Source organism: Acipenser ruthenus, chromosome 15 (genome assembly GCF_902713425.1).
Source record: "Acipenser ruthenus chromosome 15, fAciRut3.2 maternal haplotype, whole genome shotgun sequence".
NCBI lineage: Eukaryota > Metazoa > Chordata > Actinopteri > Acipenseriformes > Acipenseridae > Acipenser > Acipenser ruthenus.
In genome coordinates, this window is record NC_081203.1 from 34,088,900 (window position 1) to 34,232,334 (window position 143,435).

The following is a 143,435-nucleotide window of genomic DNA, read 5'->3' on the forward strand; positions in this document are numbered from 1 at the left end:
CTTTCAGCACATTCGTGTGGCATTTTGCTGTAAACACGTGTTTACATAGTCGTGCCGTGGTTAACACCGGGAAAGTGGAGCAGCTGGTACATTGACTCGATTACTGTATTTTATCTGAGTCCTGGTAAAACCCAAAAAAGTACTAAATACGCCTACAGTCAAATACTGCATCGGTATACACGTCTACTGGGGTTTTTCAAACATAAAACTTGACATGAGTGTAAAAAGATAAAAACACGGAGCATATTCAGTGTAGAGATCATAAGGTTTACACGAAACCGGGGCAAACGGTAATTAGCAGCCAGGAGGCAGCATTTGCCACCCCAGTATTTCTTTTTAAAAGGGAGGAGTCGAGAGTAAAGAGTTCCTTCCTCCTCCTCTGAGCTGCTGAGCTCCTGAAGCAGGCAGGCAGCCTCGCGTAGAATGACAGGCTCGCCGCGGACGATACCAAACTGCTCCACAGAGGGAGATCAGCGAAATGCGGCCTTCTTTACCTTGTGTTTTGTTTTCTAAACACGGAACAAAACTGTTTCAAACAATTAATTATAGGAATAGTCCATCTACAAAATACGACATTCCGTAAAACGAAGAACGACACCCCAAATAACAAACGGCTTCTTAAGGATGTAAACAGTCACCCCACCCCCTTTTTTAATGCGACTGTGGTTTGCCCGTCCCCCATTCCACATGTGTAGCCGCTAGTGCGCTGTTGCAGTGAGCGATGTGGCACAGAGACTAACGAGTCGGGACGCTGTGCGAGTGTGTAACTGTTCGCTAAACCAAAGGGAAACTATACCATTTACTACCCAGGCGTACGGGGATTGTACTATTATGCCAAACAGGATTGTTTTGGACCCACGAGAAGGTAAGCGCATTTGTTTTCTGTGTGCATGTGATTGTATTTGTATACACAGTGTATGTATTTATTGGAGGGGTGCTGTCAGTCCGGAGCGCTTTTCCTAAATTGATAGAATGCATGAGTCGGTGGATGCCTCTGCACTTCACAGCACCGCTGCGTACACGGGGAAAGTTGGGACAGTGCTGGTTTGCTTGTTAAGATTGAAGTTCAGGCATGGGTGCTGTAGTTAGACGAGCTTTTTAGAAGCAGCCTGAAGTTAAAAAGCTTTTAGATTGAGCCTGCCCGACACAGCTGGCGAAGCGTTTACTTAATGAAGTTAAGTACGAGGTGAAAACTGTAAAATTACCCTACTGCGGAAAACTATCTGTATTAGTTTATATATTGAGACTTAACAGACATTGATGACGCCTGTGTCGTTCAATAATTAAGCCATTCTGCTGTATTATTATTATTATTATTATTATTATTATTATTATTTATTAGAGTAATTTGTATTATTATTATTTTATATTAGTTTTTTTGCAGTCAGTTTTGTCATATATCGGTCGGGTTTTTATTGTACACAAAACACCAAATTCCCTAATGAAAAGAAAGGCAGACATCGATAGTTTTCTTCTCTTTGCGGTGCTTTAATCCTGGCAGCGTCGATCACTCGCATCAGGCACGGGGAAACGAAGAGGGTTTCGTCTTGTTAAAGCGTGGATGAAGTTTCATTAAAAACCACGTCGTCGCTGTTCTAATACAATCCCGAATGTTGCTTTGTGTCGGATATTCTAAGAACCACAAAGAGAACTCTCAACATTCTGCATTCTGAATTCTGAATTCTACACCTAACGCGCTGCTGTCCAAGACAAACAACGCAGGGTGCCTGAAAATCCTTGAGAACTCTCATAAAAATACTGGGAAAAATGACTCGTTTCCAGAAGGAAGTGGTCTATCAAGTATTTTTGCAGTCTGGCCCTGGGTGTGTGTTTTTTTTGTTTTGTTTTTTTTGGCAGAATAATAACTGCTTGAAAGCAGAGTCTCCTATTACAAAAGTGCTATGGAGTTCGTAACTGCATTTCTAAATATCTTCCACGCTGTATCACAGATCCGTTTTAAACTGGATCAGAGGGCTTGCATACAGCACAGAGCAACGCTGGAATGACATCCTCTACATCTTGGCGCAATTACAAGTCATATTCTAAATGGATTGCAAAAGCCTCCCCAAAAAACACCCCCTGTCTCTAACGGGCGTACGCGCTCCCTGTTTGAGAATGCAGCGCAGTGGAATAGCTAGAGTTTTGAAATAAAGTAAGCTGGTCTCTCTGGTGACTCTAACGAGTAGTTGCTGGTTTTTGATTGCACAGAGCTGTACTGTCATGATTGTGTCGGAATTGTTGACATCATAACGAAAGTGTGCTTTGTGACGTCGCTGGGTGACTCTTCTCTTCAAAGGTGTGTTTTTAGGGCTCTCTCAGAACCCCTACAATAATGGCTCAGTCATGCTTTCCTGTTTTGTTTTGTTTTTTACCTTGTGGAGGTGTGGGCACACTGTTCCCAGGTGGATTATTCTCTGGTAAGCTGTTCAGTAGCTGAGCCCAGAGATCCCTGTGGATTCTCAGTTAGCACACAGCACTCTTACACAAAGCGTAGTTGAGTTCTGTGGTTGAGGTGAGGCAATGCACAATAATGAAGGAGGTGCTGCAGTGAGCTCCACAGAGTCCAGGGGAGGGGAGGGGAGGGGAGGGGGGACAACTTTTAGAATGGCAGGCTGTTTTCCTGTGTTGACCCAGCACTGCCTCAACTTGGCGGCTGCTTTGAACAGATGCTGTGCTGTGTATTTAATTGACAGGACAAACTTTTGCAATGGCCTATTATTATTATTATTATTATTATTATTATTATTATTATTATTATTATTATTATTCATGTGTAATGGATCGTTTGTCAGATTTCATTTGTAGTGTTTTAAAATGCACTTTGAGGTGTAGGTGTTTTATAGTAAGCTTCACTCATGTGTGTTGGCCCTCCCCTCTTCATGTTGACCCTGGATCTGTTCACAATGAGCACGTCCAGCAGCGGGACATTGAGCAGCCAGACCGTGACCTGCTCCCCTCCTGTACACAGCTAGCCTGTATCAGGCGCAGGAACACTGTACCAGGCTGCCATGTCTCTACTGCCAGCTCTGGGTTTGGGGGGGTGATTCAATGTCACGCTCCAGATTTGGGGGTTAAGAAGCGGTCATGGTGAAGAAACTCCATTCATTATCAACAGGTGTTTGTTCTGATGTGTGACCACGAATATTTTCTGAACAAATATTTAACCCAGCAGTTATATTTTAAACCCAGTTTGATTAGCAGAGTTTGAATAGAAAGTGGATAATCTGAGGAAAGTGGATAATTTGCCTCCTCCTTTTAACCGTATTTTTGGGGGGCAAATCTGGATGCTTTCTACAAATAACTGGAGGAAAAGGAAATATGTTTTATTTTGTACAGGGATGGAAAGAAGACTCCCATTGCATAGGAATTTGATCCATTCCTGGTTTTACTAGGAGTTTAACAAGACACATGAGCTTGTGACCGCTACACTGTGGCTAATCAAGCTTGTAATAAAACCAGGGATGGATGAAACTGCTGTGCAATAGTGTTGGTTCCATCCCTGTCTTTATAAATACACACTGATGGGACAGAAGCTTGTCAAACTGCAATTACCCAGCACCACCCTGACTAGAGAGTTTTAAATATTAAGGTTTTGTTCCTCATGCAGCAATGTTGTGTAGGTTTTTAAAACGTCAGGTCTGAACCCTCTGTCCGTTCTGTGGAAACATTCTGAATCTGTTTCTTATGAAAACACGCCCCCCCCCCCCCCCCCGCCCCTGTTTTGGCTGTTGTTGTGACCCCTGCGGCCTGGGTTCGAGTTCTCCCCTCGCTCGCGGTGGTACTGCACAGTTCCAATGAGACCGGCCCTCGAATACAGCGTTCAGTTCGGCACTATAGAAGTGACATTGCTGCTTTGGGTAGAGTCCATCGAAGCAACCAGACTGTTCCCAGGGCTAAAAGATAAGAGTAATGAAAATGGGGAACTGGATCTCTGCAGCCTAGCTAGAACAAAGAAGGGATGGGGGGAGATTACGTTTTTAAAATCCTAAAGAGTTGACTCCAAGCCAGTAAAGCATAGCACAGAGACCAGAGAGCAGTGGAAGGGGTTGCCAAGCCACATTTTTGCTGCCGAAATCATTAAGGTCTTTCAAGAAGCGGCCTAGATGAAATTCTGGGATCAGTCAGCTGCTGGGAAGGACTGTACTAAACAAAGTCGTGTATCAAACGTTTTGTCATATGCATCCCTCAGTCTTTTTATAGTGCATTTGTAACTCAGTATTTAAAGGTGGGAATGAGGTACGTCATCCTCCCTGAAGAATTTCCCCTTTCTTGAAGTTTATGGCATGCTGTGGAATCTGTGCAGTACTGGCTATGCGTACAGCAGTATTTATTCCAGGCCTGTGAGATTCCAGTGGGCTGCTCCTGCTCTGAGACCACATGCAGCTCCAGCTGCTAGTGCTGTCTCTTGACATTGACGTCATCACTAGCCAATGAGGGCCCTGCAATTCTTTCACAGATTATAGGGTTCCAAAACTTTATGGGGCTGAGGGAATTTAGAACTCTCTAGCATTCCGTAACAGCAGCATCCTGGAAATGTGGAGATGGCTAGATCCATGTATTTCTGCATGGATGTGAAATGCAGCAGAATTGCATTGGGATTCAATGTGCATAGACTAGACTACGTGAGGATTGGACCCTCCCGGAAGGTTCTGCTAGGACACTAACACAGTACATTGCTCCTGTACTCGATCTGTTGCATTTGCTGAAGGATCCCGGCTGTTTGAGCGCCAGGGACAGTGACTGGGATTCAATCAACCACTCCAGGGATGGAAGTAAGGCTCCCTTTGCATCCCTGGACTCTGGAGCACATTCCCAGCAAAGTCCTGCTTTTCACCTGTTGGTATGCTTTATTAGTTTTGGGGACAGTATAAGCTACGCTTGTCATTGAGTTTGCATTACTGCCACCTCTGGTGGAGTCCGCTTTGGTTTGTTTCTGTTGGAAGAACTCTGTTCTTGTGGAAGTCTTGTTGTATTCTCGGAGTTACAGCACAGGAGTGTACAGCGCCTGTTTTGCAATGGTACTGTGCAGTGAAGGGGGTGGAGACATGTGACTAACCACTGTGTGTTGTGCTGAGACATGCCTGGACATTGTCTCTGTTTTAGGTGTGTTGTATTTCTTGTTTTCTTTTTCCCTTGCATCACCTGTAAAACAGATGTCTTGGTTTTTTTTTTAATATATAGCCTTTCCCTGCCAGTGAAGTTTATAAATAACATATTTTATAGGGGCTGAAATCGTTGCTGTGGCACGTTGTAGCTTTCTTTTGAAAAAGCAGCCGACACCCCATGGGAATCAAGAACTGTCTGAAACGCGTGTGTTCATCCACTGTGCTAGAGCGATTGCAAGTACAGGGATGGCAAGAAGACTCCCATTGCAGAGCAGTTTGATCCACTCCAGGTTTTACTATCAATGCGATGAGACGCACCTGAGCTTGTTATCTACACTATGGCTAATCAATCTCGCAGTAAAACCTGGAAAGGGTAAAACTTATTCCCATCCCTGTGGTACAGCAATAGGGAGTTTGCATAGGAGTTTGAGCCAGGCCAGTGCCATGAGCCTGGCTGCAGTGTTTTGGTATTGTGATAAGCTCAGTGTGGGGTTAAACTCTGTGACCTGGAGTGTCTCAAAGTGCTGTCCAGTCGGATGCAGCTGAGATTTCTGTCACTGCTTCATAGACAGCCTGCTTGAAGTATGTCTTGTTCCTAGAGGGTTGCGACATTCTCACTCGGCACCCTACAGCTGTTTTGCTCTCTCTCCGATCCCCTTTCGTGATTTATAATCTTGTGGTTATTCAAAGTAAATCTGGTACTGTTGTGTTTAAATGTATTAATGTGGGTTAGAGTGGAACTGAAGCTTGATGAGATTCAGTGTTAAGAATGCAGTCTGTGCTCTTTGCCTGTATCTCTATGGAAGTGTTCGTAGAGTCTCTGCGTGTCCACACTTGCCCCGGCCCTCGTGGAGGTGAGACAGGAATGTCGCAGAAAACAACACAAGATCCCGGCCTCGTCACGGCGAGTGAAGGTGTGTGTGCGTGAGCGAGCGTGTGTGTGCATGAGTGTGTGTGTGAGCATGTGCTGCAGGGCCTCTGTGTTGAAATTCTGCAGGTTCCAATTTTGTAAAATCATATTGTACTGTATGTTTCCTTGTTGTTGAAAGAATAGATCTAGCCTAGAAGTTACCCATACGTAATGATTCATTATGTATCAGTGTCTGGTTATGCTTCCTGGGTCATTTTCATGTTGTTCAGTGTTAAAGAATGTCTGTTGGATTAATGGAAAATCAAAAAAAAAAAATAGGATATTCCTGGTCTTTCCTGGAAGAGCAATGCTCAATCACACTGTCCTTTCCACTGGTTCAGCTCCCACGCAAACGTCACCAGCATGCAGTACGTTTCGGCATGCAATAGGATTCAGCAGCTGAGTGGGGTGATGTACAGCGTGTGTGGGGAGCCCCGCAGTCCAGGTGACCCTGTTGCCTGCTGAGGGCTGTGGATCTGGGGGAGGCTGGATGAGTAGGTCTGAGGTTTCTTCAGTATTCTGTCAGGTCTCGGAAAGCCTGTGATTAATCCAGAGGTGGTGTGACTGTTTACCTCGACCCTCTGCCTCCAAAGCAAACAGCAAAACAGTGGGAGGTTTCACTTTGAGGATTTCTACTGGGGAGAATGAGCATGCCTTTGAGGAGGTGTCCTGAACTGTGAGGTCTAAGAAATCCAGACCTTGAGCAGCAGCAGCAGCAGCAGCTTTTTGAAAAGGTCTGCTGAAGTCCCCATATCCTGGGTTCTCTGTGGGATGTGTAATTAGACACATGGTCGTTCATGATAGACTTGTTGTTAGCTCTTTATGGTGGAGCAGGTAGTGCACCGTGCAGTCGTAGGTTTGGCGTGCACGTTATTGTTTAGTCCGGAGCCAAATGGTTCTGGAATATCAACGCTTCCAGGATCTTCTATACATAATCCTAACCATAAATCACAATTCTACTCCAACACCCCCCCTTGAAATCAGTATCAGACTGTGAAATAGCTATTCATTCCCCAGCGGGATGAGTGAAACGTTATTCTCTGCACTCTTTAAAAGTTTGAATGTTCCCAGAGAATTTAGTTCCAGGTTAATCATTTGGTATCATATTACCTGGCTCTGTAAAATGATTTTTCATTTGAGGGGGGTGGAGGGTGGAGTGAGGGGGTGTGTGAACTTGGGAAGCAAAGCCCTTCCCAATCTGGACTAGTGCCCAGTTCATTTTCTTTTTGGCTCTGAAGTAAGTTTAAGGTTTTGATTCAAACCAGTCCAGTCGGTTCAAGCAGCTCAGAGGTCCTGTTCCTGTTGCACTTTTTCTTGCGTAAGTGACTGTGCTGTGAAACAAGATTTCACATCTCTCTGCATTCGTCTGCATGAAGATACATTTCAGTATTGTACATCATCAAATTATTCAGCTGTCTTTGATTTATTCTAATAGGAGGAAGGCATCACAGGCCACTTTTGTTTTTCTTGTTCATCAGTTTTACCAGGACCTACAATATTCGTTTTAGATCTGCCTTGCTTCACGGTGCTTCTAAACCAGTACTGTGGTTTAAAACCTCACTGTTTTGATGTGACCCAATCCCTGCACTGTTCTGTGACAGCCATGGGGCACCAGCAGCGATCGCTGGAGTGAATCAGCAATGCAGGGATGTTGCGACCCCTGGATCGGTAGCCGGGGATGAATGTGAGCCGGCGTCGCTTTCATCTGCTGTTCCTCGCAGGCTCCTGGGGAATTCGGTGCGAGACTCGGACCTGAGGGAACTCGCCAGCAACTCTGAGAGCTGTGCTGCTGCGGCTGCTGCGTTTCACAGTGCAGGATGATGCAAGTAATCCTGGCAAGCGGGGACTGCAGGCGTAATATAGACGAGAGAAGTATTAGTCTGCCTGCCGCTGCCTGAGCAGTGCTAGTGGCAAGTGAAGGTCAAATCAATATATAATAAAACTGACAAGGAAAGGTCTGTCTAAATACTGGGGGTGTAATGATTCATCGTGGATCGACGAATCGTGATCCTTCTTTTACATGATGTATCACAAGGATTCAGGCTTTCAAATGATGCAGATCTCCGATTTACTTAGTGAAATGTGTGTTTGTTAACCGTGTGAACTACAGATCTGGCTTGCTGTACATCAAACAAAACTGTAGGTGCATAGGTTAATGTTTTACAGAAATGAATGAAGAGGAAACCGTGTACACCAGAGTAAAAGCTCATGGCTACATTTCAAACCCTGGTGAAGAGGCTGTGTCGGTACATGAGCCAGTCCTCCCCGCATCGCCTCTGCTCTGCCGTGCCTCCTGGCTGAATGCGCTAAGCTAGCTGCTCCGAGCCGGAGCTGAGCCGGCTGCTCCGAGCCTGCATTCTGCAGCAGCTCGTGGAAGAGGAGTCCTGCCCAAACGTACCTTCTGGTTATCTTTAGCGTTGAGGTTTTTCTTGTGCAAGACGATTGATTCATGGTGTAGGAGAAAGAGCCTCTTCCATTATGCTCTGTCAAGTCAGACACACACTCCAGTAATCCGTTAACACACTGTGATTCAATTTGAGACCTTGGGGGCCCTGTGTATCAAAGCCATTGTGTCCAGTGATGCATTTGGTATTTAAGAAAAAAAAAAATATATATATATATATATATATATATAATTTTTTTTTAAGAGATTTAAGAATGTAGAAAATCTATTGCATTTTCGTACCACAGCTTACTATTCTTAAACTGTCCTCCTGTGGTGATGCTTTTACTGGGGCATACTGTAACATCTATGAAACCTGTTTTCAGAATTTTCACAGAAAACAAAGTGTAATGTCATGTGCCTATTCAAGTGTCCTGTAGTATGTGACGGCACTTAAAACCCTGCTAAAAACTACACAAGCACACGCATTCAAATCAGTGCTGTTTTTTTTTAGTAGTTTCAGTGTGAGTGGCCTCTGGAGTCTCAGCTATTTATAGTTCCCGGCTGTCACACTGAACTTTCACTCCACTGCTTCCAGTTTACATGGGCCTCTGAGTCTTGAGTATTTCATTGCAGTTTCATTGTGTGAGTGCCGAGGACCTCTCGGATCCCTCTGCCCCGTGCAGGGACAGCCTGCTGGGGTCCTGTCCTGCACGAGTCACTGTGGAGCTGTAGAATCCCACTTGGACAGTCCATCCTGAGATCAGCAGGACTGCATGCAATCGAGATCCCCTGTCAGTCAGTTGGAGGCCATGTGGTGTAATGTTGGGATCAAGAGCCACTGGGTCCTGGGTTCGAACTTCAGCGACTGGGATGCATGTAATCCACTTTGGACTATTTTGTACTGTTAGAAATGAAAAGAGTGTCCACTGGGGGCTTGGTTGAGATACAATAACCAAATTCATTACAACAGGTTGACCTAAACTGGATTTGAACCTACGACTCCCAGGAGGTAAAGGCTTGAAAGCCTAATGAGTTTTGTGAGGGAGGGGGGGGGGGGGGGGGTTCTTTTTTTTTTTATTAATAACATAATTGAAATCTATAATAATCAGAAGCTGGGAGTTGTGGAGCAGAGCGCATGCCATGAGATGGGGGGAGGTTCTGGCAGCGAGCGCAGAGCTGGGAGGAATCAAAAGGCTTAATTGTCGGAATGAGAAACACATGTTGGAGTGGAATTCTCCTGACTGCAGCACTTTTTTTCTGGCTGTGCACTTGCTCTCTCTTGCTTTCTCGCTCGCTCGCTCTTCCTCACTCAAATCAGATTTCATGGAATTTTGGCTCTACCCACTGCTGCTGAATAGGGTATGGCAGCAGAATAGACGGCCGCTGTGTAGGAGAGAGAGAGAGAGAGCAGGGGTTTCCAGCAGGACTATAACTTTCTCGCTTGAGGGAGCTTGTTGAAGTCTTCATCCCAGCACAGCCCAGCTCCCTCCCCTGCGGCTTGGGGTTAGATTATCACAGGTGCCACCGGAAACAAAGTGTGTGATATTTTTTTTTTTTTTTTTTTATTTTCCCAAGGGGCTCCTGGTGGTGCTGTGAAGCCCTCTTGAGTTCACGCTGTCACAGCGTGGCTCTGAGCCCTGCAGTGATGCCGGACTGATCGCTGTGGAGATCGCTTTAAAGCACAAAGCTCTCTACTGTAGCCTGTCCACGTCGCATTCATTACATTCCAGTTACATTTGCCAGTTGCTCAGCGGTCGTTTCATTTCGTTCTTGATATACCGGTATGTCTGTTCTGTGTTTCGGAGCAGCTCTTGAGAGCTTCTCTTTAACATTAGACCTGTAATATGGGCTAGACAATAGGGGTGCTCTGATACTCACATTTATCTTCAGGTATTAAAGAAATCAAAACACACTTCTTCATTTCAAAACAAGAAAAGCTGTCCTTCTCTCGCCTTTACCGTTGAGTACCAATCAATGGCAATTAACTTCCTCATTCGAGTGTTTTTTAAAAGCCGATTGGAAACCACATGTCCCCCTCATTCGGGGCGCTGACGTGTGTCCTCCCGTAGCGAGGCTGTATTTACGAGGTACGAGTATCCTCGCACTCCTGCTAGGTACGCAGAGAGTCTGCTTGATCAAAGCAGTGCAGGAATGAAAATCTGAAATACGGTTTCCACGACTGTTTGATGGGGTACAGGGTTTACTTGTACTCCCCTGGTTCTCTGTTGTGATGCAGTCTATGCAGATTTTTAAGCCGACTTTCAAAAGTGAAAGAATATTTGAACAATCCTACACTCTTGGAAGAATCTGATTTCAAGTCCAGCACGTATTAAACAGTAATCTGCTCTGTGGAAGCAGGATCTGGGAGTGTGAAGCACAGTGAGTTCCTGGTGCAGGGTCATTGACTTGCTTTTTCTAAGGTTAGCAGCAGCAGCCCTAATAACACTTCTGGTTTTACCTGGAGGGCTTCAGTTATTCAGCATGCCAGCGCGAACTTCGACAGATGTGTTCTGTGGCTTCGCATTTCCACGCTGCCGTATTTAGTCTGCGTTTTTTCTCTTCGGTCTAGACCGGGTGGGGATTTCTGTTTATGTAAGTATCAAAGGTCTTGTTGAACTGCATTTGTCGGATGAAGTCTGTTGCTGTGGAATGTCAAGCAGAGTGGTGTCATTGTGCCTGAATTGGGTCTAGTTGTCTAATTGGTTAAGGCTCCTGTGGAAGAGCTTGTTAGGTCAGCTTTTACATTTTAATGGTTGTGCTTTGTTTGTTATGCGTTTCAAGCTCACCAAATGTAATACAGCGGATGCAATTTAGGAATGTTGAATAGTTTCAGTGCAGGGATGGAAACCAGACTCCAATTGCATTGCAGTTTCAGCCATTCCAGGTTTTACTACACGCTTGATTAGAGGTAACAAGCTCAGGTGTGTCTTCTTATTAAACTCATTGTAAAACCAGGCGAGGATCAAACTGCTATGCAATGGGAGTCTAATTTCCATCCCTGTGATGCTATACAGAAACTAGGAAATAATATTTGATTGGTTAAGTAATTGCATTAAAATTCCAGCTACTGCTTACTGTGAAGTGTTGCATACTAAGTGGGCTTTATTCTGTTTCATACGAGTGACCCCCTGCTCTCTCTCCCTCCCTCTCCCCAGCTGTGCAGCCTGGCAGTGTCCATGCCCGAGCCGGCAGGCCCCCCCTCCAGGTGTGACGTGTTGGCAGGGCTGTCATCGGGTACAGCTGAGCGAGCGCTGGCACTGGGCTTGGTGCCTGCCACCGAGATCGTCCCAGCAGGACGAAAATGAACAAGCTGAACTTCCATAACAACAAAGCCATGCAGGACCGCCGCTGTGTCTGCGTCTTCCTCCCCAACGATGAGACCCTCAACATCATTGTCAACGTGAGCACCATGGGCTGGTCCCGTTAGTGATTGGGAAGGGAAGAGGGCAGAAACTCTGTGTAGGATAGTGTGTGGGTGCGGTGCTCTGCTTAGGGTTTATACTACTGTATACTAGCTCTGAATAAGAAGGCAAGAGGCAGCAGTCTTCTACCTTCATTGCAAACAGCACTTGTACCCTGTCCACACCAGGGTTAGGCTCCACTCCTTTTTTAAAATCTGTTTCCAATTCCCATTCTCTTTTAATCAATTCCATTTTCTACACAGGCTTTATTGAGCAAACTCATGTACAACTTGTCAGCAGCACATGCAATTACACAATTGCAATACAAATGGATCAAATCAATTCAACTTGCTGTTGCAGTAAATCACCATGAGCTGCTCAGATTTCAGTGTTAGGTTACACCTTTCTGGCTGGAAGATGTTCCCTGCGATGTGATCAATTTGCAGATCCGGAATTAAAAGCACAGGGAAACAGACTGGCGCAGTGCACACGTTACTTGGTTAGTTACTTTGTGCCCTGAACTTGCTCATGGATTATTTTCTGTACAGTATATGAATTCTGTAACATACCTCTAAGCCAGTCAAAGCACTTCACATCTAGTCTTGCATGCAACGCAGATGACTTCCAGCAGCGCTATGTCAGGTGGTGTCTGTCCAGCTGTAACAGTGCAGCTTTGCCTCGTGCCCTCACTCTCCTCTCCCTGTCTGAACCCTGTCTGTGTGCAGGTGAAGACGCTGTGTCAGGATCTTCTCATCCAGGTGTGTGATCTCATCCGACTCAAAGACTGTCACCTCTTCGGCCTCAGTGTCATCCAGAGTGAGTGCCGGCCTCCTCCTGTTGTGATGTGTAGCCGCTCTTGATTAAGATTATTAATGATGTTATACGTCCAGTTGACCCTCTCGAGTGAGAAGAGTCTTAAGAGACAGATTTATTTAGTGCAGGAGTAATTAGGGGAGACTGGGCTGTTCCTGTTTCATTGTAGTAACTTCCACTGACCAGAGGTCAGACACACAATACAATAGCCATGTCGTGACCCTGTGTGTGTGTGTGTGTGTGTGTGTGTGTGTGTGTGTGTGTGTGTGTGTGTGTGTGTGTTGGGGGGGGGGGGGGGGTCTGTCTCCAGGCTGTGGCCATGTACGCTTCTCTGTGTGGTGGGACAGGGTGATGGATGGTGACAGCTGTCTGATGCAGTGCTGTTTGTCTTTTAATTGAGAGAATGTCCATGCGTCTGCTCTGTTGAGTGTGGAATCAGCGTACAAACAGGAGCTGTGTGCGGGCCAGTCCTGCAGGGGCTGCTTGGGACCGCTTTCCTGCTTCACTGCTAGACACTGGTTCTCGAATTAAAGCTGGCTGTTTAAACAGTGCAGCTACCAGACACTGTAGAACTACAGTAGAATGGGGATCCTCGGTCCTGCAGGCACTGTAGAACTACAGTAGAATGTCCATGTGGAGATTATTCTATATCTTTGATTGCAGAATGTTCAGAGCAGCTCCCGTATTAACCTGCTCTGCTTCTCCCTCCTGTAGATAATGAACAGGTATACATGGAGCTGGGTCAGAAGCTTTCCAAGTACTGCCCTAAGGAGTGGAAGAGGGAGGCGAGTAAGGTGAGAAGTGCGGTACTGCCCCCCGTAACAGGGACGGAAATAAGACCTAGCAGTCTGATGCATTCCTGGTTTTATTATGAGTTTAATGAGACACACCTGAGCTTGTTACCGATACACTGGGGCTAATCTGGCTCCTTTTAAAACCTGGAATGGGTGAAAGTGCTGTGCAATAGGGCTCTTATTTCAATCCTCGACATCACGTGCTCATCAATTCATGATACGCATGTTAACGTGGACAGACTGATTATAAGATACCAGCTTTGGTAAATTGTCACACTGTACTGTATAAACTGGTAGCCCTGCTATCTCGCAGGGCTCTTTGCACTGTATTCATTGATGCTAATCGAGGCTGGGGTGGACGGGCTGTCGAGCTGATTCAGATCAGACCCCTTTCTCTTGTGTCTGAAGAATGGTGCCTCGTAATGCCGTGTCCTCTTCTCCGTGACAGGGAATCGATCAGTTCGGGCCCCCGATGATCATTCATTTCAAGGCGCAGTACTACGTGGAGAACGGCAGGTTGATAGGGTAAGGATCAACAAATGTTTAGTTGTTTTTTTAGTTTTTTTTTAGTTTTAAATAAAACCCAGGACAGTTTCTTTAAATAGAAACCTCAACCCTGGAGACTTGTGTCTCCTCTTGCACTCTGTGTCCTCTAGCAGTTGATTCATTAGGTTCATCCTTTTTGGATCTGCTTTCACAGCTGCTGCATGGCGTTCTCCCTGCTCCTCTGACCCTCTCCCTCTCTCTGTGTCCCTCTCAGTGACCGCACTGCCCGTTTCTATTACTACTGGCACCTGAGGAAGCAGGTGCTCCAGTCCCAGTGTCCTCAGCGAGAAGAGGCCTACTTCCTCCTAGCAGCCTTCGCTCTGCAGGCCGACCTGGGAAACTACAAACGAAACAAACACTTTGGGAAGTACTTCGAGCCCGAGGACTACTTCCCTCCCTGGGTGAGTGAGGAGGGCCTCTTCCCTCTGTGCTGAAAGAAGATCTCGGCTCTAGTGTGCAGGAGCCACGTGGAGCGCGAGCAGGGAAGCGCTACGGACGAGCTACGGCAGCAGAGATTATGGTTACAGCCTCTCTCTTCTCGTGTTTAACAGTCTGTCACTTATTCAAGCCCTTGAGAAAGCACAGAATGGGAAAATAAGCTGGGAATAGCTGTGGAGTCTGGCAGGTGTTCTGAGGGGTTTCCTCTGCTGAACTGGAGCCCCCCCCCCCCACACTTCCTTTCAGGATTTTAATGATATTCATCCTGCTTACAAACCAGCTTTCTGGAGAAGTCAATGGCTTAGTTAATGTAATCTCGTGTCCTTTAACCCTTTCCTTATTCTCATGACAACTGAAACTCTGACTACTCTGGCTGGATTAAATGAGGCCAGGCACTTTGACCGCAGTTGTAACAGCTGCGTTTTAAGAGAAAAATAACTGAATATTATTTGTGTTATAGCTGTAGTCTGTGGAGGTTTACCTGCTGTACTGATCTCCTCTCTCTCTGTGTGTGTCTGCCCCTCTCCCCTCCCCAGGTGATTGTGAAGAGGGGGAAGGAGTACATTCTGAGGCACGTTCCCAACATGCACAAAGACCAGTTTGCGCTGACGGCCTCCGAGGCTCATCTGAAATACATCAAGGAGTCGGCCCCTCTGGATGACGTGGCTGTGCATTACTACCGACTCTACAAGGTGAGGAGGGGGGGCTGCTTACACTGGCCTTGACTACACACAGCCTGAGACGCACGCGGGGCTCACACTGCAGAGCACTGGCCTTGACTACACACAGCCTGAGATGCACGCAGGGCTCACACTGCAGAGCACTGGCCTTGACTACACACAGCCTGAGACGCACGCGGGGCTCGCACTGCAAAGCACTGGCCTTGACTACACACAGCCCGAGACGCACGCAGGACTCGCACTGCAGAGCACTGGCCTTGACTACACACAGCCTGAGACGCACGCGGGGCTCACACTGCAGAGCACTGGCCTTGACTACACACAGCCTGAGATGCACGCAGGGCTCGCACTGCAGAGCACTGGCCTTGACTACACACACCCTGAGACGCATGCGGGGCTCACACTGCAGAGCGCTGGCCTTGACTACACACAGCCTGAGACGCACGCAGGGCTCACACTGCAGAGCACTGGCCTTGACTACACACAGCATGAGACGCACGCAGGGCTCGCACTCTTTTACTCACTCTCTCTCTCTTTCTTTCTTTCTCTCTCTCTCTCTGTCTCATAGGACAAAAGGGAAGTGGAGGCCTCCCTGACCCTTGGACTGACTCTGCGTGGGATTCAGATCTTTCAGGTAAGAGACGAGAGAATTTACCAAAGCACAAATCGGTTCAGTGATTTAGTACTGGGGGGAGGGGGTGATGCTGAGAGGACAGGGTTGTATGCAGTTGGAATGAAGGTGTTTTCAGCTACTCTGACAGAGTCTCTGGTTGTGTTTCAGAATGTGGGCGAGTCCAAGCAGCTGCTGTATGACTTCCCCTGGACCAACGTGGGGAAGCTGGTGTTCGTGGTGAGTGGAGACTCCTGTTCAATCTGCTGCACTGGTCCTGTTAGTGTAGTGAGAACCATTCACAAGATCCACTGCGTTTAAACAAGAGGCCCAAGGATAGGAAAGAGAAACATCCAGCAGTCTTGTTTACTTTATTTCTAAATGCAAGAGGCAGCGCTGTTAAGATCTGCTGCTGTTTAGATGAGTGGAGTAGACCTTGCTGGCTCTTCCAATGTCTGTTACACCTCCATAGGCATTTTCTACCACTTCACCTGCACGGATTTACCTCCCAAGTGGGATTATGTGCTTCACCAGGAATACTATAAACTAGTTCACAGAGAGTGCTGTTAGTCACGTACACTCCACAGACTGTATAGAACATGCACATTTTACTACACTCTTATCTATATATTTGTACATATTCTCTGACACCCCCCACCCAGCTCTGTGCTGCTCCTCTCCAGCTGCACCACATGTTTTGATTACATTTTTTATAAATTATGAGCTTGTAAAGTAAATTCGCCAGAGCCACCCTGAAAACATGCAGCTGGCATCCAAAGAGCTATTCGCTTGCGTCAGACCTCACAGCTTCGTCAGCAGAGGGACAGGGAGAGTGTATCATCCTGCTGGGAACTTCCCAGCAGACCATGGGAAAGAGAACACTTCATCCTGCAGCTTCCCGTTCCACTGCGATTTTCATTCAGTTAAGCTTTACAGAACCAGGAGACGGGCAGACCAAATCAATTACGACCAGCTCGCTCTACTGCAAAAAAAAAAGAAGAAAAAAAAACTAAATGGAGTTGGAAAGTTCAAGGCAGACGAGTCTATGAACCTCGTGTATCCCCAGGGGAGGAGGGGAGGTGTGGGCATGTGCAAACTGCTGCGTTTAATTAAACCTCCACATGCCATTATGTCAATTAAGCACAACACATTAAACAATGCCTCCTGGTAACAGATAATTAGATAAAATGGCTTTTATTTATTTATTTATATATTGATTTATTGTTTACCTAAATGATCTGCATTCTAATCAGGATTTTACTCCTTTTATGAAATCTTGCAGTGAAATGCTTGTACAGCCAGGGATGGAAATAAGACCCATTCTGGCTTTTAATGCGAGCTTGATTAGCCACAGCGGCGAGGTAACAAGCTCAGGTGTCTTACTAAACTCAGTAAAATTGGGAATGGATTGACCTGCTATGCAATGGGAGTCTTATTCCCATCCCTGTACAGTATCCTTCGTTACAAGCGTCTTGTAATTAGCACAGTCGCTGGCTCTGTCCCAGTTCTGTCGGCGAGGACATGGCTGTTTGGAGATTATCATCTCATCTGTTAACTGGTTGTCATATCCAAGGTGATTGCAGCCAGCTGTTTGAGTGCTCTGCTGGTAGATCCCTGCCGCGCTGTGTTTTTTTTTTTTTGCCAGATTTTGTTCTGATTTTCAATCCTTGCTTGTTTTAACTGGATTTAGAGTTTTAACATGTACAAATACTCTGGATAATAATCTGCTGCACGTTTCAATACGTTTCACACAGATCCAGCTTTGGCGTCTTTTTTTTTCGTTTTGTGAAGCTGTGTCGTCGCTGCGAACCCAATAAGACGCCGGGGGAGTGGCTGCGTTTCACTGCACTGGCTCCATCCAGTGCGTTCCAGCAAGTATCGAAGTCTCATGCTTTGTGTCTGAAGGGATAGGGAGCCTGTTACTGATGTTTCAAATGTAACGACCCTGGAGGGGCTTCTCTTAAGAACAGGCTTTGCTGATTTACACCCCAAATAAAAGTGCCTTAAAGAGATTAGAGGTGGGAATCGCTGAGGAATGCTCGCATGCATGTTCAGGACCTCTTAAACCCCTTGCAGACTCGTCCTGGAAGTGAAGACCATGCAATGAACCAGCCGGCTCCTAAGCGTCCCGCTGCTCTGTTCGTGCGTCTCCCTCCAATCAGCGCCCGTTCTGGTGTGAGGGCAGTTCTGCCGTGGGAGCTTACTCCACGTATGCTCTTTTGAACTCTGAGCTCCTCTGTGTCTCTGGGGAGTGGGCTGACCTGTGCTGTTATCCACAGCAGATAGTATTACTTTGCAGGCTCTGGGAATGGCTGGTAACCTGCGGGAAGGCAGAGGAATGCAGTGTTCCAGTTTCACGCATATAGAGAGGGGGTTAGGGATAGAGACACACGCACACGCACAGAGAGGGGGTTAGGGATAGAGTCACACGCACACGCACAGAGAGAGGGGGTTAGGGATAGAGACACACGCACACACAGAGAGAGGGGGTTAGGGATAGAGACACACGCACACACAGAGAGAGGGGGTTAGGGATAGAGACACACGCACACGCACAGAGAGAGGGGGTTAGGGATAGAGACACACGCACGCACAGAGAGAGGGGGTTAGGGATAGAGACACACGCACACGCACAGAGAGAGGGGGTTAGGGATAGAGACACACGCACACGCACAGAGAGAGGGGGTTAGGGATAGAGACACACGCACACGCACAGAGAGAGGGGGTTAGGGATAGAGACACACGCACAGAGAGAGGGGGTTAGGGATAGAGACACACGCACAGAGAGGGGGTTAGGGATAGAGACACACGCACACACAGAGAGGGGGTTAGGGATAGAGACACACGCGCACACACACACACAGAGAGGGGGTTAGGGATAGAGACACACTCTGCTGAAAGTGATTATTTCAGCTCTTTTCTCACAGTCTTGAGATCTTCAGCTGTCAATACCTCCAGACCAAACACAGCTGCAGCAGCAGGGAAGAACAAACTCCGTTTAGCACATGCCAGGTCTTAATCTATCAGCAGTATCTGCATAACCCACAGTGCTCCGTACTTCATACACCTGTAATACAACTCGGTTTCTGTTGCTTACAAGGCTGTGAATCGGCTTCATCTCTTCACAGTACTGTAGCCCCCCCTGCTGGTTTCTGTACTGCTGCCACTGGCCACTAGATGGCAGCAGATACAAGCACTCCTTTCCCAATAGCAGGGCACTGAAGGAGGATAGGTTTCCCTGTGTACAGTACGTAAGACTCCCATTGCATAGCAGTTGGATCCATTCCTGGTTTTTACTAGGAGTTTTTAATCAGGCACACCTGTGCCCATTACCTGTACACTGTGGCTAATCAAGCTCATATTAAAACCTGGAATGGGTGACACTGCTATGCAGTAAGAGTCAGATTCCTTCTTGTATGAAGAACAGTAGAGTCCAGTGTGATGGGAGAGAATCGCCTCTCTCCGGTGGACCCTGTTTAACCGGCACTCTCTTTCCGGCAGGGTAAGAAGTTTGAGATCCTGCCGGACGGCTTGCCCTCGGCCCGGAAGCTCATCTACTACACCGGCTGCCCGATGCGCTCCCGACACCTGCTGCAGCTGCTGAGCCACAGCCACCAGCTCTACATGAACCTGCAGCCTGTGATGAAGCAGGTCCGCCGGCTGGAGGAGAACGAAGGTGTGTGTGTGTGTGTGTGTGTGTGTGTGTGTGTGTGTGTGTGTGTGTGTGTGTGGGATCAGCATAAACCTGCAGTGTTGTGTACTGCACAATCTTTTTCTTTTCCCAAAGTATTGAAATTATTTTTCTTCATGTATTTGCAGCAGTGTGCACACTGGTTTATTTCCTGGGATGCACAGTAGTGTGTGTGTGTGTGTGTGTGTGTGTGTGTGTGTGTGTGTGTGCACAGCAGTGAAAGCGGCTGTTCTGAACACTTTAAGCACTTCCTGAACACCAGTCGATTTCCCCCTGTTGTACGGTAGTGAGTGACTCCTCTCCTCTCCTCTCCCGTTCCCTCAGATAAGAAGCAGTACCGCGAGTCGTACATCAGCGACGCTCTGGAGCTCGACATGGAGCAGCTGGAGAAGCGCTCGCGGGCCAGTGGCAGCAGCGCAGGCAGCAGCTCCCGGCACAAGAGGCTCTCCCGGCACTCCACCGTCAGCCACGGCAGCTCCCACACCTCGGGCATCGAGACGGACAGCTTCCGCACCGCCAGCCAGGCCCCCCGCCACCCCCTGCGCACCTGCAGCAGCTCCACAACCAGCCACGGCAGCTCTCACACCTCGGGGGTAGAGAGCGGGGGCAAGGACGACGGTAAGGGGCTCCTCGCAGGGCTAGGGGTGTGGCGGTTCAGTGCGTATCGATGAGTCATGAAACTGTCTTATCAGTAGAGGTATGTGTCGTGATGCGTGATGTGCTTCTGTATTGATCTCCTCTCTCAGAGATCGAGATGCTGGTGGACGACCCAAAGGACTACGAGCAGCTTCGTGATCTGGGGTTCAGCCCGGACCTGTGCATCCACATCACAGAGGACATGCTGAGCACAGGCCAGATCAACGGCTACTCGGGTGAGACGCTGGCACTGCGCTGGCTTGTAAACCATGCCAGTAACACTGCCCAATCGACGCCGTCCCTATTCATATGGGAGGTGTACAGTAGATATTTCTGTAGCATGAATAGTAATATTGCTGCACAAAATGATTATTCGGATAAGCTTGCCACAGGGGAGGCTCATTCGTGTTGACTGGACTCCTTTACCATGCCAAGTGAGAGATGGCTGCTTGGGTTTGTGTGGATCGCTGTTCTTCACTGTCTAAGATTGGGGATTTTGTCATGTCTTGATTCACGCATGTTGGATCATCAGGAAGTATTGGGTTTGAAAGCAGCCTAATGCTGATGAGCTGTCCAGTGTAACAGGAGCAGCATGTTTCTGCAGTGTGCAGGCTGGGGAGCGGTGCCTGTGCCCCGGCTCTAACTCTGCGATGCTCTCTTGATGCTGTCTGTGTTGCAGGACTGATCGTGAAGGACATCAGCTCATCTACCTCCAGCTCTTCAGAGACGGTGGTGAAGCTGAGAGGGCAGAGCATCGACTCCCTGCCGCAGGTACTTGTGTGAACTGTCATCAGCTTATTCACCTTCCTTGAATCTAGTGCAGGGATGGAAATAAGACCCACTGCATAGCGGTTTGATCCTTTCCTGGTTTGACTAGGAGTTTAATAAGATGCGCCTGAGCTTGTTACCGATACACTGTGACTAATCAAGCTTGTAGTAAAACCTGTGAAACTGCTGTGCAATAAGAGTCTTATTGCCATCCCTGCAGTGAGGTTGTATACATCTAGAGAAGCATTTATTAATGAGCTTGGATGTGAACATGTATCTGGGTCTATGAAATCAGACCGGCATGTTTTATGAATGACAACACTGAGTTTTAAAACTGCCAGTCCTGAACCTGACCGTACACTTGTGCTTTTCACCCTTTTCTCCCTGGTCTGGTTAGACGGTGTGCCGCAAGCCCAGGTCATCGACGGACCGGCACAGTCAGAGTCTGGACGACATCCGGCACGACCACAAGGGCTGCCTGCAGTGGGCGGAGCTGTGCCAGGACACTGCGCAGAGCTACACCTTCGGCTGCGCGCCGGAGCTGAGCGACGCCGGCTACCACAGCCTGGCCGAGCAGTGCGCCGCCATCAGAGAGCCCTCCGCTGGAGCCGTCAAGAGGACCAGCAAGTACTTTTCCCTGGACCTGACCAGCAACGAGGTGCCCGAGTTCGTGGTCTGAACAGCTGGCACCTGGATGGGAGGGGAGGGGAGGGGAAGGGTGAGTGTCTGCGCAGTACAATCCACTCGACTGCAGCATGCTGCGAGGACTCCTCCTCCCTGCGGGACGCGAGTGTGCGGGGAGCAGAACAATCAAAGGGACATTTATATAGAAACATATAGACCTATACGAATGCCTGAAATAGTTCTTACTGAACAAGCCAAAACTCAAGAGTGTGCTAATGATATGCAGTGGTGCATAAAGTGTTTCTCTCTGAGAGCGAGGCACTCCCTGACACTGGCGTGGAGGGAGCATAAGGACAGTGTCTGGAATAGTTCACAGTGAACTAGCTGAAAGGGAACAGGAAAAGGCAGCCCTGGATGTATGCAGGTGTGCATAATATGGCTTTGAATTAGCTTTTCTTTTTCGTTTTTTTTTTTACTGCATCTGTTAAACAAGCACACAAATTCCGCTTTCTTTGCAAAACAACAATAAAAAAATTTAAAAACATGCTGGACAATCAAACAGAAGTGGACTCTGGCGCTGGAAGCCCGTTGTTTCTTGTGGATTGCTGTGGTCCGAGCTCCCACACGCTGAGATGCAGCATCTTTTTTGCAGGGCTGTCTGGTCCTCTTGTAAAGACATGATAGAGAGGGGGAGGGATTCATTTGGATTATACAGGACACATTGGATTATACTGTTTTTCAAGATATCAGGATTGTTCCCCCTCTTTGAAAGAGTGCTGGCGGATCAACAGAACAGGCCGCTTGTTCCTTCAGTGCTTCATGGGAAGATTCCTCGCAGGTTATTCCCTTCCTGATATGTAACTCCCCCGACACACAGTCGCATTATAACGACACAATGGAATGGACTCTGGTCACTGGGTCCTGTAACTGTCACTTTTATACAGCCGGCGATGAACAAGTCATTGTGTGAGCTAACAACCAAAGACACAAGCTTCAGCCATTCAGCGAGACTGTGTTAAAGTGCACATGGTGGCAGAGACGATACTGAAGCCATGCTAACTGTGCCGGGATGGTACTGGCTGCTGGAACTCTGAGCAGCGCTCTTGCTGGGTTGCAGTACATGCATTGCTCTGTGACACCGTATAGGAGCCCTCTGTCTCCCTCCCTCCCCTCCAGCCTGTCCCAGAGAATGCTCCCCATCCAGTACAGTGCCAGCATCGTCCTCCAGTCCTGGTATCCAACAGGCAGGGACTCTTCATCCAGGAGAAGCATATTGTGCCAGTAATGTTTAACAATGAGACTCTGTACTCCGCTGCCATAAATTTCCCAGTCTGTGCCTTTTTAATTCTCGGCAGGTCCCATAGAAATGTATGCATTGACAATCGAAGCATGAGAAGGCTGTGGCTCATGTTGTGTAACAGTGATCATAGTAATAATAATATGAGATGTGTTTGTTTGCCTGTTTTAAACACCTTGGGAACAATCACAGGTCCTGAGCTATGTTGTACCATTTGTGGTGTTCTTTATTTCAGACAATGGGATTTCTTCATTGCATGGTTGAGCTTCTGTGATTCACAGTGTAGAGATGTGTAACATTAGAATCCATCGGCAAACTTAAGCAACTTTAAGATTTGTTTTTTTCCTTTTAATGTTCAAGTCCTACTCTCCTGCAATAGCTGAAAAATTGAAAAGTTGCTGTAAATTCTGAAAGTAATTCAAACCATTGCTGCAGGTTTGTGGATCACTTGGATCCTGCTGTTTTATAACTCCTAGCGGCTCTGGGACAGGATTCACACACCAGTCACCTATCAGCACCCTGCAAACCACGCCCAACCTCACCCCATACTGGTGTTTTCAGTTCAGAGCAGCAGGACAAGCAAGCAATCACTCAGAGCAAAGTGAACAAATAAAGAAAATTGTAATGCAGTAAAACTTTTGTTCTCCAGACTAGCTGGGATCAGGGGGTGTTCGGGTAATGGAGATGCTCTCATAATTGAATTATGACAGTGGCGTTTTTTACATGACCGTCCCAATCAAGAAACCTGTACAGGTGTAACCTAGAGTACCTCACTGTCCTGCAAATACCAGCGATTGAGGGCTGCAGATGGCATTTAGGACAGAAGAGAGCAGCACACAAGACAGGTTAATGGGGATGTTCAGATAACCTGTATATCCTCTCTGCCCTTGAATACATCCAGCCCTTAACAAGAAACAAACCAACACAGGACAGATTTACCAGGGTCTCCATCCTCAAACTGCGCTACTCCCAGTAACCGGAAGGGCTGCACTTGAGCAAACGCTGCAGCTGTTTGGGCCATTTCAAATTAAATGCTGCGGCGTTCATCTGGAGATATACAGCAGAGGTGTTTGCATAATCTGAGTTTTACTGAAATGATTATAATGATAATAACAAGCTAGATCACTGCTGGACTCGCAGCGAAGAAGCCAGCTGACTCTCTTCTATTCCGTTCTAGAGGATACGGCAAATAGCAGCTTTCATTTCATTTTCTTTAACTGGAAAATGCTTACAAATATTGTTTTCCTTTTTAATATCAGCATTTATTAGTATTTTTGTATGAAACTTTTTTAATAGAAAGAGCAATTGTTCGATTTAGAATGAAATTGTTTAGTAAAAGTTGATCAGTATTATACTAACCATTACATTGCAGACAGTATTAATATAAGCACGTGGCATTGATTTTGAATTGTTTTGTAATTTTTTCTCTATTTATAACCATGCTCTCGCTCATGTCAGTATAGAAAGAACAGTTAAAACCATCTGCTTTATTTCAGGGAAAGAAAAAAAAACAAACCTCCCAGGAATGTATGAGAAGTGTAGACCATTATTGTAAAACAGACTAGCCCTGTGTATGCATGTGTTCTTAACGGAGTGGAATTCCCCTGTGCTGTGGCAGGGTTCTAGAACATCCGGCTTACACAAGGGTGAAGGAATGTTGGCGCAAACATTTGGCAGGTTTGTGGCACGTTCTGGTGGGAAGGGGGAGGGATTGGTTGGAACCGTAGGACTCGGAAAGAACGCAGGTTATCGGTTATTGATTGTATTTCTGTGAAATGGGCTAATATCATCTCTTGTTCCACTTTGTTCTGTTTTTTTTTTGTGGTCAATGCAATTCTAAAAATTCATGGACAGATGTTTCCACTCATCTTTTTCAACGTCGGCAACATTTTTGAAGGAGTTGAAAAAAACTTCTAGTCTAAACGCTTGTCATTGAATTTTAGTATTTTGAAATTCAGCTCTGTTGATAACTGCTGGAAGTGGAGTACTGGGTATGGATGGTATTGCGAGTCCCACAGGGACACTAATAGGACTCCCAGAGCAGAGCAGTCTCTTCCAGGATCTACAACAAACGTGCACACACCTGGGCATGGCAGGAGGGACTGCATGCATTGTGCAGTGAAACCTGGCACTTCTCAAAAAACGAACCAGCTACGAAGCAGTACAGTCCGTGTTGCTGTGGCTTGGCAGCTGATCGTCAACACAGCTGTCAGATCTGTCTGTGTGCAGGTATCCGAAGGCACTGCAGGGTCTCGCTTTCTACATAGAAACCAAAACAAACTTGCCTTTCATGCAGTCTGGTACAAGCAGGGTTAGGCCAGACCAAATATATATATAGACAAGAAATGAAATTGTAGTGATTTTAATAAACCATTGGTTTAAAACACATTGCCATACAGCACATGGATGGAACATTCTCCTCTTGAAGGCATTGTTCTGTGTGCCAGTACTGCACCTGCACGACTTGTAAATAATCCTTTCTGTGAAAGGATCTGCTCTCAGGAGCTCTTCGAAGTGGGTTCATATTGTGAAAGCCTCTAGCTGAATCCTTGCTAGGAGTGTCTTTGGGTACAGGTGTGCAAAGAGACAATAAAGGTACATTTATTTGCTTAAGCCTGCTTGCTGTTGTGTTTTTTGTGTGTGTGTTTTTTTTCTCCCAGTGTTGAGGAGTCAGATAGTGGGCATGCCCCTTGTGAGACTTCTTGGAATATTTTGCATGTATTTGAAAGTCACGTTGCAAGTCAGGGTTTAAAAAAATTCTCGTTGACAACAGCATGTACAGTTTGTGGGTCACTGTTGTCCTGCAGTAGTTCCAGCTGTTGGGCAGGATGGGAAACTGCATTCTGGATGCAGATCACACGAGAGGAATCTGAAATCCAGAATTGAGAAGATCAATGTGCGTTTCCTTCCCTTTCCACTTCAGCCTGGTAACACAGCTAGCTTTTGCTGTCAGTTCTGCCTTGTCTTATAATTTGCTGTGGGTCTGTTGGAGAGTGCATTTTCACTGTTTAAAATGAAACTTTAACATTCAAGGAGTTACTTTGTTTTTTTGTACATGCGTGCCACCTGTAAATGACTTCAGTTTTCAGGAAATCCTTGAACATGTTTAGATGTGCTAAATATTAAACGCTGATATGGTAAACACATCAAAAATCTTTGTTTTCAATGCAGCTGCCGTCCCAAGCGCTTAGCACAGGGTTTAAAGTTTGATCTAAAGAGACTGAAAGCGCAGTCCTGCAGAGTGATCTGAAGAGCAGAGCTCCCGGCTGCAGAACAAACAGGCCGACCACTGCATGCTAGAGAATGAGCTATAGATTGATTTAAAAAAAAAAAAAAAAAAAACACCTTCACAGAAAGAGAACCACTGTAATTACAACATCTGTCCACTAGATGGCACCAAACTTTATGCTACCCCCAAAAATACAAATAAAACAGGACAGGAATAATGCCTGTTTTCTCGCTCTCTCTGTTCTCTGTACGTGATATTGTGTATATCTGGTTGGTGGGGAGGTCTAAGTGGATTGTGCTGGGACTCTTTGTGCTACAGTTTGCAGTAGTGATTAGGGTTGAGCGAGGCTAGGAGACAGTTTCTTATGTTCTGACAGGACTGTCCTCTGTTTGTATCTCAGTGATTTCAGTTCCCAGGTTTCCTCGAACCATGATCCAAGCAGCGGACTCTGATTCCCAGGTCCACATCGCACAATGTAATAATGGGTTTCACTGGCTGGCTCTGATTCCAGGTCCACATCGCACAATGTAATAATGGGTTTCACTGGCTGGCTCTGTTGGTAGAGCAGCAGACTCTGATTCCCAGGGCAGTCGCTTCAAGCCCCATGTTAGGGGCGTGTGTTTTCCTTTCATTTTCAGACTTTGCCCTTTTTGATACTGTGTTTTACAACGTGGGGCAAGGTGTCAGTGCTTTTCATACAAGTAATAATAGAAAGAGGTTGATATGAGATCATGTGTGCTATGGTAGCTTCTCACATGGAGCTGAGTGGTGCTGTGTGATCATTTACCAACCTGCTGTGCCGTTCACCTGGCAGGTCTGGGTTCAAATCCTGTTCGTTGCTTCCTTTTATTTTCAAATAGGTGGTTTATCTCCTATAAAGTTAATGAAAAAGCAAGCTCTTCCATGGCAGTGAGATGGCACAGTGCGCTAATTCACTAGCATGCTGTGCTGTCCCGAGGAGAGGAGAGGAGTTGCTGCCTGAGAAAAGAGGAAGGAGGCAAACAATGCTTTGTCTCCTCCAAGTCTCTTTTAAATCTTCTTGGTGTGTGCATTCAATAATTGAATTAAGAATGAGTGTATAGGACTGAGAAGAAGTCATTTGTATTGGTTACACCACGATGGTTGAAATGTTATAGGCGACATATTCAAGCTCAGGGTGCAAAACAGGAATTCATTTTGTTGTTCACATGCTGTTTTGGTGATGCCAGTACCATTTGCCATTCTTATTCCCGTCTGTATTTGCATTTTGTTTCTCTTGTTTGAGAAGAATGCACAGGAAATGTAAAGCCTGTGTTAAGATGCTATCCGCGCTGAGTGCGCTGCAGGCAGCAGGCTGGGGAAGTTAGGTCGCACTTCCTCTTGGTGTTTGATCTTTGAAACTGCACCGGAACCTCAGCGAGGCAGATCCACTGACGCAGGTGTAGAGAACAGGCTGGCCAGCTTCCGGCGTGCAGGCGTGTGGGGGTGCGCTTCTTACTGATTAGAAACGCAGTTAAAAAGGGGTTATGATCGTGCATCGCAACACCTGGCCAGGGTGTTCCAGTGAGACATCCAAACATCAAGAAGAATACAATGACGTCCTCCAGTGTCCCAGGGGTCCTGGTAAAAGACTGCAATAACAACATCTCACCACCTGGGGGCACAGTGTGCTCTGCAACAAGAGATGAATGAAATAAAGGATAAAAAACATGGATAGCAGCTGTGATTCAGTTTTATTGCACATGCACTAAGACTGGTTGACTTGGAGTGAGTCGCACCCACACAGCTGTGTTGTGATTGGCCTATTGACAAGCCAGTCCCAGGCCAGGCTTTACACTCCTTCAATTTTTTTTTTGTGTTTCCCTCTCTCTCCCTCTCACTGATTACTCACTCACTCTCTCTCTCTCTCTCTCTCTCTCTCTCTCTCTCTCCTTTCTTCAGCTAGTGCTTCTGCATAGGAAATCGGTCATTCACCATCACCATGGCAACACAAAGGAGCAATCAATTTTTCCAGGATATACTGGTGCAGTATTGAAAAACAACAAACACAGGAAACAAATACAAATAAAAAGAGAGCAAATGCCATTACTGGGGGTGTTTGTGGTCTCCTCTCCTAAATGAATCTCTTTGCTGTAAACCTTGTCTGCTGGGTGCCTAGTAAAGACCAGTAAAGAGAGAAGCACTTGTGTGTCTGTGTATGTGGGGCTCTTTGTGTGCAAAGTACACTAGCTGCTGGTCTTTTGTTCCTATAATTTTTTTTTTGGGTGGGGGGGGTTAATCTTCTGTGGTTAGCCGACCTGAAGATTAAACCTCTTGATTCCTGCAGCTCAGGTCGGAGCAAAGGGGATCGGGGAGAGCTGGGATCTCCGCAGAAACAGAGACGGAGGGAAACCCCACTGAGAACAAGCAGGCTGCAGAGGAAGAGAGGGAGAGCAGAGCCCTGATAGAGAGAGGGAAGAAAAAAACAAGAGGGAAGTCATCAAGCCTCGCTGGAAACAACAGTGCTGTAGAAGCAGAGCAGAGAGAGAGAGAGAGGAGGACAAAGAATTGAGGTCGTTTGCCTCTCCGTAGAAGAGGCTGCAGAGGCTACTGTGTGAGGCAACAGCTGAGCAAACCAGAAAGAAAAGACTATTGTGTAGAAGCTGTAGACGAGTCAAGTGCATACTGCAGAGGTAGGGTTAGACTGGAGCCACGAGAGAGGCTGAGGCTGTAGAGTAGAGAGAGAGAGACAGGGGGAGGTGGGGAGGCAGGATACAGCACAGCTCAGCTGAGGAGGGGGTGGGGGGGGGGGTGTGGTCTTGTGCTGTTTCCGCAGCTTGACTGTTGCTGACTGAATAAAGGGCAGGCTGGGTGGAGACTGATCTGAGCTCGGAGCTGCCTGCTTGCACAACTTCTGAGAGCACCAGTGCCCACTCCAGCCCAGCCAGCGATCGAGCAGAGACACAGCCAGTGTGAGTGCGGGTGAGAGAGCAGGCAGGAGCACAGGACAGCAGCTCTGAGGACAGCAGCTAAGAAAAAGGTAAGAAATACATTTTTAAAAAAACCCAAATGAACAGAACGCAGCGCATATCTGGTCGTGCGTCTGGTTTAGCCTTGTTCTAGACGATATTTGTTTCCACTTATTGTTTTTCTCGTGGTTCTGTCTGTTTTTATTTTTTTATATCCCAGCATCCTCCCTCCGTACACAATGTAGAATATAGAATCTAGAATCAAATCCATACTGGTGGGGGCTCCTCCTACTATAATGTCTAGTCGATCACTCTCTGTCTCTCTTCCAGTGTAGCTCTTGCTGTTTCTCTGTGTTGTTCTGAACACATCATTGCTTGCTTTTCCTGTTCTGTTTCGTGGGTCTGCTGTACTGTTTTAAATGTGCAGCCATCTAGAATATAATCCGGAATGGGATTCACACTGGTGTTGACCATATGGTATATTAGCCCATTGCAAACCGGTTACAGAAATGAATGCTTTTTATATTTGTGATGGAGATCAGATTAGTCATTGTGTGTGTGTGTCTCCTTTCTCTCATTATCAGTGACACTGTGTGTGCGTGTGTCCTCTCTCTCATTATCAGTGACACACTGTGACTGTGTGTGTGTGTGTGTGATGAAGTAGTAGCAGCTGCTAGTGGTATCTTGCTTGGTGGGTAGAGAATGAAGGGAATGGTAGAGGAATGGAAAACCCAGCAATCCCTTTTCTTTTTCTTTCTTCTATGTCGTTGTGCAGTATATTTGAAAGAGGCGATGCAGTGCCTCATTTATTTGTATGTGTATTTTATTATGTGTATTCATTTGAGAATTTCTTTCGTCACGTCACATTCTGCTGTATTATCAAAATCCCGATCAAGGAGAAATAAGCCCAACATTAACCTGGGAAACCTCATGTAGATTTGATGTACAGCACAGGGGTGTCTGCAGCACATAGCCCACTGATACTAATAGAGCAGAACCCAGTCCCAGCACACAGCACACAGCACACAGCATGAACGAACGCAGGCTTGTGTTTCTGTGTTTTTATTAATTGAGTTGTGCATGCCGGGGCGTGTGCAGCGTTGTTTCTGTGTTTTTATTAATTGAGCTGTGCATGCCGGGGCGTGTGCAGCGTTGTTTCTGTGTTTTTATTAATTGAGCTGTGCATGCCGGGGCGTGTGCAGCGTTGTTTCTGTGTTTTTATTAATTGAGCTGTGCATGCCGGGGCGTGTGCAGCGTTGTTTCTGTGTTTTTATTAATTGAGCTGTGCATGCCGGGGCGTGTGCAGCGTTGTTTCAGTAAAGCACGGTTATTTCTTGCACAGATGTTTGCGGTTTATCTTGCTGTGCTACTGCTTGTGTGAAGTCCCTGCGTGCATGCTTGTGCAGCTAATGGAGATGAGAGAACACAGGGCATACACACGACTCAGTGTTATCTCAGAAGGAACACAGAAGCTGAAACACATCACCACCCTTTCCACATCACACCATGTCCATTATCAACACAGCAATGGTTCTGTACATGGGCTGCTTTATTGGAATGGGTCATTGGTATCGCACTGACATGCCAATATGACCTTGCACCATTTCAGAACAGCTGTGCAAAATGTGTAGCCCTGGCTGGTAATGCTGCGGTCTGCTAATGATTCAGGGGATGATTGCAATCAGGAAATGTCCAGTTCCCATAAGGCTGCTTGGGTGTTTCAATGTAGTTTTTGTAATGAGCGTGCAGCACTAAGAGCTGTGTGCACTTTGCTCAGAATTGCGGTACAGTTTCAGTTTATTTGAGCTGGGCTGTGCATCTCTGCTTAACACAAAAACCACACCGTGCTTTTTGAAACTAATTTTCAGTTCTTGTTTTGCAAAGTTCAGCTTTAAAAACCTGCCCTAGTTTTCTGCTCAGGTGTTGGAATGAATGTTACGGGTTGCTGGGAGCTCAGGTCCAGATTGTTGCAGGTCTGGGGAGGGGGTTGCTGGGAGCTCTGGTATAATATTTGAATCGTGTTTGGGAGGCTCTTGTATAATATTTGAATCGTGTCTGGGAGGCTCTTGTATAATATTTGAATCGTGTTTGGGAGGCTCTTGTATAATATTTGAATCGTGTTTGGGAGGCTCTTGTATAATATTTGAATCGTGTTTGGGAGGCTCTTGTATAATATTTGAATCGTGTTTGGGAGGCTCTTGTATAATATTTGAATCATGTTTGGGAGGCTCTTGTATAATATTTGAATCGTGTTTGGGAGGCTCTTGTATAATATTTGAATCGTGTTTGGGAGGCTCTTGTATAATATTTGAATCGTGTTTGGGAGGCTCTGGTATAATATTTGAATCGTGTTTGGGAGGCTCTGGTATAATATTTGAATCGTGTTTGGGAGGCTCTGGTATAATATTTGAATCGTGTTTGGGAGGCTCTGGTATAATATTTGAATCGTGTTTGGGAGGCTCTGGTATAATATTTGAATCGTGTTTGGGAGGCTCTGGTATAATATTTGAATCGTGTTTGGGAGGCTCTTGTATAATATTTGAATCGTGTTTGAGAGGCTCTGGTATAATATTTGAATCGTGTTTGAGAGGCTCTGGTATAATATTTGAATCGTGTTTGAGAGGCTCTGGTATAATATTTGAATCGTGTTTGGGAGGCTCTGGTATAATATTTGAATCGTGTTTGGGAGGCTCTTGTATAATATTTGAATCGTGTTTGGGAGGCTCTTGTATAATATTTGAATCGTGTTTGAGAGGCTCTTGTATAATATTTGAATCGTGTTTGGGAGGCTCTGGTATAATATTTGAATCGTGTTTGGGAGGCTCTTGTATAATATTTGAATCGTGTTTGGGAGGCTCTGGTATAATATTTGAATCGTGTTTGGGAGGCTCTTGTATAATATTTGAATCGGGTTTGGGAGGCTCTTGTATAATATTTGAATCGGGTTTGGGAGGCTCTTGTATAATATTTGAATCGTGTTTGGGAGGCTCTTGTATAATATTTGAATCGTGTTTGAGAGGCTCTTGTATAATATTTGAATCGTGTTTGAGAGGCTCTGGTATAATATTTGAATCGTGTCTGGGAGGCTCTTGTATAATATTTGAATCGTGTTTGAGAGGCTCTTGTATAATATTTGAATCGTGTTTGGGAGGCTCTTGTATAATATTTGAATCGTGTTTGAGAGGCTCTTGTATAATATTTGAATCGTGTTTGGGAGGCTCTTGTATAATATTTGAATCGTGTTTGAGAGGCTCTTGTATAATATTTGAATCGTGTTTGGGAGGCTCTGGTATAATATTTGAATCGTGTTTGGGAGGCTCTGGTATAATATTTGAATCGTGTTTGGGAGGCTCTGGTATAATATTTGAATCGTGTTTGGGAGGCTCTTGTATAATATTTGAATCGTGTTTGGGAGGCTCTTGTATAATATTTGAATCGTGTTTGGGAGGCTCTTGTATAATATTTGAATCGTGTTTGGGAGGCTCTTGTATACGCGGGCGTTCCTGGATGATTACTGATTGATCTGCTCACAACTGTTTGTACTCCTTCGTAAAAAGTGGTGTTGTCTGGGTGTGATTGAAGCCAATGAACTGACTTCCCCTGCTTCAGATAGCCACGGCCATGTCCTTTCAAACAATGTTTTGCTTCAATCTGTCTGTCTGTCCGGCCATCCATTTATCCTGTCCGTGTTTAATTAATAACGTCAATATTAATTAAACAGCTGCTGCCGCTCGTCCCTGGTCTGCAGGGCAACGTTTTCTTTTTCTCAAGTGGGCAGCCTGATTAAACTTTTTAAATAAATGAATGAGAACACCCCCGCTCAATCCCTCCCTCTGCGCTCCCCGCTCCCCCCACCTCTCTACTGCTGTGCTGGTAATTTAAAGAGGGAGGGCACACCCTGCCATCTGTCCCAGACTCAGGGAATTATAATTCAATGAGCTCCTCCAGCTCCAGCTCTCTTCAAAGACACTCTGAACCGCTGAGACACTCCGGGACCCAAACCTGCTTCCGATTCCTCCCCCCTGAAACAGCGCTGTGGGACCCTGAGCCCTCGGAGCTAGCAGTGGATAAGCACCCCGCCTGGTATTCTCTGCACATCACTAGTCTGTTCTATCGGAAATCATGTGCAATGAGACTTTGTAACTCTGCCAGCCCCTCCTACTCTACATGTACAGAGGCAGAGAGGAGGCGGGGCATTAGAGAGGAGACGGGGCAGCAGAGAGGAAGTCTGTTCAGTCCTGGCATTTAGGATTCTCCAGACGAGCTCAAAGCAAATCCAGGTCAGATTTAGAGAGAAATGCTTTATAACTTATTGGCTCAACAGAGCCACTCAGAATGACACTGCTTTCGTAACCTGGGTACCCAGACCACAGCCTCGTTTGAATGATTTAGACCCCAGTCTGAGGAAGCTGAGAGCCACTGGACTGACAGCGCAGTGTACTGGTTTCTTTTACCCCACAGAGAAGTGCTTCAAAGGCACTGGATGTGACGGAGGCTTTGTTACTGTACAGTAGTTGTGAGGTCCCAGGACAGTGCGGAGAGGTCTCTGTTTGTCTCAGCATTGCGGAGGGTTGTAGTGACTCTATAGCCAATAGCAGGTGTAGGGATGTGGAGAGGCCAATGAATCCCAAAGTGTCTATTGAATCTGTGGCTGTAATGGTCCATTGTGTGCAAACAGGGCAAGAAACCGCTCACTTCTCTGCTAATCCCCATTGTTCACAACCCCGGGACGTTTCCCAACAGCGCTGAAAAGAAAGAGGCTATTCTTCCTGTTCTCTGGGCTTCGTTGTGCTGGGGCTGCGTGTGCATTTCACTGTGCTATGGTTTTAGCATAATCCATATTAATATAGATGTGTTCACATGTTTCCTTGAATAAATGTATGAATTGGAAACAAGCCCCCCGATGACTTCACTCTAACCCGACCCGGACCGATATGCTGACTGTTCATAAAACAGACACATGAACAGCTACGCGTTGTGAGGATGGACAGTGGTGCTGCCTCTGCCTGGTAGCGATTAGCACTGGTACTGGCTCTGTGGTGTAGGACAGATCGTCATGCCTTAATGCCATAATAGAAGCACAATAACGCTTTTGAGAAAAATGAACTGGCATTGCTTCAGCACAATAGTATCTGGAAAAGAACAAGGCACACACACACAGGAAGGTAGCTGCAGTTGCAGCATTGTGCCACCAGCAGCGCTGTATGCTGTGCTACAATCCTGTTTGTGATACAGTGTTACAGGGGGGTGGTGATAACACTTTCCAGGTGGTACTGCCTGTGGAAAGGCTTTTAAAAACTCCTCTTGACGGCCTGCCTAACTCTCCCGAGACTGTAGCCAGTGTATCTGAGTAAACATGATGCTGTGTTTAAATTGCAAGAGAGCAGCACTCAACCGCTGAGTGCAGGTGTGTGAGTTTAACATTCGACAGTGTTAATGGCCTGTCTGCCTGTCTGCCTGTCTGCCTGCCTGCCTGCCTGTCTGTCTGTCTGTCTGTCTGTCTCTCTGCCTGCCTGCCTGTCTGCCTGCCTGCCTGGCTGCCTGTTCGCTCTCTGTTTTGATTGTCCTGACCTCATTGTGTTTCTGTTGAGTTCAGCTCTGGTGTGACGTATTGCTGTCTTCCAGGAGACCTTCAGAGATGCAGGTTCTCTTCCTGGTTAAACTATAAGAAGTGTGTTTGTCGGTGTTCATCTGTTTTAGTGGTGGAGATTCGCCTTTCCCTGTGAGAATTGGGTGTGAATGACCGGAGGGGCTACAAACAAACAAACAATAAAGCACTCCTGGATTAGGTTGTCTGTCAGAATAACAACAAATCTCAAAACGACGGCTGCAATCCAAGCAATTTCCACACCTAGATTCCTGATTCTGTTCCCGGTGGGACCGGCCGGGCGGATGGATTAATTCACACCCTCAATTCAATCTGAAGATGAGAAGTAATTCATTAGAGGATGTGAAATGAGGCAGCTTGTGCAGTGTGTGTGTGTGAGTGTCTGAGAACACTGAGAACGCTCGGCAGGACTCCTTTTTACTGAGAGAAAGGATGTTGCGATGTGCTGAATTCTGCAGAAAAGAGAAGTGAGAACAGGGGATAGTGGAACAGCGGATAGTGAAATACAGAGGGGAGCTCTAGCTTTGTATGAACCCATCTGCACAGCGCATAGTGAAATACAGAGGGGAGCTCTAGCTTTGTATGAACCCATCTGCACAGCGCATAGTGAAATACAGAGGGGAGCTCTAGCTTTGTATGAACCCATCTGCACAGCGCATAGTGAAATACAGAGGGGAGCTCTAGCTTTGTATGAACCCATCTGCACAGCGCATAGTGAAATACAGAGGGGAGCTCTAGCTTTGTATTTTGCAAGGTTATTGAAGTGAAGGGTTTACAGCTCTCGACAGGAGTCATGCTTACATCAGGTTAATAAACTGGTCCTATTAGGTAATAGTTCTTCCAGTCTTACACACGCAGAATAAACCCCGCAGCCTCAGCCCCAGAGGGGCAGTGTGAGTGCTGCAGAGTGCTGTAGGCTGGGAAGCAATGCAGATTATTACATGAATATTCCACACCTGCTTTGGACTGGTAAAGAGCCCTGGGAACAGGAGTTATCTTATCTGTGAAATCAAGTGTGTGTGTTTCGGGTCCCTTCTAAAAGCTTCCCATGGTATTTTTGCACGGTATTTTTGCAGTTTTACCTGGCTTGTCCCATGGTTATACTGTGCATTTAGCACAGGCTATCCTGGTCTGCCATGTCAATTAATACGCTAATAATCCACTCCTTTAATAATTGTTAACATGTGTGGACCATGTTGGTTTGTTCACCCCAGTGATTTCAGTTGTGGTTATATTCCAGCAGTCAGTCAAAGGGAAGTAGTAATCGTGTTTCTGGAGTGTTTACGGTCTCCTTGTGGAGATTCAGATTCTTCTGGGTGTCCTGTAACTTTCTGTATGGGACTCAAAAGACATGATGTCAGAGATGGATTTGGGCCGCACCCCTTCACAGTGATCAGGGGAGTCTGGAAGGCAGATGTGATGGATTGCAAATGCAAGCCCCGCTTAGCTGCTGCTTCCACCACAACTGAAAACAGCTCATCTTCTTAAAAGGAAATAAAAACTGATGATGTGCAAAAATACATAGGCATGCGATTTAACTTGGAATGACAGTTTCTAGTTGTTTCTAGTTCTTCTGGGTTTATTTATTTTTTGTTTTGCAGCATTGGCAGATTCTGTTTCCTGTTTAGAATAAGCGCTGGTGGTGCAAAGCACTAGAGAATGAAAAACCCAACCCTAAAAACAAACTTGGATTTGCGAGCAGCAATAGGTTTTAAAAGGGTTATAATTGCTTGAATTATTTACGTTTTCATCATAATATTGGGTGTTTCTCTTTTTGAAGATAACATTAATAATTCAGGCTTTTGTCCCGACACTCTCACTTAACACATGCCAGTATTGCAAAGATGCAAAGATGCAAAGATGCAATCATGTAATCATGTAATCATGCAATCATGCAATCATGTAATCATGTAATCATGCAATCATGTAATGATGTAATCATGCAATGATGTAATGATGTAATGATGTAATCATGCAATGATGTAAAGATGCTAGTATCAGAGTCAGTGGGTGCTGCTGCTCCCTGTCTGTACGCCTCCTCTATATATAGGTCACCCTGGACAGCCTGCAGGTGCAGTGCGATCAGTAAATACAGACCAGAGAAAGCAGAAGTGCAGGGTGTCAATCAAGCGAAGCTCAGAGCTAGAGGGTACAAAGTTCTATCAGGGCTGCATGGTGTGCTATAAACACAGTGCGCTCCAGAACTTTGTACTCGCATTGCGGTTCAATTCTCCACACCAGAGCAGGGCTGCACTTCAACAGCAGCAGCAGCTACACTTCATTCTGTCCTTTTTGTTTTTAGTGACATGCATATTAGAGACTAGAAACGTTTTATCAGTACGGCTTTATTTTATCAAGAACAGCCTTGGTAAGCTGGCACCGGGATAACATTACAATATGTGAATATCTCTTCATGGGAATAAGATTTAGGGCAAGAAATGCCCCACCTGTCCCATGTTACTGTTGATCGTATTAAGGATGCTTGATGCAGGATGCTTCTTTATCTTTGGGTAAAAGGTGCGTTTATCTCCTTCACCCTGTAAGATTCCTACAAGCCCCTGACTCCTATCATAAACGTACAGGAAATGGTTCATATTTCCACAGGATTGCTATAGGATTCGTGTTTGTGTTTTCCACGCTAGTCTCACCCCTATGCTTTGAAAGCTCCGAGCTGGGCTTGCCTGTGTCTCGTCGTTCCGCTGTGCTCATTAACCCAGAGAAGGGGCAGGGGGCAGGGCTTGGTCAGCAGGGTCATTCTGAGTGCTTCAGTGGAGGAGGCTTCATGAAACTGAGATGAAACGAGCCTCTACGAAGACGCACATCTGTACATAAACGAATGACCTCGCCTTTAGGGAAGTAAAAAGACAATCCCATGTCACGATGCTTGTATGCGGTGCTGTGGTTTGCTGACTTTGCGGTGCAGTTTGCTTCTGGGCTATGTCAGTGGTGCTGGAAGATGTTTAAAACAACAGCGACAGCTTGCCTTTGTTAGTATTAGAGGACATAAAAGAGAACAGCAGAAAAAAAAACGCGTGGGTGGATAATCAGCTGGAAAACAGGAGCATTGTTTGGTGTTAGGAAGCGAGGTGAATCTAATCAGCTCTGACAGGAGAGCCATCCTGACTCCCGCTAACAGGCATATCACTGGCTGCCCTCAGCACAACTCAGCAGGACCCCACCAGAAGCCAGCGGGGCCGAATTGAAAGTGCGAGACAGGCAGGCAGACAGGGCAGAGGCACACCCAGGGGTCTTTGTGCTCTGTGTCCCCCTCTGAGACGCTGTAATGGTGTGAGCGAGCCAAGCCGAGCCCACTCTGATCACTCTCGGCAGGCAGGCAGGCAGGGGGTTTGAGGGAACAGGCTTGCACGTTAATATTTAAACAGCCGGCAGGGTCTGATCTCTACAAAGCGCGCTGTTTGGGAGGAAGTGTCCCGTCGGGTGCAAGAACAGGAATATCTGTCGATGAATTTTCATTAGTATTCCTATCTCCCTTAAAGAAGTCTACCACAGTAAAAACACTGCGTCATTGTTTGCCGTGGTCAGCGTTTGTAAGGGGAATGTTACACCACCGAGTGTTTCAGTGGGTTGATGACAGGACCCCACCTTGCACTTGAGCTCTTTACTGGATCGATACTAGAGAAGTGTGTTGGGTAGGGCTGCCACTGCCACCTGCCCCGTTTACCTGCATCCTCCTGGTTTTGAGGAAGCTGTCCTGGGATTTCAATATGCCTTCCTGGGACAATAAAAGATACTGGTTCTGTCTCATATTTTGAGCTTTTTGAATGGTTACAAAAATCCCCAATATCTTACAGTATAACATTAACACATGATCATGTATGCATTTAAACTTAATGGACCCTTTTCATTTTAACCACTTGATGGTATCTATGGAGTGATATTTGTGTTTTTGTTTATTGTACGCTAGCAGATGAACTGATAATGTGTTGATGTTATTTTGTTAAAACAATAAAGTATTGATATTAAAAAAAGAAAATTAAACAGAATATTACATCCCTAGTCTATAACGATGCTCATCCTCTCCTCTCTCCCCTCCCCTCCCCTCCCCTCCCCCCTCCCCCCTCCCCTCCAGGTTTGGTGAGGACGCTGAACTAGCATCTCAATGGCCAGTAACAACACTGCCAGCATCGCGCAGGCCCGCAAACTGGTGGAGCAGCTCAAGATGGAGGCCAACATCGACAGGATAAAGGTGAGGGGTGAGGGGGGAGGGGAGGGGCAGCCTTCTCTTGAACTAAACCAAACCACAACAGCCTCCTCCACTCTCCCCTTCCCCTGCTCTGTCGCTCTTGCAGTTTGGATGCAGGTCTTAAGCTTAACAAAAGATTCAGGTGACCGTGACACTGACCTTTGCTCCCTGGCTCAAGGAAGTGTGCAGCTGCAGTGCTTGCAGAAATCAAACCGATTCTGTCACTCTGCTCTGTGCCAGTGCTTTCCCAGTGCTTTTGTTCTACAGGCTGATGTAGAATCTTGACTCGTAACTGCTTCGGAATTAAAGAACAGTGCCCTCTAGTGTTCCCTCACCGGCACTGTGGCACCCAGTCTGCATCCACACAGACGATTTCAACCTTCCCTTCCCTTTACTGTGGTGTTTCAGGATAGCTCTGCGCTGTCTCACAGGGAGACATATGCATTGTTCTCTATATATTTATAACTGTCTCTGTCTAGCACTGAGCATGCTTGGATAATCCATGCTGTAGGTCTGAACTTCATGACTCAAGAACAATGATGCAAGCCTTTCTACACTGTAGTCCTTATTCCAGGGGTGTCCAATCCCGGTCCTGGAGGCTCAAGATTCCACTCCAGGTTTAACAGGTACAGTGAGATAATGAACTACGTCAGGGTCTGGATGGAGGTTTCATTGGTTCAGTTAAACCATTTAGAACAGGGTTGGAACAAAGACCAGGAGTGGAAGAGCCAACTTTGGCTACCCCTTCTAAACGATACAAAGTTAAAAGGTGGCCAAGTCTTGTGATTTTACTCAAGAGGAATCTGAAATGTCTGCGCAGCTCCTAAACTGTAACCCAGTTGGCCCTTCCAGTCCTGGTCTTTGTTCCAACCCTGTTCTAAATGGTTTAACTGAACCAATGAAACCTCCATCCAGACCCTGAAGTAGCTCATTATCTCACTGTACCTGTTAAACCAGGAGTGGAATCATGAGCCTCCAGGACCGGGATGGGACACCCCTGCCCTAAAGTGCACAGCAATAGCGCATGGTTTGTGTTTCAGGTGTCTAAAGCAGCGGCTGATCTGATGTCGTACTGCGAGGCTCATGCCAAGGAGGACCCGCTGCTGTCGCCCGTCCCAGCCTCCGAAAACCCCTTCAGAGAGAAGAAGTTCTTCTGCGCCATCCTGTGAGGGAGGCTGGCAGGGGAGGAGGAGCCGGCGGGCGCTGGGCTCTCTCAACACACACACTTGTATAGCCCATGGTGTGGCAGGGGCGCCTTTCCCAGTCCACGCGCACAGAAACAAAAAATCTATTTAAAAAAGAGTGTGGAGGCTGCAGAGATGTGCATGTTTTACAGACAGGCTTCTGTTGATGAAGATCCAAACTTCAGATCGGGGAGTCTTCAGAGCGCACAGCGCAGCAGCCTGACACTGACTGATACACAGAGATGTAAAAACAAACCATTCTGTGGTTCTTTCCAAATCTGATTGATTTGCTTAATGAAGATTAGTGCCTGGAGGCTGTATGGACCGGTATCATTATTTTGTATGTTTTTTGTTTCTTTCTTTAGTTCAATGGTAAATTCACGAGACGGTCGCTTTCCAAGGCAATTATTGATTATTCGGTTCTGTGCACTTTTTTTGTGATTGTTTGTTTTTCATTAGGTTAGCTAAATGCCTTTTAGGAAAGAATGTAAAAAGTTTTGAAAGCTCGAGAAATGAAAGGTGTTTACCGCAATGTATTTAACAGAAGAAGTGCAGTGCAGTGTGAATTTGTTTTGTAACGATACTAATCGCTCTTTTTAACCTTCGTATATGATAGCTAGGGAGTAAACCCTGTGTCGTGCTCAGTGTTATGAATGTGGTGATGATGATGATGATGATGAACACAGTAATACTGCATGGAAATGGGCAAAGCTGACAAATGTACCCTTTTCAACTTGTATTATTATTTTTTTTTTTAATTCCCATAGTTCAACCCAAGCAGACAGATCAGGAAAATCATTCATTTTCTTTTCTGCTGTAAAAACTTAAATACCCAGCTGGGCAGAGACTCATTCTAGCCAGCAAGTCTCATTCTAGCCAGCCCTCCAAGTTTTTGTGTGTTTCTTTCTGCCTGTCTGCCCTGTTTTTTATTGTCAGGATTTGTTTCACGTGGTACAAAAAGAAAGCTGCAGCTCATTTCCTGCTCAACCTGAACCTTGTTTTTCTTTTTATTAAAATGTAAATTGATCCGAAACAAACAGCTACAGCCGCATTTCAGTGAATAGCTTCAACCAGTGGAGTTCGTCCCACGTCTGCTCAGAGAACAACTTCTTACTGCCATTTCGACAGTGAAGTTTCAGGGGAAAGGACAGCCAATACTCAACCCCCAACCCCAATACTCAACCCCCAACCCCAATACTCAACCCCCAACCCCAATACTCAACACCCAACCCCAATACTCAACCCCCAACCCCAACCTCAACACCCAACCCCAACCCCAATACTCAACACCCAACCCCAACCCCAATACTCAACCCCAACCCCAACCCCAATACTCAACCCCCAACCCCAATACTCAACCCCCGACCTCAACCTCCAACCCCAACCCCAATACTCAACCCCAACCTCAATACCCAACCCCAACCCCAGCAACTCTTCTCTTTCCCAGTGAACCAATCGACCAGTCGCCTAGAATCATAGACCACAACCCCAACCCCAACCCCAACCCTAACCCTGCTAGAGCACGTGTACTGCTGTGCCAGTAACAGCCCTCCTGCAGGGCATGCCACACGTTGAAATCTGTTGTTGGGGTGTTTTGGTTTGGGGGGGGGGACTTTTTAATCCAGCTTTCCATTGGAGTCTCTGAATGATGCTTAGCTGACGTTCATAACGCCATACCATGTGAACAATGTACTGGGTTTAAATCCACTTTTGCATCTGTTTAAAATGAATAAATAAATAAAAACACACACTGTTGTCCAAGATCTTTCTTTTTGTATTGTAATCAGCGCTGATCAAAAACGCTTCATGACAAAGTGAACTGAAGCCGCTGCGGAGGCTGTGTGGATGGTAGAGAGCTAATGAATGAATAATGCAGCTCTGCATGTGTTACAAAGGATGCTACACAGCAGCGTGCACCTTTCCTAGAACACCTCCACATCTGTCATTTCTATCCTTTACACGCCTACCTGCATGAAGACCTCAGGGTGGGAGGATCTCAGTGAATCAGAGATATTGTGGTTTGATTTCACATGCACAACAAATCAAAACAACAGAAGCAACAGGATGATCTAATAAACGGGCACACTACAAACAAGTGATGCATTAGTAATGTGCCATTCAAAGTGCATTCTTCCTGAGTAATAATCTGCAACAGATTGGTACAACACAGAAACGTCACGACATCTTTGAGCAAATACAATGGAATGCTTCTCTGGGTTCGTGCAATACATACCATGCAATGAATACATGGACGCTATTATTTTTTAAACACATTAATAATGATTATATAAGCAGATAAACTCACCTGTAAATGTTCCCCGCTCGTTTGGAGTTTCGAATAGCGGTATTCGGTGACGTCAGTTTTATTCTGTTCTTCACCGTCATGAAGAGGCAGGGCTTGAATACGTTAAGAGGGGCGGGGCTTATAGAACGACTGAAAAACTGATCCTGAATCAGCGGTTTTGGGGAACAATCTATCAAGGAAGGCAATGAAGTTCGAACCATTCAACGAGCGCTAGCATAGCAAAACGTCACAGAAACGCATCCCTAGATTACACATTGGTTGCGTTCTGTTACCCAGAGCTGGCTGCGCCGGCTGCCGTCTTTCTGACGTCACACGCAGTTTCTAGAGAAACGCCGTCTCGAAACCTTGCAGCGCAGCGCAGTGACGCGCTTGAAAACACAACGCAGGATTCCCTGATAACACTTTGGAATGCACTATGACTTCAAAGTTATGACTTTAAGGCTGTGACATTCTTATTTATTGATTTTATTTTACTTTATTATTTCTTGCCATGATAACACACTCATTTATGTAGTATTTACTTTAAGGTAATAAATAAACACAATTGTCTAGGGATTTTTTTTTTTTTTAATGATTATTATTATTTTACATTTCATTTTGCATCTCACTTTTTTACACAGATAATTGTGGGAGTCTAGAACCAACTCCCCAGTAACGTTGTTTAAGCTGACACCCTGGGATCCTTCAAGAAGCAGCTTAGAGATTCAGGAACAATAAACCACTCACAACCGAGCGAGCAAGATGGGCCGAATGGCCTCCTCTCGATGTAACCTTTCTTATGTTTTTATGTTCTTATGATAAGATGTCGTTCGCCTCCACTAACAAGGGGCAGCAGTAGTTTTAGTGGGTATTTGCTCGTGGTCTCTGCCTCGTCCCTGTGGCAGTAACTTTTCAAAGCTGCCCTGGGCTGTGCAGAATCTGCACAGATCTCTGTGGGTGGGGTTGAGTGACGTCACGCAGCAGCCCTGGAAGAACGAGCTGTAAGAACACGACCAATCATCTCTATGGTTACATTACATGAAAACCACGCCCACCGAACTCTTTCACTGACGCCGGTCCAAATACCGCGCTGTTCGGTTGGCTGGCTGTACCGTCAATCACACGGAGCGTGGCGTGAGCTGGTAATAACGTGGCCCGCCTCTCGGATGTGTGTGAGGCGAGGAGGACTGAAACATTAGCGATTTTAAACCAACGCGGTGCAAGATCTCCACAGCAGGTCTGAAGATGTTTCGCAGGAAGCTCGCTGCTCTGGATTATCACAACCCCGCTGGGTTTAACTGCAAAGGTAAGATCACGAGCGGAGCGGTGTGGATTCCAATGAGCCAGCCTGGAAAACATAACACGCAGGCCCACGGAGTCGAGTCACACGGTGCAGGAGTGGAGTGACACGGTACACGAGTGGAGCGGTCAGCGAAGTGGGGAAGTGTCCGTGGTCAGCTCAGGGTTTTTGTGTGCCTGTTATACCCGGCGTGTCCTGTCCACACCCACTGCAGACGTGTCTGCGTACAGTCATTAACACGAACGCAAACTGCGGCTTCAAAGGCGCAGAACCCAATACGATATATATCAGCTTATATATATAAATTACAGACACACACACAAAATGTTTAAGTGATTAAAAAGTATATTTCAGTTGCGTTGAAAGCGAAAAGGAAACAGTGCAGTAAACTAACAAAAAAAAAGTCTGCTTTGAGAGCCAGTTCATTATTTATTTATTTATTTATTTATTTATTTATTTATCTTTTTCTAAATGTTTTTTTTTATTAACGATTCCAGCTGGAAGTTTTAGTTTTATCATAAATGCTGATGATAAAGTACTGTATTTATTCCCTGTGCAGAGCAGGAGAAGCTGCAGTGCCTTTCTCTGACCCCCAGAGGGCAGCAAACCGCACTGACTTTAGCTCACCTGTGTTCCCTTTGACCTGCCTTTCAGACGAGACAGAGTTCAGGAACTTCATAGTCTGGCTCGAGGATCAGAAGATCAGACACTACAAGATAGAAGACCGGGGGAACCTGAGGAACATACACAGCCCTGAGTGGCCAAAACACTTTGAGAGGGTGAGGGAGAGCGTTGGAAAACATGAGAGTGTGCAGCTCCACTGGGCTGGGATGCATGCTGAGCCAGTCTGCCTGTGTGTGAGTGAGAGTGTGCAGCTCCACTGGGCTGGGATGCATGCTGAGCCAGTCTGCCTGTGTGTGAGTGAGTGTGTGCAGCTCCACTGGGCTGGGATGCATGCTGAGCCAGTCTGCCTGTGTGTGAGTGAGAGTGTGCAGCTCCACTGGGCTGGGATGCATGCTGAGCCAGTCTGCCTGTGTGTGAGTGAGAGTGTGCAGCTCCACTGGGCTGGGATGCATGCTGAGCCAGTCTGCCTGTGTGTGAGTGAGAGTGTGCAGCTCCACTGGGCTGGGATGCATGCTGAGCCAGTCTGCCTGTGTGTGAGTGAGAGTGTGCAGCTCCACTGGGCTGGGATGCATGCTGAGCCAGTCTGCCTGTGTGTGAGTGAGAGTGTACAGCTCCACTGGGCTGGGATGCATGCTGAGCCAGTCTGCCTGTGTGTGAGTGAGAGTGTGCAGCTCCACTGGGCTGGGATGCATGCTGAGCCAGTCTGCCTGTGTGTGAGTGAGAGTGTGCAGCTCCACTGGGCTGGGATGCATGCTGAGCCAGTCTGCCTGTGTGTGAGTGAGAGTGTACAGCTCCACTGGGCTGGGATGCATGCTGAGCCAGTCTGCCTGTGTGTGAGTGAGAGTGTGCAGCTCCACTGGGCTGGGATGCATGCTGAGCCAGTCTGCCTGTGTGTGAGTGAGAGTGTGCAGCTCCACTGGGCTGGGATGCATGCTGATCGTGTTGCGCTCCTCAGTACAGTACTGGTAGGATCCCCTAGTCGCTCCCTCCTCCCCTTTTGTTTTCCAGTACCTGCAGGATGTTGCCAGCCCCTTCACTGTGCTGGAGCGGCAGGAGGCTGTGGACTGGCTGCTGAGCCTCGCAGTGCGCTTTGAGTATGGAGACAATGGTACGGTATCGCCTCTTCTCTCCCTCTGCCCAGTGTAAGAGCTGCTTAGTGGTTTCTTGCCAGTTCTGTAACAGTTTTTCCATTTTACAAAACAAATGGTGCAAAATGATCACAGAGGTGAATGCTTTATGAATATGGCTCCTTCTGTCTTACAGCTCTACCCACTGTACCATTATAGCTGCATACTGTACAGTGCTGCAGGGCCCCTTCCATTCTTACTCAAGCACAGAGGTGGCGATTATGTGCCAGATATCGTTCACTGTTCATCCTGATTGCCTCCTCTGGTCCCACCTAGTTTTGTGCCTCTGCCTAGGTGTCAATATTGCTTTTTAAACAGTTTTTTTGTTGTTGCTACAAAGCCGGCAGTACTGTACATTAGTTATTTCCTGGAGATCTAATCTGTGCGTTTGCTTTCCAAACAGCGGACAAATACAAGAACTGCCAGCCTCACGCAGCCGTCGATAACACTCGGACCCAGTCGGACCCACTCATCCACCTGGACAGTGAGTGCACTCCTTACTGGCCTTCAAGCGTTCAGAAGCATGCGTTAAGAAAAACATCGCATCGCTCAGCCTCACTTGTGTGCTTTCTTTGTCTTCCAGTCAATAACCCTGATTTTAAGGCAGGTGTGTTGGCTCTAGCCAATCTCCTTCAGATCCAACGCCATGACGACTACCTGGTAATGCTGAAGGTGAGTGGTGTGTGTGTGTCAAACTACATCGGACCCAGTACTCGGAGTTAAGACGGGAGGTCTCAGTGGGAAAGCACACCGCATTTCATGCCTGGAGAATGAGTGACGGGTGAATGGGTGTTACTGTTGACTTTATTTTTTAAAGTATGTTCTCCATGCTGTCTGGTTGCAGGCTATTCGAATTCTGGTTCAGGAACGCTTGACTCAAGAAGCCATAGCAAAGGCAGGCAGGTCCAAAGAGGTAAGAGAGGGTTTGGAGGCGTTCTGCAATGCGTGGTCTACTGGCACAATGTACATTTTGGGCAATAAGAATTTTAGACAGTATATTTTGTCAGTATTGAAGTATCCCTAAAAACAAGTGGCTGATGCAGTCCTGGGGAGTTCCCAGTGCTGTGAAATGCTCTCAGAAATCCAGCTGTGGCTTTCCAGCAGAGTATAGGCTGATCATATCCTAGTGTCTCTGTGCTTTTGCAAACTTAAATAACATGTTAAAATGAGGCATCATCAGTCGTATAACTATTCCTCATGATGATAATGCAGGGACAGAGGTCATGCACGTTGTGTGTAGTCTGTTTGCTTGGCTGAGGGACCTGTTTTGTATGATGATGTTTTTTTTTCTTTTGAAGGGTTTGCCGGTCGCCCTGGAAAAGCACCTGCTTGGCTTCGATACAGGAGGTAAGCTGCAGAGTGTGGAGCAAATCTTCAGAAGATGTGCAGAGTTTACATCACTGGCCACTGTGGGGCGCTACAGCCTTGCTGATTTGTTGCATAATCAGTATATCCATTGCAAATCTGTATTTTATATATATTAATGAAAATAATTTACATGTGATCACTAGCCCTGATTATTTTTATGAATAGGTGGTTGTTGCAATCCAGGGTGATTCCTCAGTGCCGTAAAAAACTAAAAGAATAAAAAATCTAGCTGTAGCTTTATCCCAGCAGGGTGTACTAGAGATAGATCAAATCCACCCAATATTATTTTTTTTAATTAATTTCATAGCAAATTGCAGCTCCCATTCAGATTGGAGAGGGAGGTTTAGCAACACTCCCATCGTGATTCTCCAACTGAATGAACAGGAATTAAAAACAAAACAGTGAACCGTGAGAGCCAGCTGTTTCCAGAAGTGTGACAGCTGGAATTAAAACGAGGCAGGCTGTTAGTGTCACAGAAATAGTTATCAGAAGTTTATCCGGTTACTGACGACGCCCTCTCCCTCCGTACCGTACTGCGACAATTGTTTCATGAAACTTAAAAAAAGCAATTAAAAAAAAAAAAATGACTCGGAGACTGTTATATTTTTATTTCCGGAGAAAGGCAAGCTGTCAACGACAGCCTGGAGTTTGAGAAGTTACCTGGACTGAAATCTTGCCCTTGGCATTTAGCTTCTAGTGTGCTGTAGTAACATGTGTAGCCCCCGGGGGAAATCCCTTCCCCTGAGCCCTGCCTCTGTCTATATGCTATGTAACAGAAATATCGAGATGTGTTTTTCTGTTTGATGGGTAGTGTTGCAGAGCAGGCCCCATAATCACTGTCAGATTTGAGCAGGGTCTGTTCTGGTCCCGTGTTCACTGTGGACGATGGTGCCAGCCCTCCCAGGGTTAAAGTGACTTCCTTCCAGTCGCTCGCAGACACAACAGCTGCTGCAGAGGAAACAGGCACCCGCTTCAAACAGCAAACGCATCCTCTCCAGCAATTAACCGTTTACTGTTGCTCTGCGCTCCACTCCCGAGGTGATCCCCTCACTGCAGCGTCCCTGCTGCTGTCTCTTTTCATTGCATGTGGTGGGGTTCCCTGTGCTGTTAGTTTGTTTGTGTGTTTTGCTTGATCAGATTGCTTTTTAATGACCTCTTGGTGGCTCAGTGTGAAAGTGCTCAGTCAGTGTAGACAGGCAGCTGTTGCTCCACACAGGTGACAGTGCTGTATACGGGGAATGCACTGGTGTGGAAGCTGTCTGCTAACTGACTGCCAAGGCCTTAGCCCCCTCCGTGAACGCAGTCTTCAAAGCAACAATAAATATTTTAGGCATTCAAGTCTGAACCAGGCAGACTGTGATTCACGAGAACACAAAGCCGTGTTGCAGTCAGGGAGGGACGTTGTCTTTGACTCTTCGCTCCCTGTGATTCACACAGACGCCACTCTGAACGAGGCGGCCGCGATCCTGCGCTTGCTGCACATCGAGGAGCTGAGAGACCTGCAGAACCGGATCAACGAGGCCATCGTGGCCGTGCAGGCCATCATCGCCGACCCCAAGACCGACCACCGGCTGGGCAAAGTGGGCAGATGAGGGCTTGTGACTCCGCTCCGCTTCACCCACTCTCTGCTTTTTTTGTTGGAATTTGCATTTCATGATCTTGTTCCTTTTTTTTTTTTTTTTCTTGTTCAAGAAAGCCGGCTTCCAGCACAAAGATAATGTTGTTTGCATTGGACTATGATTTAAGTATTTAATTTATGTTAAGTGAAACCTGATCTGGAAGGTGAATCAGCCAGAGGGTTAAATAAAATAAATAAACGAGTGCGAGTGTGGGTGACTTGGGTTACTTTAGCAAATGTGTCTTGTCATATTAGTTTGTCTATCATTTATTGCAGTGTTATCTGCTGAAGCTATTTGTCACACCAACATCCCAGCGTGAGGAGGCACTGAAGTGTTAGTGTAGGACGCCCAAGATCAAATGAGCACTCTTGATAAAAAAGGTACTGCTAATGTTTCTAGACCCTGCATGGCCTGGAACTAGGTACTGGGTCCACATGGCGTTTATCAAACTGTGTGCTTGATTTTAGAATGGTAGTGTTCTACACAGAGTTATAAATGCATGCATAGTAGGATCTGAAACTGGGAACACTTAAAAGGAGACTAGATTCTGTGCTGTTAAATTAGACCACCCAGTAGGGGAGAATGCTGTGCTAACAAGGGACGGGCCTTGATGGGCAGAACGGCCTTTTCTCGTTCCTTCTTCCCCCCCCCTTTTTTTTAACCAGTACCTTAAGATAATGTAAATGGTTTTTCTAGGGTTTAGTTTTACCTGTGTTAACCCTTTCAGCCCTGAATTATATTTGTATACATGAGAACAGGATTTGTTTTACGTGTGTGTGTGTGTGTGTATATATATATATATATACACAACCTCAGACTGGGACCCAGGAGTCCCGTGAGGTTCCAACTTGATTTCCGACGCATGCGTGAACATACGGCACTAAGACCTTGAGGTCCTGCCAGGACTGACAGGGCTGAATGAAAAAGAAATCGACTCGTGCTTCTCAAGCAGGCTGGGCGATGCTGCTCGTCCTAATGTGCCACACTGTCGTCTTCAGGGGCTAGCGAGTGAGTTCCTGCAGTGAAGGACAGAGAAGAGGAAGCACACTGCAACTGAGATACAACAGCATTGATCACATCTTTAATGTTAGAAATAGTAAGAGAACTCACTTTAAAAAAAAAAAAAAAAAAACAGGACTCAGAAAAAAAAGTAATAGATGTTGACCAATGCTAACAAGCCATTGACATTGAGTCTCTTGCCTTCGCTGTATTTTAGTGCACAGTTAATACATAACTGCAATGCTGCCTGTAGTGGTACAGAAACAAGCAGCACTTGTGGTGGCTGATGCCCCCTCCCTTCCACCCTCCCTCCCTCCGTTTTTGTTTCGTTATGATTGTGCTCCAGGCCTGTCGATCTTTATTTCTTTTTTCTTTTAAAAACATACAAATACAGTAGTAAAAATGAGGTATAAAAAAAGAAGAAATTTACAAAACTTTTACAAGAGGTTTTTGTTCGAGGATTTGTTTTTGTTTGAAATCTGTTTAAAAAACGACCCCCATCCAATCCTGGAAATCCACCCCCCCGCCCCCTCCAGCCTGTCCATCTTCCACTCAAATTCTCTTCTCCTCTGGAAGTGTTCTCAAATGTACTCTTCCCCCCTCGAGCAACAGATCTGCAGAGACTTCACTCGTTAGCTCCACCATTACTTCCTCCCTGCAACAGAAACAATACACAGTGAAGCAACAAACGCATTGCAAAGTGTCCCTGTGCCTTGCAATTAGGGGTAGCTTGTGCACGCTATGCTTGTTGCTTCCTCCCAGCTTGCATACCTTCGTCGTTACTCTTTCATGTTGTCATCCTTGGTGAGGATCTGTTAGTTTTATACTTTTTGTTTGAACTCCAGCACCTGTCCTTCCCTTTGCAAGGAGCAATGTGGCTCATCTGACACTGAATTCTTAGCAAGTAGATACTAGTCTGACTTTCTTTTGTTTCCCACGCATCTGAACTATAATACAGTACCTGACACAGCAGGCAACAGCGCTAGATAATTGACTGCTGTGGCCAACACTGAAGCAGGCACTTAGTGAACAACTGTGCCAATTACTGTGTCTTTCAGTAAGTCCTGCAACAGAATGAGGGCTACTGCAAAAAAGAATGCTAGGCTTTTTTTTTTTTTTTTTGTAAATTTAAATGTAGACCCTTTTTTAACCCCTTTTATCGCCACGAGTTCTGAGTTTGGTGGTTTTATGTAAACCAAAAAAGTGTATCAAAGGATGTTCCATTGTGCGTGTGTCATTTTAACAAAGCCCTCTCCTGATCTGCGTAACACTGTTGATGAGTCGTGGTCCAAACGGGTCTACATGGGCAGTGTTTAGCTTTGTAAGGGTCCGCAGTGTGTTGTATCAGACCTTCACGACTAAGATCAGTGATCAGGGGCTGATGTTTTTCTAGATTTTCAGAGTCAACATCGTAAAAGCTTAAGCATTTCAACAAGACAGTGTTTCCAAACCACGTTGCCCTATCCACACATACAACCGTGCCTGTGTGTGGAGTTGCGTGAAAATCTTTACAACAAGGCAGTAATCTGAATGCAAGTTCTGTATGTCCGCAAGTTTCTTGATGGGGCTGCCCTTGCATTGCAACAGCAGACGCTCAAGCTGCAAAACTTAACAGCGTGACACGGAGGGGGAATGCAAAGAGGAGCCTGCAATTTGGAACCGCTGTTTACAAAGGTGCGGAGCGAGGGAAGCAAGCACAAGGAAGCAAGGATGGAGAGTGGAAAGCATCTCTGTGCTCTTACCTGAAGCGCAGCGAGGGTAGGCCACTGTGATCCCGTACAGGTGGGATCTCTGATCAGGGAGGTACTCGTCCGTGAACTGGCTGGTGTCTCTGCTCAGTGCCATCACCCCGTCCCTGAACAAAACCAAAACACATGTCTACTGTACACTGGAGAGTCATTCAAAAGGAGGCGATCCTATTCGACTCATTAAACATTCCAAAACCGGCTCGCTGTTTCAAAGTGTCACGGTTTTACCCCCGACAAACACATCGTGTGTCAGGATAACATATGCAATTTTATACTCCCTCTAGTTTGAACTACTTAGGATTTCTCAAGAATGCATTAGAACAGAGACTTCAATACTTCAAAAAGTGTTAGACGCCAGAATCTCAGCGCTGCTATGGGCACGGGTTGTTACACATTTTATTATTACTTAGTTCTTAACACAGAGCCCAAAACCTTGTTGTGCTGCAAATCGTAGTCTGCATTTGACAGCCCTAAACATTAATCTGCTACTGCTATACCTTCAGTTTTGTCCCACCCCAAAAAAAGACCAAGCATTGTGAAATCAATGAAGGCACGCACACTGAACAAGATAAAAACACACTTTGGTTAAAGGGTTGCGGCCAAGACTATTTTTAGCCCCTGGAGCGGCCCTGCGTGGTGTGTCTCTTTGTAATTGTATCGGTCTCTCTGGGTGTGGCTGTGAGGCCAGCCTCTGATTGCAGAGTAGGGATGATGAGTCGCCACCTACCTTCTCCAGTCCGTGTAGTAGAAGTGGTTGGAGTAGCTGACCAGACTGAAGGGGTAATTCAGGTTGCTGTGTATCACATGTCTTCCTGTGCCATCTGGCTGCGCACACTCCAGTCGCTTGGTGCCTTGTCATCAGAGGGGAGAGCAGTAATTAGAGACCAGCTTTAGAATCTGTTTGTAGGTCAGGTGTGTAGCTCTGGAAAGACCTGCTGCTTTCATAATAAGGCCAATCTGAGCTGCCCTCTTACTACACCACATCATCATGCTGTAATGCAGATTAGCATTGCTTTTCTCAGCTGTGGCTATCAGATTCAGACCAGCGTTTTTATGAGGAACCCCCAGCTCATGACAAAGACACATACCAGCGTCAGCCCAGCAGAGCTGCTTCCTGAGGGGGTCGAAGGTCAGTGCATTGGGCAGCCCGATGTCATCCTTGACCAGCACCCTCCTGTTGGCTCCGTCCACCGTGGAGGTCTCGATTTTGGGGCCCTCGCGGTTCCAGTCTGTCCAGTAGAGGTTACTGGTGGATTGAGAACAGCAGCTACTGATTATACTGCTACAGGTCCAGGTGAGTCTCAGAGATTAGAGTGCAACCGCTGGCTGTTTCTAACCCTGCATCAGTCACTTCAGCTCTTAAACAGCGATACAGTCAAGCATGCAATGACCTAAAACACAGGAGTTTATAGAAGTACCCAGCAGTGGGAGTCTAATACATAGAGATCTCTGAAATCAGATACTGTACTTTACAGCTACAAACTACAGGGTGCTCTTGCCATCATTTCCAAAGTAGCAGTGTACTGAGAAAGCATTTCTACAAAGCTTAGCAGCTGTTCATTATACACTGTACATGAGCTACGGGTCAGATCACTGTATTGATGCAGTGCAAAACCAGAGGGTTTTATATCAAGCGTGTTATAAAAAACGTATTTGCATTTCTTAGGAAGGTAAGCTTCAACTTAAAAAGCTGCGTCGATCCCTCTGCCCTGATAGGATCTAGACCTGCTCTGGGACTGTCCGCTGCACTCCAGTCATTGAAACCCCTCCAGTCGGGGTGTCGAGCATACCAAGCCTCTTGCCGGTACACGCAGGTATCTCTCAGGGATGCACACGCCTGGACTGGGAGCCAGCATGGTGCTTTTAAACAGGCAGGATCCCCGGGTGGTGCTGATTGAGACACTGGGAGAGCCTGGCTGCCACACACAAGCACTCACGTTCCACTTAGCGGGTCTGCTCGGGAAGGGCTCATCTTTAATGTTCCATGTGAAAGGAAGCTCCACAGACAGAGGCAGCATTTAATCAAGATAATGCTCCAGTACTGGACAGGAGCCGCCCTCTCTGTCCCATCCACCCAGCCTGACCCAGGAGGGGGAGGAGGAGGAGGGGACAGGGGAGAGGGGCTGGAAGTGGATTAAGCACTTCTAAAACATCTGGGCTCCAAAAATGTGGCTTTAAAAGGCTGGCTCTGAGCCAGTTGTGTGCGTCTAGAATATACCGAGTGATGTTAGGGTTATCTTGCCCCGGGGCTTAGACTTTTTAAAGGGGAAATGTAAGAAATAGTTAAAACTCTGGTTCGAATATGCTGTGTTGTGGACGTACCCGCCCCGAGGGTCCACCGCTATAGCTCTGGGGTTGACCAGGTCCGTGTCGAACAGGACGTGGCGCTCTGTGCCATCCAGCCTGGCTGCTTCTATCTTGTCCAGTCCGCTGTCCACCCAGAACATGCTCCTCCGCAGGTAGTCAACGGCCAGGCCCTCAGGGCTCAGGAGGCCTGGGAACGGCAGAATCGATCAATACAGCAATCAATCAATCAATCAATCAATCAATCAATCAGCACCCTTAATGCTTTCTTTCTTCCTACTTAACCAATAGTTTGAATCTTTAAGATGGGCCATTTAAAGATAACACGGTTCTCTATAGTGGTCTATGTGAGGCTGGGTCATAAAACATTGATAGATGTTCATTAATAGAGCGATCTCTGTAGCAAGGAAAGCAGCCTAGGGGTTTGCTGCCTGGGGGTTAGTGTATTGCTGCCTGGGGGTTAGTGTATTTCTGCCCACCCTTCTTCTATCAGTATGTGGGGGCTGGGATCTCTCCTTTGCACACGGAAACCCTTAAGCCCTCTAATAAGAGTCAAGACAACTCAGGAATTACACGCTTCAAAGGAATGTGCGACTTAGTTCTGATTCCTTTAAACACAAGTGCCAATGTGTTTCTCAGCTCAGATAAACAGCACATGTTGTGTTCAGAAGCAGCTGTTTGTTCTCTTGTTTGTTTGTGCTGCGGCAGCGTCTGCGTCCCAATAACCGCTTCACTGCACAATGATCAAAGAAGACTGTTTGTTTATTTAGAGAGATTAAAGAAACATGACCCCCCCCCCCACACACACACACGCGCACGCACACACACGCGCACACACACTCTGACACACACACACACACACACACACACTGACACCCTCCCACACACACACTGACACACATACGCACACTGACACACACACTCTGACACACACACACACACACACACATTTGCTTGCATTTTAAAAGCAGTTCTTTTACCTTCTGTCCTTACATTTGTTACCAATTTTATTTTTTAAAAATATACAAAATTATACAAAATATACAAAGCACATCTTAAGCACTGATAGCCTTGCATAGGTTTTAGGTTTTGCACAGTAAGGTCCTGCCTTTGAATCTACACTAAAAACTCCAACAACTCCTTAAAAGGAGGAAAGGTTTGCTGAGCTGGAATTTGAAACGAACATCTTGCCGTTCCCAGACTTCAGCTCTAAGCACTGGAGCTCACATTCACCCACACTTGAAGTTCAGATCACATTTTTCCATGGCACACTTCTTGGCTATTTCAGTGTACTGTCACTGTATCACTCGTACAATGCAGTGCATACACACAGATATGAATAACATGTTCCATGTGTCAGCGCGACTGTGGGAAATAACAGAGGATACAGTAAAGGAGTGTTAATATTAACTACAAGGAGAAATCGAAAGGCTCTGTCACGGAATTGAATGACTGCTGTATGCCCTCGGCTCCCTCAAGAACTACACAGCCCCTGTGATAAAGTAACCCATAGAAAAGTTTACTGCACGGTCCTGTTGCAGTTTCGCCATGCTTTTCCCTTGGTTAAACCACTATGCATTTGCCATCATTTACCGTAGTTTGCCATGTTTTTTTCTATGCTTTAGCATACCTTGCTATAATTTGCAATGCTTGCCAGTGCTTTCCCATGCTGTCACTGGCTTTATTACACTTTCCTGGGCTTTTGGTGTGGGAGGGCTTTATAAAGGAAGTGTGAGTACAAGAGCACGCCTCCTCGTGTGATGGTTTGTCAGCAGCAGAAAGGGAACCCTGCAGCACAGCTTTAAGGTTTTGTGCTCACCGGAGTTGACGACGTTCTCCGGTTCAGCCCCGGGCTCCAGGCTGGCTCTGCTGATGGTTCGAGCCGCCACGTCTGTCCAGTACACCGTCCTCTCTCTGCAGTCATAGTCAATCCCAACCACGATGGAGCCCTGTGCAGAACACAGGACAAATCAATCACGCGCATACCGACAACTGCATCAGCAACTAGAAAACATGCCCACCCACTTCCGATAAAATACACGCACAACTATATCTTGAAGGTACGCGCTTTTATATATAGCAGGGATGGAAATAAGACTCCCATTGCAGAGCAGTTTGATCCAGTCCTGGTTTTACTATGAGTTTAATAAGACACACCCGAGCTTGCTAAACACACGCTGTGGCTAATCAAACTTACATTAAAACCTAGAATGAGTGAAACTGCTATGCAATGGGAGTCTTAGTTCCATCCCTGTATATATATATATATATATATATATATATATATATATATATATATATATATATATATATATATATATATATATATAATTTTTTTTTACTTTGGAATCTGCTTTAGTACTATGTAACTTTGCAAAGACATTCGCTCTATATAACAAAATAAATAAGAATTCCTAGGATGCTGCCTGCATGTGAGTGAATGGAATGGAATGATCTACACAGCCTTTGTATGCAGGTAAGTAAGACTCCACTGTACATGCAGAGCCAGCAGGACGGCTGCCTTGTCCATGCTGAGCCGGGTCCCGTTCAGAGGCAGGGAGCCGATCTGCTGTCCCTGAGCGTAGAGCAGCACCACGCCGGCGGGGGGCGGGGTCACATCGGGGCGCGGGGTCGGCCGCAGAGTGGGAGGAGCCACGGTCGGGATGCCTGCCAATTACAACGCAGCACTGGGGTCACGAGTCACAGCACGCACTAGCACACAAGTTCATTTTCTATCAGCAGCAGCAATACAAAAAAAGAAGTTGTTTGTTGCATGGGTTACCCCGCCCCCCCATTCTATTTATACTGTGTTCAAATGATCTGGAATACACTTAAATAACCCTGTCTGTGCTGTAACTGCAGTTTTCACAGAAAAAGGATCCTTTTAATGAGACGTTAAATTTGAGGCTTCTTACTGTGTGTGTCTCTCAGAACCTCTAGAAGCTTCATTACTCCTCCTTCTCCGATGAGGCTTTTATCCCCTAAGGAATTCTGCTGTATTTCCTGACAGAGAGAAAACTTCACATCGAGTTCCAAACCCTAAATGTAGCCTTCCTTCCCCTCTCTCTCTCTCTCTCTCTCTGAGAAAAATCTGCAGTCTAAAACTTTAGATTCTCCTCATTATGAAGAAGCTTACAGTAACTGTTAAAATAGATATTAAAATACACTAAATGACACATTGAAAAATGAGTGTTTAACTTCAAAGTGTTTGGGAAGCTGTATCTCTCAGGTGTGCTGGAAAGCGATTAGCAAATCACTGGAACAAAAACAAGAAACAAACAAACCAAACACCATCCAGGAATGACGCCCTGCTCCAAACAGTGGAGCCCCAGCTGAAAGGGTTAATCAAAACTGCCCCCTCCTCCCTCCTCCCCCTGCTTCCCATCTCTCATTATTATTTATTTATTTCTTAGCAGACGCCCTTATCCATGGCGACTTATTCTTCCTCCCAAACTCTCCCCACCCACTTTGCCCTTCTTCCCCCATTTCCCATGCCTTACATGCCGGGGTGACTCCGTGCTGGGAGCGGGTCCCCTCCAGCTCCCTGCCGTCCTGGTCCACACACCAGCAGTAGCTGTTGTCCCCGTAGCACTGCAGGGGGTTGAAGAGCCCCAGGTCGTCACACTGTGGGATGAAGTGGTGGGGGGCGGGCCTGCCCCCGTAGTGATCCAGCAGACTGGCTCTCCAGCGCTCGCACACGCTCTCGGGGCGCTGTGTCGGGGCTGTGGGGCACAAAGAACACACCTTACACACTGCACCGCTCAGCATAATCAGGAGTCCATCTCGTATTGTCTGGCATGTTTCAAAAGCAGTTCAGTGTCACCCTGCTCCAGTGCACCCTGCACCCTGCCCCAGTGCCGTGTCACCCTGCTCCAGTGCACCCTGCACCCTGCCCCAGTGCAGTGGCACCCTGCACCCTGCGCAGGAGGTCCAGGACACTAAGCACACTTGAAGCCAAGATAGAGTGGTGCAGAGAGGCACGAAAAGCCAGCCACAAACTGCCTACTGAAGAAAAACCAGCGAGAAGTTCTCTCCTATAATTATTTCAAATATAGACACAGTTCATCTTTCCTCGTCCAACACAGAACAGCGCAAACCCAATAAAACATTTCTATCTAAGAGCACATCAAACTAAGCCTTTTCCTGAAAGAGACAACAGAGCCCAAACCTATTTCCCTCACCAGATTCTCAGCATGGATTAAAGCTTGCTCCTTCAGCTGCCTGCACACTGACGCTGCACTGACCCCACCTCTCTCTCTACAGCGGTCCCTGTCACTCCTCTGTAGAGGAGCTGGCTGTGCCTCTAGGGGGCAGTGTCTCTCACCTGGCAGGTCACAGCGGGTCGGGGGGGTGCCGGGGGGGGTCCTGGTCCCGGGCCTCTCCTGCCCCCTGCTGTCCACACACCAGCAGTGTCCTGTGGAGCCGTGGCACTGCAGCGGCTGGTAGTTGCCCTCCTCATCGCACTGCGGTACGTAGGCCCCCACGGCAGGGCGGGGCCCCCGGGGGCTCAGCTCCCCCTGCAGGCTGTGTCTGTGCTGCTCGCAGGCCGTCCTGGGGGGCTGCGTGGGCTCTGAGGAGGGGAGGGGAGGGGAGGGGGGGGGAGGACAATCACACTTCATGATGAACAAACCCAAGAGGGGATTTCTTAAAGGGTTCATCGCATGAATATCACTTTATTAATTCTGTAACCCAGACCTTTACAATCATTCAAAATGGTTCTAGTTCTCCTCTAATTTTGAATTGTAATCTTTTTTTTTCTCTATCAAAATCCAACTGGAATTATCTATGTTGAATCCCAGTTGCATCCAGATTCCAAAGAAATCACGTGACATTCCAACTCTTGAAAGGAGTTGAAAGGTCACGGCCTCACATGATCTCTACAGAGACTGGTTTCCATAGTAAGTCAGTCCAACATCAGTGCAGACCGGAGCCTGTGAAACCAGCCGACAGTGACCCTCACTCAAACACATTTCAGACTTACATATTGAGATATACTGAGAGAGTTAAACTGGGTGCGCACGTTCACTAGCTGGGCCGTGTCCTACTGTACTTACAATATGCTTGTGCTCTGGACTGAGGTAATGAAGACTTTATTTTAAGAACTGGTCCCTTGAATTCCATGAAACTATGGAAGGACATGTGGCCATTTGCTACAAGCAGTAATTCAGCAAGCTATCCATGTGGATGAAACCACCCGAGGAAGGAGCTCAGAGACTCGTTTGTATATAACGTCTCATTTCTAACCTTCGTGAGGGTTTTGAAAGTTGGGGTCCTCATTCAGCGAGGACCCTTCTGCACTGATGGTGTCTGTGCGTCCGTCTCTCACACTCTACACTGCGAACACGATAACTGCCTTGATTTCACACCAATCTTCACCACACTTTTATCATACTCTCCTACCCTCCGATCGATGTTTCACATTGCATTTGGCTATACAATGATAAATTCTCGATATTATACAAACATTTACCCTTTCAGGTACTGTGTGATTAATACACGATTATGAGGACCCTCTGTATGTGCGTGCACTGGCTGATTGAGTATCAATATCTTATTTTCTTATTTCAAACTGGAAGTGGGATCCTCTAGCAGTCTCTCTCTCTCTCTCTCTCTCTCTCTCTCTCTCTCTCTCTCTCTCTGTGGGTGTGGTGGGTGCGCTCCTCTGTCAATGAGCTGGCTGTGCCTCTAGGGGGCAGTGTCTCTCACCTGGCAGGTCACAGCGGGTCGGGGGGGTGCCGGGGGGGGTCCTGGTCCTGGGCCTCTCCTGCCCCCTGCTGTCCACACACCAGCAGTGTCCTGTGGAGCCGTGGCACTGCAGCGGCTGGTAGTTGCCCTCCTCATCGCACTGCGGTACGTAGGCCCCCACGGCAGGGCGGGGCCCCCGGGGGCTCAGCTCCCCCTGCAGGCTGTGTCTGTGCTGCTCGCAGGCCGTCCTGGGGGGCTGCGTGGGCTCTGAGGAGGAGGGGAGGGGGGGGGGAGGACAATCACACTTCATGATGAACAAACCCAAGAGGGGATTTCTTAAAGGGTTCATCGCATGAATATCACTTTATTAATTCTGTAACCCAGACCTTTACAATCATTCAAAATGGTTCTAGTTCTCCTCTAATTTTGAATTGTAATCTTTGTTTTTTCTCTATCAAAATCCAACTGGAATTATCTATGTTGAATCCCAGTTGCATCCAGATTCCAAAGAAATCACGTGACATTCCAACTCTTGAAAGGAGTTGAAAGGTCACGGCCTCACATGATCTCTACAGAGACTGGTTTCCATAGTAAGTCAGTCCAACATCAGTGCAGACCGGAGCCTGTGAAACCAGCTGACAGTGACCCTCACTCAAACACATTTCAGACTTACATATTGAGATATACTGAGAGAGTTAAACTGGGTGCGCACGTTCACTAGCTGGGCCGTGTCCTACTGTACTTACAATATGCTTGTGCTCTGGACTGAGGTAATGAAGACTTTATTTTAAGAACTGGTCCCTTGAATTCCATGAAACTATGGAAGGACATGTGGCCATTTGCTACAAGCAGTAATTCAGCAAGCAATCCATGTGGATGAAACCACCCGAGGAAGGAGCTCAGAGACTCGTTTGTATATAACGTCTCATTTCTAACCTTCGTGAGGGTTTTGAAAGTTGGGGTCCTCATTCAGCGAGGACCCTTCTGCGCTGATGGTGTCTGTGCGTCCGTCTCTCACACTCTACACTGCGAACACGATAACTGCCTTGATTTCACACCAATCTTCACCACACTTTTATCATACTCTCCTACCCTCCGATCAATGTTTCACATTGCATTTGGCTATACAATGATAAACTCTCGATATTATACAAACATTTACCCTTTCAGGTACTGTGTGATTAATACACGATTATGAGGATCCTCTGTATGTGCATGCACTGGCTGATTGAGTATCAATATCTTATTTTCTTATTTCAAACTGGAAGTGGAATCCTCTAGCAGTCTCTCTCTCTCTCTCTCTCTCTCTCTCTGTGGGTGTGATGGGTGCGCTCCTCTGTCAATGAGCTGGCTGTGCCTCTAGGGGGCAGTGTCTCTCACCTGGCAGGTCACAGCGGGTCGGGGGGGTGCCGGGGGGGGTCCTGGTCCCGGGCCTCTCCTGCCCCCTGCTGTCCACACACCAGCAGTGTCCTGTGGAGCCGTGGCACTGCAGCGGCTGGTAGTTGCCCTCCTCATCACACTGTGGTACGTAGGCCCCCACGGCAGGGCGGGGCCCCCGGGGGCTCAGCTCCCCCTGCAGGCTGTGTCTGTGCTGCTCGCAGGCCGTCCTGGGGGGCTGCGTGGGCTCTGAGGAGGGGAGGGGGGGGGGGGGCAGACATTACAGCCTGATACCAAAAATACCTCTACTGCTGTGTTTAGTTATCCTATCCATAATCATTAGTAAACGTGGAAGAACACACTTCCTTAAGAACAGCTCAATTCCAGGACAGTCCATTTATATATGCAAATAAAGTTAATTATACCAAATGAATGCTTGGTAGACAATATATTTCTAGCAGTTTGAATGACAGAAAAGGGTGTGTGGTTGTACCAAACAGGGCGGGGCTATGGCTTGCAAAGACTCCTCCCACACACGTTGCGTGCGGTTGGCCGGTTCACACGAATATAACAGGCAGCGTCTGCTTTTGTTTACACTTATGCATGGTAACGTTGTGCTCTAAACTGCATTTGTGGGGCTGGGCTCGGTAGTTAATTAGTGTTCCACACTTCACCCCAACGAGCACTCAATGGTAAAGTACAGCATGCGCTCCGTGTTGGGCTGCCTTACCAGGGCTCGCCAGGCACTGGAGCCCATCCCCCTTGTAGCCCGGAACACAGCGGCAGTGGAAGGAGCCTGGCGTGTTGAAGCACGTGGCGTGGGGGTCACACCTGGGACTGGCGCACTCGTCGATGTCTGTCAGCAGAACAACACACAGGGGATTGAGACAAGGCAGGCCAGCTGTGTAACATCTCCACACATGACCTGGGCCCCATGACAGCACGGTAATGACAGGGTAGCGTGACTGACTGCAGCTGGCCAGCCCTAAACCATTCCAGCCTTCATCTAGTACCTTTGGGAACAACCCATTTTAGTAAAGGAAGCAGTCCTGAGATCCAGGAACCCCACAGACTCGAGTCCCTTCTCTCCACCTCGTATCCCTGCCACCTCTCTCTGTTCCTCAAGAATCTGGCTCATGAGCAGCCTTTCCTGGTAACTGGTTCCAGATGTCAATTCCTCGCAGACTAAATCTCCTGATCTGCTCCTAATTTTGTGTATCCTAATGTGAGCCGGCGAGCTTATCTTTGAGATAGCGCTGTCTCTCGTGTCTCTGTAAACCATGAGAGGAAGCTCTGTGACACGTGGAAAGATTGGGCTGTACGCCACAAAATAAAGCTGCATTTAAAAGAAAACTTAAAAAATGAAAAGCCATCACATGACGACACTTTGGAAAGATTTATCAGTGTAGTTTCCGCACCAGTTCTAACAGGGACTTGTGACTTCTAATAACTTTTCCATTATGCCCCTTTGTTTTCTAAACTCTTTACCGGTAGCGTGTTAGGAGGACTTTTTGAAGGAGGAGAAGACAAGGGGTTCATTTAGTTTTCTTGCTGGATTGGGCGTGGATGCGACACAGTGAGAGTTCACGGGACCTCCAGCCTCCCCCTGCATTCTGCAGCACAGCCTGACTCTCCCACACACATTCTAGTGATTTAAACAGAGCGATTGACTCACGGGCTGGGCCAGTCCTGCAGGGTTTATAACACTATATCTTAATAAAGTGGACAGCATTAGGCGTGCAAGGGGCTGCATCTGCAGTTGTTATGCAAGTCGTATGTAATGCGTTACAAACAGGGGTTCTAATCTTGACATTCTCTTTTGATCGACTGATCATCCGATCTGCGATCGATTAAGCACACCTGTCTGTTCGTGATATGGAATTGTATTGAAAAGATAAAGTAATACAAAGTATTGACTTCATTTACTGCAGATGTGTCATAAAGCCAGCTCATGTTTAATACACTATAATCTGACAGTTTGAAAATATTAGTAATTGGAAGTCAGCCAAGGTCTTTAGAATCACCCTCTGCCATCTTTCAAGATTTCTTTTTCGCTCAACGTTTTTTGATACCGCACTCAATTAGACAAGATTAATCGAGCGAGGTGTGATTAATCAGTGACTCGTTAATGGATTAAACCCCTAGTTAAAAGTAGAGCAATGGCAGTTTGGTAACCCATAACCACGGCGCGTTGTGTTGGTGCTTACCGATGCAGGTTCGCCCGTCCACAGTGAAGTGATACCCGCTCTGGCACTCACAGCGGTGACTGCCCTGCAGATTCACACACAGGGAGTGACTCCCACAGCTGCTCAGGCCCTCCGCACACTCGTCCATATCTGAGGAAGAAACGAGGGAGACCCCAGTCACGTGACCTGCAGAGCTTAAAGAACCCTACACCCCCAACCCCGAGACGTATAATACAATACAGTACAATACAATACAATACAATGCACTACAGAACAATTCAATACACTGCACTACAGTACACTACAGTACAGTATAGTACATGAAACATTTAGCACATCATGGCTCAATCTAAGTTAAGGAGTGTGAGCTTTTTAACAAGTCAGGTGAAGAAAATGATTTTTTGTTGAGTGGATTAAATGTAAAAAACATTATATAAAAGGCATGCAGTACTTCACTATTCACAAAAGTAAGGACTTGATATATCCAGTGTGCAGTTCATAAAGGGTTCAAAGCACTGTTAAACCAATGTTTATTATATATATATATATATATATATATATATATATATATATATATATATATATATATATATGTGAGTGTGTGTGTGTGTGCGTGTTTGTCGTTGATTTAACAGTGTTTTGAACAGGTTTGTCAGAATCTCAGAGATCTCCTCACTTCAAACCTGCAGCTGCGGGAATCTGTTAACAGAACCCCCCCCCCCAACCCCCACCCCGAGCAGCTGCAAACATTCTGCCCCCTTTTTCTTGCGTGTTTCCAAACACCACAAACCCCCTCTTCCTTGTAATCTGGCTACATCCCCCCATTCATTTCCCAGCCAGTAAACACTCTTTAAAGAGCCAGCACCGTGTACTGTGGTCAGTCACTGAGTTTTAATGGCGTAGAGTCTGGTGTGTGGATTTTAAAATCTGTCTTCATGTGCTTTATTCATTTACTTATCTGTTCTTTTTTTTATTAATTGCTCAACAGAGATCACTGAAGTGGCTCGGTAACACAAATGAAGCTGGGACAAAATCACCAGCATTGAAGGTGCAACGGAGGCTGGACCCTTATAAAAGATTCCCATAGTAAAATCACATCAAAGAGTAAGAAAGCACAGTGGAAGCATAGGAAAGCACTGTAAAGAATAGCAAGGTATGGATTTCTTATTTAAAAACTATGGTTCCTAATGGAATGAATGTTGAATTCGACCTTAAGTCCTTTTTATGATCTATGTCAACTTACATTAAGACATGTGAATTCATATCTCTGATTCTGTGGTTTCACATTGTCCTTCTTGTGCATTACTGTATTAATTAGATGTACATTTTTTTTTATTAACTTGTCACTTCTCTTTTCTATTAGGGGTTATATTGAATCCAGTGTTTATAAACTTTATAAAAGCCTTTCTAATTGTCATTTATCATTCAGCCTTTCATTCAGAACTTGCACCTCGTCTGCTTTGGTGTGCGGATCCTTCTTTTCTGTTTAAAAAGCACATTCATAAACATGGCAAGCCTGGGTAAACCATGGCAAATGCAGAGTATAAAGCATGGGGGAAAACCGCAACATCCAGGGCAACGATACTGTGATAAACTTTGATAAGGGTAGATCGCCTGTGCTAAAAGATTCTTTGCTTCAGAAGTGTAATCCACAAAGGGATTCGGCTCCCCAGTGCAAAACTAGAGACAGTGGTGGGACCGGTGCTTACCATAGCAGTTGCGCCCGTCTCCTCTGTACCCGGTGGCACACCGGCACTGGTACTGGGTTCCCTCACCCGGGATGCACTGGGCAGTCATGTCGCACTCGTGGGTCCCCTCGTAACAGGGGCTCACAACCACGGGCTCGGGGTCCTCTGTAGGAGAAGGAAAAAAAAGCTTTTCAACAAGAGAAAAGCAGCAGCATTGACCAGCGTGAACTCAGCGACACTAGAGAAGGGAAGAGAGCGTTTCATGATGTGTGTAACCCTGAGGGCTCCTCTTGACCAGACTAGAAAAGGATCAGGGAGCTTCAATGGCAAGTATAACTAGCGGCAGACATTCCCTGAGGATCTCAAACTGTATCAAAAGGCTGCTTCAGACCCCCATCCTCCTCCTCCCCTCCTCCCCATTCCACTGTCTTTATCACGTACATTAAACACTTTGACTTCCTGTCCTCAGGGCACGGACTGATTTACTCAATCATGAAGAGCAGGAGAGCTTTTGTTTGAAGAGCAGGGTTTCTCTTGCTGAAGCTTTTCAAGTTAATGTTTCGGTGGTCCTACAGAAAGCTTTTTGTTTTACTTTGTTGTTATGAGGGGAAGGGGCCATCACTCTCTTTGTATTTAAAACAATGGGAGTCCAGCTGGTTGTTAAATGGCTATTGAATGGGAGAGGAAACCAGGCATCATTCAGAGTGAACGCTGTGCCACTCACAGCAGGGGTGTCCAGCAGAGTCGTTCTGCGTGCCACGCCTCAATGACTGACTTGTGAAAAACCGAGGGGGCACAGTACTTTGTGTGCTCAAGTAATATTTGTTTTAAAGCTGAATTCTGTTTTCCTGGCGGTTCCCAGGAATCGTTGCAAAGATGTCCATGAAACAGTTTACCATATACAATCAACAACGTGGTCAGAATTCCCATAAATTCCACACTAACATTGAATGAATAAATATATTTAATGTTGAAAAACTTGAAAAACTTTTCAACACAGTTCTATTTGAAAGAGCCACTGTGCGCAGTGCACTGCATGCCACTGCTATCCCCTGCCTGCCTTCCTCTGTTCTCAAGTGTCTGACGGCTCAGCGATGTTAACCATGCGCTTTTACCTGTCTGTTTAACTGATCTGTTTTTACTGGCTTGGCTGTCGTTCGTGGTCTGTTTCATGTCTCACTTTGTTCTTGTAACGCTGGGTCGTTGTTTCAGATTTACTGCTCCATGTAACAGAGATCGTAAAGCATTTAAAATGCTACCTTCTTTCATGACCAGCTGTTGGCCTCTCCCTGGTAAAATAAAATATCTTTTGACAGCTTTCTGACAACAGCCCCTCTGCACAGCTGGACTGACCGAACGTGTGAAACAGAGTTAGTAACACCTCCCAAGTGTCGACTGTGAGGACAGCTAGGGTTATTTACTCACAGCTCGGGTTACTGTATCATTTTTAGGCTTCAGTTTATTTTATTTTGAGGCGTCACAAAAGCATCTGAAGAGTTATATTTGCAGAATTAGCAGAGACTTAACTTTTGTGGTTAACAAAATCAGAGGAGGTTATCATAACAATATAGTTAAAGAGAAAATCAAAATAACAGTCCGATGCCAGTTAAAAATGCTCCAAAAAACTTTGAAAGGGGACAATGGCACTTAATGGGTTTAGAGACCCCTAATGCAAAGATAATGCAGTGATCTTTTCAACGACTTTGTTTTACAAAACAATAAATAACTTTGGAAGAAGTTTGTGACTTCCATGGTTGAATCCTGGAAACATCTGCACAAAGAAAATTCAGATCTTGCCTGTGCTGTCTTCTGCAGTGCAGGGCTTGAATGAACAATGCATTGTATATGTAATGTATAGCCACTCTCTCTCACACACACACACTAACATTCCACAGCCCAGCTGGTGAGTAACAGGCTTGGCTCACCCCAGCTGGAATCTGAAACACATTTAACACTGAAGCCTGCCTCTATCTGGACACTGGAATTTATCTGGGTGTTTTAGATTCTCATGACATCACCGGGCAGCTATTTCCCATTAAACCTGTCATCTGTGCATTAGAGCTGTAGAACTCACTCAACCCCTTTCTTCCTGCTTACTCTCCCCTGAACCCTTAACGACAAGCTGGTAAAGGGTATGAGAACCAAACCCACAACAAACACAGAACGAATAGACCACATGCACACCTCCGCTCATGCAGCACATTGAACTGGCTATGGCAGCTCTGGCAGCCTGAAAGCCTTGTTTATTTGAACCCTCTAGAGTGGATCTGCTGTTCCATGTGTGAACCAAGCAGCAGCAGCAGCACCCACCCCCAACCCCTGCAACCCCCACCCCCCCAGCCCTCCATCCCTCCCCAATGTAGACATTCTAGAAATCAAAGACAGATAAGAGCTTTATCAGCAGCGGTCTCCTCTCACTGGCTCGCCCATCCATCAGATCAGTTTATAAGAGGTCTTACTGATCTGGCTGGAGAACTCCCACTGCTAGCCTATCAGTCTGTCCCATTTCAAAGGCAGTAAGTGAGCTGGGTTAAAGAACGACCACTGACTGACCTCCTGCTCGCCTGTGTAAGGGGGGTTCTCGTAAATCTAAATACCTGGACTCCCAGGGATACTAACCACAGCCTGATTCACACTTCCCGAGCAATTTACTGGATGAACACTTCGCGGAAACGCAAATCCATGAGAATTCGGCGTGCTTCTTGGTTTACAAGTGAAGCACTGTGTAAACTGATGCAATGATGATTTCCATCTGGGGATAGGATTTGTGTTTGCTGCTGGAAGCGTTTCGAGCGTGCAAGCCCATGACAGCTCATACCTGGCCTGGGAACTCCCGGTCAATGCTTGCTCGTTTTCAAGGCATGGCAGTTCAGCAGTTTTATAACAGTCCTGCCAGCTCTTTTACACTCCTGCAGCAGTCATGGCTGGCCTGCTGATTAAGAGAAGCTGATCGAGACAAGTTTAGACAACCCGGGAGAGGGTGCTTATGTAACGGGCAGTGCTGAGTGACGGATTCTGAGCCTGGTCTGTGAGACGAGGTTAAAGGCGCTCGCTGGTGCGTGCGCGCGTGTGTGCGTGTGTGCGTGTGTGGACGCCGGTTCACCCGTCACGCTTACCTCTGACAGGGCCGATCTGGTTGGTGAGTGCGTATCTCAGCACCTGCTCCTCCTTGTTGTACAGCATGAAGACACGCTCCACGCTCAGCTGCTGCGTGTCCGGCAGGCTCCTGTGGCGGTGGCGGCAGTCTTGGTACGTCACGTTCTGGCTCAGCTGGTAGGAGAAGGTCTGGGAGCCACTTCCCACAGACAGCACGGTGTACTCTCTGAGTGAGGACGACTTCACCACTGAACACAGAGCAGAAACCGGTCAGATACCTCACCCATCTCACCCACACCCTGATGTGACGCATTTAACACACAACATGCAGATGATTTCACCAAAACGCATCTCGGAACTTATTGCGCTCTTTACTGTGTCGTTGATGTCATTGACGACATTCGCTATTCTGCAACGCAAACCAAGCAGAATCAAGCAGATTAATGACAGACTGAATTGTGAAGACAATCTTCCATTGCCCTACAGCTGAACCACTCGTTCCCGTCTTAGAAAAATGAAAGGACACTACAAGCTTCTCGAGATCACAAAGGCGTTATTATATTGTATAGATCAGAGGGAGCAGAGTGCGTGGGACCTCTACCCCCTGCCCATACAGACCGGCTCTGTGAATACCACGGAACACAGGACTTCAGCCTCCAAGGCTTTTAAAAGCACCACATCCAGCACAGCAGTACAACACAAGTGGCCTGTTTCACAAACCCTGATTAACCTAACGTTACCTTGGGCAAGGTATTGCCAGACGATTGCTAATGAAACCAGACAAAGGTCAAGTTACGCAGAGGTAAATAGCTGGTTTGACAGCCCCATATTAGCACTTCCATGCCTAAGGTAACATTGCAGGATGAGAGTTTTAATCGAGGCAGGGCTCCTCTCTAATGCAGGAGCTTCATTAACCACGGAAAGGGAGAGGTGTACCTGAGGGCAGGTACTGGTACAGCTCCTTGTAGGGCTCCATCTGCACAGTGGCGCCGGGGGACACGAAGGGCACCTGCCCCTGGATCTCAGTGCTCACAGTCAGGTAGTTCTGAGAGTCCAGGCCCTGGGCTTTCTGGATGATACTGAGCCTCTCGTTCCCAGGGTAGAACGTGATATCGGCATAGCGGGCAAACTCAGCACCTGAGAAACACAGGGAATTCTCTTAATGTATCACCATCGTCATCACATCATCATCGCCATCATCATCACCATCATCATCACCATCATCATCACCATCGTCATCATCATCATCATAGCCATCGTCATCACATCACCATCGTCATCACATCATCATCACATCATCATCATCATCATCACCATCACCATCGTCATCATCATCACCGCCATCATCATCACCGCCATCATCATCGTCATCATAATCGTCATCATCATCCCCATGCTGTACATTTCTCATACAGAGCGTTCTTTAGTCTTTTGTGCAGTCAGCTGGGCATACAAAGATGACGTTTAAAAGAATTAATAGCAGTTTGATCCATTCTTGGCTTTGCTGCAAGTTTAATAAGACGTGCCTGAGTTTATTACCTCTACACTGTGGCTGATCAAGCTCGTAGTAAAACCTGGAATGGGTGAAACTGCTGTACAACAGGGGTCTTATTTCCATCCCTGTAATTAGCTTGGTTATGATTAATTCTGACCTATGGAGAGCAAACCATTTGAATCTTATTCTCTCCCTCACACGTGTGTCCTGAACCCCCCCCCCCCCCCCCCCCCCCCCCCCACACACACACACACTGCTGGTCTGATTCCCTTATCTTTATATCCCTGTAAACCCTCTTGCTTTCCCCAGGAGCACATCCAATTCTGTTGTGACTGTATTTGCACTCACTGATTTGACGATCGTCCCTGCAGGTAACTTATTTCATAGTTTTCTCACCTGCTGTGTGAAATAGTTCTACCAGACAGGACCCCCTATTTGCTCTTGCTAAATCTCTCAGTGTTTTTAGTACAACTGCTTTCCAAATGGGAAACTGCCATTGCTCATGGCACACCAGCACCTGTCTAATCCCGGTTTAAGCGACAGATCCCGGTTCTCTTACCCATGACACTGAATCCGTTCTCGTGGCCGGTCAGCTCCAGGGCGAAGAGCCAGCCAAAGAGGCCTCCGATGGGGGAAAGGGGCATCAGCGCCCAGCCGGCAGGCTCGGGGACGTGGCTGACGGCCGTGTAGGCTCTCCCGTCGCTCACCACCACGTAGGCATGCAGGTCCACGCTGCCAAGGTCCACGGGCGTGGCACCCACCAAGACACGCCCGCTCACCTTCCCGTTCACGCGATGGGGCACTCCTGTTGGGCAGCGAAGAGAATAAAGACAAAGAAACGAAATTGAGAAAAACACAGGGGAGGGGCAGAAAGAAACACAATTAGAATTACAAGGATTTCTTGCTTATTCCTACTTGCAATAAACACAATCAGTATCCATCTGCTACAGTTGCAGGGTTAGAAACTCGCATTAGCAACGCAGGCCTGGGTTTCAGAACTATGCATATTATTAAACTAATCAGGTGCCAGGAGTTTGAACTATCAGTTCCCTGCTAAATTCCCTTTTCCCAGCCCTATAGCTGTAGCACAACACCTAATAGCAACCCTACAGCCTCTACCCATGTGCTCTTTGAGTAGGGCATTTAACAGTGCGAGCCACATAATGAAGCTAGAAGAGCTGTACTGTATCTAAGAATGAATACTTGGCGCGTGAAACACTTCTCTTGACCTCTAAAGAATGTCGACGGTCCGGCGCAGTATAAACGGTTCTGTTAGAAGCAACGTCACACTGCAAAGAGCTGATCTGGCAGGAAATAGCTGGAGAGCAGAAACAAGATGACACTGTTCCGATGCATGCCTTATTGGAAGAGTGCCTGGCTCTTACGCGAGCCTGCTGGTCTGCAAAGACAGCAGGCAGCTTTCTAAAAGCTAGACACAAAAAAAAAAACACACAAGGATAAACTAAAAATGTCTTTGTTTTAAAATCATTTAGCATGCTCCCTGTTGATGTAAAGACAGGCCCACTTTGCTAACCACACACAGACCTACCTGACTCAGTGCAGTCTAGACAAAGCGTATGGAGTTCACAAGCCTCCTCTTATGAGTGTCCAGGATCAGGGTCTCAAAGCATTCTGAATTCACTCTGTAACCTGGAGCTGTGTTGTATGCTGAAGATCAGCCTCACTGATGCCTGGCAGGAGTATTAGGTACTAGACCCCCTTTGACCCCTCACACAAGGTAACCTACACTGTAGAGTACATACCGTCTGGCAGGCAGTGCCTCCCGTTTCCATAGTAACCCGACTGGCAATGGCAGCAGAATCCCGACAAGTAATCGGAACAGTAGGCGTGTCGCGAGCACTGCCCCTCAAACTGAGCGCAGGTCTCCCTGCTTTCTGTGTTGTACACAAACACTGCAAAACAGAAAGATTCAAACATCACTGAAAGAACTGGTGCTGCTCTGGAGCCAAGGGCTTTGACCTGGGGCAATGCTGGCTTTCGTTTTCATAGCGGTGTTTGAACAGTCAAATAAAATGAATTTAATAATGCAGGCTACAGTGCCAGCGATGCACTTCAGTAACCCTGCACTTCAGTAACCCTGATGTGAACACCCTGCCCCCCCTTCTTGCAGCCTTCCCCAGACTGAAAACCAGGATTACAGCACTAGCCCACTGTGTTACCTAGACCCACAGGATCCTGTCTGTCTGAGCACACCCCAGCCAGGGGAACCTGGCTTCACCAGATTTGTTGGATCAAAGATCTGGATATTTCTAGAGAAACACATGGGGATAATCCTTTCTCATCCTGTCCGGCACATTCACCAAGGAAAATACATTTTAAAACTCACTCGGGGGGGAAGTAGGAAGGTCATTTACATTTATACTCGCATGTCTTTGAATTGAACTGTCAATATTTACTGAAAGATTATCTGTTGAATGTGATCTATATATAGACACACACACACACTGCATTCAATAACTATAATCTATACTGAAATAATGAAGCCGGTCGATATTAAAGCAAAGATGATCACTGTAAACAGGCCCATGATTGGACACCCCTGCTATAAACAGAACCCCCTCAAACTCAAGAGGAGTTCCAGCTCTGAAGTAAAAACCCTCTCACCTCCAGCGTCCACGTCCACGTCTTCATCCACGCTGACCACGCTCCTGCCCTGTGTGTGGGGGGGGCTGCTCTCTGGCAAGGGGATGACACCCCCCTCTGGGTACACTGCCTGCACGTCTGCCTCCCGGGGCTGGGGGTTGGAGGGCTCGGGGTAAGAAGCCTGGGGGTAAGCGGGCTTGGGGTAAGAGGGCTCAGGGTAAGAGGGCTCAGGGTAAGAAGCCTGGGGGTAAGAGGGATTGGGGTAAGAGGGCTCGGGGTAAGAAGCCTGGGGATAAGAGGGATCGGGGTAAGAGGGCTCTGGGTAAGAGGGCTCAGGGTAAGAGGGCTCAGGGTAGGAAGCCTGGGGATAAGAGGGATCGGGATAAGAGGGATCGGGGTAAGAGGGCTCGGGGTAAGAGGGTTCGGGGTAGGAAGCCTGGGGGTAAGAGGGATCAGGGTAGGAAGCCTGGGGGTAAGAGGGCTCGGGGTAAGAGGGATCAGGGTAGGAAGCCTGGGGGTAAGAGGGATCAGGGTAGGAAGCCTGGGGGTAAGAGGGCTCATGTTTAAGGTGGTGTTCAGGCAGCTGGGTAGTGTCAGTTTCAGAGGGGGGCTGGGTGGCCACAGGGACGGGGCCTGGGAGCTGTTCCGAAGGGTCTTCACTGGCGGGGTAGTGGTTACTGGACTCCGGGGGCTCTGGATATGAAGGCGTGGGATACTCCTCCTCCTCCTCCTGCCCGTCCTCATCCTCGTAGATCTCCTCAGAGTAGTCCTGTTCAGGGTAGTCAGGCTCGGGCTGGCTGGGCCACCCCGGGTTGTTCAGGGTACTGTCCAGAGTCACCACAGAGTCCCCACCGGGCTGAGCACCCCCGGCCTCCGCAGCAACCACGTTATCCAGGGGGAAGCTGCTCCCGATGCGGTAGAGCCACAGCCCAGGCACTCCGGTGTTCCCGACCCTGCAGGGAACGAGAGAAGAGCACAGGTGAACAAAAGGACTGCTGCCACAGGGATCTGTGCAAAAAAACTGCACAAACGCAGCGCTCTCTTAATAGAAAGTTACTGCATGAAACGTTTGAGTTCGATAGACAGGGAGAGTGCGTACCAGCATTGCATTTTAGTTATCATTTTACAAACACCGCCTGGCTCCTATTAATTTGTTTATTAGCGGTTTCGCTGTAAACATGTGAGAAGTTAGTCTGTGCAGTATTTCAGTGTAGAAAGACGGGCCTGGCGTCTCATGCCAACTGAAAGTATTTGAAAAGATTTAAATCAGCCTAACCCTGACCCTGACCCTGACCCCGACCCCGACCCTGACCCTGACCCCGACCCCGACCCCGACCCTGACCCTGACCCTGACCGAACCTAAAGAATGTAGTAACGAGCGTGGGCTGTCGTTGTGCCCCTGTGCCAGTATCTGTGGCGGCTCTCTGCGTGTGGCACTCACTGGTGCAGGTTCTTGACGGTCTGCTCGCTGCTGGTCACGCTGTAGAAGGGCCCCTCTTTCCGCTGGGACAGGAAGCTCAGCTCTCCCCGGCTGAACCCCACGCGCGCCGGCAGCTCCAGCTGCACGTTGTAGGACTCCTTGGGGCGCGTGCCGTAGAACTGCAGCTCCTTGTGCGGGTACAGGAACAGGGCGAAGGTGTCTGTGTCGTCATAGGCCAGCACCACCTGGAACGTGTTCACCTGCCAGGGGGCGAGGGGGGGTGGGGGGGGGGGGGGGGGGGCACAGTGATTCACGGAGTAATTGAGCTGCCAGCTTTCCATTTAGAGGTCTCTTCATGGTTGAGTCTAGATCCCGGAAGAGGAAAGGACCAAGGAGAAGAACGAGGGTGTGGTTTCAACCGAGGGACTGCTGTGACACCAGCGATTTCTGTTCTTTTAAACATACCCCCCCCCCCCCCCCCGCACCAAACAGAATCAACTCCTCCGAGACAACGTTGACTTTATCTCTGAACCACCTCAGGGCTTTAAAACGACAAGCCGACGAGTTTAAAAAGATTCCATAATCTGAGAAAATGTATCCAATCACAGCAGTGCCTCGTTTGAAACCACACCCTCGTTCCTCCCCTAGGTCCTTTCCTCCTATGGGAACTAGCCTCGACCGCCTCTTTATAAGCCCAATGCAATTCCCTCAGCTCCATCCCCACAGCCTTCTTTGGCAGCGGCCATCTCGAACTTGAACTTATTAGCAATTCTGACCAGAGGTCTTCATGAAGACCAATAAAGTCTTTATGTTTGTCTAAATGTATGCTTTAGTTTATTTTTAGTACCACAGTACTACAAGCCATATTTACAAAGGGTTTTCTTTCCCTAACTTAACGATATAAAACTGACAAAACAAACAACTAAGCCATTCTCTTCTCAAGCAGTCACAAGCCATTTCTTTCTCAGTGTTTGTAACATTAACGCAGACTGAAACACATGTAATTCAATACAGGTAGCCCGCAGACTGCTAGGCTGTACACAGTTTAAGGGAAGCTCGCTGCTAAGCTTGTAACAGATGTGTACTGTAGAGGGGATGAATGGAGGCATTTGTCCTTTCTTTTTTTTTGTGAACGTCACTTTAATGTGACAGGCGCCACCCTGTTGGAGACCCGGGCTGCGCCGAGCTGAGACGTTACATCCTGGTTAACGTGGAATCAAAGCATCAGGCAGCTTCCCAGCCCAGGTCTCAAACGGATATTCCGAGGATCCCAATCCCCAGCTCTAATTAGTAAACCACACTGCCTCGGAGCTCTGCTGCAACACGCCTATAAACAAGATTATTTAAAGATGTTATCCTACATCATTAAAAAAAAACACACACACATGGCTGAAAATGGCAAAGCAAGCCTATGAACTGGAGGGATCACAGCTCTGCTGGCTCGTTATAGCTTTGTTTAGCAAGGAAACCACTGAGATGAGAGAATATTGTTTCCCAGAAGAGTGCATATGAAGGCAGACTGAATCCTCTAGTAAAACTTTATGGGCTGGTTTCACAGACCCGAGTAACCGTAGTCTTGAACTACCTTGAGGTCGTCCAAGATTAGTGCAAACCAGGGTCTGTGAAACCTTAGGTTAGTGTCACAAATCCACATGGAATTTCTAGCTAATGTGATTTGCTATTAAATTCAAACATATTTTGGTGACGCTATTTTTCCCACCTGCTCGTATATCAGAGAGCAGACATTTTTAGCTCATTAAACAAGGATGGAAATAAGACTCTTATTGCACAGCAGTTTCACCCATTCCAGGTTTTACTACGAGCTTGATTAGCCACAGTGTAGAGATAGCAAGCTCAGGTGTGTCTGATTAAACTCCTAGTAAAACCAGGAATGGATCAAACTGCTGTGCAACAGGAGTCTAATTTCCATCTCTGTTATACATACATTTCTTTATCTCTGCGATTGAATGTGTTACGACAAGTCTTAAAACAAGAACAACACCATATACTGTACAGCATTCAGAGTCTGTCTTAGCCCCGGTACAATCATTATTAGGATAGACACGTACACACGCCTTTATGTAGTTTTGTTTCTTTGGGATGTTGGCTACTTAAGAGCACTGTGAGTAAGACGAGCCATGATTCAGAATTTCTGCAACGTGCAGCAGCTATTTAAACATCTACCCTGACAGCACAGCAGAGACTCCCAGCCAGCAGCCAGCACATCAGCTTCAATGTGTTTGACACAGCGGTGCAGTCGAGGGGAAACGCAGGTAAACCCACTTCTCACACGGGGAATATGGAGTTTGCCCGCTTCTCATTTAAAGAATAAAGAGTTTAGTCGCTCCTACTCTCCTGTGAGAAGCAGATCCAGGCTATACCAAGGCTTAAAGCCAAGGCATATTGCAGCGTATGATATAAAGTGACTCAGGTGCATTTAATGATGGGCAGAATCCCTTCTGATTAACCTGCAACCCACAATTCTGCACGACCTCCACAACCGGCATGCGTGTAATCTAAGGGCATCTCTGCACACCCTCAGTGCCGATCATGAACACCAAAGCGGTTCGTTCAGTCGTTTCTTTTTTTACCACTACACCACTGGTTTGACAGCAGTGCTTGGTACAGCACTAAGAGCAGCCCAGATTAATGTATAATGGATGACATGGAGATGGACTGCCACGCAGGCCACACTGTGCTTCCTTATAGGAGACTGCTTGGCCAGCGCCTCCATCAAGCCATAACTTCAAACAACGTCAATCATAAGATCTGGTGTGAAACAGACAAGAGGAACACACAAACCCATTGAGGAACTCACTCGGCTGACAGACAGAGACACGCACACACAATCTTCCAGACAGAGGGACAGCGGGAAGCCCTACCCTGTTGGAAGGCACCGAGTTCCGCGTCAGCTCCTCGTACGGCCCCACGCTGTCCCAGGTCGCTATGAAGGCGGCGGTGGGGCTGAAGGTGCTCTCGGGGAAGCCTCTCTTTACTTCCTCGGCCGCCCGGATCAGCACCTCCGTGGAGTCGTCCTCCCGGTAGTAGATCGCTCCCTTCCCGTTGCTCGTGTCCAGATCGGCCAGGAAGGGGGCGATGACTGGGAAATCTGTTGGGAAACCGTCATCCACGTACTGCGTCTCCCGAGGGAAATCCTGCGGCGAGATGATCCCGTTGGTGCCCACCTGAGGAAAGGCAGCAACAATACATTACAAACTGAGGACCCCGTAGTCTCCTGCAGCACGGTCAGGCACCGCTGGCTCATCCACACCAAGTCTTTGTTCCAACATGCACTCAATGATTACATTTTAAAAAATGCTTCCTCTGACAGGGTCAAAAGGCTTTAATCATATCTTACAGCTTAATCCCAGAGTGGCATTGCTACAGGACCGTATCCCGGAGTGGCATTGCTACAGGACCGTATCCCGGAGTGGCATTGCTACAGGACCGTATCCCGGAGTGGCATTGCTACAGGACCGTATCCCGGAGTGGCATTGCTACAGGACCGTATCCTGGAGTGGCATTGCTACAGGACCGTATCCCGCAGTGGCATTGCTACAGGACCGTATCCCGCAGTGGCATTGCTACAGGACCGTATCCCAGAGTGGCATTGCTACAGGACCCTTTCCTGGAGTGGCATTGCTACAGGACCGTATCCCGCAGTGGCATTGCTACAGGACCGTATCCCGGAGTGGCATTGCTACAGGACCCTTTCCTGGAGTGGCATTGCTACAGGACCGTATCCCGCAGTGGCATTGCTACAGGACCGTATCCCGCAGTGGCATTGCTACAGGACCGTATCCCAGAGAGGCATTGCTACAGGCTACAGGACCGTGGGGTTGAACACCCGGGACGTTCAGTCTCATTTTGAAATCTGACAGTATGTATCCATTTGATGCTTCCATCGACCACCCTTGCGCCTGTGTAGAAGACTGCAGCCAACTGATAAGACTCCTTTTACACAGCAGCTTGAGCCAGTGCTTAAAGAACTACACACCTGAACGGATCAAACTGCTCTGCATAGGGAGTGTGATTTCTGTTCCTGTATTGTGTCTGGGAGCGATCTGCAAACCCCCATGGCTGCACGCATCCTGCATTACATTGTGGACTCTTTTAAAACGCTCACCATGGTATATGTATATTTGCACTGTGATGTTTCACTTGACCAGGCTTTTTCCCATACTTACATAGGCTGGACTTGTCCTAGCTTTGTGGTTAACCAAGTTATAACAATGCTATCCATTCCTTACCACACCCGCCTGTGCATTGCTTGCCAGTGCTTCACCGTGCTCTCTGTATGCCCTGCAACGCTCACCAGGCGTTTACCACTGCGCAATGCGCTTTGATATTCCTGTAAGGAGGCTGTGTGGTCCAGTGGTTAAAGAAAAGGAGCTTGTAACCAGGAGGTCCCCGGTTCAAATCCCACCTCAGCCACTGACTCATTGTGTGACCCTGAGCAAGTCACTTAACCTCCTTGTGCTCCGTCTTTCGGGTGAGACGTTGTTGTAAGTGACTCTGCAGCTGATGCATAGTTCACACACCCTAATCTCTGTAAGTCGCCTTGGATAAAGGCGTCTGCTAAATAAACAAATAATACTTAAAGGCGCTATATATACATTGATCTTAGTTACTCGGTGCATACGCCGGCTCTTCTAGCGCGTTAATAAGAGTTCAGCGCAGTTCATTAATACTCGGGGTCGTCTGTAGAGGCTATTTGGGGTCAAAGCACAGCCGGACGTTTACAGAGGCCAGCATTGTGATCGCCGGGTTTTTTATTTTTATTTTTTATAGTAAATCAGGGTTTGGGGGAAAAAAAAGTACCTCAGTTCCATCTCATTTAGTCTCTGCATCGCGTTTGGTCGGACGTGCCGCACTGCAGCCTAATTCAGTGTAACGGGATATTAATGAAAGCTTCATCTTCTGGAACTGTATGACTCCAAGTGATGAAAACATGGATGGTAAAGAAAGCTCGGTCTGTATTGTGGAGTCTTGATTACCTCCTTAAAGGATGCACGGGGAACAACTTAACCCATTCAAAGCATGACCCGTAAAACCAAATGCTTCAACATTAAAGCGACAGAGCATTGAAAACGCGCTCTGGGTGCTGTATGGGGTTAGAATGTGTTGCATATGTGTGTGCTCGACTACAGTACATTAGATGCGAGGAGAGGAATCATCATCATCATTATCATCATCATCATCTTTATTTTCACTTTCCTACACTGTGATCCAGAGTCGCGTCCCAGCTGGCTACTCTTCTTCCTTATGTAAACATACACAGTATACAGATTGCGTTCACATACATGCTTTAATATTGTATGCATATCCCAGTGTAAACGACTCGAGAGGAATTCGTTAGCTATCCCTTCAGTAATGCACGGCACGTACCCATCACGTACAGTTATAGCTCTGCAACTGTATTTTAAAACTCCCGAACAAAAAAAACAACTTTACAAAATCCAAGCAGACCGTCACATTATCCAGCACTGACGTCACCGTGCTCCTAAGAGAACAATTACGCGTTCATGCACAACTGCATGGCAATGCTAACCGGTTAACGCTGCGCTGATCATTACACGGATAACGGGGAGCACTTACGTAGAGCTCGCTGAACTTTGTCTCGTAGAAATACAGCGGTCTCTTCAAGGTAAGCACTTCGGACGTCTCGTCATCCCCTTCTGGGAGAGCGGAGTCTCCGCTGTGAGGTCCGTAAGGGAAGAGGTCTCGCCTTGCAATCGCAGACACCAGGCAGAAAGTCCAGGACAGTTTTAGAAGGAAAACTGTCGCTTTGTCCCACATCTTTTTTTATTTAAATAATAATAATAATAATAATAATAATAATAATAATAATAATAATAATAATAATAATAATAATAATAATAATATTACTGCATTTGGCTTAAATAAACTAAGCTGCTAGAATAGCGAGAGAGTGGGACGGGGGTTTTAAAGTATAGGAGCGCTGTTGCATCTAGCTAGCTGCGCGGCTGTGACTGGACATCCCCACTCAACATTAGGAATTTCAACCCACAACAGATTCCACCTCTGGCCGAAAGCAAGCCCAAGTGGGAGGGCTCAGACTGCAAAGAGGGCGTTAACTGGTTAAGAGTCCTTTGATTGGCACCATCACATCTCCACTAAACCACAAGACAACATCTGGTTCTCATTACACGTTAAAAAAAAATCAGACCCACAAAAGCGCTTCTCACAGCCCTCCTTCACTAACGCCCTGCGCGTTTCTGCTGTGTGATGCGCACGGGTCTCGCAGACACAGTAAAGCAGCTATGATGTAAGGTATGGTATAGCTTTGTAATGTATGTGATTATCATTCGTCGTGTTCGGTCAGTTCCCTCTTAGATCTGCCGGCTCGCCTCCGAGTGGCATGTAACACTTTTCAATAATCTGCTGGGGTGTTGCAGTGTGGCCTCTCACCTCTGTGTTGACTTGTATCTTTTTAATTATACCCGAGGTCAGTTAAGGGTGACACGGTAACCTCTGCTCGGGGGGAGATCACAGGGGGCGCTTGGGGTGACACAAACAGACACACTGACACAAACAGACACACTGACACAAACAGACACACACACACACTGACACTCAGACACACACACACACACACACACTGACACACACACACACACACTCACACACACACACACACACACACTGACACACACACACACTCACACTCACACACACACGGGTTGTTCAAAGCTCAGTTTGGGGTTGTGTGCTTCTTGCACAGATGAGAGATAGGCTGCTAGATCGCTAGATTGATTCACAATCCTTTAAGATGCTACGCGTGTAAAATGTGTAGCCTATTCAAATGAGCGGTGCTTTTCGATAGCAAGTCATTGACGGTACCATATCCACAGCCCGTGCCTTTAGACACACAGAAGATCTGAATCCGGTAGATTAAAATGTGCAGAGTCATCCGCCAGATAGATACACCAAGCACAGTCCGTTTCATTTCCCAAGGGGAACAGGGTGCCTGAATATCACAAGAAAAGTTTGGGAACGAGAAATGGCCATTTCACGCCATTCTCCCCTGCTGGTGGGAACTCGTTTAATAGCACAGAAGCGAGTCTCTTTGGAAATGTTCCCAGTGTTTTAGATCGCACTGCTTCACGTGCTCGGCTATTCCACGCGTTAATAACTCTCTGTGCAGAACAGTGCTTCCTAGATTCTGTTATAAACTCACTTTTACTCCGACTCCCTTTATGCCCGCTTGTTTTTCTCTCTTTTCTATAGTTTTTTTTTTTTTGGGGGGGGGGGAGGTGAACCCCCCCGCCGCTGAGTCTGAGCTGGGAGTTTTCAGAGCAGCGGGACCCCAGCTCCACTCCTCCTCAATGGGGGGGACGGTCACACGGCGTGCAGATTCGGCCGATACCACATTCCAGAGGCTGAGGAAAGCGGACAGCTTTGCGGAGAGCAGCTATCGGCACAAACCCAAGCGGCTGTTTCTCCAAACCTGGAACGGCGATTCAGCCCGATAAACGCAGTGTGTCCTGCATCTGCTTCGCGAGGAAGCCGCAACCCGAATAATCGGCTTGCGCAGCTCTCATAGCCGCTCAGTGCAGCCTATATAACATATACAAATCCCCCTAACTGCTGTATAATGCAAATGTATCCCAAATAAACCCTTACCCTAAATCGCATGGTCTTTACTGACTCAGACCCTATTGAGACATAAGGGTCTAAGGCAGAAATAAGGCACAAAGGTAACCCCAAAATGAGAACAAAGGCTCCGCAGCGCAATCCTCGAGGAAGACCCGTCTGTTTGTCTTTTACACGCTCATTAATATCATACCATGGGCGTGGCGGCAATACTGCTGTTAGGGTACGTGTCATTTCGCACATTATCTAAACCTGCTCGAATACTTGTGATGCAGCCCGTTTATTTTAGTTTGAACGTTTGCGAAGTATTCAAATGTTATTACCCGCGTCACGAATGAGCCGATAATCTTAACCAGCATGTTTCAAACACACCAGGGTGTAGTTTATTTTAATTGTTACAGAATAAAGTATCGAAATACTAATTTTTAATATCCCATTATACAGAATGAAGAATGAAATGGGACATAATCAAATGTCTAGTTTTATATAAATTAAATTGAGCTTCTCGTTTGAAATACTGTACGTTAAAAAAATGTTAACATCCACTTCAGGCAGTTCTCTTTAAAATGGGATTTCTTTATCGTTTCTTAAAAAAGATGTGGTTGCCAGCCGCGCAGTACACGGGGCGACACCGCCCTCTGCTGGCAATGTGTAGGTATTACAGTAGCCTGTTTAATGTACCGGTTCTGTCTTTAGCACGATAAGGCTTTTGATCCTCTGTGTTATTTCAGTATATTTCGTATGACAAGCACTTTGCTGTTGTTTCTCTGCTTCGCGACGTTTTAACAGAAACGATTAATTATAACCATTAGAAGCTTGAGTAAGTTCAATTGAACTCTTCAAAAGGTACACCTGACTTATCCTCTGAGACTTTGTTTGTTGCTAAAACATTCCATGTGTTCAGCGTAGAAACCAATGCAAACCAAACAGAACTAAAACGAGGGCTTCCGAAATATGACGCATAGGATGCGGAACGTGCTAAGTGACGCGCTTGCTGTATTTTAAACTTTGTAATACAAGGTCCACAAGGTGGCGCCACAACATAAGGCTGAAACTAAAATCTTCTTGCGGTGGATCCGCTATCTGAAGTCCAGTCAGATCCGCACACTGTAGAATCAGTTCGGTAAACGGCCACACCCTTTCCGAGAAATGAAAATATACAGGAACGAAAAGCCGCACATACAAAAGGCTTTTGTGCTGCAGCAGATACCCCCCCCCCCCCCCCACACACACACACAGACGTGTCGGGAACAGGGCTGTTTACACCCTCTCTGTACGGAGGGGGGGTATCATTGACTGGACCGGTACCTTCAGTTAATTCCGGATGTCATTTGCATGGTCCGTGGGTGATAGTAACCTGGTTATGTAGCAAACAAGCTTCATAACACAAAATTAAAGAATGATTAGCAAGCATCTGCGGAGCAAGGCTTTTTGAAAAGTTCATTCACCTCTTGGCAATACATTTTACAATAACGTATTAAACAAATGTAGCGTGAATTTCCTAAAGAGAGCCGCGAGGTCTTGCGCTGTAAATGGGATTGTAAACGTGTACTTTGCTTTACCTAGAACTTACACAACATTAACCACCAAACCAAAACATGTGTGTTTAAACTAATGGGTGGACATATTCGAACTAAATCCGTGTTAACATAACAGACTAAACAAACGTATAAACCAGAACATGAAATAAAAATCTCTATCTATCTATCTATCTATCTATCTATCTGTCTGTCTGTCTGTCTGTCTATCTATCTGTCTGTCTGTCTGTCTGTCTGTCTGTCTGTCTATCTGTCTGTCTGTCTGTCTGTCTGTCTGTCTGTCTGTCTGTCTGTCTGTCTGTCTGTCTGTCTGTCTGTCTGTCTATCTATCTATCTATCTATCTATCTGTCTGTCTGTCTGTCTGTCTGTCTATCTGTCTGTCTATCTATCTGTCTGTCTGTCTGTCTGTCTGTCTGTCTATCTGTCTGTCTGTCTATCTATCTATCTGTCTGTCTGTCTATCTGTCTGTCTATCTATCTATCTATCTGTCTATCTATCTGTCTGTCTATCTATCTGTCTGTCTGTCTGTCTGTGTGTCTGTGTGTCTGTCTGTGTGTCTGTCTGTCTGTCTGTGTGTCTGTGTGTCTGTCTGTCTGTCTGTCTGTCTATATCTATCTATATATAAATACCGTAAACTAAATGCACGGAACAGATTACAAACACATTCATTTTAGTGCTCATTTGAATTGTGTGTGTTTAAAATATGTAGCACAATATTTGTTTAAAAAATAGCCACACCCCTAAGGCTGATTTGACTAAACCACTTCGAGACCAAAGTTAAACACCTTATCTGTGCTGCTTATCGAGTTTTTATCGAACTGTTTTGAAAACACGGGTATTGACGCGTGATCTCGTGAACACTATTTATCCGATTTGTTGCAGAATTTCCTGTTGAATACACTCGTGCAGGCTAGCTATACCCATCGCGTTTCACTGCTGTCACATGCACAGCGATCCGGGCAGTGGAAGCGCAACGCAGACCTTTCCACTCGTCAGTCTCCTCAGACTGCCTGCATTGTGGCACCGTTCCGTGTGAGCAGAGAGCGGCTTGGGCAAAGAGCGCCGTCCCGATCACGATCCGCGTTTCAGAGCCCTCATAGAAGGACATCGCATGAGTAGAAACACAGCAGTCATCGATAATCAGAAGAAACTCAGGACCAGAACCGCCACGGCTTATCAGACAGTACCACTGCGTTTCTAGTGTTCAGATCCTGTGTTTTTTAGTTTTTTTTTTTTACCTCTAAGCCTGCCTGTGTGAGCAGGTATAGGGTATCCACAGCGTGGACTGACTGTGTAAAAAGTTGTGTGCGCAGCGCATTCTGGAGAGGGATGAGTGTGTCCAATGATTCGGAAGGAAGTCCAAATCGGACGACAATCGATGAAAACAACAGCGTGGTCCCTAGCGCCGTGCTGTTCGCCCTGGGGGTAGTGGGCAACCTCATCGCCCTGTGCATCTTATACCGGCACAAGCACAATAGCAACCGCGTCTCCGTCTTCTACGTGCTAGTCACCGGCTTGGTCTGGACCGACTTGCTGGGGAAGCTGGTGATCAGCCCCATGGTCCTGGCCTGTTACATTACAAGGCAGCGCTTGGCACACGGCATGCAGTGCAACGCGTTCGGTGCGCTCATGGTTTTTTTCGGCTTGTGCTCAATGTTCATCCTGCTTGCAATGGCTGTGGAGTGCTGGCTCTCTATCGGGCACCCATATTTTTACCAGCGGCATGTGAACCGCAGGAAGGTGCTTCTGATGTTCCCGTTCATCTATCTGTTTAGCCTGCTGTTCTGTGCCTTGCCGCTGATCCTCGGGGATGAGTTCGGCAAGTACAAGACGTATTCCCCGCACACCTGGTGCTACATCGCCATGAAGCGGCCGCATCACATGTACTCGGTGCTGTTCGGATCTCTGACGGGCATGCTGATACTCTTGATCGTAGCGTTCAACCTCTCGGTGATGATCAGCCTCCTGAAGATGTATAAACTGTCCCGCAAACAGAAAATACGGTGCGCGTCTTTCGAGGGAGCCGAGAACCAGCGAGCCCGGGCTCCGCACAACGGCCACGCCGAGGAGATCGACCACCTGGTCCTGCTGGCGCTCATCACCGTCATCTTTATAATCTGCTCAGTCCCAGTCACTGTAAGTATCGATATCACCCGCTTTATAACATTTCTGTTGTTTTTTTTTTTAATAGCCCAAACACAAACATTTCAGCTCGTGCTTTTCAGCTGCCATTGCAAACAGAAAGTTTCTCCCTGTTTCAGGTCTGCGCACTAGAACGTGTTACACGCGTTAGGTCTTGAATGAGCTGTATACCTGCAGGATGCATTGCACTTCTAAAGTGATATCGTCACAGTAACAACAGTAATTCGTGCTGGCATATTATCCCTGTTCTTTTAAGCGGATCTTTGGGTCATTTTTGGAGTTTCTTGATTGTTTTAACCTATAGATCGATTCCAAAATTATTGATATTAAAGTTTTTTTTTTTCATAGCCTACAGATATTTTTGTATTCATTTTATGCATCAATGAATTCCACCAGTAGCCCAATCGTTTTTTATATTTTATTTGAAATTAGCAAGGAGGACGATACACGTTGTGCCTTAATTTTGCACCAATCAGTCATCATACCTCCTGGGCTGTAATAATATAAACTCCCGATGCTATCGTAGTTTGTAACCTTTCCGGGAGTGTGCGGCTATAGCTGGACTGCGAGGAGGCGACACTGTGATCTGAACTCGTTTCGTTTTGCCTGGTATTGCCGCGCGGCTGCGTGGTTTTCTGCGGTTTGTATTCAAATCTTGAATCCTGACCTCGTACGTTTTGAAACCCTTTCCCGTTTCCCTTCCTCTTAAGGTCGATAAAACAATATACATGTTTCGCTTTCTTCAAGTCAGATATTATTCAGTAAAAACTTTTCCACGGGAGCTGCTTAATTCTTTATGTTTACGGTTTTTTTTTTGTTTGTTTTTTGTTGTTGATGAATAATGGTACATATTTATACAGTTAAACATAAAAACTACCGATGGGGTGACTCCGGTGTTTTATTGATATCCTCGTTCTCTCTTACCTTCCTGCATTAGGACAAGGTGGAGCCTTGTAATAACGATTCATCCTGAGATCCATTTACTGCGCTCTCTGATCAGAGACTTTCCTAATATTAGGTGGCAGAATACGTTCATCTATATTATTATTATTATTATTATTATTATTATTATTATTATTATTATTATTATTATTATTATTGTTTTATTATTATTATTATTATTATTATTATTATTATTATTATTATTATTATTATTATTATTATTTGATGACTTTGTTAATTCTAAATTAACATCTAAAATACATACAATTTCCTTTCTTTTTTATTTTATAAGATGTTTATCTGTATATAAGCTATACGTACAGACAGACATACACATATACACATATACATACAGCAAACATCTCTTAAGAGAAAAATAATCTTTTGTGAACTAAGTGGTTTGCTTGTGTTTGGACAGACAGAATACATTATTGACAAACACACTGCAGGAGAAATATTTAAAAAAAAAAAAAAAAAACTAACGTGTCCTTCAAAAGAGCGCATTCAGGGATGATGTAAGTTAAGGAGAGTGTGTGTAACGATAGTTAAGATCTCTCACACACCCTGGTTACTACCAGCACAGGGACAGAACAGACAGCGGCGACAGAAATACAAATCTATTTTTAATCTTCCATCTGATCAGCGGATTCATCATGACGATCCAAGTCTTGAGAAGAAATGTACTGCAGTTATAAAAAAGTGTGTATTAAAAAAAAATGAAGAAAGCAATGACTCCACTGCAACCAGAAAATAACCCCGCGCCTGGTTCGTGTTCTCTATTGATATTGGGGTCTAGGATCGCTCTAACTCTACATGATCCTGCTGGCGTTTCCAGCACGGTTATTGCTCCAATGCGACATCAGGTTATATTTACTAACCCCTAAAAAGGACACATTTAATATATCAGAAAGCTGCTTGTTCACAGTTAATAAACAATAAAAATGACCACTTAAAAGTAGCGTTTCTAGTGGCAAATCACACGGCCATTTCCACTGTGGATTATTGTCTGAGCTCGTCGGACACTGTGAATGAAAACACCCTGCATCGGTCTCAAAGACACCCGCTGCTCAGAACTCAGTGCACAGCAGTGATACATTCAGTCCTGGGGCTCTGCTTTTTCATTTTTCATTTTATTTTTTTATTATCGTTTCTTTCCGGAAGAGGTAGACAGGTTTTTGTTAAAGTAGCTGTCTTTCATTACAAATGCTAGTTGCAGATAGTTACGGTTGAAAGATCGTCCCTCGCCGCTATCTACAGGGTATTTCTGTCCCCTAACAAGAGATATTTATTGACAACACGCCATAATACACGAACCAATGATCACTGCACTTTATCTGGTAGCTAATATCCCTTCCTTCAATCAACAAACTTTAGTTTAGTCACACACTCGGTATGCACATTCGCGCAAGCACACTCCATAACGTTGAATATGTGTTGTACTTGGAGCTTCCTTAACGTTGCAGTTTCAAATGGTTGATGGTCATCCTGGTCCTCTTCTGACACTGAACATTATTTGAATGTATTTTGTGCATGCCCGCACAAAGAGCGGTGTAGACCCCTCAGTGTTTTGTTCTGCCCCATCTACCCCACCACACCACACCACACCCCACCCCACCCTACCCGACCCGAACTCCACTCCACCCCACCCCACCCCACCCCACATCATTATGGAAAGTCTGGCGCCGCTGTCATGGATAATCTGCCCCGCCACCGCCACTAATTGACGAGCTTTCGTTACTAAACTTGCATGCTTGTTGCGCAGTAATGGTTGGAGCCAGTGTCTACATTTTAGACAAAAAGTAATTTAGAGGTCCATTTTAATGTAATAGTTTTAATAAAATGAAGATTACTAGCATGCCGTTTTAATAGCATCACAGTGATAAATATTTGCTTTGTATTATTAAATGCCGATCAGAAATCGTATCATTGTGTGGTGCCGTGCCCTAGCATAGCGTCACGCATTACCGGGGATGATTACGCAGGAGGCAAGACAGCACAGGAGAATCAGGATTCATTTGTGTAATGTATCTCTGAACACCCTGACCGTTAACCGAACAATACAGGATCGCCCAGTGAAACAGAGGCAATGCTTAGGGAATGGCTGATTAAACAACACGCAGAACTACATCTATTGTACGTCGCCCTGGATAAGGGCGTCTGCTAAGAAATAAATAATAATAATAATAATAATACATGCATACATACATACATACATACATACATACATGCATGCATGCATGCATGCATACATACATACATACATACATACATACATACATACATACATACATACATACATACATACATACATACATACATACATACATACTCTCTCTCTCTCTCTCTCTCACACACACTCTAGATCATTCTATAAACATATTATTCAATGTTTGGATCATCATTAACAAGTTGTAAAGTAATCGCATTTACAAGGTTTGTTGGAATTGCTTTTTCTTTAGCTGTTAAACAAGTCAGTCACAAGGACCTCCCTGAATGACACTGAGTATGTTGAATGACAGATCGTGTTTATTTCGCGGTGTTCTCGGCAAAGGTCCAAAATTAGCATTTGCCTTTTTTTTTTTTTTTTTTTTTTTTTTCAAAAATATGGGTTGAAAAAAAATGTGTCTTCCATTAACACATTCCCGGTAGACTACTTCTCATATTTAATTCAGTTGCTGGAGCATGCTGGGGGCGGTCTGTACAGATTCCCATCCGTTGATAGATTTCATTTTAAATTCCCATCAGCGCATAGATTTGTGTGTGATTTCATTCCGTTTCATTGCATTTCGTCAACGTTGCTCTTACACACAGCGCAAGACATTTGGCAGAACAGCATCTTACTTTTTTTTTTTTTTTGCCGAACTTGTTCAAAAGTAAATACGATCATAATTTGTTTCATTAGTTTTGTCGTTCCTGTTAGTGATCAGATCATTTTCAAATTAGCTTTTTTTCTTCTAGATGTCATTTTTTATTATTATTATTATTATTATTATTATTATTATTATTATTATTATTATTATTATTATTATTATTATTGCAAATGCCACATGTTATTTTTTCATAGACTCTGTCGATGTCACACAGTGCATGGCTAAGCCCTAGTAAATCAGAGTAGCAGATTTACTCTGCTATCCAAATATCTGTCTATTGCTTCCTGTCCCTGTGACACGGAGTTAAGGGTCTGGGCTCTTCTAGGAGAGCTGTGTTTGGCAGTAGAACTCATCTGGCAGGACACCAGCACTCATCCATTTAAATCTATATTTCACTGCCTTTCACTGTGCCAATAATAATACAAGCGAGGAACGCAACGAACGGGCACTTTATTAATGATTTACACATTGAAAGATGTTTCAACAAGCCGGTGTGCTCGGATTGCATAATAACATCACAGAGTGAAAAGCGCTTCGAATCGAAGCTCTAGATCACTAAGAGGGGAAGCTCCCGGCACACCACACTCTCCCAGTTAGCCTCGCCTTTCCCTTTGACTTTGAGAGGCAGCAGCAGGTGTGCAGATTCATGACAATAACACAGCAACAGCAAACACGTATATACTGTATAGAGGCATGCTGCAGAGGTGGAGTCATGCAAGCAGGTTTCAAATCCAGTTTGCGTCTAGTTGGTGGAAAGAGGCGACTGGCTTGACAGACAGCAGGGAGCGAAGGCCTCTTATTGATCTTTAGTCCTCCTGATCGGTAAGTGAGGAGACGTTCAGGAATAATATTGATTAAAAAGTGACCCGCAAGGGAACAAAAGGCATCGCGGCAAAGAACTGCTTGAGCAGAGAGGGCTGAATGAGTCTGGCACTCAGAGACCGTGTTTCTTTCTTTCTTTGACAGGTGCGCACATACATTGGAGCCTCCCAAGTAAGCGATAACGATGAAGCCAAGGACCTGTTGGCGCTGCGGTTCCTCTCGGTGAACTCCATCGTGGATCCCTGGGTCTTCATCATCTTCCGCACCTCTCTCTTCCGGACGATGGCTCACAAGCTGTACGACAAGCTGTGCCACACCAGGGCCCGGCACAGCGTGCAGCAGGGAACTCCTGACAAGCCAGCACAGCAGCAGGACCTGGCTGCCTAGCCCAGCGTGTGGGAAACGCAGAGGGTTCATTGAAATCCGTAACTGGGAACGAAGGCTGTGGTTTTCAATGGCGTCCCGACAGGACATTGTGACGTCACGACTCGCTCGTTTAGTCCGTTGCAGGACCTTCAGGGTAATGGTCATGCCTCCCACACCAGTGTCGCCTTCTTCGTGACGAGTGACTCGAATGTGGGTCACAGTGTTGTTCTTGTTCTACAGCTGGCGTCTCGCTGTTTCATCTGTGGAACAACTCGGAGAGCAGCTGAGCGAGGCTGTAGACAGTGAAGACACAGACACAGCACTACTGTATTAGACTTTGAGGCTTGATCATTATGAATCTCTTTTAATGGCTGAAGTTTAATCAAAAACCTCGATAACATGGCTGTCGTTGTTAGATAATATGTCTGTATTGGGCTGCTTCAGTACAACAAGGCTAACACTGAACTTAGAATTTAGATTCAGAACACTAATGCCTCCATTCTGAAGGCAAATTTCAGAGAGGTACTCTAAGTATATAAGGGTACCTACTTTTGTAAGAAAACATGGGTGCACGTTTGTGAAGCGTTTCCTCTGGTCTTTAAGCTGTAACACTTTATAACCCATTTGCCTCCGTTACTCATTTATTAATTCAGTGCATGTCAGCTAACAACCAGCAGATCTGCAATAAGGGTTTATTAAGACTGATATTGGCAGTTTCCAGCTCCAGCAGATATCTGACATAACCTGCGTAAAACATGTGCTATTAAGTTCTGGAATAATACTGATGTTGTGAACTTCAATAAATGGGTAATAGAGGCAAATGAAATCCTTGGTGATAGCAGATACTGACATCACTGGGGTTAACCCTGTGTGCTCTGGTAACAGCGGTTCCATCACGCCCCCTGCAGGAGACTCTTTCCATGAGCTGACAAGGGGATCGTATACTGACGAGCAATGAGCGCCACTAAAACCCCTCGCCTGACAGGAGAAAGCACTAGGGAAGCAATTGGAAGCCTTGAACTTAAAATAGGTTTGTAGCACATTTCAAGTGCAAACCCAGCACTTTATCTAAGCACTGAGCTCCTGAAACCCACTGCGGTAGCTTCCACTCCAGACACTGAGGCAGTACTACAAGCCATGTTAAAAGCAGTGTGCCGATCAAGAGAGACAACGCGCCACGCAACCCATTCCAAACATGCACAATTGCTCTCCTTATAGCTAGGTCACGATAGCTTGCCAGCACATAAACACAAATGAATTTCACAGTGCACTGTTTCCTGTACAGTCGTTTCCTCTGCCAGCACTCCTGGTAGACACACCACTGACCCTGTAGATTTGAATAGAGGAACGTTAAGGATACATTAATGGACTTTAGATATGTATTGTATTGTATTGTATTGTATTGTATTGTATTGTATTGTACTAAAAAAGACTATTGGACCAGATTCACAACAGGCAGTTTCGCCAGTGCAAAAACGAAATGTTAATGCGATGGTAGGTATGATCCTTCAGGGGCTGCTTGCTGCTTTTCTGTATCATTTTAACTAATAGGTTTTCAGTTTAAAAATAATCTGGCGCAAGCTTAAAATGCTTTGTGAATCTGGCCCCCTTCGGTGTAAAATAATGACTCTGCATGTGAAACGTTTAAGTATTGGAGGTATGATGCAGATGCATCTCCTCTCATGTCAGTATGTGTTGCATTAATAACACTGTTAACACTGTCTGTATGTCAATGGTGTGGGCAGCAGTGTGGAGTAGTGGTTAGGGCTCTGGACTCTTAACTGGAGGGTCGTGGGTTCAATCCCAGGTGGGGGACGCTGCTGCTGTACCCTTGAGCAAGGTACTGTACCTAGATTGCTCCCGTAAAAACCCAACTGTATAAATGGGTAATTGCATGTAAAAATAATATAATTGTATGTAAAAATAATGTGATATCTTGTAACAATTGTAAGTCGCCCTGGATAAGGGCGTCTGCTAAGAAATTAACAATAATATTTGCATGCAAGTGTGAAGAGCAAGGTGAGCCAGGATAGTCAGTGGCATTGCTGAAGTACAGCCTACATGGTATGTATGTAAATGTGGTTAGCTGTGGTGCATGATGTGACTTTATTGAGTGTCCTCAGTGTATATATATAATAATTGTAAGCCTAATGTGTCTGAGAAATGTTGTTTTCACGTGCTTGTTGTTGTTTATTGTACCTGATGTACAATGTGATGTTTACCACAGAACAGCTGGAGATGTACAGTAAAGGCCTATTCTATTCAAAGCGGTCTTGATTACTTGATGCATCCTATTGTCCTATAGAATGTGTGTTGAAAGAAGGTGAGAGAGAGCACCCGCTACTGTTGTGCTTGTGATGAATCAACATGAGCCTGATGCACGCACACAGAAAGGCTGTCTGTCAGCGACGCTCTTCCCCAGCCACGGCTGCACACACAGGCACAGAGTCCGCTCTGCTCCAGGGCGCAAGCACCCATGGGGGGAACTAAGCTCACCCCATGACATGTCATGTTAAAAACGTTGCCCTGAAATCAAACCAAAAAAACCGTAGTGTGGAGGCTTCACAATCACAACTATTGTAGCTGTTAAAAAGCAAAACGTTAAAGGCTGTACATTAAATTACAGCTGAGTAAAATGAACAAGTGGCCCATAAACATGTTTGAGAGACAGACAGACAGACAGACAGACAGACAGACAGACAGACAGACAGACAGACAGGCGCCTTCATATTTTGGCCACTGCTGTAGATTTCCGTCTTCGGCACTTTAGTTTATGTCCTGTTTCTGACAAACACTCGAGATAATAACAACATGTTTCTCTGTTCCCACAGCTGTGCAGAGCGACCTGTTTCAGCTCCAGATGTTACTGCACTGCTCTGGAAATCATCTATTAAACAAGTGGCACGGTTCTCAGGAATGCTTACACTGAGAGACTGCTTACACTGTAGTTACTGAGTAAATACATGTGTGCTTACACATCATTACAATCTTATTATGCATAGTTACAATCTACTTAATGTGTACAACGCCCCTAACCCTAACCCTAACCCTAATCCTAACTCTAAACCTAACGCCCCTAACCCTAACCCTAATCCTAACTCTAAACCTAACGCCCCTAACCCTAACCCTAATCCTAACTCTAAACCTAATGCCCCTAACCCTAACCCTAATCCTAACTCTAAACCTAACGCCCCTAACCCTAACCCTAACCCTTTTTTGATACGATTGTGTACTTGCTTATATCATGCAAAAAGATTGATGCATGAAGTACATTGTGACTATGCAGAATAACATGGCAATGATGTGTCAGTACACATGAATTTACTCAGTAACTACTCTGTAAATACACAGGATTTAGAGACGCTCCTGGATGTTAGTGGAAGTCCAGGCTTGGTACTGTTCTTAATATTTCAACATCGACACCAACTGGAGAGTCCCCAGGGAGTGGAGAATATGTCCCAGGTTTTCACTGAGCCTCAGGCTCTGGTATACAGCACTGCGAAAGTACTCTCCAATCAGCAATCCCTGCAAAGATCATTTTAGACAGGTCTCTCTTTCCCAGCTCATGTAAAAATAGTTTTTTATGTGTGCGACATCTGAGTAGGAATGCTTACGGCACTGACAAAGGATGTTTATTAAAAGCAGAATCCACTTCCGACTGAATGTATAAATTAATGTGACTCAGAAATAACTACGTAGGGGCAAGCGTACTGTATTGTTTACTGTTCCATTCAACTGAAGTTAATACAAATTCATACATTCAATTATAAACCTGATGCAACATGGGACATCGCCTCAGCCAATCAAGATGCAGAATTTCAGGTCCTTAAACAAACAGCCTCTTTCATGTGTTTTAATCCAGCAATATCAACCTGCTTTAACAAAACGATGAGCAGAGTATTCTATTTGAAGTTAGGATTGGGGGGGCGGGGGGCAGACAGGAGGCTGTGTGGTGCATCTTCCACAAGCCTTCACACCTTTCACTGACATGTCAAATACCAGTGGAGTGTACACTTCCCAAAGCAGCCACTCAGCATTAGACATCTCAATCTGCAGTGCAAGTGACTGGCAGTGTTGAAATAGGAAGCTTTATTAAGCGGTGTAAATGTCATTAAACTCTTCTCCTAGCTGCTCATTTCCTTAACGTGGCATCTGTATTGTTCCATAATGTGTTTCATTTTCTGCTCACAAAGTTATCTCATTTACAGAGGACCTAAAGGCATTGTACCATTCAGACCTTCATACAAAATGTGCAAGCTGGGAGCTGAGCAGTCATTTCCTGGTAAATACCTGGCAAACAGAACTACCTGATAAAATATCCTTCGTTCAATTCAACGGGCTAAGATGACAATTCATTACAATAGCTCTGAACAGCACAATCAACACTGCCACTGCTCGCCCGTTTCCTCTGTGGAAGATCATTTCACCTCCTTGCTTGGATTTTATATTTCCGTTTGGATTCTGCAGCTGTGTCAGTGCTAGAAGATGAAAAGGTTCTGCTACTTCCAGGGGTGCTGTAGGTCAAACTCACTTCAGTGGCACAGCTGTAATCAGACCTCGCGGTCTGCAGCGAAGGCACCACATTCCAGTTTATTAACAGCATTGTGTTTGAAATATTTGCACATTTAACATCAAAATAATCAATCAAACAAGAGGAGATTCCAAATATTCTCAGCACAAAAAAAGGGGGAGGGGCAGTGATAATGTAATTGATTTCAAAGCATTGGTTAGCAAAAAAAAGGGGTGCGGGTGGGTGATAATGTTAATAAAAATGATTTGAGGTTAGAGAATAGATTTCAGAGCTGGGTAGTAATCCTTTAAAGGGAGGGGGTGGCAGTGGTGAGAGGCAAGAGAACAGTTTAAATAAAGTTAATAAGAGGCAAGAGAACAGTTTAAATAAAGTTTAATAAGATAAATTGTTAAGTCAAAAATGCACTTTGTGTGTGAGTGGCAGAAAGCCAAGGTAGCTGGTCAATTATTATATATTTTATAATGGCAGTTTGTATTAATGGCCTCTAGGTGGTGCGAGAGAGCAGTAGTCACAGCCTGGACAAGCTCTACCCTGCCAGCACGCTGTAAATACCATCTTATTTGTGTTGCCAAGTGGAGTCAACCTAGCATTGAAAAAACACTCATGGAAATAGATGTGTGCATTTGTGCCTGTCATGCAAGGCTGCTAGAATAATAAAGATGAGTGTTTTAAAAAAAGAGTTTAATGCGCTGGCAGAGGCAATACATGCTCGTCAGAGCTCTGCTTTCAAAATATGAGTAATGTAAAATGTGAGTATACTACTATTATTATTATTATTATTATTATTATTATTATTATTATTATTATTATTATTATTATTATTATTATTGTTATACATATAATATATGGGTCAGAATACATTATCACACAATAATATCTGCATTTTATCACATTCATAATCTCTGCTTGAATCTCTGCAGTCTGGCTTCCGGCCACATGACAGTACTGTAACTGCTCTGCTTCCTATTATAAAAGATCTTCTGCTCAATGCTGATGCTGCTGCTCCATCTGTGCTTGTCCTCCTTGACATACTGTAACTGCTGCTTTTGACACCATAGATCATGGCATTCTTCTTGACCGCCTTCAGAAGTATGCTGGGATCTCTGGAACCTGTCTCTCCTGGCTGTCCTCTTACCTATCTGGACGCATGCAGTCTGTTTTCTGTGATAGAAGCAGTGCTGACGCAAACCCGGTCACTTGCGGTGTCCCTCAAGGGTCTGTTCTTGGGCCTCTTCTCTTCAACATCTACATGCTTCCCTTGGGTCACCTCATCCGCCAGCACAGCCTCATGTTTCACTCCTATGCAGATGACACTCAGCTCTACCTAAAACTAGACCCTAGATGTCCCTCTGCCATGATCCGGCTATCCGCTTGCATCTAAGACATCGAGGCCTGGATGTCTGCCAGTTTTCTTCAGCTCAACACTAACAAATCTGAACAACTTCTAGTAGGATCGAAAACTCAACTCAAGAATCTCAATATTGCTTCCTTGAACCTTGGAAACTGTCTGCTGTTGCCTTCCCTCACAATACGAAGCCTTGGTGCACTTCTGGATAGTAACCTCTCCTTTGATGCCCAAATCTCCTTGTAGTCAAATCCTCCTTCTGCCACCTCTGAAACATCTCAAAGGTCCGTCCCTACCTTTCCCTCCTGGATGCAGAGATACTCTGTCATGCGTTCATCTCCTCTCGATTGATTGATTTTAGAAACAATGTCAAATCGTTACAAAAAAGTACAGTATGTAACAAATTGTGTTGTGGTAAGACCTCTGTTTTGCATTGCACACCGCTAGCTGTACCGCAGCAAAATAAGCCATGATCGAGCACTTTGACAGGGTCTATATAAACCCATGGTGGCCTCCATGTTAAACTCTGAGCTCTGATGCAGACTGCTTTTCTCTTCTGCTGCGTTTCTTCCCATCATTTCCCTGTCGTTGGGGACTCGGTGTGTAGGGGCTGCATGGTCCCCACTGTGCAGGGGTTCCAATCACACCTCTGCACTTCCAGTGTTTGCATTGGAGAGATCAAATTCTAGGATGAATCTGGAGTGATGATTGTGTAAACATCAAGCAAGCAAGCCAGCCTCCCAGCCTGTCTGCCTGCCTCCCAGCCTGTCTGCCTTCCTCCCAGCCTGTCTGCCTCCCAGCCTGCCTGCCTGCCAGCCTGCCTGCCTCCCAGCCTGCCTGCCTGCCTCCCAGCCTGCCTCCCAGCCTGCCTCCCAGCCTGCCTGCCTGCCTCCCAGCCTGTCTGCCTGCCAGCCTGTCTGCCTGCCAGCCTGTCTGCCTCCCAGCCTGCCTGCTTGTCTGCTCAGAGATGTCCGATAGCCAATGAGTCTAGTTCCCATCAGAGGAAAGGATCTTTTGTGTGTCATGTGACACGTAGGACACGCCCCCAGGGGAGTGACGAGGGTGTGGTTTCAACCGAGGGACTGCTGTGATACCCGTGATGTATTTAAGCACCCCTCCAAATCCTTCTGCTCTCCTTGTCAAAGAGGCAAAACACAAAGTAAATAAAGACTTAGCATTGAGGAGAACCAAGGGAAAAAAAACACAAAAACACAACTGGAACAAAACTGAGCCCTGCTTTTTAATTCATGCTGCCACTAGCTCCTACAGCAATAAAAACAGGGTCCAAGTTTGCCCCAAGTGTGGCCTCTTTGCTAGGTATCACATCTTTATATGTCTGGACTCTTTATTCTAACTTGACTGGTTTTCTTTACAGATACTTGACAATCTGCCCAGGCTTACAGTGGAGGCTCTGGATTCCAGAAACTCACTAAAAAGGTTTCTGACTTGAGTCTGACCCGCGCCTGGCCGACAGTGTGTACGTTTGGAGCTGTGTGAGTCCTGTAGTACGACCCTGCAGTCCTCAGACTCCATTCATTACACATGTCTGGTTTATATTTAGTTCTTTAGTCAAGCATTTCCGTACATTACTTCAAATCCGACCTTGACAAAAATGAATGAAATGAATCCCGATGACAGAGTAAGGGTGGAGTGTCACTGTGGGAACATGTGACCCGCTGGCAGACAGGACCCAGCTGCTGAGTTTCAAATTCAAGCCCACAATCTCATCACTGACCCCATTCTTGTGATATAAACATGTATATACACTGAAGCCGTGGTTTCTGCTCCAGTCAGCAGAATATTATTATTTGTTTATTTAGCAGACACATTTATCCAAGGCAACTTACAGAGACTAGGGCGTGTGAACTGTGCATCAGCTGCAGAGTCACTTACAACAACGTCTCATCCGAAAGACGGAGCACAAGGAGGTGAAGTGACTTGCTCAGGGTCACACAATGAGTCAGTGGCTGAGGTGGGATTTGAACCGGGGACCTCCTGGTTACAAGGCCTTTTCTTTAACCACTGGACCACACAGCCTCAGAATAGAAAGAACAACAGCCTCAAGTGCATTGCGATTCCTTCCAGGCGGGTTCTGTAATTTGCAGTAATAAAGTACTACCAAAATCAACTAAATCAGTCACTTAGCGTGAGTAAACATGTTTGATTTCAAGTGATTGCAGGTTCACGCAATGTACCCTCATGACACTCTTTACCAGCTGACACTCCATGAACTGCTGCTTGTATTCACAGCAGTATTTCCCGTGTAAGCAGGGAGGCGTGCTCTTCAGTTCAACTGGAACACACTCAGTTTGCATCACTGTACATCAGAGAATATTTTATTGAACCTGCTACACAGCACAATTTTGCTAACGTAACAACGTGCAGAACATGCCCCAGGCAGGAGTGAGACGTGCAGTCCTGACAATGAGGGATCCGGCAGTGATAACTACAGCCTATTCTCCAGGGCAGAGCAGCTGTTGTATTATAATAATCACAATTAGCAAGGATGTGCCTGTCTGCTCCCATTGCTCAGTACAGCCGAAGCCTCATAACTTATTCAACTACACTTCCCCTTTAGGGTATAAAAACTATCTCTGAAAAGTTGTTGTGCAGCTTGTGTGGAAGTCGGCAGCTATTCAGAGGCATGCTGGATGACATTAGCTGCTCCCTGCATAAACCTGTGGTAACATTTTGTAAAGCCTGAGGCATAGCTGTAGAAAGATGGGCCACCCTCACCCTAACCCTAACCCTAGCTGAAAGAATATACTACAGCTTCACATTAGCCTGCCTTTCTGCACTGGGTAAAGAGCGTGGCCCGTCTTTCTGTGCCTATGCCAGGCCTGAATTCAAAACACACACAGAGCACAAATTCTTAGTATTGATTGTCAGTTTCGGAAACTGCGCTGTCGAACCCTGATCACTTCTAAATATGCATCTAACAAATCAGACTGTAAGAAAGATGATTTGTGACATGTGTTAGATTTATTTTTAGGGAATCTGTTAGATAAAAGCTGTAAGCGTGAATGCGGACGAGTCTGGCTCTTTTGCACAGTGGTGAAGACACTCGTTTGGGGCATGCAGGGTCACCGTTACCTTTGCTTGAGCTCATTGTGCCTGTCCAGTAGGGGGCGTTGGGGTGAGGTGAGGCGACTCCCCAGCCCAGATCCACTACTTGGCACAGCCAGGACACAAACCTGCACTCCTCAGACTACAAGTGAGCCGCTGGGAGACCATGAGAATGAATCATCAGGGGACCTGAAAGCAGAGCCCCACTGAGTTCAGAGTACACGTGTATAAGCCTCCCCTCTTTGGGCAGGGGTGGCAAGGGGAACTTTGTACGTGCATATTTCATAGTCTTTGTGATATGATGATGTATGTATGAATGATTGTTTGTCGGACAGTTATTCTGGGACTTCCCTATCCCCACCCCCACGTGGGAATCTGAGCTGCCTTTAAAATGCAGTGGATTCAATATAAAACCTTGAATAACGAATAAGGGGGTTCACTTCTTGAACAAAGCAGCAATTCATCAGAGCGAAATCAATTCAAGGAAACCTCCCTTATCCGATTCAAGTGACAGCTCACCTCTGTTAACAATGACATCACCTCTGTTAACAATGACATCTCTACCCTATAGAGTTCTGTACCCGCCGGCACAGCTGCATTTTTTTCAAAGATCGCTGAATGTGAACGCTTGATGTTTTAAATGTTTTAAATGGTGTTAAATGTCTGTTTTATTTTGCCACATAATTAGTTTTGTCTTGTTTACAACATCTGTTGCAAGCTGCAGCAGTCAGAACGCAATGGCAGTGCATGAGAACACAACGCGGCTCGGGCACAGAAATATCAAGCTTGCCCACCAGCGAGCTTTTAAAAACTGCATCTGCGCAAGCGTGGAATAATGTGGGGATACCGAATTCTACAGGGTAATGTTATAGAACTCTGCGTAGACACCTGTCAGAACAATTTGATTTTGAGATACACGCCTCGCTTCGAATGTCAGTGAGTGACGTGTTTCCAGTCAAATCTGTATACCGTAAAACTTCAAATAATCGCAGGTGTTCTGACAATCTGAGCTACCGCTCAGGATGAGCTATCTACACAAAGTGCGCATGCACACACAACATTCGCAAAACTAAATGAGCTTTGAACTTTGTACAGGTATTAAATACGGTCAATATTGCTATTAACTTTAGATGGGAAAGCAAGTGTAGCGTGCACGGGGGAAGGCAGCAGTAGGGCTGGTAGGTGACGTAATCACACACAAAAGACATAAACCCGATATACGCTCCTTGCAAAGGAGTCGGCTCTTTTGTACAGCGGTACCGGCGCTATGCTTCAGTGTGAGAGGTCCCGCCTGTGTGTGGATTGCCTCGCCCTGTGTGACGCCCTGTGAGAACCAGGAACGCTACACATGCACGGGCTATCCAAAACCAGTGTAGCGTGAAAAAGTGCGGCTGATTTATAGGACTATAGTCTGCAAGCTTCTCAGGGTATAGTTTACTGCCTTTGAATGAACTTCTGCTAAACTTCAATCAGGGTACCTCATCCTGAGCGGGTAGCGCAGCTTTGTCAGAACACCTGTCTCAAATAATCCTGGTCGGGTCTGTTAGCAAATATTGTAAATAAACGCCCGAGGCACATGCCTAGTTTGCCTATGCGTTAATCCGGCCCTGACAGTAACCCTCTCTTAAAACACATGAACTTGAATTTGACTCAATGAATTACATAACCAGGTGGCTGTACTTCCTGGTCCCAGAGCACACGTGCGCTGAGTGTGACTTTCCCCCGGGTTTGGTATCGAAGCAGGCAGAACCAGCAGAGCCTGAGAAAGCAGCGGCTTTGTTCACCTCATACGAGCTGCAGGCACAGTTCAGGACACGCAACTCAGAGCATGTATGTCTGTGCAGCGCGAGGAATGCGGCAGCGTGGCGCAACACGTGGGTGGTGTTTGTTTAGCAGAACGGGGAGCGTAGCAGTTCAGACGTCACAGATGAATTTTCCCTTTACAACACAGACCAAGACCCAACTCCTGTGACCTTTCAGCTATTAAAGGTTAAATTGGGACCTGGTTAAGGTGTGTATAGTTTACCAGTATTCTCCAGTCTGTGGAATACGGGCGTGTTACCATTCCCTTATTTCCACCACAATGAAAGGAGGCTAACTGTAAAAACAACATTATCAGCTATCAGTGTGGGTTACAGCAAGCCCATGTTAAAATGAAAGTGTGACAGACAGAGGCAGGCAGACTGATTCTGATATTCTCAATACCCTCACCTGGGTCTACCTACATCTCATCCCAAATGGATTAGCAGTCCTCACTCTCTCTCTATGGACAGATGTAACTGTGACAGACAGACACAGACATACAGACAGGGTCCCTGGATTCTGCTCCCTTTTAAAACCATAACTTAATTAAAAAGTGTTTGGTTTTTTTTGTTGTTGTTTTTTTGAAGTTCTAAACCCTAAATCCACCCTTAGCTAGACCACGGCTGCGATTGACAGCTTGTGTCTTCATCCGGTTGCATTGCCTGATCTTTTCAGTTTCTGTTCTCGCATAACTTTGACAGTCAGTTTTAGGGAAGGGGGTGTCGGCAGCTGTGTGACGTCATCCCATTTGCGGCAGGAGAAATCCTTCAGGTCATGTTTTCTCATCACAGGAACACATGGCTCGCCTTCTCTAGACTTGAAAGTTACGCCGGGGCTCGGAAGTAACTTTTTCATTATTATTTTTTTCCCATTTATTTTATGAAGTTGCGACTACGTCTTTGAACCTGGATTATTGTTACGCTTACTTATAAATCAAATAAACAAAAAAGAAAAGGGAACTAGTTCAATAGCTGGACAGCTTTCTTCGTGGTTTCAACATTCAGCAGCGAGGGGTCCGTAACACCCGCATGGAGTATTTGCCCGCACAGGACCGTGTGTTATTGATAAGATGTGATCTCTTGAGTATGGGGTTCACTTTCTCGTGTTGAGGAATTAATCGGGGACTTCGTAGCAGAGGTAAGGAAAAAAGATTGCCAGCCGCTCGTTCTACTCGCAAGGAAAAGTTAACCACAGAACTTTTTATTTCTATTTTTTATTTTTCATTACGCAATGATTTTAAAAAGAGGACAGTTACAGCGAAGAAGTCAAATATTACAACAAGGTTAAACAGCACGTCTGTCTGTCTGTTTGTTTGTTTGTCTGTTTGTGTTACAACAAGACAGATTACCTGCTGTAATACTAGAAATGACTAGAAATCACTGCCACAACATCACGTCGGTGCAGGAGGGGCAAAGTCCTGTCATCAGCGCAGTGATGTTCACGGCTGGGGTGGTGGGCAATGTCATCGCCCTCTGCCTTCTGCGGATCCCACAGAGGAAGACGAAAAACAAACACCGCGTGTTCCTGTTCCACATCCTGGTGACCTGTCTGGTGGTGATGGATCTCCTCGGGACCTGCCTCATCAGCCCGGTGGTGCTGGCCTCTTACAGCCTCAACCAGACTCTCGTTAACCAGAACCTGGAATGCGGAGCGCTCTGTAAATATTTCGCTTTCACCATGACGTTTTTCACCTTGTCCACCATGCTCATACTCTTCGCCATGGCCGTGGAACGGTTGCTTTCCATTGGGTGCCCTTACTTTTACCAGAGACACATCACCAAGCGCTTCGGATACATCGCCATCCCGGTCACGTACGTGATTTGCCTGCTGTTCTGCTTGCTACCCATCATGGGTTTCGGAGAGTACGTGCAGTACTGCCCGGGGACCTGGAGTTTCATCGACATGAACGCCTCGGAGCGGACAAACAGGGTCTATTCCCTGGTCTTCGCCAGCGTCATGCTCGTAATCATCTTCTCCATCCTCCTGTGTAACGTCCTGGTCATGGTTCATCTAATATTTATGCACAGGCGGCACAAGCAGCGCCGCGGTTCCAGTTTCCCCCGGGGCAGGACGGACAGGGGCGCCGCGGTCTCCGTCACCGAAGAAGTGCAACACCTGATCCTGCTGGCCTTCATGACAGCCTGTTTCATGATGTGTTCATTGCCGTTCACGGTAAGTAGTTACTACTTGGGGTATGTGCCCCCTTTAGAAGTTTAACGTGGCGTATTTGCAAAGTAGCCAGATGTTGAAGTTTGCCCTTGCTGCTCATCATAGTGTTTTATTGATGGATGGATGGATGGATGGATGGATGGATGGATGGATGGATGGATGGATGTGTGTATGGATGGGTGGATGGATGGATGGATGGATGTGTGTATGGATGGATGGATGGATGGATGGATGTGTGTATGGATGGATGGATGGATGGATGGATGGATGGATGTGTGTATGGATGGATGTGTATGGATGGATGGATGGATGGATGGATGGATGGATGTGTGTATGGATGTATAGATGGATGGATGGATGAATGTGTGTATGGATGGATGGATGGATGGATGGATGGATGTGTATGTATGGATGGATGGATGTGTGTATGGATGGATGGATGGATGGATGGATGTGTATGGATGGATGGATGGATGTGTGTATGGATGGATGGATGGATAACATGCTTGCCTACGTGTTGTATGCACTTTCAATGTTTTCTGACCGCCACTGTTGTTTGTAAATATTTATTAACACAGACTGTGGCAGCATTAGTCAGGTGGTGGTGGAGGGCAGTCCCTGAGTTTTCATGCACACCATGTGGTACGCTACCTCCCAGTTTGTTTCCTTGCTCTGGGGTTTAGTTTTTTTTCCCACAGCAGCAGAAACATTGCTAATTGGCCTACAGACCACCCTGCTTATGAGAGTCACTACTTGAGACCTGCTATCAATCATGCAGCAGCAGGAGTATTTTAAGGGAGCAATCAGAGCTAATGATGTGCATGCTTACTTCCTTTGGTTAAGTCTTCTCTCCTGGAATAGCAACAGACTAAAAGCATTGGACCCTTGACCTCTTTGAGTAAGGGCTGCTGTGTTTAAAATACACAGCTGTGTACAGTTTCCCCTTTATAATGCTGTAGTGGGGAGGCGTAGTTACAAGACCATGCTGTTAGTGTTCCGCCTTATAACCAATATAAAATGGCTACTGTAATGACATTACGGGGAAATGGGAGTCAAGACAATGCTGCCTTATAACCAATTCTGCAGTATAAAAGGCTGCTTTATAATGGGGTAGCAGTGTATTTCTTCTCCTCCTCATGCCCTGCAGCAGTGGAAAAGCATGCTTTACATCTGCATGTGCAAAGCCTTTAAGAGCCAGAAGAAACTGCGTGGCAAGGCATTTAAACCAAAGCAAGAGTCGGCAGACTACAGGACTAACTGCAGACATCACAGAACATACAGGGGACCGACCCCACAGGAAAGGAGTGGGCAGACTAAACCAAGCACACATACTGGTATCCTAGTGTTTAGAAATATTAAACAAGACTCAGTACATTCCATGACAAACGTTTCAGCCGCAGTCTCCCTGCAGCAAAGGTACTAGGAGGCAGCAGTTTGTCTTTAGCGTTGCATTTGAAATATTTGCATATGCCGAGTTAATACAATATTGTCGGCACAATAAAAGGGGGAATCTGCGATCATGTTAGAAAGCTGTCGAGATAAGATTTTAAATAGATTTCAACTTTACTAGCACTGCAACAATTTGCTAAGATATGTTTGCGTGTGCTGGCCAATACACAAAATAGGTTTGCCTATATAAACTAAACTACAGTACTAAACTGTTTCCCATTGGAGTTAGATATAACAGACATCATAATTAAGGTTCCCAGCAATAGTAACATGTATGTGTGTGTACTGCTCTCCAAAAAAAGCAATCCAGCAGCTCAATAGGACTGGTTTGTGTCTGTGGGAGGCATTTTGGACTGAAAAGCTCTTAACTTTTCCAGTTGAGTGGCGGCGCTCCTTTTTTGCGGCTTGTCTGCTTGGTTGCATAATGACTGCCTGCTCCTAACGCAGTTTCAATGAAAATTATTAATTATTAACCAGGCGTTTTGTGAAGCGCGTAGGTGTGGCATTTCTACGCTTTCTAGACAGCAAAAAAGAATGCAGAACTCCCACATGGTTTAGGAACTCCCACTCAGAGGAAATAACTGCGAAACAGCTGCATGAGTCACCACGTGACGAAAGCCAGGAGATGAGTCTCACTCCTCCGTCTCCCACAAGTACCTGGGAGCCAGATTCCCCCTGCAGGATTTCTGTGCCTGTGCTTGTGGAATTGATTCGATGAACCGTGTCAAGGAGGAGTATCAGGGGAATGCTGTGGAAATGTTTAGCATCCCGGCACCATCAGCACTTCTTGGGTTAATCTCACAGCACAGACTCTTTTCCCATGCTCGTTCTACTCTTTGCAGTGGTTAACTATGTGCTACACCATGCTTGTACTATGCTTTTCTACACCTTTGCCATGTATTACCACATGATGAATGTTGTAAGGGTATTCACTAAGCTGGTTTAATACGGTTTGATCTTCACAACACTGTGGCTGTCTGTTGCTGGCTTCTTTATCAACTAACTCAACTTCTTTTTACTCCATCAAAAGAAAAAAACAAAACCAGGAGTCGTTTAAATAACTCCTCCCGAGTTAAAGCTTTGCCCTCTTATTTCAAAAAGTTAACAACCCTGGTCTGCCCAAGCATGCTTTACTTTGCACTTCAGAATACTAAATACCCCTTCTTCTTTTTTCTTCCAGATACAAGCGTACATCAACCACTTTTCCCGAGTCGAGAATCATGTAAAGGACCTGAGTGCCCTCCGGTTTCTGTCCATTAACTCCATCATTAACCCCTGGGTGTTCATCATTCTCAACCCTTCGGTCCGACGGGTCATCATGAAGACGATCCGCAGGTCCCTGTCCTCTAGAAAACAAGAAGGGGTGCAGGGCTCGGTCCTCCTGCAGAGCAAGAAGCAAAACCAGCTGGAACTGTGCAGCAAGACTTCTTGGAAGGGGGGCTCCGCCCCAGACAACCACAACCCAGCTGTTTAAGTTTCGGGGTTTTTCTTGTCTTGTTTATAAAGCTGCTATACTTGTTTATGGTAATTGACAGGCCAGTGCTGTTCAGATAAACTCAGGGATAAACACCAGCAATCAGCAATGGTGTCAGGCATGCACAGTATACTGTATTCCATCCCATAGGAGGCTGAGGGACCCAAGCCAGAGCTATCAAACCTACAGGCTCTGACAGCAGGAATGTAGGCAAAGCAAAAAAAAGTGAAAATCAGTAGTTTACATTACAGAAATAAACAACTTAAGAATGCTTAAGCGTTTCCTTGGATTGAGTTCCTCAGGCTTTGTAACTTCAAGAGGTGTTTCTGTTCTACAGAAGAAAGTCATGCTGATGGAGCAAAGAACTCTGGGAAGCAAAGTGAACCAAAATAACCCCCTTCCTGCCCGGCCAGAGTTAGATAACAAACTGGGGGGAAATCCAAACATCTCCGAGCCAAGAATGCATCCTCGCTGCAAGCCAGTCAGCATCTGCAACCCTAATGGGGACTGAAGAGCAGCGTTTGAGATTGCATTAGTTCAGAGCGCGAGCCCCTCTTCCAGTGAGAAGGGTTGGGAGTATCATTGAGATTGCATTGGTTCAGAGCGCGAGCCCCTCTTCCAGTGAGAAGGGTTGGGAGTATCATTGAGATTGCATTGGTTCAGAGCGCGAGCCCCTCTTCCAGTGAGAAGGGTTGGGAGTATCATTGAGATTGCATTGGTTCAGAGCGCGAGCCCCCCCTTCCAGTGAGAAGGGTTGGGAGTATCATTGAGATTGCATTGGTTCAGAGCACGAGCCCCCCCTTCCAGTGAGAAGGGTTGGGAGTATCATTGAGATTGCATTGGTTCAGAGCGCGAGCCCCCCCTTCCAGTGAGAAGGGTTGGGAGTACCATTCCAGTAGCTGATGAAATGGGTCCTTACAAGTATAGGTAACCTTTTATTGAAGCATGGATAGATAATTCACAATTATAGAATGATTAGGATAGAATTGGAAACTGATGCCACCTATTCCTGACAGGACTTGAATAGGAACACAGGCTTTGCTCCACTGTGACCCATAAGATTTACTACTGGAGATCAGATAGGGGCACCAGCATAGCATAGACACAGAGACCTCTTTCACACAATGAACATCACTGAAATCTCAATTCACAGCAGTCTTGACTACATGGACATGGAAAACAGTTTGGAACAGTATCCAAAGCAAAGAGATATAACCCCCTGATTCTGCTGCTTGTCTTTGAAGTGGAAGAAAGAAAGGGGAGCCGTTTTACTACAGTCTGCGTGACGTAGGATCTGAATTACCCAGCACCCCTACAAACACGAAACGTGTCTCCTCAGACCACTGGAATGGAAAAGCAAGGAACATAAACATTACTACGCCAGGTCCTGTTTATTTGGCGTACGGAATAAAACAGCACTGAGTAGGAAGATGAGCCCACGTTAAGAGACAGGCCCCCTGCCGTTCAGGGCAGCGAGCTCTCTTGTTCACTGAATGAGATGGATTGATATTACAGGGATGGCCATTGCAGAGCAGTTTGATCCATTCCTGGTTTTATGAGTTTAATAAGACACACCTGAGTTGTTACCTATACACGGTGGCTAATCAAGCTGGTAGTAAAACCTGGAATGGGTGACACTGCTGTGCAATAGGAGTCTTATTTCCATCCCTGTGTTAGTACTGGAGCTGACCCATACTATTACATTAGTACATATACTGTAAGTGTAACCTTCAGTGTCAGTGCAAAACCTGTCCTGTATAGTGTTATTCCTACCTAATACTGAGCACCAAAAACTGCTCATTTCTTGTAACAATTGATTGTTGTGCATCCCGGCTTCTTGTTTTAAGAGGTTAGGTGCCCAGGTTGGTGGCATGGGTGTCAGTATATCACAATGGCAGAGCTGTTGCATGCCGCTAACCTACAGCAGCAAAAAGGATTCAAATGTGGTTGAACCCTAAATAAATCTATTTTTTTCATCTTATTTGTCCAAGGTTTTTATAACATTCAAAAAGATAATGAAAAGAATTAAATAAATAATTACTATCTGCAATTTAAAAACAAAAAAAACACACACTGTCTGCTCCACTTAATAGAGTGAACACACACACTCTTAATAGAGTGAACACACACACTCTTAATGGAGTGAACACACACACTGATCCTCTTAATAGAGTGAACACACACACTCTTAATAGAGTGAACACACACACTCTTAATGGAGTGAACACACACACTGATCCTCTTAATAGAGTGAACACACGCACTCTTAATAGAGTGAACACACACACTCTTAATAGAGTGAACACACACACTGATCCTCTTAATAGAGTGAACACACACACTCTTAATAGAGTGAACACACACACTGATCCTCTTAATAGAGTGAACACACACACTCTTAATAGAGTGAACACACACTGATCCTCTTAATAGAGTGAACACACACACTCTTAATAGAGTGAACACACGCACTCTTAATAGAGTGAACACACACACTGATCCTCTTAATAGAGTGAACACACACACTCTTAATAGAGTGAACACACACACTCTTAATAGAGTGAACACACACTGATCCTCTTAATGGAGTGAACACACACACTCTTAATAGAGTGAACACACACACTCTTAATAGAGTGAACACACACACTGATCCTCTTAATAGAGTGAACACACACACTCTTAATAGTGTGTCCGGTGTTCTGGAGGCAGGGAAAGGGTTACATGGACTGTTGTTGTTTTTGTTTGAGTAACAAATAATCTGTACGCTTCAGAACACTTTTGCTCCCCTTCCCTTTTCACCTCAATACATGTTCCACTTCCTGTCGTGGAATCTGTGGGACAGAGTTCAATATTTCCTCTTAATGGGAGAGACGCTGGTGGAGGAAAGGGCTGCTTGAGAGGTCTTCAACTAAACAAAGAAGGGCTCACTGAGATTAATAGAAGGGTTATTAAACCTTTAGCTACTAAGTGTGCCCGAGTTGTTCTTGCTATTATTATAACAATATGTGCAAAACAGGATAGGGTTTTGTCCTGGGCCTTAAAAAAAATGTTTCAAAAGAAAAATCAAAGTGTTGCATATGTCTTTAAAGTCAAAGACAAGCAGACCTGCAAGTGGAGTGTCACCTGGTGTTCTAGCACTATATTGTATACCGAGGACAGACAAGTTTGAAATATACCATTGCTGCAGGCATAGCATTGATCTACAGAGCTGAGAACCACACCCCTGGCCAGTAAGGGTGCAAAAAAAAAAATCATTCTTTCCTAGTACAGAAAACAACATTACCAAATCGCACAGTGATACAGAGCTAAATCAAAACAGAGAATTGCACCCGAGAGGGGACCAATACACACATCAGCAATGTGGCTGCTGGGCAGCAGTGTGGAGTAGTGGTGGCTCTGGACTCTTGACCGGAGGGGCGTGGGTTCAATCCCAGCTGGGGGACACTGCTGCTGTACCCTTGAGCAAGGTACTTTACCTAGATTGCTCCAGTAAAAACCCAACTGTATAAATGGGTGTAAAAATAATGTGTAAAAAATAATGTAATTGTATGTAAAAATAATGTGATATCTTGTAACAATTGTAAGTTGCCCTGGATAAGGGCATCTGTAAATCAATAATAATAGTAATGATGTTATTTATATATATTTAAATCCATGCCTTATTAGTGTGCTGTTGTTGGTATAGAATCGAATGACTGATGTGTCTTTGTGTTGCGTATTTTGTATGAATGTCCTTTCATTTTGTAACTGTCACATGATTAAAACGCACTGATTCACACTACAGAAATCTAAATAAATGAATAGCGACTCACTCACTTGTGTGTGTTACTATCATTGTGCTTAACAACTCCAGCCTTAGCTGAGAATACCTTCCTGAATACAGCTCCAGCTTCTCAGCGGCAGGCTTGACTCTCGGCTACTTTCACACTCTGATTATCACTAATCGTGGACAGACTTACTTTCTAAATAGAGCTAATTGGGGTCTGTGAGACTAGCCGTATATATTACACTTGCTTGAGTCTACCCTTATAAAAGTTCACCATAGAATAAGCATAGCAAAGTGTAATAAAGCAAAGCAGGTAAAGCACAGGTAAGCATTGTAAAGAGCAGAGAGATAAGGTAAAGCATATTAAAAAAACATGACAAACCATGGGTAAGCTAGGGTAAGTGCATAGTAGAACTATGGGAAAAGAATGGTGGAAAACTGCAAAAACACAGTGCAGATTTACTGGGGTAAACTTGTATGAGGGTGGAAGCCTTATTAACGTCTGTTAGAAATGATTGCATTGTAAAGGCTTTTCGTTTGTCTGTTTTTGCAGCACTAGCTTGTGCTGTGGAATGCAATTGTTTCCTTGAAATTCCACCAGCAACACTGCCTGTTGAGAATCCTACATGCTGTACCGTCCGGCAGGCTTCAGCGTCCCTGCTTGAACCAGGTAATTCAGAGTCCTGCAGAGTATTAACATGGGCTGTCAAAGCCTCCTGGATCAACAATCTTCTGTGGAATGCAAGCTAACAGGTGAAACTTTGTGAGCTTGGAGGAAAGTAACACTTCTGTCTGCAGCACTCTTCAGATGAAAGCCACAGCCTTGCATTCAAAACAGCTCCCCTTCGCTCCTCCTTATAACCATTAAAAGATGTCCTGAGCCAAATGTAATTAGATGAACGCAGCGACAGAGAGCCACAGACGCAGAATGCAAATGCACTCTGTATAATAAGAAGTTGCCACGACAGTGCACTTAAGCTATATTAATGGGAGTTTGGCGACAGTGGAAAAGGAAACCCCTTTGTTAATCACCACTAAATGGTTGTGTATTGCGCTGGCCTTGACCCAACCCTGAAGCCGCTGGTCACGTGAAAACTGTTGCAGCTGTCAAGACGGAAGTGGATTCGGGGTGCACAGGAAAGCAGGCAGCAGTCAGATACGAAAGCAGGCAAAACATCTATTTTGAGCTTGTCAGGTTGCTGTTGTCAATACTGTTTTTCTTCCTCCACCTTCTGCTTAACCCTGGATGGTAGAGTCCGACACACCAGACATTCCCTGGACAAGGTTTGCAGCAGAATGATACATGTAGGGGAATGGACAATAGTCAGTCAAGTTTAGAACTTCAAAGTTAAGGCATTTCTAATGCACCAAGCCCAGTATGAGCAGCTAACCCAGCAGCCCTGACCGTCATGCACCAGGGCTGGTGAGTGCTGTGATTTCCCAGAGGACCATGTAGGTGTATACCTGGCTCTCCGAGGTTAAGCGTTTGTGTTTTTATTAGTAATTCACTGCCTGGGCTAAGCATTAGGTGCCGCGAGTCAGAACCAAAACTACCACCAGGGTGCCTGCTACCCCTGAACAAAAACGAATCCAGCCAATAAAACCACGGTGCCTACTGGGGTGCTGGGATTGAAATGACTTCCCAGCAGCCTCTCATTAGTAATGATTACAAGCCATTAAGCAGATCTCATTTATTTCTGCCTTCTGTGCTCTCCTCGCCCCTTCATTATTGTATTCGTTTATGGCCTGTATGTACTTTGTGTCTTAATTAAATCAATAATTATGCTGCCCCCATACTTAGTAATCCAGGCTGGGGTCATTCATTTAATGGATCCAAACATCATGGCCACTGTAGACATCATTTGACCAGTCTCTCAAGAACAACGCCCATGTGATCACGCCCGTTTAGTGCAGTATTCACACTGGTAAAAGCACTGTGAACGCACAGTGTAAGAGGGAGCAGAGATCGTAAATACAATAAGGAAGCTCACCTCTGTAAAGCACAGTATAGTGCTGCTTTTGGTTTGATGTGGACTGTTCTATTAGGCAGGGTTTATTGTATCGCTGAGGTTTGGTGGCACACCTAAAGAGCAGATTGCATCAGAAAATATCTTCAATGGGCAAACCAGACACAATGGGGCTAGATTCTGAAGCACATTTTCTTTCAGATAAGAACAAACACACTGAATACCAAACCAGAAATACACAACCCAGACATACCAGTTTGGGGCTTGCTGATAGGCTTACCTTTCTCTTCGTAATTGGTTTACAATTGTAATTGGAGTTTTTTCCTTCTTAAAAGAAAATGCACTAACGGCGATCTGGAAGTAAACAGCTTAGAGAATGCGGTCTCAGCGTTTCTTGTGGCCAGTATCCGTGGTTTTACCAGATGAGCTAGTTGATAAGTGGTTCAAGCCATTTGAATTGACATCATCACATGCCTCCTAAACAGACAGCTAACAGCGTTTATCTCCTGTTTGTTTTCACTAGTAACGCCATTCCTTATAATGCAGTATAAGCTGCAATCCTCCCACGAAGCACCATGCCTCAATGTGTTTCACATTTCACTTCATAGACCAAACAAAGACAAGCTGAACATGAGCGTGCACAGATCATGTCTGCGCGCCGGGCAGGTCAGGGTGCTATTTGTCCAGGAGTCTCTTGGCAGGCGTGATGCTTACAAACGATTAGAAGGCACTCCACCGTGAAATTGCAGTGATCCCCACAAATAAAAAGATGGAAGTGTTCAGAAAGCATTTGCACATATTTAAAACACACTCTCGACAGCATGGATTCGTTTCAAGGAATGTATTTCGATGAACGGACAATAAAAGGATTATTAAAAACATTGTGCAACGGGGAATGGGACTGTCCTGCTGCAGTGCACCACTGCTGTTAGTCATTATTTAGAATTATTGTCAAAAAAGGAACAGGTGCCATGAATTAGAATGGGCTGGGCTCACAGGAGAATGTATGGTCTCTTTTTATTATTAAAATACAGTTTGATACACATGAAAGGGTTCTAGACTGTTCTTAATAAAGCCGTCAGCGGGGTCTATATCTACTGGAGTAATGGGGTTGTTAAGTGCAGTCCTTCTTAAATATGACAACTTACTAACTACAGTGCACGCTGGATGCACTACCACCACAGCAGCTAGTGAGTAGTAAAAATCAGTCAGACTACAGGAGAAGCCAGTGGTTTTAGTGGACTCTATTATCACCTAATTGCTGCTGTGCAGCTTTACCACTGTTATGAAATGATTTACCACTTGGTCTCAGTTTACAACCTGATAGCATTTCAATATTTCAGCATTATTGCCACCAGACGGATGGACTAATGAACTAGTGCAATAAAACAAGCAAGTTATAAAAACAGAGGCATGTTTCCCAGACGTTCTCGTTGAAATGCTTACAGGATGTTATGAGTGCTGCAGGGTGTATTCCGATTGTTTCAACATCAACAGCGTGATAGAGAGTCTGCACTGATGTGTTGCAGCCTGCCTTTGCAAACGCTTTCCTTTGCGGTGTCTTCTTGGCATGCTGACCAACACATGCTGCACTGAAGTCAGCAGGGAGTTTGTCAGATACTGGAAATCACAAGATACGCAAGGTCAGAGTTCATTCTGGGATAAGGGTTTACTCTGGGTTACCACATGACTCCATGAACACTGCGACAGGGTAGAACAGTTCAGGCTTTTCAACTCACACACCCCAATGCATTCTGGGATGTGCAGTCCTGCCGTGAAAGGTACCTGAGACAGGTAAAACATACCAGAATGCATTGCGATGCGAGTTGAAAAGCTTGAACTGTCCCAGACTGTCCTAGTGTACATGGAGCCGTATAGTAATTACTAGAAGGGGGGGATGTCTAGAACAGATCAGTACAACAGCGTTTAAAAGTTAGTATGGAAATGAACGGTACTGTTCCTTGATCTGGTGGAAACGTCTTTGAATCTTATTACAATCCCGTCGCTGCCTTTGTTTGAGGTGTAGCGGCCCCCCCCCCCCCCCCCCCAATGCAAATACTTTTCAAAAAACACTTTTGACATAATATTCAGTAAGGCTGTACCTTTTAAACCTTGTTGGTAATATTTTCTTAATTGTTTAATGTCAAAGGTTATCAGCATAACAAAAACATCATTTGAAGCATCTGTTTGGCTCCCGACTCCCCAAACACATTCCTGCTCCAGTAGAAGCTGCTGGAGGCAGCAGTATTCAGCATGTGGCATTGTGCCATTAATAACGATGGCACGGCAGCAATATCAACTTCCCATTTCCTGATTCAGTGTCAGATTGGAGCCGGACAGCAGAACTCAACAGCTCTGTGTTTTGTTTTAGCACGATATTTCAACAAGATAAAATCCAGGATTCAATACTGTATTGCCTATTCCGATTTAGAGCAGAGCAAACGTGGAGCATTTCAATTTTATTAACAAATCAGGAATGGGCCAGAGTCGGGCTTTCCACTCCTGGTCTTTGTTCTAACCCTGGTCGAAATCCATCCAGACCCTGACGTAGTTCATTATCTCACTGTACCTGTTAAACCTGGAGTGGAACGTCCCTCCAGGGCTGTGATTGGACACTCCTGCGCTCATCTCATCCACATGTTCCTAATGTTTGCTACTTTAATATCACAGTATCTTCAAACTCAGTGTTTCCTGAAGTTGTCAAAGTCTCAAGTCCAGAGCACACAATACAGTTTTCCAGATTTCAGGGCTACAGTATTAAGAGGCTAGAACTGTTAAAATGCAGAGTTAGAAACTCACACTAGCCCTGAACCCAGGTGAGGCTTACTCAAGTGCCATCAGTTCAGAGCAGATTTAGCAACAGACAGCAGTGACAAGCAGAATCACACACAGGGAACAGAGGCAGGACACCGGGGACACAAACAGGAGCTTTCGGGGAATTCCTGGAACACACACAACTGTTAATAGAAAATATAAAAACATCCTGCCTTTGATTTATACAAGCAAACAAGCAGCCTCTGAATCGTGGCCCTTCACCCTGTTATGGCTTTCTGACTGAACGATGCTCTGTCTTCCAACCCCTTAGCACACACTAGTATACTGTACTAGCCACAGAGCATAAACAAAACCAGATGCCTGCCCAGCATGGGAACCATGGACTTGAAGCGGTCTGAAAAATGACTCCAGTACTTCCAGTCAAAGCAGAACAACATTACAAAGTGGGCAGAGCCACAAAGGAGGGGTCTGGGTGGGACATGTTTTCCTCGTTTTAGCCTGAGGAATTTGCAATGCTGCATGCCAAACTGGCATTGTATCTGCTTTTGTAAGAAATAAATGGGCCCCATGTGGTGGAGTGCCCCGCCCGGTTCGTATTTTTGTGCTTCATGTTGTATGTGACGTGTTATTGTTGCTGTGGTTATAGTGGTGCATGGGGTATAATGGGGGCTGTGTAGCACGAGTGATTTCAAATGTATATTTGTATTTAGGCACGGGGATTGCACAATCACGTCACGTGCAGATTAAATGTGTATTGTTATGTGAGCACGGGAGTGCACAAATGAGTTCACGTGCTGGGATTCAAGTGAATGATTAATTAGTAATTGAATCCCGGCACAGCTGTATATAGAGATGCACAAATCACTCAGTCGGGGTTGTGTGTTCGGTGAGTGGAGAACTTGTTGTTTCGTATCTGTTTTATTTGTCTGTTTATTTTGGCCAACGCGCCGCTTTGTTTTTTGTTTAGTGTAAGTCTTTTGCTTGTTTAAAATCTTTTGCTTAATAAATAGCAGAGCGCTCTAGGGTCTCAGTTTCACCCTCAGTTGCCTTGTGTGTTGTGGATTAATTTCCTGGCCTGACGTCACCACCAGTTATCCTGTTCAGTCCCACTAGAATTTTTCCTATGCGCAAGCTGTTACCAAAATGCGAGTTTCCAATAGCACTGAAAAAATAAACCCACAGGTACAACTAACCACCAGTCAGAAATCGTGGTGGAAAAACGTGCTTTCTTTAAAACATTTCCACGTAATGCAGTTAGCTGTTAGTTGAGTTTATGAGCAGAGGACAAGTCTGTAGTCATCACAGGAAAAAGGTGGGGGGTAGGGGGGGGGGGGGGGCTGGATTTTGCAGCTTCTCATGTTTCTTGCACAAACAGGAAGTGTGAGTAGGCAGAGTGGGCGCGGACTCCTTGAAGATGAGAAAACAGAAATGTTACTGCAGAGAGAGAGAGAGAGCTGAGCAGCGAGCCGCAGTGTCACACCCTGCTGTGCAGCTCAGGAAAGCCAGGAGCTGAGCAGCGAGCCGCAGCGTCAAACCCTGCTGTGCAGCTCAGGAAAGCCAGGAGCTGAGCAGCGAGCCGCAGCGTCACACCCCGCTGTGCAGCTCAGGAAAGCCAGGAGCTGAGCAGCGAGCCGCAGTGTCACACCCTGCTGTGCAGCTCAGGAAAGCCAGGAGCTGAGCAGCGAGCCGCAGCGTCACACCCCGCTGTGCAGCTCAGGAAAGCCAGGAGCTGAGCAGCGAGCCGCAGCGTCACACCCCGCTGTGCAGCGTCACAGCTCAGGAAAGCCAGGAGCTGAGCAGCGAGCTGCAGAGTCACACCCTGCTGTGCAGCTCAGGAAAGCCAGGAGCTGAGCAGCGAGCCGCAGCGTCACACCCCGCTGTGCAGCTCAGGAAAGCCAGGAGCTGAGCAGCGAGCCGCAGTGTCACACCCTGCTGTGCAGCTCAGGAAAACCAGGAGCTGAGCAGCGAGCCGCAGCGTCACACCCCGCTGTGCAGCTCAGGAAAGCCAGGAGCTGAGCAGCGAGCCGCAGTGTCACACCCTGCTGTGCAGCTCAGGAAAGCCAGGCAGCTTATCATTCTTACACTAGCACCCGATAAAAACTTGGAAACCCAATCTAGACTTAACAAACGACATACCCTGTGTGTAAATATATACGCTTCAGTCACTGTGTATAATTGTACCATGTTAAGTTTCCTATCTATATCTGTTTCATAATGCTTTTTTCCAAAGTTTTGGCAGGGCAAGTTCTCGAACTCCATAGAGTTCACCCAAACTGGTTTGAAATTTCTAAAAATGCAATTGAAAAATCGTGACTGAAGGGGATATACGGGACAAAACCAGCACACGGAGCCCTGTTCTGAAACGCAGACAAAGGTATACTCAGAGAGGAACCGGACAATGTGAACACTATGAACGAACACAGAACCGCTGTAAAATAAGTGCTCCCGTTGCTTCTTGCTCATTCTCTCTGAAAACTGGCCTTTTCTTTCGCTCTGCGCCACCTGAGTCTGGGTGTGCCGTCAGCTGAAGTCACATGTTCTAATCTAATGGAAAAATAAGAAACTAAATTTGTATCGTAGCAACTGAACAGCATGTAGGAGGCTTTACATTTCAAAACAGTATAATATATGCATTCGGTGAGAAGCAGTCACAGGTTAAATCATGTGTGCAATGCACCTTGTCTCATCTTCACACTAATGTTATCAATGCTATGTTGTCCCTAACAACGAAGATAAATAAATACAATGTAAACCCATTCAATACACTGTGCCGGTGTTTTCCCGGACAAATGCTAATTCAGTGGAAACATTAAATTACATAATAATAAAGTCATTGAATGTAATTGTTGCCACACACACTGAGTCCCTTGCAAACATGATATGTTTATTTAAAATACATCTGACTGCAGTTTACTTGTCATGGGAAACGTCTTTCTTATAAAACGATTAATTTTTTAAGGCTGCTTCAGCAAATTCTTCCAGGTGCCGAGCGCCTGTAGCTCAGCTAGGCTGTTAATTTCCAGGTCTTTCAGGATCTTGCAGGTAGGGATTAACAGGCCCTCCTGTGGTTTTAATGAAAGGAGCAGCCAAGGTTTCTGTAGTCCTGCAGGAATAATGAATGCTTCATGAATGCTTGTGAAATGAAATGCCTGGTACAGCAGAGCGGTCTGCAAACTTTCTAGGGTTGCACAACACAGGAATTGACTTATGAATCATCAGAGAGCATTTCATTTGATGGTTATTTTCCATATCGTTGTCTCTAGCTAGTTTTCCCCTTAATTCAGCAGTGCTGTGTGACTGATCAAGAGGCAGTGACCATTCCACTTGACACTACTGCTCCAATATTGTATAGTATAGTTTAGACTTGTATAGTATTGCATAGTTTATTACACTGTTAGATTGCAACATGCAGCCCGATTAGCTTACAGTGTCACATGACCAAAACAATTTGTGCCCTTGCCCATGAAACTGGCTAACAGTCAAATACCTATTGCCCTCTGCCATCACTCAGCAGTTTAACACAATACTAACCAGATCTCAGCGCACATCAATAATCACGCAGTATGCACAGGGTTGTGCTCTTGATATTTCTAGCGATCGAACTTGCAAGCCAGGGTCTGTGCCACTCGCGCCTCATCTCCATCTGCACCATGAAACCAGCCTGTAAAACTCAATCTCATTCCACCAGCAAACTGTCTCCCGTCAGCTCCATCTGCAGTCGACAAGGCAGTCAGCACCCGGATCTAGCATGTCAGGACAGGTCGTTGGTCTGTATGATTCATGTTTGTTTTTGTAAAATTACTCTCCCTGTTTTTAAGGATCTGTTATTGCAACACTTTAAAAACAAAATCCTGTACTAGTTTTTGACTTTATTCAGGTCATCGTGTTAGCCCATGTTTATTGTACAAACGAACGACTGTGAATTGTAACCTACCTGTAAAAAAAGACACATGTTCCATCTCAACTCTATCCTGAACTGAAACATTCTAATAAAATGAAAATAAATAGCTCAAAATAAAATAAACCATAAATAATAAATACATTAAATAAAAATGTAAATAAATAAAAAATAAAATAAAAAATAACACTAAATTAGAAATTCTGTTTGGGGCTGACACGGTCTCAAGTGAAACTGGTTTGATCTCAGTCTGCTGCTAATGGAAACAAACAGCACTGATCAATCAGTCCTGGAAGAGGCCTCAGATTACAGGCATCCCTGCTTACACTGACCACCCACGGCACAGTCCAATAAACTAGTCAAGCGGAGCCCCTCCTGAATCTTCACACAGCTGTTCTCATTCTTATTAGACACATGGGCCATATATTTCCCAGTCCTTGCTGTTGAGTTATATAAGTGAACGTCTCCGGTTTATAAAGATGTCAGCCAGAGGTCCAAACAGAACCCCAGCAGCTTGGATTAGCTTCCAGCCCAGCGAGTGCTGAAGTTTACAGGGTGCTGCCTCAGTGCACTCATCTCGAGTTCACCCCCCTGACGACTCCTGGATGTCAAACATCTTCTCGTTCTGCAAATCCCAAATCCCTACTCTAGTAAATGATCCTCTGATAAGATATCAACCCTGTCAAAGTTTCTTTTTTTTTTTTTAGCTTAGCTATCTTGAACAGTTCCACGACGTTGGAAGTGCAGAAATGAAGAGAACAAATATGGGAACAACCTGGACATTTCTAACGTTTTCTTTTGATTGGGTTTCCACGGTGGATTGTGCACTCAAGTGAACAGCTTCAGCTGGGTCAGTAAATCATCCATTCAGTTTTTAGGAAGTCACAAGGGATATGCCGTTCTCGGAGAGCACAGCAGATCTTAATTGAATAGCATGTCTGATGTATAAAGCACTCAACAGCAGCAGCAGCACAGGCTCTGATTCAATCGCTCCCCTGAGAGCTTGTTATCTCATCCCTCTGCTCGCTAATGCCTCTAGTGTCTTATAAAGGGATTGAGTATGAGATATGTGGCTTGAAGTGGCACAGCCTGGTTCACGACTCCTTTTAATTTCACATCAGTGGTTCATATAAAATGGTACCTTTTCACAGGTTCGTAACAATAATTAGTCCTTTTAGTTTGCATTGTGAATTTTGAAAGTGATTTGTTTCTTTCCTAAGTGAAAGTCCTTTTCCCATCAAAGCAGTAGTGGAAGGGATCCAGCGTGCGGGTGCGAGGAGGGAGGAGGAGAAAGGGGCCCACGCCCACAAGTCTAATGCCGGCTCTGCTCGACACTTTATTGCCTGTGGCTGATAATTAGAAATGAACAGATTTTGACCTGAAACCTGCAATTTCCTATCTGTGCCTGGATGGTATTTCTTTATAAGATTATATTGCAGTTATAGCTTGTAAGTATGGGAAACAGTCTGCTCTTTACCCACTAATTCAAATGCATATGACCTTCAGATAACCACTCTGTTATAATGAGTATGGCACACAGCACACTCATTTATTACAGTAAGTTACAGGGGAAAAACCAAACCATGAACATTGAACCATCTCTTAAAGGGAGTTGTGTGAAAGTGTGTAGCTGTGTGAATAGTGGTTAGCTGCCGTGTGAGTCACAGAGGATACTTTTTCAGTTTCTGAGTCACAAGTTAACACCCTGAAGGAATTTGAGGTGAAACAGAAATGTTCACAGCGCATTCCCAGCCTCTGCTGTTTCCTAATAACCTGCGTGTTTATTTCTGTTAGTAGGGGTGTTGTCTCCCCTTGCACCTGATACTGGTCTACACTGGTCACCGTTGCCATCACCATCACCAATATTTTCTATAGCAAATTCAACACTGAATTTATTCATTTCATTTTTATTTTTAAATTCCATTTGCATAGCCTTTTCTGCTGCTGTCATCACATACTGTCACAAAATAATTCTGTACATAAGGTTTCAACAATGGAGTGAGAAAGGAGTGAGAGAGACTGTACAGCCAGCACTAACACTCAAATAATGTCATGCACTCTGTATGAAATGTGTGTGAAGGTAGAGTCGATGTGAGAGAGCTTGTATATCGATGATGTGTGTGTGAAGGTAGAGTCGATGTGAGAGAGCTTGCATATCGATGATGTATGTGTGGAGGTAGAGTCGATGTGAGAGAGCTTGCATATCGATGATGTGTGTGTGGAGGTAGAGTCGATGTGAGAGAGCTTGCATATCGATGATGTGTGTGTGAAGGTAGAGTCGATGTGAGAGAGCTTGCATATCGATGATGTGTGTGTGGAGGTAGAGTCGATGTGAGAGAGCTTGCATATCGATGATGTGTATGTGAAGGTAGAGTCGATGTGAGAGAGCTTGCATATCGATGATGTGTGTGAAGGTAGAGTCGATGTGAGAGAGCTTGCATATCGATGATGTGTGTGTGGAGGTAGAGTCGATGTGAGAGAGCTTGCATATCGATGATGTGTGTGAAGGTAGAGTCGATGTGAGAGAGCTTGTATATCGATGATGTGTGTGAAGAGGTAGAGTCGATGTGAGAGAGCTTGTATATCGATGATGTGTGTGTGAAGGTAGAGTCGATGTGAGAGAGCTTGCATATCGATGATGTGTGTGTGGAGGTAGAGTCGATGTGAGAGAGCTTGTATATCGATGATGTGTGTGTGAAGGTAGAGTCGATGTGAGAGAGCTTGCATATCGATGATGTGTGTGTGAAGGTAGAGTCGATGTGAGAGAGCTTGCATATCGATGATGTGTGTGTGGAGGTAGAGTCGATGTGAGAGAGCTTGCATATCGATGATGTGTGTGAAGGTAGAGTCGATGTGAGAGAGCTTGCATATCGATGATGTGTGTGTGGAGGTAGAGTCGATGTGAGCGAGCTTGCATATCGATGATGTGTGTGTGGAGGTAGAGTCGATGTGAGAGAGCTTGCATATCGATGATGTGTGTGTGAAGGTAGAGTCGATGTGAGAGAGCTTGCATATCGATGATGTGTGTGTGGAGGTAGAGTCGATGTGAGAGAGCTTGCATATCGATGATGTGTGTGTGGAGGTAGAGTCGATGTGAGAGAGCTTGCATATCGATGATGTGTGTGTGAAGGTAGAGTCAATGTGAGAGAGCTTGCATATCGATGATGTGTGTGAAGGTAGAGTCGATGCAAGAGAAAAAAAACTAGGAAAGGACATTTTGTCCTTGAATTTAAACAGCACAGTAAATGCTCTCCTTGTGGCCAGCTTACATTCCTGTAACAAACATTTCTGTGTAAACCACAGACCAATTTGTTAAAGTAAGTCACTCGTCTTGTTCACACTGGTAAAAATGTAATGAACTAATTCAGTGTGGTTTCATGTGTCATGGGCCAATATACTGTATATTCACTTCAAGTGAAGTCAACAGGACATTACACACTTGGTTGACTTCCACTTATGTGACTGTGTTTCCACGGATTTATAATATACCCACGGGCCAACACTTTACACTTACGTGGCAGAAATTAAAATGCAATTACTGTACTTTCAGACTAAAATTGCTTTTTCTATGAAATCCTCAGAGCTGTTAGTCAGGTGTGTGTGTTATTCCTGTGAACAGCTTCCAACCATTATGAAAGAGAAGCACGACTGAAGCAATGCAGTTCCTGGGACAGTGTCTGGGTTTGTACTGCATGTTTGGTTGCTGTAGCTGTAGACACCTGCAATGTATTAACTGTTATAGAATAGTATCCTACACTATTATAAACTAATATGTCAGTAAATTAGTTAACAGTAACTAAAGTAAAAAATGAACAGGAAAGCAAGGCTCTGTCTATAGAACTATGACTCTTGGTCCTCCGTTGCGTTACTGTAAGTAAACACTCCAGCCATTCGCTTGCCTCCTCTCTCTATTGGAAAGCCCTGTGGTGGGGTAGCCTCTCTCGCCATGCAGTCCCCCGACTCTGCCCCCCCATGCAGTCGTTATTGTGTAACTCAGTGAAATCTTGAGGCAGGTCAGGTCACGGTCCCCATGCTGGGTCAGGACTCAAACACACAGGGACATGCTTTGTTTACTGAGCCGTTATCACTTCCTACTCCTTCAAAGCGACAGGCTTTCACACTCCTGTGTGTTACGAGTTAACACCACAGCTCAGCACTCGAGACGGCCCCAGGTAACGATCTCACTTCAGAGATAGCGTTCAGTACGATTCCGTCGCAGCATGTGGTCGGTATCAATTGAGTCAACAAGCAAAGCCTTGTTAACTGTGAAGCAGGGACTGCCCTCTATCCTGCTAGGCTTTTACACCCCGACAACAAATTAAAAAAGTATCACATTCAACCTCCCCTCTCCTCCTCCAGCTACACTGGCTCCCTGTCTATTATCACTGCCTCTTCAAATTCCTTACCCTTGTGTACAAATCTCTCCATGGTCTTGCCCCACCTTTATCACCTGCTATTTTCCCCCTTGTGATTCCAATCCCTATTGTCCCTCTCTGTCCCACCTCGTCCTGGGCCCAATCCCGTTTCCGTTCCTTTTCCCTTCTTGCTCCCCTTCATTGGAATAAACTCCCACTTCTCATAAAACAGTCACCCACACTGCGTAGTTTCCGCTCCTCCCTCAAAACGCATCTCTTCTCCCGAGCCCATCCTACTGCTACTCCTGGCCCCTGACCTCCTGTTATGACCCTGCTTGCCTGACCCTGACCTAGCCTCTTTATTATTATTAATATTATTATTATTATTATTATTATTATTATTATTTATTTCTTAGCAGACGCCCTTATCCAGGGCGACTTACAATCGTAAGCAAATACATTTCAAGTATCACAGTACAAGTAATAGTACAATTAAGAGCAAGATAAATACAATGACTTTGGTTCAAGCAAGTACAAGTGTGACAAAATACAATTCAATAATACAGCAGATAACAGCCTCTGGCCATCTGCTTTCATATAAGCAACTAATCTGTATCTCTCCACCCTAGCCCAATAACTTACATTCTTTCTTCACCCATTTTTCTTGATTGTACCATTTTGTTTAAATTTGTAAAGAGCCTTGGTGAAAATGTAAATAAATCAAATAAATAAATACAATCCTGGCATGCAGTCTGGACCTTCCTGAGTAACAGATCCCCATAGTAAAAGCACAGCAAAGTGTAATGAAGGATAGTGAACGCATGGTAAAGCATAGGGAAGCATTGTAAAGAGGAGCGAGGTCTGGTAAAGCATAGGGAGGCATTGTAAAGAATAGCGAGGTATGGTAAAGCATAGGGAAGCATTGTAAAGAATAGCGAGGTATGGTAAAGCATAGGGAAGCATTGTAAAGAATAGCGAGGTATGGTAAAGCACATTAATAAACATGGCAAACCAGGGTAAACGATGGTAAACGCACAGCGTAACAATGGGAAAGCATGGGAAACTTTACAAGGGTTAACCCTAACCCCATCGTGTTCCTATTACTTAGAATCTTGCTGCAACTGCTAAAAAATGCAGCTGGGAAATTATATCATCCCTGTGTCTGCATTCCTGTTCAGAAACACTCAGATGTAGTGGGAAAGGGAACCACAGAAAAAATCAGGAAACCAAGGAACTACGAAACCTAGTGATCCATCATAACCTCTCCACAACCTCCAAGCATTTCATATGGAGCTGTCTGTCATTAATTAAACGACAATGAAAAACAACCAATCCGCTCCAGTTTAACCCAGGACTTCATGTCCCAGCATCCCCTAGGTACCACATACATGCGCACGCGGTTATGGTTAAGACATTTCCAGACGAAACAGAAAACAACACTCCAGGCACGCAGGCTGTTCTACTGATGTGCTGGGAGGGACAGGGGGACTATGCAGTTAGTAACAGGGGATCATGGGGAAGAGCTGGGTACAATTTGAACCTTGATCTATATTTTCGCATTGTTCCCTCGACCATCTATATAACTAGTCTTTTCTGTCACTAAACAGCGAAGGGGAAAAGGAAATGTTGGGACTCTCCCTTGCATTTGCTCGCTTGTCACAGAGATGCTACTGGCTCGTTCAGCATGTCTTATTGGAGGGTGCTGGAGAGACCGGATTCGTGTATTATTATCTGTGTTTTCTTTTTATAATCAGACGGATATGATACTCCTCTCCGATGTCGCTTCGTCCCACACAAACTGCTCTGTCAAACTGTTATGCAATTTCTGATATTCCCATGCGGGGGAGAAAAGTCCTGTTGAGTCGGACACTGGAGCCAGATGTGCCTTGATTGAAAACAGCTCCTGCGTCTACAGGCAGCGACCGGGAAGCGGAGAACAAAAGAGTTTCAATAATTCTGACAACAGCGCTTAATACAACTAACTGGGCAACTGAACCCTGCCAGGAAGACAGCTTTATGAAACCTGGCTGTGATAGGGGCGAGCGTTTACTGGGACACCATTTAAATCCAAGCCAACGTCTTTGAAGGAATAAACACAGCAGATAACACTGACCCCAGAGCCTGTGTTAGGCAGCTTTTGAAACGTCTTCAAGTTTCCTTCTTGAGGGCAATGCCGTTGTTCAGGAAACTGTTGAATTTACACTGAGAATAAGCGATTCCAGCTGTCCTTGCCCAGACACACCAGAGTCATAGAGCTGGGAAAATGAGCCAAGGCTGGAAATTTTCCTCAACCTCTTAATTACTCTCTGGGTCACTCTGTGTTTGTTACCCCCTGGGGATGGGAAGCCTTAATCTTTATTCAAATGCATTTGGCAAGTTTAAGCTTACTCTAAATTAACAATATAATTTGGAAACGCAAAAGCTTTTCTTTGCCAGCGGCATCTGTGCTCCATTACAGCAGATCCGAACCTTGCTGGTATTTGCTGTTTTTTTAGTTAGACGTGGTCAAGATGGGTATGTGTGTGTGTGTGTGTGTGTGTGTGTGTGAACATTTACAGTAAATTCAGGGGTGGTAATTAGACTCCCATTGCATAGAAGTCTGATCCATTCCTGGTTTTACTACAAGTTTAATACGACACACCTGAGCTTGTTACCTATACACTGTGGCTCACCAAGCTCGCAGTAAAACCTGGAATGGGTTAAACTGCTGTGCAATAGGAGTCTTATTTCCATCCCTGTAATTGAATGGCCATTAAAACCAGCCTAAGATTGCAGAAGCATCAAGTTTAATAGGGATAGTAGGATTGGTTCTTGTTGGTAATTCATAGAACCAATCATCTGGGATAGCTACACCACCGGCTACAATCTAAAATAATTTCAAGGAGCCTAGATCAATTGTTTTTGAATACGTTCCTGAGACAGGCGATTTGATCAATTCACAGTTCAAACATCTCTGATCATCTTATTTCAGGTACAGTAAACCAGTAATGGGTTTGCGAGCAAATTATGATATTTTTAGACAATGGTTTATTTACAAAACACTAAATAACAGTTTCCAATACACAGAATATATCATACCATATATCCACCTCTCCTAGCGTGGCAGCCATTCGATTCGATTGCATTGCTTCACAGTCAGCATGGAAAAGCTGAGCGCTCCTCTCCGCAGAGAGGGCAGTGCTCCGCTGAGCTCAAGCTGCAGCCCTGAAAGAGTTAAGGAAACCTATTTCTTTTCCCAGTCTCTACAGGCAGCAGGATATGATCTTTCTTTCCCTTTGGCAGCCTACGAGCCAACCTGAATTTAATATCTCTTTTCTGGATGGAAAGGTTTCAGGAAACAAGATCTCGCAGTAAACACTGCCCTGTCCCACGCTCTTCATACCAGGTGGCTGTAATGCAAGTCACTCGGATCCAGGTGGAATATCTCTGCAAACGCTTCACAAAACGTGTTCAAGATCGCATTGGCTAACAGGCAGTTTTGTGCACAATGACGGTAGATTTATCATGATATTGACATGGTTTTATCAGTTTTTTCACACTACGGTAAAAGCTGTTCAATATTAGTGTAAAATCTGTTAATGATGTACCTATACACTATAAATACACACTAGAATTAATCTACAAATAGTTTTATTAAGTGAATATTAAGGTAAAGTTACTGTAAAAATATGGCACTGCGATGCCTGTGTAGCAACCCGGACCCTAATTCAGAGGCTGCTGCTGTCACACCTGCTCTGCACGGCAGAAAACTTGACTCTCGTCTACAGGCTGTGAGTGACGAAACAGCAGGGCAATCACTGCACCAGCGCCATCTCATGGTGGTGTTCTTGGTTGTTTTTTTGTGTGTTTTTTTGCAGTCTTGTTCCCCACCGTGTGTTCATGTATTCATTTCAGTGCAGTGGTTGTCAAGGGCCTGCCACCTCAAACACAGTCCACTGAAACCCCCTGGTACACACACATTCAGTTTCTTATCTTTCCTTTGCATCACCTGATCAGCAATCAGCTGGAGCTCTATACAACTCATCGAAACTAAGGCTCGTCTGAAATACCAGTACTTTGCAACAATACAGGAATAACTAAACAGAATCTGGCGTGCTGTCAGTTATGTTCAGTTTGATTTAATCCGGTATTTAACCAGGATGAGAACCCACCGGCACCTCATTTCCAAAGGAGGTCCTGGATGACGCTGGCTGGTAGAGCAGCTGGGCTGTGTTTTAATATGGATTTGGTGTTGGTGTGTGGGTGAATGGAGCTGTCCGCAGTGTGCAGTTAGAGCTCGGTGTGGGGGTGCTGGGGTGGGTCTGATCGCTGGGGAGGCTGCACTGTGGAGACTGGCGGGCTGGACTCTGGGTCTGGGTCTGGATCTGGGTCTGGGTCTGGGTCCACTCTCTCTCTTTCCCCTTCCCCTTCCCCTTCCCCTTCCCCTTCCTCCTCCTCCTCCTCATCCTCAGTCCTCTGGGCAGCAAAGCCTGGCACTGCCTCGTCCATCACAGCCAGGAAATCAAAGAGGGGGACCGGGGGACCCCACTGCTCATCCGACAGCACCCCTGTAGGAGAGAGAGCAACAGATCTGTGGAAAAGGCAAATGTTCTCAAAAAGAGAGAAAAAAACACTGCAAATGCAAACCAGAAAACACGACCGTTACAGAAAACAAAAACAAAAAATGTGAATGGTTGCATACTGTTAAACTATTTATTTTGGAGCATATTTAGTGTGCAGGTATTCTCTATCTTTATTCTTGTTTGGACTACTTTGTATTTTCATCAGTTAACAACAGCATGTTACCAATTTAAGGTCACAGAGAGCAGCGCACCTGCCAGGCAGCAGATGCCAGCATTTCAAAAGGCTGATTGAATGACGATAGACAGGTCTAATCACAGCCAAACACACTGCGGACTGGTAACTACAAATAATCAAGTAGAATACCGTGTTGTGTACAACCAAATGCATTTGTTTTCTGTGTGGCTCCAGGGCTTCTAGGTGCAACGTAATGTAACGGCCATGAGAAACGGCAGGTCCCGTGAAATCTGCTATTCATCCTGAAATGCGATCTATAGTATAATCATAAAAACGCTGCATCAGAATCGGACCGCACGGTACCTGTGCTTCAGTTTTGGTGATAAGTGCGCTTGTCAAGTGGATCACAAACCCTGCCTGTCAGGAAGCTGCTGTACATACAGCTGAATGATCTTTACACTGCCTTGGAGAAAAGGAAACACTTTTTTGTTGCATTATTTACCTGCCCTCACTTTAAGCAAGTAAAGATTGTGAGCTGTTAATGCATTATTTCACAACAACAGTTTTTCAGTTATTTTAAATAATGACATATAGTAACAACAAAGTAAATGTATTGTTCTAGATTTGATTTGCATGTGAAAGTTTATTTAATTTGTCTCGTTAATTTTGTTTTAAAATTATGAACGCAACAATCGAGCAATAATCTGTTTTAGATTTCAAACGGCTAGAGTCTCTTTAGCTGTATTTATGAAATGATTCTGTAGTCGCATGTTTTGTTCATTGAGATGGAAAACGCCTGCGCTTGAAGTCTGCTTTCTAGGTACAGGGTGATTAGTTCCAGTAAACATGTTGAAATGAGACCCACGTTTAGAATAGTCACGGTTTGGAAAGGCTGTTACATTACTCTGTGTTTGTTTTGTTGTATTCTTTATTGTTGCCAATCACTATTGAAATCAACACCTCATATGTTACTGACCAGTACCTGCAGCATACAGTAACCCAGAGTCTTTTATGCTAGACATATCCAGCATCTTTTAAATAATTTACAGTTTGCACAATATGTTAAGCAAAATTGAGTTGTGATTGTGTTCTAAAACGAAGATAAAAAAAGTGTTCAAATCATTTGAACCCAATGTTTAAAAAATGTTTAGAGCGTGTTTTTACTTTCTTCTGAAACAATTTACCCTGATCCAAGATCACTTATCTGTTCAATATCACAAAATGAAAATTCCAAAAGTTCCCGAATATTTCAGAACATTCCCAATATTCCCACAAAATTCCCCAAATTTCCAGTGAAAATTTACCGCTCTCAAAATTCTTGGGAATTCTGCAACCCTAGAAGGGAGTCTAACAAATGAGCAGTTTTATTTCCGAGCTGCATTAAGCAGGACGCTGCTCATTGAGAGCAATGATACAGAATCTTCTCATCTGAAATCCCAGAGGGTGAAAAGAGTCCTTTTACAAACAGGTCAGTGGTGGAGAAACATCCTTTACTATTATCAGAGTCATTTCACTGTGTGCTTGATAAGATCCTCTGTAAACAGATACCACACCATTTCACAATAGTTTACTGAAGCCTTCGATGATCTGATCTATAAAAGGAGGCTCCGAGTTTGTGTTTCAATGAGGGAGATTGTTCATGGGTAACACAGCCATTAGTTCTGGGAACTAAAAGTTGAATTCCAATATCATAATACACTCTGGCACGTACACCTATTAAACAAAACATTGTTCTTGTTTTGGGCAAACAAACAAAAAAAAAAAAGAAAAAAGAAACTTGGCACATGTTACTGCTGGCAGTGAATTATGGTGCAGTCTGTGTGATCAGGAAACGTGCTTAAAATGGTCCCGTAAGTTACCCTTATCAAGCACACAGTGACTGCCTGAAACGACTCTAATAATACAAAACAACTTCAGCCCGCAGATTAGAAGAAATGAAACTGGGGTGCAGGGCACTGCGACAGGACAAGATTCACTGGGGTGCAGGGCACTGCAACAGGACAAGATTCACTGGGGTGCAGGGCACTGCGACAGGACAAGATTCACTGGGGTGCAGGGCACTGCGACAGGACAAGATTCACTGGGGTGCAGGGCACTGCGACAGGACAAGATTCACTGGGGTGCAGGGCACTGCGACAGGACAAGATTCACTGGGGTGCAGGGCACTGCGACAGGACAAGATTCACTGGGGTGCAGGGCACTGCGACAGGACATGATTCACTGGGGTGCAGGGCACTGCGACAGGACAAGATTCACTGGGGTGCAGGGCACTGCGACAGGACAAGATTCACTGGGGTGCAGGGCACTGCGACAGGACAAGATTCACTGGGGTGCAGGGCACTGCGACAGGACAAGATTCACTGGGGTGCAGGGCACTGCGACAGGACAAGATTCACTGGGGTGCAGGGCACTGCGACAGGACAAGATTCACTGGGGTGCAGGGCACTGCGACAGGACAAGATTCACTGGGGTGCAGGGCACTGCGACAGGACAAGATTCACTGGGGTGCAGGGCACTGCAACAGGACAAGATTCACTGGGGTGCAGGGCACTGCGACAGGACAAGATTCACTGGGGTGCAGGGCACTGCGACAGGACAAGATTCACTGGGGTGCAGGGCACTGCGAAAGGACAAGATTCACTGGGGTGCAGGGCACTGCGACAGGACAAGATTCACTGGGGTGCAGGGCACTGCGAAAGGACAAGATTCACTGGGGTGCAGGGCACTGCGACAGGACAAGATTCACTGGGGTGCAGGGCACTGCGACAGGACAAGATTTACTGGGGTGCAGGGCACTGCGACAGGACAAGATTCACTGGGGTGCAGGGCACTGCGACAGGACAAGATTCACTGGGGTGCAGGGCACTGCGACAGGACAAGATTCACTGGGGTGCAGGGCACTGCGACAGGACAAGATTCACTGGGGTGCAGGGCACTGCGAAAGGACAAGATTCACTGGGGTGCAGGGCACTGCGACAGGACAAGGCTCCCTGCTCTATGAGAGCACGTCAGCTCCCCTCGCACTCCTAAAGCACAGGAATCGCGTCGTGCCGGAACATTATTTGCATCTTGTTTACGAAACAAACCTGGCAAGGCGGCAACATTTTTTTTAATAAACTCTAAACGATTGTCAGCTAGAATGCTGAATTATCAATGGTTAGAATGCTGAATTATCAATGGTTAGAATGCTGAATTATCAATGGTTAGAATGCTGAATTATCAATGGTTAGAATGCTGAATTATCAATGGTTAGAATGCTGAGTTATCAATGGTTAGAATGCTGAATTATCAATGATTAGAATGCTGAATTCTCAATGATTAGAATGCTGAATTCTCAATGATTAGAATGCGGAATACTCAAAGATTAGAATGCTGAATTTCCAATGATTTCAATTTTGTGTTCCCAAAAAAAAAAAAATATTAGGAATTCAGCATTCTTTTTTTTTTTTTTTTTTTTTATAAATTTAGTTGTTGCCAATTATTTTTATTATTTTCTCCCAATTTGGAATGGCCTATTATGATTTGAAGCTCAGCTCACCGCTACCACCCCTGCTCTGACTCGGAAGGGCGAAGACGAACACACACTGTCCTCCGAAGCGTGTGCCGTCAGCCGACCGCTTTTTTTCACACTGCGGACTCACCATGCAGCCACCCAAGAGCTACAGCGTCGGAGGACAACGCAGCTCTCGGGCAGCTTACAGGCAAGACCGCATGTGCCCGGCCAGACTACAGGCGTCGCTGGTGCGCGGTGAGCCGAGGACACCCTGGCCGACCTAACCCTCCCTCCCCCCGGGCGACGCTCGGCCAATTGAGCGCCGCCCCCTGGGAGCTCCCGTCCTCGGTCGGCAAAGGAATAGCCTGGACTCGAACTTCCAGACTATAGAGCGCATCCTGCACTCCTCGTGGAGTGCCTTTACTGGATGCGCCACTCGGGAGCACCAGGAATTCAGCATTCTAACCGTTGATAATTCAGCATTCTAACCATTGAGAATTCAGCATTCTAACCATTGATAATTCAGCATTCTAACCATTGAGAATTCAGCATTCTAACCATTGATAATTCAGCATTCTAACCATTGATAACTCAGCATTCTAGCTGACAATCGTTTAGAGTTTATTAAAAAAAATGTTGCTGCCTTGCCAGGTTTGTTTCGTAAACAAGATGCAAATAATGTTCCGGCACGACGCGATTCCTGTGCTTTAGGAGTGCGAGGGGAGCTGACGTGCTCTCACACAGCAGGGAGCCTGTCTCACACAGCAGGGAGCCTGTCTCACACAGCAGGGAGCCTTGTCTCATAGAGCTGGGAGCCTGTCTCACAGAGCAGGGAGCCTGTCTCACAGAGCAGGGAGCCTTGTCTCACAGAGCAGGGAGCCTTGTCTCATAGAGCAGGGAGCCTGTCTCACACAGCAGGGAGCCTGTCTCACACAGCAGGGAGCCTGTCTCACACAGCAGGGAGCCTGTCTCACACAGCAGAGAGCCTTGTCTCATAGAGCAGGGAGCCTTGTCCTGTCGCAGAAAATGATAATAATATTACAGCAACAACCCAGAACCACTCCGAATGACAGCAAACACCATGAGAAAATAGTAAGGGACATGCCAAAATCAATTAACATGACAGCTACCTCCTTCCTAAGGATGTCCTAAAGAATAAACACACGAAGATCAACACTGGAGGAGTGATTCTCAAGACATAACCAAACGCACGCTCGCACACACAGAAACACACACATACACTGGCCCCTCCACGATATACTCTCTCAGATATTCCAGGGCAATGCAGCCTGAGTAGCCCTGGGTATTGCAGTGGCTGGTGACTCGCTTTTTAACAGGAAGAGGCTGGCTGTGGTCATTGTTTGCATGAAGAATAGGAATATTTTTAAGTGCTTGCTTCATTCATTTGACGCATTCCGTTGCTTCGTGCATCCCCAGGAGATGGGGATTCAGGAAAACTGAGGAAAAACAGGAATTCTACCACAGAAACACAAGGGCAAAGAAGCAGATGGGGGCCACATTCTCACTTTGATGAGGAGAACGTTGAAAAGAACCAATTACGACAAACACATTAAAAGACAAACGATAAACACAATTTGCTAAATTTCAGTCTTTTCTACTGTGCTTCAGTGATAAGGCATAACTTGTTTAATTTCAATAAAAATGTAGCTTTCCTCAATTTTGCCATTCATCTGCATGTCTGAACTGGGCTCACAGGGTTAATAACTGTTAATTCTCCACCTATGTGATTCAGGAGACCAACCATTACAATGCATTCACAGCTAACTTAAAGACTTGGGCTCCCTCTTGAGGCAGACGGTGATACTGCACCCTCAAGACTCGCTAGATGTCAGAGCTTGAGCAGAACTTCCTTATTGGCTGTTTTCTGAAAAGTTGATGGACAGGGGAAGCGCACAGTAAAATTGCAGATAATTTATATTGAAAAATGAAGAAAGGTTATCTTTACATCATTTACAAAACCACTGCTGTACTGGAACAGAACAGAATTAAAACATGCAATTATCTGCACTATCCCATGTACAGTACTGCAACAATGGCAATCAGACTCCTATTGCACGGCAGTTTCACCCATTCCAGGTTTTACTACCAGCTTGATTAGTCCCAGTGTGTAGGTAACACGCTCAGGTGTGTCTCATTAAACTCGTAGTAAAATCAGGAATGGATCTAACTGCTCTGCAATTGGAGTCTTATTTTCATCTCTGTACTGTCAGCAGAAACACTTTGTTTAGACAGATTGTGGTTCAGACATTTTGCCCCAAAACTTGCGGTACATGTAATGACATTTTGTAACTCTTTATTGAACTTAAAGTAAAAAAAAAAAACATTTCACATCATTCTGTGAAATACTAACATACAAAAAAATGGAAAAGTTAACTATGCCTTACTAATTGCAGTAAAAATAGTTTGATTTAACTTAAAAAACATCCAAACAGAACTTCAGGCTGTGTATCGTGCAGTGAAGGAGGACTCTGGAATCCAGAACAGCACAATGTTCCAGCACATCAGGTTTGATTTATGAGGCGTGCAATGGTGGGGACAGTCGGACACGATTCATTTCCCACCAAACGCCTGGGGGGATCCGATTCTAACCCAGGCCCGGAGTTTGCTGGCTCGGACGGTGGCGTGCATGCTTCAGAGTGTCTGTGGGGTTGCCAGCGATTTCACTGAGGTTAGATTACATTTCTGGTTACTTGATGGTTAATTTCTCTCTAAAAACAAGGGTCTGACTAAACATACAGAGTGCACTGCAGTCAGGGACCTACTCGCACACACTGGTGTAAATCGAGCAGGGACGCTGTTCAAGTACCTCTTCTACTACAAACGACTTCTTGAAGAAGCTAAAAATGCTGATGAAGACGACCGTGAAAGCGCATCGTCACAAACAAACAAATTCTGACAAGATGGAGAAAGATAAAGATGTCACCAGAAGTTCAGTAAACAAATACATTGTGAACTGCACCACTGTGCACACACTGCCACACCACACAGCACCTCTCCCCTGAAGCTCACTGAAATCTTTCTGCCCAGGCTTGTTGCTTTGTGAATTTGAGCCAGTGTATTTATTTACCCAGTGGTGCTTACGGTAACTGAGCTGCGCTGCTGGGAGCTAGCAATTACTGCCTGCCTTCATTTCCTGTGCCTCTAATGTAGGACCAGCCCAGTGTAACTCAATTACCCTTTTTAAACTAGCTGATCAACCTGATAAGACAAACGTCAGCGAGCTGCCTCTCCGAACACTTGTAATGTACTGTTACAGCCACACGCGATCTAGGAGAATACGAGGTGGTATCATCTGCATCACAGCGGTAAAGGAAGTCGCTCATGAGTCACGGTTAGCAGATTGATATACCATTTATTTATTTTTGTTCTTCTAAAATTTAGTAGTCGCCAGTTATTTTTTGTATTTCTCCCAATTAGAATATCCAATTATTTTTAGGCTCAGCTCACCGCTACCACCCCCGCACTGACTTGGGAGCGGCAAAGAAGAGCACACGCTGTCCTCCGAAGCGTGTGCCGTCAGCCGACCGCCTCTTTTCACACTGCAGACTCGCCATGCAGCCACCTCAGAGCTACAGCGTCGGAGGAGAACGCAGCTCTGGGCAGCTTACAGGCAAGCCCGCAGGCACCCGGCCAGACTACAGGGGGCGCTGGTGCGCGGTGAGCCGAGGACACCCTGGCCGACCTGAGCCCCCCACCCCATTCAGGCATGGTTTAGTGAAGGGTGCACTGTATATTGTAGCTATATTGAAGATATTTAAATAAGCGATAACTAACAGTCTGCTGTCACGTGGCAGAGGAAAAGGGAAAACAACTTGGCACTGCATTAACACATCACCAGACAGTACTTGATGTTCCTACAAGCACACAGACCATGCGTGGCCAATACGTAATGTAACTCAAGAGAACCAACAGTGAGGCTCTTACTGCTGGATGAATGATGGGTGCACTAAGCAGTTAAAGAGGTCACTGCCAGGAATCTCGTTGTGTTTTATGGTTTTATGCCACCAATGGTTAAGTTAAACAAAAATTATAGCAAGCAGATCTGGACATAAATCATTCATCTACAAAAAGATCTGAATACTTACGATGCCAGTTAGAACCACTATACTTTCCTATGTCTTTTCAGTGATTATTAAAAGTTATAGGGTTGGTTTCAGACCCCAATAATCCATTACTGTCGGCTAGTCCCAGCAGTCCCAGAGTAGGGCCAATCTGGAGTCTGGGAAACCAGACAATAGAAATCTATTTGCGTAGCCACAGCAATGCGACGTAACATTTTGGGACTAACACCCAAATCTGTATTTGTTTGGATTACTCAGCCGGTGGTCAGCAAGTCAAGAAAGCACTTCACCCTCGACCCTGTGCATCAGGACTGAACTCTCTCCTGCAGTACACACCCACATACATACATACATCAGGACTGAACTCTCTCCTACAGTACACACCCACATACATACATAAGGACTGAACTCTCTCCTACAGTACACACCCACATACATACATACATACATACATACATCAGGACTGAACTCTCTCCTACAGTACACACCCACATACATACAGACATACATACACATACATACATACATACATAAGGACTGAACTCTCTCCTACAGTACACACCCACATACATACATACGGACTGAACTCTCTCCTACAGTACACACCCACATACATACATACATACATACATCAGGACTGAACTCTCTCCTACAGTACACACCCACATACATACATACATCAGGACTGAACTCTCTCCTACAGTACACACCCACATACATACATAAGGACTGAACTCTCTCCTACAGTACATACATACACACATACATACATACATACATACATACATACATACATCAGGACTGAACTCTCTCCTACAGTACACACCCACATACATACATACATACGGACTGAACTCTCTCCTACAGTACACACCCACATACATACATACATACATAAGGACTGAACTCTCTCCTACAGTACACACCCACATACACACACACATACATACATACATCAGGACTGAACTCTAATAAATATGACAAAAAACAACACACTAGAAACAAAAATATTTCTCTTACAGTAACGTTTTCTGGTAAATATTTATTTCAAAAAACGCTCTTGAAATATTTTGATATCTGGCATGTTTACCACTGGCTCAAGACCACAGTACAATTGTATTTAAAAGAATAAATAAACAGGCTTTAAATTTGGCCCAGAGTGCATGGGGAAATTATTATTTCAGTTAATCCATTTCTATTGCCAGATATTCCTTGGGTAGAAATCAAAACAACAATTTAAAAAAATTGTTCACAGAACTCCACAGAAGTGAATGTGGGCAGAGAAAGGATGGGCGCTCTGGTGAGCCACTCAGCTGCGGCCTCAGTAGCCCCCTAGCTATCCATGTCCTAATCAACCTCGCAATGCTGTTGATTCCAGCCATCCCTGGACTACCTTCCTAAAGGCTCCCCACAGTAAAAGCACAGCAAAGTGTAATGAAGCACAGTGAAAGCATGGTAAAGCATAGGCAAGCATTGTACATTATAGAGAGGTGTGGTAAGGCATATTAAACATGTGAAACCATAGTAAACAGTGGTAAATGCATCTCATAACCATGGTAAGCATGGTCAATCTGCACACGTACTGTGGTACATTTTTATAAGGGTTAAAAGTGGAAATGTTCTTTACTGGCAGCCTGTTGCTCCTCCTCAACTTTCCCACACATATTACAGGGCAGATTTATACAGAGTAAGCATTGCATCACTTATCAAAATATGCCAAGCATGTGTGTTATTGATATCTATTACAGATTCTGGAAGCATTCATTAACCTTTATGTTTGTGCGTCTACCAAACGACAATCCTATCGTTACACAACTCTTCTAATATGAAATGTTCAGAGCTGTCTGACACACACATTAATGACACACACACTATACACTGTGTATAAAAGAAAATGTGCACAAGTCCCTCTATGCACAAAATAATTTGAATTTCCATACCTGAATATTCTTTCTATAATTATTTGAACGTTAAACATGCTGAACTAGCTGAAACGAGCTGTAAAATCCAGCGATGCAGCGTAGCAGAGCACAGACCAATTCCAGACTGCAGCCCAGCAAACCACCATACAAAACAAATACAAACAGTACCATGCTGCTTTTCTTTAAATGGCTAAGGCTACTGGCAGCTCTGAATAAGCCCACCACTCCCAAAATCACACAGAACTTCCAGAGTAGACAGAAACACAGATTAGTATAAGAAGCAGGGGGTTTATTTGGTAATAACTTAACACTGATTTGAAAGTGATGAGCTGGAAAAGGTTGCTTTCTGTCTGTAAATTGAATTAAAAGGTCTATTTTCACCTGTTGTCTATCAAACCTCTTTGTGTTATACTCACGTAGATGAATTAGGTTTGATAGTTGTGGCAAACAGCAAAGCATATGTGTGTGTGTGTGTGTATAGAGGTTATGTAGCGAATCTTCATTGTGAATTGTCCCGTGTCGTGTCAAGGGGGTTGTTTAAGGTCAATTCCTGTTTTTAAATTCCAGTTCCTTTTTAAAATCCATTCTCAATTTGAATTCCCATTCTTTCGACGGAATGGGAATTGGAATGGATATTTTAGAGACGTGATAATTGTTGTGAGTGTTCAACTGCTTTCATTTGAAGCTGATTTAATTGGCCAACAATGATTTCAATTGAAGTAATTTGTTGCCACCATGAGAAGCTCATTTTAACACAATGCTGCTAATTGCAATTTTGATCAATGCCATTAAAAGGGAATGGGAATTGGAATTGGCAATGGATTTTAAACAGGAATTGGAATTGAAAAGCAGGAATTGGCCCCGAGCTCCAGACCCTAAGTGGGCAGAGAGGAGCATTCGGATTGAGCTGGGCTTGATCGGGCTAATTTACCATTCCAGGTGAAACAAGCGAGGATACGGCTGCTTGGGTCTGTGATGATTGCTGCTCTCCACAGAGTCTAAGAAAAGCAGCAGCCATCACCAACCCAAGCACTTGTTTCACTTTGAATGGTAAATAAGGCGAATTAAACCAACGAGCGTCACCTGGTTTCTGTGGACAGCTCAATCCGAACAATGGAGTAATCGGTCCGTGCAGCTCTAGAAGCGGGATCATTCTCTGCACACATGGACGGGTCAGCACCTAGGCTTTGTATACCACCACAGAGATGTTCCTGCACCTTTAAAAAGACGTCCGATTGCACTTTATATTTGGTATTCATGAGAGTAACTTTACGGTCGGTCTTTCTGTGCTGATACAGAGTCAGACTGTGGAACTCGACAGAGGAGCGAAAAGGGAAGCCTGTACAAAAACCATACGCTGACAGTGCAGAGTGTAGGTTAGGGATTGGATGGAGACGTATCCGCAGTCTTACTGGAGTGGAGACCGGGGCACGGTGTCACCGTCACCACAGGCCATTCAACTTCAATTGATATAGCGCCTCTCATCTCAAAGCGCTTTACAGAAGTCTGCAATTTCAAGAAGTAGTAAAAATGACAAAGTAACGATCAATAATTCTAGGTAAGACTGCGTGTGAGCCCCGCACACCCCCACATGTGGATATTCTCACTGCAGTAAACCGTTAAGGCACGTTGATGTTTTGGAACAGCATGCAGTCGATTGAATTCTGGAGCAGCTAGCATTATGCTCTTCATGCCATTATTTTGCTTTTTTGGTTTATTTTGTTCATTATAATTCAATGAGATTTAAAACCGACTCTCTCACAGCCGAGCAGTTTGTTATAAATTGGAATGAAACAGACAAAAGTATTTTCTTCTTTTTTTTTTTTTTTTATATGACACTTTTTATAGAAATATATTGCGTTCTTTTCTTGCACAATGCTAAATATCTTGCGTTTGAGTTAGGGTTTCCAAGAAAGATGTAAGACTTCACGTCCACTTGAAGTTTGGCATTTTATCATTTACTGATGAAAAGCAGCATTAGTCTGGACACATAGCTGTTTCTTGAAAATCTGAGTAATCTCATGCATTTCTTACAATTATACAAGATTAATTCCTGAAGGCTCGATTACAGATATATTAACTTCTCATAAACATTCAAGGGTGACTGAAAATAAAACATTAAGCATTCCCGGGAATGCGTGTGCAAGAGTGTGTGCGTGCGTTTGTATGCAAGTGCTTCACTCACCAGAGGGTTCCTCCTCCTTGCTCTGCACTCTGCTCAGCCAGCGCTGCACTGTCTCAGCCAGTAGGGGGCGTTGTGCTTGGAACAGGAAGACCTCTCCCTCGGAGCCGAGCTGAGAAAGGACCAGGGCAGGGAGATGGGGGACAGAGCCCAGGAGCGACTCCAACACAGCCCTGCCTGCTGGGGTCCGAGCACTGCAACACAACAAGCACACATCACTGCCCACGCCAAACAAACAAGCAAGCAAGCAAGCAAGCAAACAAGCAAGGTGCTTGGGCTGCAGAAGCGGGAGAGCGTGGAACGCAGGGCGAACAGAGACGTTGTGCAAGAAGCGTAATCAGAAACGTGGAGCCGCCTCCTAACTCTTGCGGTCCAAGTCACGCTTCTTCCCATAAATGTTTGATTATAACAATTTCCAGTAAAATACCATGGGAACTGGCTCCTAGAAACTCCAGCAGAATGTTAATCAGCACACTTAAACACTTGTCATCACTGGCTGCAGAAAAGGACAATTATCTTACAATTATCTTCTAACATACGCGGCCTGGCTGCACGTAGTTCCTTGGAACTCCAGAGCTAAACAACTCCAGAGCTAAGGAGGCTGTGAGGTCCAGTGATTAAAGAAAAGGGCTTGTAACCAGGAGGTCCCCCGTTCAAATCCCACCTCAGCCACTGACTCATTGTGTGACCCTGAGCAAGTCACTTAACCTCCTTGTGCTCCGTCTTTCGGGTGAGACGTAGTTGTAAGTGACTCTGCAGCTGATGCATAGTTCACACACTCTAGTCTCTTTAAGTTGCCTTGGATAAAGGTGTCAGCTAAATAAACAAATAATAAAGAAACTCCCACAACTCGCTGCTCGGCTCCTGGACAGATCACGGTTTAAAAGTGCGGCACCATCTGCTGCTCTTTCCCTTCGGTTATTTCCAGCGATAACAATCCTGGTATCTGGGCAGCAGTGTGGAGTAGTGGTTAGGGCTCTGGACTCTTGACTGGAGGGTCGTGGGTTCAATCCCCGGTGGGGACACTGCTGCTGTACCCTTGAGCAAGGTACTTTACCTAGATTGCTCCAGTAAAAAAACCCAACTGTATAAATGGGTAATTGTATGTAAAAATAATGTGATATCTTGTAACAATTGTAAGTCGCCCTGGATAAGGGCGTCAGCTAAGAAATAAATAATAATAATAATAATAATAATCTGGCCGTATCAAACTGATCTGCTGTTCGAGTGAGAGTCTGCAGCTCCGAAAGCTTCTATTAAGAGGTACTCAGAGATGAGCATGTTATAAAACTCCAAACTGAAATTACACCTCACACTCTCCTATAGGTCATTTTACAGCAAAACGACTGTAATGCTGGATAATTACCATCAACTGGTAATGCCAGACAAGGGGGTCCCAGATGTGCACCATTCATGTGTGAAGATGGCGTGTGATCATTACTGAAGTGCCAGACGTTGATTACACACACGTGCTTGATAGACACACCGCTCTGCACTGTTCGGAGCAGTGGACATGCACAGATGCATGTGCTGTTATTCCTGTTCGTTTTGTACTTTGCAAGCTAGGGGTATGTTCACTTTAAGTAAGAGCTGAGGGAGGCTAGATTGTTTTCGATGTTGCAATCGCTCTTTCTAGCAACTAAAATCTGATCATTTTAAATAATTGATAAAGCCATGCAAGGGCAATAATTAGGTATTGAAAACATATCCTTCCCAGGTTAGTTCCCTATCCCTATCCCTGACACAGTTTCCACATGCTTCTTCAAAGTAACTGTGTCAAATTAAAAGTACAGTGGTGGTTTATCGCACACAGACTCGGAGCTTTCACTGAAACCCAGTGACGCCACAGCACTCCTACCCCTGCAAAAATAAAACCCAGGCAAATCAAACCACAAATTGAAAGAGCTAAAAGACGACCCACGTCCTCTTTTAAAAGATCAAATACCTAACAAGCTCGTACCGGAAGGGTTATCAGCATTGAGATCTACAGCAGCAAATCCAGAAGCTCGTTTTGCACTGCACAGCTCTGCATTCAGGAGACCGCGTTCAGCTGAAACTGAGCATGTGCTGCACAGAACAGCCCTTTATCAGTTCTGGATGAGTCAGGGTTCCTGTCAAGTAGCTTTTAAAAGCCAACGTGGGGGTGTGGGGGAACAAGCTGTCGTGCCGCGTCAGGGTTTATTTATTTCTATTTGTTTACAAGAGCTTCTCGACAGGCAGGTGCAAAGTAGGGTTGGACGATAACCACATTTTCAGCTCTCGATTACCGTCTGTAAATTATCATGAGAATCAGGACTATCGGCTGAATAAATAAAATATTAAAAATTCTTGTAATTTATCAAATTTCTACTTGAGCAGCATGACAGCCGCCAGTCAGCGTCACGAGTTTAGAAGATAAAAAACTAGACAGCATAGGTGCAGAGTTTAATTTCTGGAGGGTGCCCAGAACAAATAAAAATACACCTATTGTAATTTGTATATTAATAAATGATGTAGTTTTCCTTTAAAATACATATATCTTATTGAAACATGTATGTTAATTCAAGAACGTTTACTTTCATAAAAGAAAGTGCCACCAAATGTATTAATATAAAGAAACTAAATTGCTAAGGTTACCTGGAAGCTTTTTTTCACTTGTGTGCCGAATCTGCCATTAAGAGAATCAAACAAGGTTAAAATAATAAATAAATAAACACTATTAGGAACATGCTGAGTTTCACATGGCTGCTTGTATGCAGACAGTTTAATAAAATGAGCTGCCTATCCTTTCATTAAAAGCGAACTCTCTTCTATTTATGCAGCTACCCTTTTTTAGAATAGCCGTGGGAACAGAGATCTATACAAGGGTTCTCAGCACCCGCTTATTCTCCCCATGCGGTGCACAGGCTGCAGTAACTTACAGTACTCGTGTCTTTACTGTAGTTTACAATACAAGAAGCAGAGTATATTACACGCGTGCCATGTGGGTCTGCTTTTGCTTGTTTTGTTATTTTTTTTTGCAATTAAATTCTAATTACGAATGTTTAATAGTCAAAAGTTCCACTTTTCTACAGTAATTTTATAGTGAGCTAGCGGTTTATTTCATTTTATTTTACAAACAATATTTGTGTTTTTAGGTTAGAAAACCAGTCATGCTTTGCCAGTGTGCAAATTCTTATCAAAATGAAAGCATGCCGTATAGTTAAAAGCACACTGTTTAAAATCAATGCTCCACTTCCCAATGTACGCAGTGCTCACACGGGGCACGTTTCACGCCTCACGCAGACACTTCAGTGCTGATTACTGCTTCATTGGGTCACGGACGACAATTATGATGATCGAGAATCATTTTTCAGCGCAATAAAATTATCGCTGCAAAAAAAAAAATATATATATATATTGTGATTAATGATATTAGCAATTATTGCTCCAACCCTAGTGCTTGTGTTTTTAAAAAGATGCGGTTTGGTGTAATATTGTAAACTGATGTATTTCCTCATTCTCAAGGCTACATTTAGTGTCAAAGTCTTGCTGTGTGGTGGAGATGACACCTGATTTCTTATGATAAAAAAGAGAGTATCTGTGACGGCTTGTATGCAAAAAAACAAAAAACAAATAAAAAAAAACGAGACGACTGTATCCAAAGAAACCACTAACACAGCAACAAAACAGGATATGTGCCTCTGAGCCTGTGTGTGTGTGTGTGTGTGTGTGTGTGTGTGTGTGTGTGTCTCATTCTATGTCTGAGGGGAGACTCACAGCTCTGTGCCTGTGTGTGTGTGTGTGTGTCTCATTCTATGTCTGAGGGGAGACTCACAGCTCTGTGCCTGTGTGTGTGTGTGTGTGTCTCATTCCATGTCTGAGGGGAGACTCACAGCTCTGTGCCTGTGTGTGTGTGTGTGTGTGTGCCTGTGTCTGTGTCTCTCATTTTGTGTCTGAGGGGACTCACAGCTCTGTGTCTGTGTGTGTGTCTCTCATTTTGTGTCTGAGGGGAGACTCACAGGTGTATCCAGCAGGGCAGGTAGTGGTCCAGCTGTCCTCTGTCCTGCAGTGTGCTCAGCTCCTGTCTCGCATGGACGCTCTCACTGTCGTCCCTGTCCACAAACAGGATGAGTAGCGGCCGGCCCAGCTCCAGATAGGAGGGCAGGTTTAACACCGTCAGCTCCGGCTGTCGGGGGAGGGAACGACAAAAAAACGCATTATCAGAAACATCGTCTGCACCCTATAAAGATACATTTCAGAAACATCGTCTGCACCCTATAAAGATACATTTCAGAAACATCGTCTGCACCCTATAAAGATACATTTCAGAAACATCGTCTGCACCCTATAAAGATACATTTCAGAAACATCGTCTCCACCCTATAAAGATACATTTCAGAAACATCGTCTGCACCCTATAAAGATACATTTCAGGAACATCGTCTCCACCCTATAAAGATACATTTCAGAAACATCGCCTGCACCCTATAAAGATACATTTCAGAAACATCGTCTCCACCCTATAAAGATACATTTCAGAAACATCGTCTCCACCCTATAAAGATACATTTCAGAAACATCGTCTGCACCCTATAAAGATACATTTCAGAAACATCGTCTCCACCCTATAAAGATACATTTCAGAAACATCGTCTGCACCCTATAAAGATACATTTCAGAAACATCGTCTGCACCCTATAAAGATACATTTCAGAAACATCGTCTCCACCCTATAAAGATACATTTCAGAAACATCGTCTCCACCCTATAAAGTTTATTTATTTACAGTGCTTACCTGTGCTTTACCATGCTTTCAATATATTTTATTACACTTCAACAAGGGCAACTGAAAAGGTTTGAATTGCTGGGCTGAATATAACATTCCCTTTAAGACTGGGCCAACAATATTTACAAATCCTTTAGAAATCTTTAAGAGAGATCACATTTTCTGTCTGGGTTATGTTAGTGTGGGGAGTTCGGTCTGCCTCTCCCACAGGTCCCAGAAAGCAAGCAGTCTGCGATCAAGATAAAGCTGCATTTAACTGTTCCCTCTGACTAACCAACGCAAAGCAGTGCCTTTACTGCAGGGTGACAGAATGGCAGCAGGATAGACTTAGTAATACAAGCCACTCTGCCTTACTTGCAGACACTGCCATCTTGTGGTACAAAGTGCATCTTTCCTGACACTGAATGCCTTCAGTCCACATTTTTTTTTTTTTTTGTTTCGAGTGCCTAGACCCCAGTGTGGCCCCTGGGCCCCTGAAGGGGATGGACTTGCTGAACATGGCTGGCCAGCATTCCTTGCCTTTCCTCTGTGAATATTAAACAAAACAAAAAGGATTGCATGTCACTATCCCATGTCCCTTTCACAGCATGAGATGAAA

At 45.5% G+C, this 143,435-nt stretch overlaps 7 protein-coding genes across 7 annotated transcripts in view; 5 read left to right on the forward strand and 2 right to left on the reverse strand.

Moving 5' to 3' along the window:
* The first annotated feature begins 694 nt into the window (after positions 1-694).
* Positions 695-25,312, forward strand: LOC117421970 (FERM domain-containing protein 6-like). Its single transcript, XM_034036533.3, has 14 exons — positions 695-865; positions 11,557-11,801; positions 12,528-12,618; positions 13,330-13,409; positions 13,858-13,934; positions 14,170-14,356; positions 14,930-15,085; positions 15,642-15,707; positions 15,855-15,923; positions 19,185-19,359; positions 19,699-19,992; positions 20,121-20,246; positions 20,690-20,781; positions 21,176-25,312. Exons 2-14 carry the CDS (start codon positions 11,703-11,705, stop codon positions 21,455-21,457), a joined length of 1,794 nt encoding a protein of 597 aa, XP_033892424.1. The 5' UTR covers positions 695-865; positions 11,557-11,702; the 3' UTR covers positions 21,458-25,312.
* A 3,408-nt stretch (positions 25,313-28,720) lies between these two features.
* On the forward strand, positions 28,721-41,599 carry LOC131697478 (guanine nucleotide-binding protein G(I)/G(S)/G(O) subunit gamma-2). The gene is made up of 3 exons (XM_058986593.1): positions 28,721-28,926; positions 38,554-38,670; positions 39,708-41,599. The coding sequence occupies exons 2-3, from the start codon at positions 38,584-38,586 to the stop codon at positions 39,834-39,836; spliced, it is 216 nt and encodes a 71-aa protein (XP_058842576.1). The 5' UTR covers positions 28,721-28,926; positions 38,554-38,583; the 3' UTR covers positions 39,837-41,599.
* A 1,648-nt stretch (positions 41,600-43,247) lies between these two features.
* LOC117416487 (RNA transcription, translation and transport factor protein-like) lies at positions 43,248-48,375 on the forward strand. The gene is made up of 8 exons (XM_034027599.3): positions 43,248-43,441; positions 44,090-44,214; positions 45,068-45,167; positions 45,590-45,670; positions 45,770-45,858; positions 46,031-46,099; positions 46,485-46,533; positions 47,992-48,375. The coding sequence occupies exons 1-8, from the start codon at positions 43,381-43,383 to the stop codon at positions 48,144-48,146; spliced, it is 729 nt and encodes a 242-aa protein (XP_033883490.2). The 5' UTR covers positions 43,248-43,380; the 3' UTR covers positions 48,147-48,375.
* An 852-nt stretch (positions 48,376-49,227) lies between these two features.
* Positions 49,228-78,806, reverse strand: LOC117413012 (nidogen-2-like). Its single transcript, XM_058986534.1, has 22 exons — positions 78,374-78,806; positions 75,658-75,960; positions 72,797-73,035; positions 71,377-72,308; positions 70,515-70,664; positions 69,311-69,556; positions 68,193-68,393; positions 67,277-67,504; positions 64,182-64,325; positions 62,494-62,622; positions 61,017-61,142; positions 60,290-60,535; positions 58,931-59,176; positions 57,549-57,794; positions 56,725-56,946; positions 55,722-55,891; positions 55,044-55,173; positions 53,243-53,414; positions 52,009-52,166; positions 51,648-51,771; positions 50,915-51,027; positions 49,228-49,827 (listed from the first exon to the last, which is right to left on the reverse strand). Exons 1-22 carry the CDS (start codon positions 78,572-78,574, stop codon positions 49,817-49,819), a joined length of 4,737 nt encoding a protein of 1,578 aa, XP_058842517.1. The 5' UTR covers positions 78,575-78,806; the 3' UTR covers positions 49,228-49,816.
* Positions 78,807-82,815: 4,009 nt separating this feature from the next.
* On the forward strand, positions 82,816-91,340 carry LOC131697477 (prostaglandin D2 receptor-like). Its single transcript, XM_058986582.1, has 2 exons — positions 82,816-84,067; positions 88,852-91,340. The coding sequence occupies exons 1-2, from the start codon at positions 83,261-83,263 to the stop codon at positions 89,092-89,094; spliced, it is 1,050 nt and encodes a 349-aa protein (XP_058842565.1). The 5' UTR covers positions 82,816-83,260; the 3' UTR covers positions 89,095-91,340.
* A 9,195-nt stretch (positions 91,341-100,535) lies between these two features.
* Positions 100,536-106,886, forward strand: LOC131697476 (prostaglandin E2 receptor EP2 subtype-like). Its single transcript, XM_058986580.1, has 2 exons — positions 100,536-101,990; positions 104,617-106,886. Exons 1-2 carry the CDS (start codon positions 101,184-101,186, stop codon positions 104,908-104,910), a joined length of 1,101 nt encoding a protein of 366 aa, XP_058842563.1. The 5' UTR covers positions 100,536-101,183; the 3' UTR covers positions 104,911-106,886.
* A 17,792-nt stretch (positions 106,887-124,678) lies between these two features.
* The window catches only part of LOC117421964 (thioredoxin domain-containing protein 16-like), a 40,379-nt gene continuing 21,622 nt past the window's right edge, over positions 124,679-143,435 (reverse strand). The window contains 3 exon segments of the mRNA XM_058986557.1: positions 124,679-126,221; positions 138,094-138,284; positions 142,071-142,237. Coding sequence (XP_058842540.1) covers positions 125,944-126,221; positions 138,094-138,284; positions 142,071-142,237 — 636 coding nt within the window. The 3' untranslated portion in view covers positions 124,679-125,943.

Bases quoted from the DNA above. Each gene is read 5' to 3' on its own strand.
- LOC117421970 (XM_034036533.3), top strand. From the start codon at position 11,703: ATGAACAAGCTGAACTTCCATAACAACAAAGCCATGCAGGACCGCCGC. The intron at 11,802-12,527 runs GTGAGCACCATG...GTCTGTGTGCAG, and splicing joins CCCTCAACATCATTGTCAAC to GTGAAGACGCTGTGTCAGGA. The intron at 12,619-13,329 runs GTGAGTGCCGGC...TCCCTCCTGTAG, and splicing joins CGGCCTCAGTGTCATCCAGA to ATAATGAACAGGTATACATG.
- LOC131697478 (XM_058986593.1), top strand. From the start codon at position 38,584: ATGGCCAGTAACAACACTGCCAGCATCGCGCAGGCCCGCAAACTGGTG. The intron at 38,671-39,707 runs GTGAGGGGTGAG...TTTGTGTTTCAG, and splicing joins CCAACATCGACAGGATAAAG to GTGTCTAAAGCAGCGGCTGA.
- LOC117416487 (XM_034027599.3), top strand. From the start codon at position 43,381: ATGTTTCGCAGGAAGCTCGCTGCTCTGGATTATCACAACCCCGCTGGG. The intron at 45,671-45,769 runs GTGAGTGCACTC...TTTGTCTTCCAG, and splicing joins CCCACTCATCCACCTGGACA to TCAATAACCCTGATTTTAAG. The intron at 46,534-47,991 runs GTAAGCTGCAGA...TGATTCACACAG, and splicing joins GCTTGGCTTCGATACAGGAG to ACGCCACTCTGAACGAGGCG.
- LOC117413012 (XM_058986534.1), bottom strand. From the start codon at position 78,574: ATGTGGGACAAAGCGACAGTTTTCCTTCTAAAACTGTCCTGGACTTTC. The intron at 57,795-58,930 runs GTGAGAGACACT...TCCCCTCCTCAG, and splicing joins GACCCGCTGTGACCTGCCAG to AGCCCACGCAGCCCCCCAGG. The intron at 51,028-51,647 runs GTAGGTGGCGAC...GGTTTTGTTCAG, and splicing joins TACTACACGGACTGGAGAAG to GGACGGGGTGATGGCACTGA.
- LOC131697477 (XM_058986582.1), top strand. From the start codon at position 83,261: ATGAGTGTGTCCAATGATTCGGAAGGAAGTCCAAATCGGACGACAATC. The intron at 84,068-88,851 runs GTAAGTATCGAT...TTTCTTTGACAG, and splicing joins TCTGCTCAGTCCCAGTCACT to GTGCGCACATACATTGGAGC.
- LOC131697476 (XM_058986580.1), top strand. From the start codon at position 101,184: ATGACTAGAAATCACTGCCACAACATCACGTCGGTGCAGGAGGGGCAA. The intron at 101,991-104,616 runs GTAAGTAGTTAC...TTTTTCTTCCAG, and splicing joins TGTGTTCATTGCCGTTCACG to ATACAAGCGTACATCAACCA.